The sequence below is a fragment of the Uranotaenia lowii genome, chromosome 3, assembly GCF_029784155.1.
Source record: "Uranotaenia lowii strain MFRU-FL chromosome 3, ASM2978415v1, whole genome shotgun sequence".
NCBI lineage: Eukaryota > Metazoa > Arthropoda > Insecta > Diptera > Culicidae > Uranotaenia > Uranotaenia lowii.
In genome coordinates, this window is record NC_073693.1 from 183,346,959 (window position 1) to 183,491,137 (window position 144,179).

Genomic DNA, 144,179 nt, shown 5'->3' on the forward strand with positions numbered 1-144,179 from the left:
CTTATATTTGACGATACGATAAGAGCGTATTTTGCAAACATTTTTTTTTTACCCATTCCCCTCATAAAGATACAAATACGCACTGCAGAAATATCGGAAATTTTCTCGGAGTGTAAAAAGCAAAAACACTGAAACAAGATACGGCGAAGAAAAACGCATAATTTGAGTGGACTTCGTTTAGCGTGTGAATAGCCGTCAATCAAAAATGACACAAGCAAATTCGGAAACTTGGCAACATTGCTTGCTCATTCGTGTTTCCGGTGAAAAATAAAAAGAACACGCGACGTGAAGGTGCGCCATCGGCCGGGGAAACGCCGTCGTCGATTCACCGAGTTTTGGTCCCCGGAAAGCAGGAATCGACAGGTAAGCGGATAACAGCCACATCCAGAAAACCGCATCTTCACAAATTACACTCCCCAGGCTCGCTCCACCGATTGGTCGCTGCCGGATTCTTCCGAGCAGGACAATATTGCCGGAACGGAAAAAAAACGTGGCCTCGTCATCAACTTCCGGAAGCACAAGGGTTGCTCGGTGGATAAATATCCGGAACCGGAACGGCTTGCCACAAAAATCGGCCAACCCAGAAAAGGGTCACAGACGCCCGGAAGTTTTGACAGCCTAGAAAGGAAGATAAATCACAAGGGGTCGGAGACGTGAGTACCTTTATTTACCATTAGTATGCCACGTCTGACCGACGCTTTTCTCCAATAGGACCCCTTTTTTTTGGCTCTTTTTTGGCACCCCTTTTTGGCACTTTTTGGACGCCTTTTGGCATTTTTTGACACCTGCTTTGGACACTTTTTTGCCATACCTTTGTCAATTCTTTTCTGCCACATTTTGTCACCCGTTGGTGATATTTCAATTTCCCGGATTCAGCACTTGGTGCCATCTTCTCGCCAGTCGTGGAAGCGTTTCGTTTTTGGGGACAAACAGCCACTTCGCCGAACATTTATCAGCGAATTTTCGCTGCGTCTGACGGTTTTGCTTGCCGTGTTGATCGCGCACGAGGCGACGAGTAGCGCCAAAGGTTCCCCAAGGGAAGGTACGCGCGAGAGGAGCGAGTGGCGTCGAGGGATCGGCGAAAGCAGCGGAAGGCGTTCCCGGTTGCAACCGGGGGAAAACATCTTGGGTCATCGGATGACAAGCGAGGAGGAGCAACTTCTCCGGAGAATCACCAAAGCGGCTGGATTGTCGTTTAGCACGAGGATCTGCGCGTTCAGCGGCCCAAGCCGGAGCGTGCAGGGTCGTCAGCAAAGGCCAGCGAGCCTCGAGAATTGTGGCATGTGGATGCAGCGATATTGGCTAGGTGTGCATCAAGCTATCGCTCGTCGACAATCTGCAGCCGGACAAACAGGCATCATTGACGTGGTTCCGGACAGCCTCCAGATGGCAGGGCACTCGGAGAGGTGCTCCGACAAAAGGTTCCCGGGAGTCGGGTCAGCAGCATGCAGAAAGGAAACAATGTAAGTCGCTCGTCCTTTGATTATCTTTTGGGGGAAATATAATGGGTTTTTCCGAATTTAGCAACACATTAATGTTGCCATAATGTTATGTTTGCGTTTATATTATTTGTGGCAACAAAGCCATTTATTATCCCGTCACAGCACATTTGTCGTGTTTTATTCAAAGTTTTGTCATTTGTCATTATTTTGTTTGTCATATTTTTGTCATAGTTCTTTCAAATTTTTGTCATTTGTCAAATTTTAGTAATAGTTATTTATATTTTTGCCACAGTTTTGTTATATTTTTTGTCATTATTTCTTTATTTTTTAACACTTGTCATTTTTTTGTTAATTTTTTTCAGTGCTTTTCTGTAGTTTTCTCAAAATTTTTGTTAAATTTTTGTCAATCATTTTTCATCTTCTTTTTGAGCCCTTTTACTAATTACCTATATTGTGGATGGTTCATGCGATTTTCAGTTATTTACTGCCCTTTGAATTAAGCGGAACCGCCATCTTTGATTTCAATATGGCGTCTAACAGCCAAATTCGACTTCTACTTATTGAGCCCTTTCATCCAATACCCAGATTGTGGGAGTTTCGTGTGCTTTTCAGTCACTTCCAGCATTTTAAAGTTGAATGGAAGGGGACATATTGGATTTCAAGATGGCGTCGGACAACGAATTCCAACTTATATCCGTTCAGCCCCTTCACCCTATATACACATACTGTGGCACCGGTCGTTTATTGCCAGTTAGATTTTGTTTCAATTGAAAAATACTGACACGGCGTTATTTGTGAAAATCCACGGCTAAAAACCGTGCATTTTCCATAACCAACACAGAAACGGCAATGATAATTAAATAAATAAACTTTTGAAAAAGATTTTTCGATAATTATCATTTGCGATAAAAAATATCCCAGAGAATATTTTCAGTGTATGTCCGGATGAACTTTATGAACTCGCGCGATCGAGCCGGCTCTTCGCGAGAAAATTCGCTTGCACTGTGGCCGGTCGATGTTTTTTTCAACGTGTTTCAATGAGAAGCGGTTTTTCGCGCGAATTAGAAATTCGCTTCGCACTTCGCTTCGCGCTCACTGTGAATTCGACCTTAAGCTCTAAAACGTCCGTAGACAGCATAAAAAACGTTTGTTAACCGAAACACCGTTAAGCATAAAAACACGTAAACATAAAAATACTGTTTTATGTTTTTGTCTCGCTTTTTCAACGTTTGAAATGTTTTTAGGAAAATACTTAACGCTCTATAGTGACATCCATTGGCGTTTATTATAAGCAAACGGATGAAAACGTGGCTCGGTTTGTTGTCTGAATACTGTATTTGAATGAATTTGTATGAAAATTGAAATTTAAAAAGCGTAACTAGGGCGTGATTTTTCTCACAAAAGGACCTCAAATTTTTCCTTAAATTACTTCTTCATCATCCCAGATCGAACAAATTCAGTTCCGTTCACGCTAGGAAAAAGCGTTCTGTCAGTGTTTTTTTATGTAGCCGAACTGCTCGAATCAAGCTGATGGAGCTGCCGAGCTGGAGGAAAACGCTTGAATATACTGTAAATAGTGACATCTATTGGCGTTTAATCTAAGCGTCACTAAGCAAGCGTCTTCTTCTGCTTCTTCTCCTCTTAATGGCGAGCTTGTTCAGCTAAACTGCCAAACTAAGCAAGCGTCACTACACCAAACTCCCAGCATAGTGGGCTTTGTGGGAAAGGTCAAAACGACGAAATAAAAAAAAAGTCTTGTTTAAAATTTCATTTTCATCATTTGCATATGCATATGCAATTTTATGATATCTCGTGTTAGAGTTTTCGTTTATTAGCAGTGGCAACCTAGCTATCCACGGGTTTTTGCCTTAATTGCTGTAATTGTGTTCGTGAAGAAAACGAAAACGGCATAAGTAAGTGAATAGAAAATAATGATGCTCGAGTAGCCGCACTTGCACTCGCGTTCGCGTTTGCAACTGGAAACAAAGAAAAGTGGCATCTATTGTCGTTTTTTTGAATCATCAAATAAGAAAACGAATAAAGAGAAATAAGAGAACTCTTGCAGTTTAATTTCACATTGGCGATATGAGGCTCCGTCCCTCAGGCCAATTTTAAACCCAAAATACAACAACAACAATTGCAGTTTAATGTGAACGGTTGAAAGAGCTTCCGTCCCTAAACCTAGAAGAAAGCATAAAAACGTCCTTTAACCGAGACCCCGTTAATCCGTAAAAATAAAAATACTATTTATGTCATTTTTTTAAATTTTTTTAATTAAATTTTCGAATGATGGCGTGATTTTTCTCACGATTTTGTTTTTAAAGTATAGTGACATCTGGCGACATCCGTTCAACAAATAAATTCAATTAGTGGTATGAATAAAGTTTAGCAATTGCTTCGGTAGCTTTTACTTAGCTCGAAATCAATCAAAGCAAAAGTCCAAAGCATTTGCTTAGTTTGGTATGAATAAACATTTGCTTAGCGGATGTGTACTAAAGTCTTAGAACATAGCTTTTGCTTCGAAAAATAGAGCTATCCAACCAGCAGAATCCGAAGTTTTCTAAAGTAAAATGAAAGAAGACGATCAGAAAATTGAAAAGTACGGCGAAAGTATCCTTGAAGTCGACGAAGCGGGTGGTGCGTGTAAGAACGACCGGATTTTTTTGTTAATGCGTGCTCGTATGTTGATGTTTAAAGAAAAATGAACTCATTTTCGAATATTGTCAAACAAAAAATGGCATAACTTTAATATTTATCATAAGCTCTCCCACATGTATTCGGATCGGGATAATCAAACAAAAAATGGCCCAAACTTTAATATTTATCATAAGCTCTCCCACATGTATTCGGATCGGGATAATCCGATGTATAAAAAAAATAGGCAATAGGCGCGCATTTTAATTTAGATTTTTTTTTTAAATCTTAGGATTATAAAAAATTATATAAAAATGAGAGATCTGTATAATGTTTTAAATTATTACAATTTATTTCTTACTTTGAGCCAATTGGGACTTCTTCCACTATAGCCGGATTTTTTTTAATTTGAAATATTTACTAATTGATTTGTTTATTGTCATCTTAGACGAATGATTTTATACAACGACAGGAATATGGGATGGTTGGGTTATCACTCGACTTTTCTTTATCCATGTTAAAAATACCTCTTGGAATTGTTTTGAAGTGAAATATTGCTAATTTGATAGGTTCATGACGTTATTAAAGAATTTTTTATTGGAAAAGTCTGCTACCGAGCATGCTTAGAAAATAAAGCAATTGCTATGAGATTTGTCGAGCAATTGCTTCAGATTTGAGCTTTATTCATACCAAACTAGCTTGTTCTAAAAGTAAAAGCTCCTGACTGAGAAAACAGCTGTCAAAAAAAACTTTATTCATAACAACCGAAGCAATTGCTTTAAGCGACTGCTCGACTGCTCGATTCAGTTTAGCAAAAGCAAATACTAAGTTTTTTTCATACCACCCAATGCAACGCTACGAAAAATCGAAATCGAGTAGATCGGTGTCCGGCTGCTCGAATCGAGCTACTGGAAAATGCTTGGCTGTAGCCAGTAGTGACATCTATTGCGTTACTAACGAATAAAAATGCCCAAAACTCCCGGCATAGCACAGCGGGCTTTGTGGCCTTCAAATTTCAATTTTTATCATTTGCAGGGAATCACGATGTGTAATCACGTGAGCTTTCACGTCGTATGAAACAAAAAAAAAAATACAAAAATAGACATAAATTGTTTTCTATTTTGAATATTTGTAGCCTGGACAACATATTCTATATTTAAAATACAAATTTTAAAGTTGTCAAGATGTGTTGATAACATTTGCAGCAGTTTTCTGTGAATTCTTAAGATGTTTCATACGACGCTCGCGCGAGTTATGATCATTAAAATGAGTATGAAATTTGGGCAAATCGAAACCGATTGTATTTTTTGGTTATTTTTCCAGCCAGTTACGTAAGAACAAGCATCACAAGTTATAAGTTCATCTATGTGTTTCAAAATTATGAGCATATGGAAAAGAGTGACGTTGGCGTTCAATATATGCGCCAATTAAGCACACATGCGTAATAATATTTCTCTATAGTAGGACATTTCACTAATCGACCTTTGAAAAAAACAAGTTTGATTTTTGAACCATGTCATGTTCTTAATGACATCTTGTCGCTAATAATTAGTATCTCTTAATGGTTCATGCCGTCCTCATCATAGTGACATTTTGACGATTTTGATAAATTTTCATTCTAATCGAGCATTATAATGGTATAATGGTATAATTGGTATACCAAACGCGCTCGAGAAAGACATTTCCAATAAATATTACTGGATGTTGGAAGTTTTATTAAAATTGTTACATGTGACAGAAGCGAAAATTTACTTCATTGATTAGTTTCAAAACGCCTATTGAATTTTCATTACATATTTAGTAATAATTTTATAATTTATTATAATTTATTTGAGACCTTTTAACCACCCGGGTTATTCGGGTATTTAGTAATAATGATATTAGAAATTTTAATGTAGAGTTTGTTTTACCATTTCAGGTTCTCTAACGGAAAATCGTACACTACAGGGACAAAAATATTGCTACTGCTCAATTCAGTGACCCAAAAATCAGATTTCAGAAAAACGGTTGGCGACACAAATAATACGAAAACTTATTGTGGTCGGTTTTCGAAATGTGACATGATACCACATTTGAAAAATAGGAATGGCGATTTTTTGTATTGGTACATTTTCAAATATTGTGAATGTAAATTTCATTTAGAGTAGAAATGGAACTAAGAAATAGATTGAAGTATAAAGACATTTGGATATATTTTTATTTTTATAGGCATTTTTAACTTCTGAATAACGAATAACATATACGCATACATCCTTTGACAATAGCTTCGTACTTTAACTTTATTTGGACATATGGAGAATAATTTGGCTGACACGCACATTTTATCGTATTCTTCAATTGTGTGTAATAATGCTCTTGTATTTATTTAAAACAATTAAACCACCAGATGCGACACATCTGTAGCATAGGTAGGCATATATCTTGGTGGTGGTTTGTAAACTTGATCATTGTTTCTCCGATTTCGTGTAATTTCATGATCTCCTGGCCATGCTCGTTCCGGAGTCCGTGGTAAAGGACTTAGCTTAGGATATCGATTCTTATCTACGGCTTGGCTGATTGATTTCGATACAGTATTGAGGCCGATATTGTATTGCCTTTGCATAGCCAAAGATGCTCGAAGAGTTTTGCGTTTCTGAAATAAAGAATAATTACCGAATTAATAATTATTCGGTATATTATAATTTATTTAATTAAGCCAGATATTTTTTGGCATTGAAATAGCTGTGGGAACCTGACGCTGAAAAGGAAATATAGGTGGAAAGATCAGAGGAAAATTAAAGTTTAGAGTATGCAGCATAGAGTAGTGAACGATCTTGATACGTTAGTTTTTTTTTTTTTTTTTTTTTTTATGGCGTTTAAATAGCTCGGGGAGCTGACGCTGGAAATGAAAATTAGAATAGTTTGGAGAAGAAAATTTAAAGTTTAGAGAAGGCAGCGTAGAATAGTAAGCGATCTTGAGACGTTGGTTAAACCATCAAGCACTTCATTATATCCATGGAATATGGATAAAATGCAGTTCAAGATAATAAACCAACCCCTCCCGATACCAGTTGGAGGAAGGACATGGGCGGGTTCGAGACTGGCCTCTACATACTCCCCACGCATCTAACTACATTTAATTTTTGTGTTATTAAAGGAATCATTTTAACTTATCTTATATGTTTTTCCTTCCTTCGTCGTCGTCTGTTGAACGTCTGCTTCGTGTCTCCGCCCCAATTCCACTGGTATGTGTGATGGGTTTCGTGATAGTTGTCTCGGGGTCCAGTCATCATATGACTCCGAATCGTATGCGCAGGGGTATATGAAAATAAAAGAAAGAGAAAAGGAGAGGAAAGAGAAATATAAAGGAAGGAATTAGTTCTTGCATGAAGTAATTGAAGTGTTATTTGCTGTTTTTCCCTAATTTTTTGCCTTTCATTTTCTAAATTTTGAAATTTTTGTTTTTCTTTTTAGAGTTTTTCCATTTCATTGCTAATCATACTATTTTACCAAAATATGGATGTGAGAGTTTGTTTTGCTTTTTGGAGCAAGCCTATTTCAAACTAATAAAAATTCTAGCTTAAATTAATAGTAGAAGTAAGCTACCTTATTCCTATCACAACATCACAAAATCATGAAAACTTACCAGAATATGGATATAAGAGCACATCTTACCGTTTGAGCAACGCCCTACCCTACCTACCTCACATAGTTGAATGTTAAAATCCATCATAATTTAAAAAAAAAATCTACATAGGGGTTCTATTAAAATATACCGCATGCCTATTGTAAAATGCCCGAAATCAGTAATTAGGACTACCTACTCATTGTTATTCTTCAAAACCGTACATTCTAATATATACTTCCATAGATGAATTTCAAACTAAACCGAAAAACGTACAGATTTGCTAAAAATGGATAATTAAATAAAAAGCAAAAAAAAAAAAACGTCTTACCAAATGAAATATAACATTTTCCAACAACAGCATTCCCATCCAATGAGCCTCTAGTTCTTGTAAAATGCTTGATTTAAGAATAAGCCAACGAAATTCATAAACCGCAAATACACATTTACTAGAGCATTGGGGAGGCGAATACCATAACCTTTACCTAACATCGTAATACTTTTCACACGTTTTCTCTATTTTTAATTCTACAAGACTAAACCATCTAACTACCTAGCCAAACGAATTATGCCCTATTGAAAGTATCAACTTTTATTATGGTAAATTGTGATACTTTCACTACCAAATGTTGCGATTGTTCTGCGGAAGGGAGGGCAAGTGTTTCAACTCCCATTCATCTTATCAACATGGATCATGAAAAAAAAAATAGACATCTTTGAACCTACTGCTGAATTTAAACTAAATAAAGATGTCCAGCTCCTCTTCTAATTTAGGCCATATTATGACACCATGTTTAACAAGATTGTGTGTAACGACACTGTCAGGAAAATGATGGGTTGATCCATCATTTTCACAAACATACACACCGCAGCCGTTAACCCATTGCAACTTAGGGTACGGGATCTTGATACGTTAGTTAGACCATTAAATCCACTTTGGATGAATATGAACAGAAGCAGTACCAGAAAATGAACTAAACCCTCAAGATACCAGTTGGAGGAAATACGTTGGCGGGTTGAGACAGGTCGCTCACATACTTCCAACGAAACTAACTACAGTTTTGAATGGAATTTAAAATATTAAAAATAAAATGGACAGCTCTCTCCATGTGATAGAACTCCATCTTCCAGCTGTTAATTAAATCCTTTGGCTGACAACCACATCATGCGAAACTGTCGTCTGGGTCTAATGTTGTTAGGAGATGGTTTGAAAATAGTTCGAGTTTTCCAAACTGCTCATTGGTCATCATCAGTCCAAAGTTGTAGGTAACATAAAAAGAAATACAAAAAAACAAATACAGAAAAATAGGATATTAGTTCATATCATCCTATTTTCCAAAAGCCTAGCTCGAACTAATAATAAATTAGGCTTCGCCAACTTATCAACAGAACAGGAAATGCACAATGCTGTTCTTCTAAATCCTCATCACTAATAACCTAACATAGCAATACTTCTAACATCTTGTTATCTATTTAATTCTATAAAACATGAATCAACTAACTAGCTGAATAGCCAAATTGATTATGTTCTATTGAAAAGTATCACGGCTTATTGTGATATTTTCACCACTTTTCACTACCACAAATTTCCCCAAAATTTCCCATTGTTTGCGGAAGGGAGGGCAAGTGTTCCAACTCCAATTCATCTTATCAACATGGATCATGAAAAATTGGGACACCACACCACTGAACCTGAATTTAATCAAAATAAAGGTGTTCACCACGCCTTCTAATTTGAATCATATTATGAATCCATGTGTGCAACGACCCTCTCAGGACAATGATACCTAGTTATAACCATCATTATCGCAAGCACACCGCCGCCGTTACCCATGGGAACCCAGGGTACGGCGGTTACGTGACGCCGAGCAGTACAGTTCTATTTTCTTATATTCAATAAGTTGCACAAAGTGGATTTTTCAACACGAGTCGTAAATTTATCCAACGAGACTTACCGTCGGCTTGCATAAATCATTTCTATTAAACATTATCGATCGATAGATAAAAGTAGAGAACGGATATCTGAATAATCAAATATGGCGAATTCATTTTCTCAAATACAAGGATGTCTCCTAGTTTTCCAGAAAGCCACGTCTATGCTCAGCTTTGAACCAACCCAATTTGACGCAGTTCTTAACAGCTTGATAGTTGAACACGAGCGGGGTTGTCAGGGGTTTCAGTGGTTTGGCTTACATAAATTAGAGTAGACCCAAGAATAGACAGGTATACAGTTGCTCTGAGATCAAGTTTACCAGTGGAGTAGAACCAGAATTGAATGGCGGTTGGTAATGTAAAATGGCGATGGAAGCGAAAAGTTATTCTTTTTATCCTAAAACCCTTAAGGTCTGTAGAAATTTGGGTGAAATTTTAGCTGCGCTCATGAAAACCATCACCCAAACTCGGCAGCAGTGCATCCATCGCAACACGTTTTTCCAATACCGTTGGACTTGATCTTATAAGAGATTATAAAACCTATCGTGTCATAGCAATCACTTGATCGACTGAACAAAAGAGTTAGCTGATCAAACACGTTTTCCGCGGATCAGTTACTAATACAAACTAATACAAAGTTTTCAAAAATGTTTCAATTTTTCTTACCTCTATGGTTCCTCTCCATTTATCAGCTGCGTTTCTGGCAATATCCATTTTCTTTTGTTTTTTTATTTGATGTTTTTTGTAAATAACCTCTATTATGATCAACCCCACGCCACCAATTATTCCAACTCCAACAAGTATAAACACTCCTGCCATATTTTTTAAGCCTAAAGTGTTAGGTGTTTTCTCAAATTGTTCACACTGTTGAATGCTTCCATGAAAAATCCATTCCTTGTCTAGAGATTCCATGAAGCCACTCTCGTGGAAATCCAATATTGCCAGTGTGACGGCGTCTGTCCATGGGGAACCTTTTTGAAGGCCAACTCCATAACCACTTCTACCGAACAATTCTCCTGCGGTGACAAGTTCGCAATCTTTTGCTGCTTCATATTCCAAACGAGAAGAATCCCAGATAAAGGCCATCAATTTACTAAAAACAATACATATGAGTAAAATCTTTTGCCTACCAGTTTAAGCTTTACTAATCTATCTAACCCATCTTTTACATCCTGGATAGCTCGTTCTGCTGTGTCGTAATTGTTAGCTTCCATAGTACGATACATGTTCGATAGTTCAACTTGCCTGCGGAAGTACATGTCTACTGCCGAACCTTTGACAGTTGCGCAAGTCAAATTCTCCATCGTGTTACGCAATCGAGCGTCGTTTATACCAGAGAGCTTCGTTTTTGGCCTTTCTAACACTAAAAATGCGGCCAAATTAGCGGTATACGAAGCTACGATGATCATTGCGAAACCAGCCCAGACCATGCCTGAAAAACAAATAACATTTTATTTAAGATTTGTATCAAGTTGATACATATGAATAACTTCATACCTAGAACCCTAGCCGAAAATGACCTTGGAGTTCCTTCTCCTATGCCGCTATTCAGAAGAACTCCCCAAGCAAACCATATAGCAGAGCTTAAATTCAAAGCATCTTCTTCAGTTCCATCATTTGTAGTCAATTTAAACCTGCCAAATGGCGAAAATCTATCTAGCAGATAGAGTACTAACGCGACAACATGTACAGATACCATCACTAAAATCCAAAGTGTATTGCTAAATGGTTGCAAGAAAGATACCTGTAACAATCGAGTTAAGTGTTAGTGGGGATGAACACAACAAGAGATAATGCGAATCGAACAAACCAAAGTACTTGATCTTGACGGTTTTTTCTCCAATATAGTGATGCCTTGATACTTGAATGGTTTTGAAAATTCTATAAATTCGGCACGCTCGGGATTTATAGTTAACGGAGCCATTATAAGATCGGCTCTTTCTGAAACCAATTCCCCAATCAGGCCATTCCATTCCTTCTTGACTCCTGTTCCAATTCCTGTGGTAAGGTTTTTCAATTGGTAATGCCCGAATTGACCATCTGGCGATAACGCAAGGTTGAAGGTAAAATTGATTCTTTGTGCTAGCGCTTTCAATAAATCTATGCAGTATCCTTTGCAACAAAAGTCCTTCTCTGTAAAAGTGCGATATTTAAGAATTAGAAGGTACATACAAATAAAAACCTTATTATCAGACCTGATCCATCAGTCGAGTTGAAATGGGGACATACTATCTCGTCGTCATCGCAGTCAATTTCATCATCCATAAGTTCCCGGACATATACGAATGGTTTTTCCTCAATAGTCAAAACTTTGAGGTGTGTTGGAATCATTATTCCTTCAGGTTTTTTTTCAGTGTTTCCTGGCCATATGAGTGCAGTATCATTAATTTTTAGTTTCATTCGACCTTTCTCGGCATCATAGAAGAAACTACCAACTTTTGTGTATTGGGATGAAGATTGCACGTTGATGACGTCATATTCTGCATACATTCGATCACCGTTATTGTCGAAGGCCACCTGAAAAGTACATAGCTTTGAAGTGAAAGGTGCAAAATTACAACGTTTCCTTAATCCAATATGTAAAGATAAATTGGTATCGAAAGGTTTTGCCTAGTAATACGGTCAGGATCGTCATAACTTTGCATTTGAATTGTGGTCAGTTTTTTCGGCTTGTAGTATGTGAATTGCACATAAACGCCATAGTTGGTTGGTTATCTTTCGACTACAGTAGACATAAGATAACAAAACGGAAGTTCAAACAAAATAGTAGGATGCGTTGCCGATTTGCAGGAGAAAGAGCCGTTGTACCTACAGTCAACTGAACAGCGTGGTTGAGAAAATTCCAAAAGGGTGACATTCAAATCCACTTAGGCGATTTCAAAGCAAAAATTGGTTCTGAATCTCTGACAATCGGGACCTAAGCGTATCATGATTCGCCATACTCTAGGACAGAAAAGCGAAAACGTAGAGCTGTTTGTAAAATTTTGTGGCAATAACGACACGGTGTTTGGTGGATCGCTCTTGCCCCATCGACCATCACTTGGGTATCCCGAGATGGCCGAATCAAATTGATCACATCTCTATCATCCGAAAATGGAGAAGGAGCCTTTTTGATGTCCGCATCAAACGAAGCGCAGACATTGCATCTGACCTTGGCGAGATACGACTGTAAGTTGCGCGTGTCCAACGGCGCGAGGAGAAAGTCGGGTGTCGAAACGACGTCCGCCGGTTGGAGATTCCAGAGGTGAAAAGGGTATACGTTGAACAGCGTGATTAATGAGCCTCGGAATTGCCGACAGACGGAACAGTCGAAGAACAGTGTTGTGGTGTCAAGAATGCCTTTTTATCACGACGAGCCAGAGTAGTCTCGGGTAAAGTTTGTGGTAGAAGAGATGAACAGATGTCGGACGAAACCTGGAGGTTGGTCGATGATCGGAGAAAGGTGAAAGTCGGAATTGAGCAGGCATGTACCGGGTGCCGCCCGCTTACGATTTGTGGAGCTGGAAAGGGAAGTTAAATGAGCTTGTAGATGAGACAAGAGAGCCTGGACAAACTAGCGAAGAGGGAGAAAGTGTCGCCGCACTCAGGGGTAAATACACCTAAAAAGCGATAAAAATTACTTGCGGACAAACGGTAAACGGTAGACATTTGATGTCTTCACAACATGTTCATATTTTTTGATGATCTATCAAATTCTTGAAAGGAAAAAAAGTGATTTATCCACCTGGAAGGGAAATAAAAACATTATTTCTTGAAATAATAATAATTTAGAGACTCGATGTCTTCACAAAAGTTGTAGTTCTTATTATTATAAGAAACTTAGCCATTTTTCAATAATGCCAACAATAATGCCATTTTTCAGTAAGTTATAACCTTAAGAATTCGGCCGAGCTCGAATAACTTTTTGAATGGGTTTTGTTGGTCAAGTTATTGGCTTTCCATTGATATATAAATTTAATATTTGTTTTGGATAATTTTTTTGCAAACTAGCAATCAATAATGAGCGCCAACAGCCAGTCGCATTAATGGCGTAAACTCGGGAGCGCCCTCGCTGGCTGAAATAGAAGCGATAATCAAAGACATGAAATCAAACAAAGCGCCTGGAATCGATTGCATCCCTACTGAGATGCTGAAAGCCGACCCTGCCTTGCCAGCACAAATATTGCATCGCCTTTTTTTTCTTAGCGGCCCACCACACTCCCCCATACCAAAAAGCTCATTTAAGCCCCCTGGTAATGGACGCTAACTGTTCTCAGCATGTCTGGCATGGCAGCAAAATAACATTTTTGTTTTAAATAACATTAAAAACTCAAACGCGGACAAACTTTAATCATGCTGAGAATGTAAAAAATATTATTTACTACGACACTCAGAAAAATACTATTATGTATGCCATAAGATTCTCTTATGAAGTGGCGCCATAAGAAAAATTAATGAAATTCATAAGATTGTCTTATGACGCGAATGAATTCTGAAGATGAACGCCTACTTCAATGAAAGGTTGTTGCTTTTCATAAGAGATTCTTATGGAAATAGTAAATCACTTTCTAATAAGAAAAATTCTAGATATTTCATGCTAAAACAATCACTTTATTGTTTGCCAAATTTGTTTAAAATTAAATCCTTAATGGTCACCATCAGCAGCGCATCAACAGACGGCTCCATCAAAGTTTTTTTTGCCGCATCTAAATCTTTGACCTTTCGTTTTTTGCCGATCAGCTTGCTGAAAAGTAAACAAATAATGTATTTTAGTTTACTAAAATATTAGACGTTTACACAAAAAACATCAAATCGAACTTACCATTCCGGAGATAGCAATAACATGTAACATTGAAGGGAAATTATTATAACTATGAACTGGCGATTGCTTCGCACAGTTAGATGATGAAAAAACCTGATGCTATGAATGAATGTGTTCATTATTTTTTCACAATGGTGTTTCTTCTATTTTTCATAAGAACATCGTATGAAAATTGAAAGAATTTCATAAGACTCTTATGAAACATTATTTTACACTCTAAAAAGCGGTTCATAAGATGCATCTTATGAAAATTATAATAAGAATTTGCCTGAGTGGAGGAAGTATGAAAAAACAAAAGAGAATTTTACTCAATGAATCTCAGTGGAAGAATATTGCGTTGAAGAGATCCATTTTGATGATTAACAAATTAATTATTTATTTATGAGAATTGATAATAAAAAACTAAAACTAAATTATAAGAACTAAATTTACTGCTATGAAAATTATCAAAAAAAAATTGCTAAATAAGTGGTTGGTTATTGGTTAAGGTTTACTTTGAAGTATTGTATTAGTTTGATCTTGCAAATGTTTCTATTAGAACTGTTTTTTATATCTTCTGGAAGGCTGTTGAACTTCGTAGGACCAATGAAAGAAATTCGACGTTGACTAAGACAGGTAGAGGCTGTGCTGTGCATAAGATGGCGAGATTGACGGGTATTATGAACTCTCCGGCCCGCATTAGATATCAAATTTTGGTTATGGTTAGACGAGTGCAGATTATCGAATACGTAAACTACGGTTTGCAAATCGCACAGTTTAGAGAGAGGTAATATGTTATGAGATCTATCGGAATAAAGTAAATTGGTTGAGTAAAGACGGGGAAGGTTATAGATTGTTTTAATGCATCGATTCTGGAGGGTTTGTAAACGGGAGAGGAGAGACAATGGTGCTCTACCCTAAACAGCTATCAAATAATATAGACGAGAATGTATAAAGGCAAAATAGAATTTCAGTAAAACATGACGTGGAACAAATGCTTTTACTCTCCATAAAATACCGCTAAAAGATGATATTTGTTTTTGCAATTGATCAATATGGAAGCGTTATTCCCAAGTACTTGAAGTTTGTTACCTTTTAAATTATTGTTGTAGATAGTTTAGGATCGCTGTGTGGTTCAATTTTTTTCCGAGGAGAGTGAAAAATCATGTACTTTGTTTTAGCAAGATTCAAGGTCAGGAGGTTGGCGGAAAATAACTATTAAGAACTCTTAAATCTTCTTCCATATGGTTGATAATGATATTGGAACAGTTTGCGGGATAAAAAAGAGCTGTGTCATCTGCAAACAGGCGAGGTGTACCGTGTAACGGCAACTTACTGAGATCGTTTATGTAAAGTAGAAAGAGTAAGGGTCCGATATTGCTGCCTTGCGGAACACCAACATCCAGCTTTTCTAGGGAGCTCTTTTCTTCTCCTAAGCAGACAAATTGGTTTCTATTTGACAAATAGCTAAGTCGTTGATTAAGCCGCTCATGCCATAGCACTCAAGTTGGTTCAACAATATTTCGTGGTTTAAAGTGTCAAAGGCTTTTTTAAGGTCAAGAAAAAGTCCGCCTACAATTTTTTTCGTGTCTATTTCACGAATGACAGAATCCATCAGCACGCAGATAGCTGTAAGCGTGCTGGATCCTGATTTGAAACCGTATTGCAAACGGTAAAAAACGTTGTTTTCATTTAAAAAGCTTTTCATTCTGCTTATCAAAAGCTCCTCGAAAATTTATTTACATCGAGTTGATCACCAGACTTGAAAATAGGGATTACTTTTGCAGTTTTGAGGCATTCTGGAAAAACTCCTGTCTCTATGATTTTGTTGTTGCATTCCGCAAGAATTTTGGCAAAATGTGTCCTGTGATTTGTAAGACTTGTGGCTTTTCGGCTGCATTTGTGATACTGGAACATTCCCGGCCGACTGGATTTAGGGTATCCTCGTAAACGTTCCGAAGAAAGGTGCCCTGACAGAGTGCGGTAACAGGAGTGGCATAACGTTGATCTGTACAACCCTGAAAATTTTCTGCAAAGTGATCCTGACCAGGATTCAGGAAAAAATTGACGCTACACTTGTAGCATTCAATCCAATGGTTCAGGTGGGATTGCGCACTCTTGCTTTTCGAAGAAACAAAACTTAAACTAAACCCCGAGCACACGCCTTGCGAGGTACAATACGACAAAGCAGAACACCGAAAACACGGACCGACGGCAGAGGAAAACTTTTCGCACGCCAACAGATGCGAATCAATATAAGGCGCACCACCGACGGCGGCCGACTCACTTAGTTTTTGGGCGTTATCCCATTCGGTCGGCAGCAAGTGCTGCAGTGGCGTGATAGTTAGTGCCAAGTGACCAGTTGGTGAAAGTTTTGCTGTGCGGTTCCTGGTGATCGTCTTGGGCGCTTTCGGAGGTCGAAGTTGGGACGCACGGAACACGGGATGGACCGTGAGAGCGATCGGGGCCCGCTAGAAACCGCATTGTGCGGAATCGGTTGTTTTCACGACCATAAAATTTTTTGAAAGAGTACCACACGCCTGAGCACGCGCAAGCAGAAAGGCCGAGTAAGTTTTTACCAAAATTGAAACCTACAAGTGAAAAGTTCCTAAATGCCGTTGGTTTTCGCCAGAATCACCATCGGCCTTTCTTTTGATCTCTGGTTTTTCGTCGGAAGTATCCGGATTCAGCCGAGGGAAGCTGCCCTGCTGGTCCGTGAGAGCTCTCACGTCTGTGAAGAATTGTTTTATTGGTTAATTAGTTTTGTTAGCTTTTTTTTGAATACAAAATTGTTAACTAAAGAGTGTTAAAATCTTTTTTGAACCATTTTCCTCACAACTTGCTGCGGATCCACGACTTCCCGCTAGCCGCCGGGCAAAGTAACGAAGTGCTGGCAAATTCCTTCTGGAATTTGGCGCGTAAACCAGTATTTTAATACGGATTTTGAGTTTAAAGATTTTTACTGCTTTTAGCTTATTTAACACGTTACACACTGCGATGTCATCATGTGTGATCATGTGTGATCCATCACAACGCTTCGAATAAATAATACTGAAAAAAATCAACGAATCCCAGAACTCTCTGCTGGCGTTCATTGATTTCGAAAAAGCATTCGACCGACTGAAGCACGAAAACATCTGGGCTGCACTTAGACGCAGAGGAGTCCGTGAAAAACTAGTCCATCTCATCGAAACACAGTAAGAGGCACTTGTGGCAAGGTCCTGCACGACGGTGTCTTATCTGATCCAATCCCGGTAACTGCCGGAGTGAAACAAAGATATATCTTATAACCGCTACTCTTTCTCATTGTGGAATCCTTCGACAATGGAGCAGCTAAGCGACCTTGACCTGACTGACGCCCAATTCTTGCCCAAAGATATCCGATTATGCAGAGCCATTTCGATCTCACCGAAAACTTGAAAGCTGCAGGTCTCAAAATCAATGTTGGAAAGATCAAGTCGATGGAAATCAACACAGAAAATCCTTCCAATTTCGTGGTAGCTGGGCAACAAATTGAGAAAGTGGAGTGCTTCCATATCGCCGACAGGAGGTCTTTTACCACGGTCCTATGCGTCGGAGAATCGACGCGGAATCATTAAGTAAGTAAGAATTTACAGATGAGAAGATATAAAAGCGATCTATTTAAATCTCACTTGAATGTTGATTGATTTTAACAAAATGAACAGCAAACTGAAGCTTGAGAATACATTTAACAATGCTCAAAAACTTAGATCGATCGATTATCGTATGCCAAAGTTATTCACTTTTGTATAAGAAATAAGCTTTGCAAAAAGTTAATTGACCAAAATAGCAGTGTTTAGGAAGAGGGCTCATTTAAAAGGCTTGTAACTCCTGTAACACTTCATTAATCTTCATGAAACTTTCATCTATATATATAAAAATGAATTTCTGTCTGTCTGTCTGTCTGTCTTTCTGTCTGTTCCCTATAGACTCAGAAACTACTGAACCGATATAAGTGAAACTTGACAGGTGGGGGTATTGGAGGCCGGGGAAGGTTTCTATTATGGTTTGGGAACCCTCCCCCTAACAGGAAGGGGAGGAGGGGCCTTCCAAACAAAAGACAATTTTTTCCATAACTCGAGAACCAATCAAGCAAATGGTATTAAATTTGGCATAGGGTGGTATTTGGGAACGAGGAATATTTCAATGAATATTAGGTACCCCTCCCTCCTCTCAGTGGGGTGATAGGAAGGGGGGAGGGGGGTTATCTTACAATTTTTCATATAACTCGAAAACAAATCAAGATATTGTAACCAAATTAGCATGGAAAGGTATTTTGATACGAAAAATATTTCAATGATTATTTGAGACCCCTCCCTCTTTGCAGTCGTAAAGGGGAGGGGCCTCTTTCAGGTTTTTTTTACATAACTCAAAAACTAATAAAGCAAATGGAACCAAATTTGGCATGGGAAGGTATATGGATACTAAAAATATTTCTATGATTATTTGAGATCCCTCCCTCTTTCCAATAGGGTGATTTAAAGGGGGGAGGGCCCTCTTTTTAATTTTTTACATAACTCAAAAACTTATCAAGCAAATGGGATCAAATTTGACATGGGTGGATATTTGGGAACGTGACATGTTCTAATGATTGTTTGAGACCCCTTACTTCTTCCAGCGGGAGAAAGGAAAGAGGGAGGAAAGTTTCATACAATTTTTATTGCATAACTCGAGAACTACAACATCAAATGAAACTAAATTTGGCATGGAACGATATTTGGGTACGAGAAATGCTTCAATGAATATTTGATATCCCTCACTTCTTCAAAAAGGCGGATGAAAAGGGGGAGAAGAGGTCTCTCTTACAATTTTCAGTATAACTGGAGAGCTGATCGAGCAAGTTGAACCACATTTGGCATGTGAGGGTAATTGGATACGAGAAATGTTTCTATTATGAATCGAAGCCCCACCTTTTTTCAGCGGAAATATATATAAAGGGGGAAAGGGGGGCTTCCATACAATTTTTTTGCATAACTTGAATTCTAGAGCAAATGAAATAAAATTCGGTATCAAAAAGTATTTGAGTACAAAAAATACTTTTAAGAATATTTAGTTCTTACCTCTCCATTCAATGGGGAGAATGGAAGGGGGATGGTGCTTCTTTCAAGTTTATGAATAACTCAAGAATTTACAACGCAAATAAAACCAAATTTGGCATGGGATGGTATTTCAATACGAGAAATTTTTTGATGTCAAACAATTCCTTGCTTGCAGTGGGATGATAGAATTGGGAATACAGGAAGGGAAGAGTAAAACTTACATTTAACTTTTTTTTACAAAATTCGAGAAATCGACTAAATTTAACATGGAAAATCACTTTGGTATGATTCTATGATTATCTGACACAACATCATCCTTTCAGTGAGTAGGTACATAGGAGGAGGGAGGTGAGCCCAATACAATTTTGTTTGCATAAGTTCTCAATTTATGCTAACGAGACCAACAAATGGAAACAAATATGGCAGTTCCTTAGTCACAAAAAATATTTCTACGATTTTTTAGATCCTTACGATTTACTGTGTAGAGAGGTGAAGAAATGGGGGGGTTCCATATAAATTTTGTTGTAAAGCTTAAAAACGTTTCAACCAATGGAACAATATTTGATACAAGAAGATTTTTGGGAACGAGAAAAATGGGTATGATTATTAAAGATTACGATCTGCATTCATCAGGTGGAGAAGGGATGGACTGGGAAGGGGGGGGGCGGCTCTCTTATTAGTTTTTAAGCATCAATCCAGAACATATCAAGCAAAAACATCAGTTGGATTGTTTGCCTACGATTAATTTGAAACCCTCCTTTTTTAGGGCGAAGCTTAAAGAAACAGATTTAAATTACCAGATTTTTAACACAAATTTATAGATCAAGATTCAGAATATTAGTTTAAGTTATTTTTGTGTTGCAATCCGAAACTCCAGCTGCAGCTCTCATTTTATAGCGGTTGCTTATGAATTACGTTATGATGTGATTTAAAATAATGACAACAAAACAATAAAAACTTGAATAAAATTTGAAAATATCGTTCGATTTTTATAGGTGTAGCAAAGCACACCGGGTCAGCTAGTAATAGATAAATGAATTTCTGTCTGTCTGTCTGTCTGTCTGTCTGTCTGTCTGTCTGTCTGTCTGTCTGTTCCCTATAGACTCGAAAACTACTGAACCGATTTGCGTGAAACTTGGCAGATGGGGGTATTGGAGGCCGGGGAAGGTTTCTATTAAGGTTTGAGACCCCTCCCTCTCTCATGGAGGGAGGGAGGGGCCTCCCAAACAAAAGACCAATGTTTGCATAACTCGAGAACCAATCAAGCAAATGGTATAAAATTTGGCATGTGGTGGTATTTGAGTATGAAGAATATTTCTAAGAAAATTAGGTACCCCTCCCTCCTTTCACTGGGGAGATAGGAAGGGAGAGGGGGCATACCTTACTATTACATAACTCGAGAACTAATCAAGATATTGGATCAAAATTTGGCATGGGAGGGCATTGGAGCACAAGAAATGTTTCTGGTTATTTTGACCCCTCCTTTTTTCAGTGGGGATAAAGGCAGAGAGAGGGGGGGGCTTCTATACATTTTTATTCGAATAAATGGAACCAAATTTTGCTTGGAGGAGTATTTGGGTACAAGAAAGGGTTCTATGAATATATGATACCCTTCTCTTTATTTTGTGGAGAGATAGAAAGGGGGGAGGGGGCTATTTTACGTTTGCCAGCATAACTGCATAACTTTTAAAGCATATGCATCTAAATTTGGCATGGGAAGGTATTTGAATACGAGAAATGTCTCTATGATATTTTGAGAACTCTCTGTTCTTCCTGTGGGGAAATTTAAGGTAGGAGGGTGCAATCATACAATTTTTTACATAACTCGAGAATTTATTCAGCAAATGGAACCAAATTTCACTTGGTAGTAGGTATTTGAGTAGTTACGAGGAATGTTTCAATGAATATTTGCTACTATTGCCTCCTTCCAGTGGGGTGATTTGAAGGAGAGAAGGGGTCTCCGTTAAAATTTTTCAAATAAATCGAGAACTAATCGAGAAAATGGAAACAAATTTTATATGGGAGGGCATTTGGAATCGATGAATGGTAATGTGCTTATTTGAAACTCCTTTCTCCTTCAATTGGGGATAAAGTTAGGGAAGAGGTGAGCTCTCATAAAATTGTTTTGCATAAACCAAGAACTTATCAAACAAATGGATCCAAATATGACAAACGAAATCATTTGGGTACGAGAAATGATTCAATGATTATTTGAAACACCATATTTTTTCCAGTGAGTACATAAGAAATGGGGAGGGGGTCCAATACAATTTTCTTGGTATAGAGGTAATCAATAAAAAAAATCAAATTTGACCTGGGACCTCCTTCCAGCTTATGCAGATGGGAAGGGGATAGGAGGGCTTTATACAAGTTTTTTGGCCTAAACCGAGCACTTATGATACTTACGAAAAAAAACAAAATTTAAATAATTTCTTAAAATTGCATTTCTTTCTGGAAGGTGTTGCAGCGCACACCGGGTCAGCTAGTATCATATAAGAATGTTTCGAAAAACCGTTTTGCTGATTTTTTTCATGCTCAAATTCATTTTTACTAAGTTTTTATCTTTTTTTTAAGGGAATAAAGGGCAAATAACTGATCGTTGAGATGTCTCCGATCAAATCTTGGTAAATTTTTAGTCAACATTTTCCGACCGTGCAACGGTGCTAAATTTAAAGCACATTTCATACTTAAAATTTTTTTTTCTCAAAAATGCAGGTGCTTCCTCATACGGTATAGTAAGTAAAATAGTTTCAAGTAGACGAAATATAAAACTAAAGAAAATTCGACACACTTTTTTACAATTTTCCAAAATATACAACTAAAATTAATTTTGTCCCCACTTCATGTTCAATGGTTTGAGCTGATGAATATAAATATCTTTGAGATATGTTTAATATAAATATTAATAATATTTTTAATACATAAATATTTTCAACATAAACATTATTACCTGACCAGTAGCACCGCGGATGTTACGAGTTTTGAGATAATTAAACATTTTCTTTCCTGAAAAAAATGAAAATCAACTTTTGGTTAGTGTTTTGATAGAAAAAACATAAATAGGTGTACAAAAAGAAGTTCAAACCAAACCTGATCACATTCTACCAGCAAATTGTATCATACTCGTTTCACAGTCAAGATAGGTAGATCAATTGGTATAACATTGCGCTTAACCTCAATCGACGGAACCGTGTAAACGCAGGATCAAAAATAGTTATGAAATTTCGGACGATATGTATGGGATTTAGAACAAAATTACAATTTATGGAAAATTGAGGGGTCTTATTGTTCAAACAAGTGATCAGTCGCATATTTTTTAAATAACTTTTGTAGCAATTAGTAAAATTTATGGTCAAAAGCTTTCAATATTCTGACTACGAGTAAGTTTTTCTTTGACTTGTTACTACTTGTAATGAATGCTTCTTTATTTTAGAAAATTTAAAAAAAATCAGTATGAGGAATTTAGCAAAAAGCAATTTTTTTAACTCAATAAAAAAACTACGCTAAAATAACGTATTCCAAACGCACGAGAGCTGAATGCATTGTAAATACTTTGGTGAACATTTTTATATTTTTTGCAGAATTTTTAAATCAGTAGTTTTTCTAGAAAACTAATATTTTAAAAAATTTCCATACATTTCTGTATAATCTTTATAACTATGTTTTGGTTGGCCTACTATAATACATATGCAAGGGACGGAGTAGTATACCTATTAATCTAGCTATCCTGATTCACAGTGGTACTTACCAGACTCCCAAATTGATCCAGTATCATCGCAATCTTTCGGTGCCTCAGTTATGGTTTCATTAAAAGTCATCATTTCTTTAATAGCCGAAGCAAGTACGTAAATAGCGTCCTTAAAAAAAATAATTATACTTGAAAACCAATTACCTATACCTTGCATTATGATAAGGATACTCACCCGGATATGCTCATTCTCACTGTTTGCATAATTTAACTTTAAGCCCAACACGCCTATTGGTGTATTATTAGCCTGTAGCGCTTGTTCCGTTACAATCCAAATATGTCCAGTTTCGGTCATATTATTTAAAGCCGCATCACGGAAAATTACGTATGAGTCTTCGGTACTAAAATAATGTATTATGCAATACTTGTATTAAATGGTTTTGTGTGTCACATTGATACATACTTAGCATAAACCAGATATACTCTCGATTGAGCAGTTTTCATATCCATGAGATTTTCAGTAAAACTTTCAAGTTTAGGTTCGAATTCAATGATATTTTCTACTGTAGCTCGCACATCTATGTCGTCATAATTTGTTTGTGATGTGGTTTGGAAACGACCCAAAATGGCCCTGCCGTCCGTATCCGAGCTATGAATTATGATAACCTGCGGAAATTATTCACGAATATTATAATTATTCGCTAGTTGATCATTTGCATGCATAACTCTACCTTAGTATAACCGAAGTGACTTAGCATTTCTAGCCACACATCTGCTTGGTGATAATATGGCGGTACGGTTCTCAAGAATGAAACGTGAATATTTTTGTCCGAAAACGCGGCATCGCGAGATGAGATACCTAAAAGAAATATTACATTACATTACTATCCTCACAAGTAAATCCTAAAAAATCATGTGAGGAGTTTTGTTTGATGCTAACAAAGATGAGTTCACGATTTGTTGATGGTTAGTATTGATACAAATACGCGTGCCTTGTCTTGTTGCATTTTAAAAATATGTATGGTTAATTTGATAAGATCATTCTTAGAAATACAGAGCTTTTAAAATTACAAAAAGGTTTCAAATCGACACACTTCTAAGATAAGATCAAAATTTGTCAGTCAGTTTAAATAATAGATTCATATTTAATTTTGTTTTTTTTTGTATCGGAATGCTCAATTAGCTAAGCTATCCGAAGAAAAAAATAAAGAAGCTTGAAAGATCAGAGAGCGATAATATTTATAAAGCAATTTGCCGCAGCCCGTGGCGTAGAGGATGGCCTTCAAGTTTTTTAAGCCAGCGGGTATGAGATCGAATCCCGGTCACGGCATACATAGTACACTCTCTGTGGGTTGGTGGTTTTAGCATTTGTAAGATGCTAGCCATCATATCCTCGAAAGATGTACGCTTAGAGTTAAGAAAAAGGAATGTCTTCGAGGAAACATCAAGTGTCATTAAGATCCTGTATGTGTTTGTGTTCGTTTAAAAAAAAAATTGTTGAAAATATGTGCCTATCCAGTTGAAGTATGCTCATTTCTCAACTTACCGATAATAGGAATTTGATAAAATCCATTGGTATAGCTCACTGCTGCAGGTGATAAATCTCCAGTAGGTTCATGAGAAACCACAACAGCATAAACCTGGAAAATATATACATTTTTAAAATATGAACATGTATATGTAGGTATACTCTAAAGTTTGTGGACGAAGAAGTGAATGGATGTCGGATGAAACGTGGAGGATGGTCGATGATCGGAGAAAGGCGAAAGTCGGAATTGAGCAGGCATGTACCGGGTCAGCCAAAGCAGCCGCCCGCTTACGATATGCGGAGCTGGAAAAGGCAGTTAAACGAGCTTGTAGACGAGACAAGAGAGCCTGGACAAACCCAATAGCCGAAGAGGGAGAAAGAGCCGCCGCCAATGGATATATCCGATTACTTTATGACATTTCTCGCCGCCTCAGTGGTGCAAGGACTAATGCAAGAATGCCGCTGAAAGACCGAGCAGGTCAGTTATTGACCGATCGAACCGATCAGCTCAAACAATGGACTGAGCACTTCGAACAACTCTTTCGGGTCACGAATGGCGATGGCCAACAGAACCCGCAGCTCGAAGCGCCAACAGTAAGTCGCATAAATGGCGTCAACTCGGAAGCGCCCTCGCTGGCTGAAATAGAAGCGGCAATCAAAAACATGAAATCCAACAAAGCACCTGGGATCGATTGCATCCCTGCTGAAATGCTGAAAGCCGACTCTGCCTTGTAAGCACAAATGTTGCACCGTCTTTTCGCTGACATCTGGGATACTGCAACATTCCCGGCCGACTGGATGCAGGGTATCCTCGTAAAGGTTGCGAAGAAAGGAGACCTGACAGAGTGCGGTAACTGGCGAGGCATAACGTTGATCTGTACAACCCTCAAAGTACTCTGCAAAGTGATCCGGAACAGGATCCTGGAGAAAATCGACGCTACACTCCGACGGCTACAAGCTGGATTCCGATCCGGACGATCATGTGTGGACCACATTACAACGCTACGAATCATACTGGAACAAATCAACGAATTCCAGGACTCTCTTCTGCTGGTTTTCGTTGATTTCGAAAAAGCATTCGACCGAATTAACCATGAAAACATCTGGGCGGCTCTAAGGCGACGAGGGGTCCAGAGAAACTAGTCCATCTCATCGAAGCACAATACGAGGCATTTTCGTGCAAGGTCTTGCACGACGGTGTCTTGTCCGAACCAATCCCGGTAACTGCTGGAGTGAGACAAGGATGTATCTTATCACCGCTACTTTTCCTCATCGTAATGAATGAGATTCTGACTGGATCGATCGACTGTGCACCGAACCGAGGATTGCCGTGGAATCATTCAACAATGGAGCAACTGAACGACCTTGACCTGGCTGACGACATTGTTTTGCTCGCCCAAACACAACCGGATATGCAGAGCAAACTCGACGACCTCACCGAAAGTTCCAAGGCAGCAGGTCTTAAAGTCAATGTCGGAAAGACCAAGGAGATCAACACAGCAAATCCCTCCAGTTTCATGGTAGCTGGGCAACAAGTTGAGAAAGTGGAATGCTTCCAGTATCTTGGTAGCCAGATAACGCTTGATGGTGGTACCAGGGAAAACATCGAAACCCGGATCAGAAAGGCCCGATTTGCATTTGCGAGTCTCCGAAACATCTGGCGGTCACGCCAGATCGCTTTACGAACAAAAATCCGAATCTTCAACTCAAACGTCAAATCCGTATTGCTGTACGGGTGCGAAACTTGGTGCACATACCCAGCAAACATTTTTGTAGGTATATTTCTCAACAAACTTTGCTATACGTTCCATATACATTATAAAATCATCTTATATAACTCGAAAAAACAGCATTTACGTACTAAAGTGGAGGCAATATACATACATATTTTTAACTTCTGGCTTAAGCGATAAGAGTTGTAAAAATTGGACGATATACAACACCTTTTACCGTACATCCTGACAGTATGCGAGAGAGCGCAAGTTTTGCTCTCAATGCATGCAAACCGTTGCCAGCGACAATATTTGCTGCTCCTCTCATTGGCCAGTTTATCCAAATGGACCCTCTGATTTTTAGAAATCTGGTTGCACTGCTTATCGCAAAGAGAACAACAAGGTTGTTTTCTCATTTGAATCTCGCACGCGGGAGACAAATTTGCAAACATGGCGGACTTTTGTCATATACGAGTCGGTAGACTTTAACTAACCATTTCTACGATCATTTACTCGGTTTGGTAGGAATTACGATTCGCATTAACATTGTTAACGAGTTGAGCTGACATTTCTTATGCGATGTTATGTTTGCTGGGTATGCGGTAACGACGCGAAAACTGCAAGTATTTGTAAACCGCTGCCTGCGGAATATCATCCGCGCTTGGTGGCCTGACAACTGGATCTCAAATGAGGAACTACATCGCCGGTGTCATCAAAAAGCGCCAAAAATCGAGATTTGGGAACGTAAGTGGAGATGGATTGGGCACACGCTGCAGAAAGATGAAAACGAGATTTGCAGAGAGGCGCTAGATTGGAATCCAGAAGGTCATCGAAGAAGAAGCACACTCAGAAACTCGTGGCGGCGAAGTCTAGCCGCTGAAATCCGAACTGTCGACGACAATCTTGACTGGGACCAGGTGAAGACGCTGGCTCCGGATCGTCAACAGTGGAGGTCTTTTACCACGGCCCTATGCACCGGAGGATCGGCGCGGGATCATTAAGTAAGTAAGTAAATATGTACACGCAGAGAAAACTTGGATTTTGAAACGAATTAAATCTGACTTTGATTCAAAACATTCAGTTTTTTTAATCAAACTCCTGTTTTCTTTCAATCAATGAATTATAGTTTTGATTCAAAAGAATAATTTTTGAAAGAAAGAATTATTTTTTTTAATTGAATAATTTTGGACTTTGATTTTGAACAAATTCTTTGATTCAAAAGACATTTTTTCAATTGCATATTTCTTTTAAAACAAAGTAAATTTTCTAGAAAAATGTTTTCAACTTAAAAGAATAATTTTTTGGAAACAAAAACTTCAAACTTAGAAGATTGGATTGACTTGCAAGAAGAATAGAAAACCGAAAAATCGAATAAAGTTCGGCCGCTCGTTTTAAAAATCAAACCAGTGAATCGGAGTAAGCTATAAATGAGGAGGATCCAGGATGCAAAATGGTAAGTGTAAGTTAATCAAAAAGTCAATATTTAAGTAAATTTAAAATTTTCTTAAAGCGCTTGCATAGTTACTATTACAGGACCACGGCCGACGGATAGATTTCCAAGTCCACTCGAACATGGTGAAAGCTGCGCAAAGTAACACCTCCCCAAATCCCGCGGTCTAATTATCTCCGGCCCAATCTTCAACGGCAATCACCGGTCGGACCACCCAGCAGCCGGAGTAGCTTCCGGAAGTTTATTGACCGGCCCACGGAGAATGCGAAACTTTGTTAACGATATAAAGGACCCGGTGATTCGATTATAGTGTTTTATGTGTTTGTGAATAAAAAAGAATTTAAGATTTAAAATTGTTTCTTTTTATTATTCAAACTCCTAATGACACAGAACGCGATTATTTGATGTAAATTTACATCACATATGATGTAAATAAAAAGAAGCATCACATACGACGGAATTTTCAGTGCGAATTAAATATTACACGTCTTAATACTTTACATGTCTTTCAAATTTTACACGTCTGTTGAAGATTGCAGACGTGTAATATTCAACTCGCACTGAAAATTCCATCATATGTGATGCTTCTTTTTCGTTACATCATATGTGATGTAATTTTACAATTTTTTTTTGGTCACACGAAATTCTGAACAACACTGAATTGGAAATTTCTCAAAATTACACGACATGAAATATTACAATACACTGAACGTGATAATGTAATGTAAAATTATAAACTGTGAAGAACAAGACCAGACAAATGTGACAAAACTGTTAAGTCAAGTCGTGCGCCAAAATATTTTCCCCGCGCGCGAGTAAGTTAATCGGTGTTGATGGTTCCCGGAGATATCTGAAAAGCAGGGATGCGGTTCGGGAAGCGGATCCACGGTGTTCAACATTGGATCCGGTACTTCGCGGAAAAAATAAAAGAAATAAAATATAATGTGTGTTAAAAAAAAATTTGCCGCTTAATAAAATGAATCATATTAATTATAGATAAGTTTTATTTATATTAAGAGACGTGAAAATTCCAGTATTGAATCATATTAACAATAAATAAAACAAAACAAATTCCAATTGGAAAGTTTTTCTTCCAACATTCAGTGATTTTATAATTTACATTCGCGCGTGGGACGCCAATCGGTTCGGTTGATTTTTCTTCGCGCTCCGTGTGTGGTGGAAAATTTAAAGTGTGTAAAAGGAGCTAAAATAGCTAAATGTTTTTAAAATCTGCCGAATGGTTAGGGAGTGAAATCTTAGTCGAAAAATCAATCGACTTTATTAAAGCTATTAGTATTTGCTGCTGAAGTGAGTTGCCGTGCTTTGCCGCAAGTTTTTGTTATCATGAAGGTAGAAGATCGGTATTGAAAATGCCGAGGGTAAAGGGAAATAAAATTGGAAGAAATTAGTTACCTCATGTATCAGACTGTGTTTCGTTTTAATTATGAAAAATGCCTTGATTCAAGCTTGCGTTGAATGAAAAATTTAACGCCTCGGTGTTCCCATTGAAGAAAACTACACTACTCCGGTTTTTGGCAAATCTTTAAAGGTAAATGAAGAAAAATGCTTGTAGCGGCAGGCGGCAGAGTCTGAGTAGTGATTGCATTGGTAGTAGCATAGTGCATTAAATGCGTGAATTTGTTTGCTGTGTAACATATTGCCATTATTTTGGTCAAAGAAGTGATTATTATGCAGAGAAGAACAAGGAAAATAAAAAGAAGTAAAAATAATTCAGTCGTCATAGCGCCGCCTGCTATGATGTGGCGTTTATTCTAACCGGTTGTGTAACGCGTTTGCGGTTTGAAAACATATGAAGGAAGAAATGATTGTTGTACACGTTCGAGAAGATTGACGAAATTCTATTTATCATGATAAAAAGCTGTCTAGTGTTCAGGTTGCCTTGTGTTTTAGGAGCAAATCCTATTATCGGCGGTAGGTTTAAGGCTTAGATCTTAAGATCGGCCGATAGGTAAGATGTATCTGACCATATAACTGAAAATATTAGAATGATCAATCAGTAGACAGCTGGCCACACACAACGAAAAAAATCTGTAAAATCACATCACATGTGATGTAAATAAAAAGAAGCATCATATATGACGGAATTTTCAGTGCTTGTTGGAAATTACACGCCAGTAAAATTCTGCAACATGTAAAATGAAAAATGATGTAAAATTTTGCAACGTGTAAAATAAAAAAGATGTAAATTATAAAACCACTGAATCTTTAAAAAAAACATTCCAATTGGAATTTGTTTTATTTTATTTATTGTTATTATGATTAAATAATGGAATTTTCTCAGCTGTTATTGAAAATAAAATCTTTTTATTATAAATATAATTTATTTTATCAAGCGGCAAAATTTTTTCATCTCACAATTTTATTTAATTAGGAGCCACATTCACACAATTATTTTCTTCCCCTAAGTACCGGATCCAAATTTGGGTATCATGCTGCAGCTTCCAGAACTGCATCCCTACTGCTCAAAGATCTCCGGGAACCATCAAAACCGAAAAGCTTACTCACGCGCGAGGAAAATGCTTAGACAAAATACTTTGGTGCACGACTTGACCTAACAGTTTGTTTATATTTTTCTGTATGGTCCTTTTCCCATTCCTGCCTCTCGAAGATCTCCAGGAACCAGCAAGATTGATTAACTTAATCGCGGAAAACCTTCTTCAATAAAATACTGTTGGACACGACTTGACGCAACACTTTGTTGACATTTGTGTCTGCCTGTTTTCGACAGTTTGTATTTTTACATGACATCATCGCGTTCAGTGTATTGTAATATTAATTAAATTCAAATTCAATGTCCTATAACATTCCATGTCGTGTAATTTTAAGAAATTTCTAATTCAGTGCTGTTAAGAATTTTGTGTGACCCGAAAATGTTGTAATATTACATCACATATGATGTAACGAAAAAAAAGCATCACATATAATGGAATTTTCAGTGCAAGTTGAATATTACACGTCTATAAACTTCAACAGACGTGTAAAATATGAAAGACATGTAAAATATTTGAGACGTGTAATATTGAATTCGCATTGAAAATTCCGTCATATGTGATGCTTCTTTTTATTTACATCATATGTGATGTATATTTACATCAAATAATCGTGTTCCGTGTCAAGTTATGTTCGTGTCATTAGAATTCAGTGCTGTTAAGGATTCAACTTTTTTTATTTTGTAAATTTACATGAATAAATCGCGTTCCACGTCATGTAATAATAAAGGTTTTCTATTTCAGTGCTATTTAGGATTCAGATTTTTTTTCTAGGTATATACACGGATGCCGGAATACCTGTAGTAAATGTATAATATTTAATAATGTTATAGATTTTTAACTGCTTGTGTACTTGATTGACTCATTCCTCCAATATACACAAACATAGAGACGTGAAACATTATTACATAACAGTTCACACGAAGCCATGGTGCCGGGTATTGTGTTCACAGCATTGAAGATATGCCGATTTACCTTAATTTTGCATGTGAATCTGTACTTTGGTCAAATTGCGGTGAATCCGTGCACCCGTGGTGGATTAACAACATACATACATACATTCAGTGATTTTATAATTTACATCATTTTTATTTTACACGTTGCTAAATTTTACATAATTTTTTATTTTACTGGCGTGTAATTTCCAACTAGCACTGAATATTCCGTCATATATGATGCTTCTTTTTATTTACATCATATGTGATGTAATTTTACAGATTTTTTTGGTAGTGTGTATATCTAAATTACATTTGAGCAAAAGAAAATAACTTTGAATCAAATGAAACTGGTTTTTGTATCAAAGCATTGATATTTTGAATCAAAGATTTTACAAAAGAAAAATTATTTGAAACAAAGGAAAATGCATTTGAACCAAAGGATTTTTTATTTATCCCAAAATCAAAGGAAAAAATCCTTCAATTTTTCCAATTTTTCAATTTTTTCTAAAATAAAGACGATTTTAAATTTCTGATTAGCATTTACATTATAAAATCGTTGGCAGGATGACTTTGCCCGTATGTTTAGAATGAATTTTTCACCAATATTATATACTTCTAATTACTATTGATCGTACTTACTCTACGAGATATTAAATGTTTGCACACATCCAGTGCTGTTTTGATAGGGTTTTTATCTATACGAATAGTTTTATCATAATAGGTTACGCCTCTGGGAACATACTGCTGATCGAAGTTTAAGTGCTGAAAATAGAGCTGTTTGAGATCCTTCCTTCTAAGTATAGAAAGTATTCACTTACTGCTATAACCATTGAAAAATGCGTTTCACTATCATTGTTGCTTAGGACCCCACCTATGTTGAAAAATGATGGATATTCATTTCCTGCTTTTTGAGACGTTACATATTGCAAAGAAATCAGTATTGAACAAATCGTAGAGTAATGCCACATATTGACTATTCCTTTGAACAATAGTTTCTCCTTGATGTTAAATGTATTTATGTCATCGCAACCACAATCTTTCAGCCTCAAAATTCAGGCGAATGTATGAAAATTGCTATTCACAATCTATTCTTATTTAAAGGATACGGAAACTGGAAATGATGCTCACTGCGCATGTATTGTTTTCCTGTATATGCACAGTGGAATCAAACTGAAACTACCCAAGGTTGTAGGCACATGCATACACGTTTTGTACAACTTTATAAACATCTTACATTTTGTTTGCACAAAGTTTGTGGAATGTCGTTGGATTAATGTTGCAATTTGTTGAAGTTATGCTTATTCTTATCGATTTAAGAGTGCATGCCCGTGCGAAGGATGGAGTATCACAGCAATTTTTTTTTTGCTGGAAACCAGCAAAATTTTGCTGGTTTTTGTCCCACTGACTTTCCAGCAAAATTTCCAGCAATTTCAATTGCTGGAAAAAACAGCAAACGTTAATGCTGGTTTCCAGCAATTCAAATTGCTGGAAAATCAGTAATCCAGATTGCTGGAAACCAGCTATTTCTTTTAACACAACCGGCAGTATTTAGTATGAAATTTATATTTCAATTCAAAATTAAAGTTTAATATTGGCTGTGCATATAATAAGCAATAAAAACAATTATTTTCTCCCATTTTCAATAAAGGATTTATTTATTTTCAAAAAAAAATTTTTTTTCACAACTTTCTAACACCGGCTCTGGGGTGGCCGCTATGTGCCAAAGTGTTGATCATCCGCCTGTAAAAATAGTTTTGATTGGTATCTTCTATGGAATATCTATGTACAATGTACAATAAAAACTTACCCTTGACTTGATGCCTGGTTGCTAGAATATAGAGGAAAATAAAATAACTATATTAATTTAACCTAAATTCGTAAAATAGAATCTCACCTTCCTTCAGCGTACGTAACAAAAACAAACTCCAAATTGACAACTCGATTGCTGATTTTCCAGCAAACTAGATCAATTGCTGGAAAGTCCAGCAATTTGAAAACCGATTGCTGATTTTTCAGCAAAAATGACAAGCACATAACCGAATGCTGAAAATCCAGCAATTCGAAAACCGATGGCTGGTTTCCAGCAAAAATTTGGATTGCTGAACGTTTCCAGCATTTTTTTTGCTGGAAATCGAGGCAAAAATTTACAGTGTATAGGTTTTATAAAGTTCAGCTTTAGCGGAAATCATTCAACCTACACAGTAAATTTTTAGCTTGATTTCCACAAAAAAAAAATTGATAGAAACCTTCAGCAATGCAAATTTTTGCTGAAAACCAGTTAACATGATTCGTTTTGCTGGCTTTTAAATGAGATATTGCTGATCCACTCTTTTTTTCTATTTCTGCGATAGCTGTATTGGGCTCCCGTAGGGTACCACTGTAAAAAAATTACAGTATTCAAGAAAAAAATTAGCATTGTTCTACATAAGGATTATTTATCGACTGAAATTAAATCGGATGAACAAGCGGAAAACATTGAAAGATGATTTAACAAAAAGTTGTCAAACAAACATGTATACCAAATATTATTATCGGATTATCTATTGTTTATAAAACAAAAAATTGTGTTTGCCTTGAGCTTGGTCAATCAGCAATCAAAATCACGGAAAAATGAATAATAAAAAAACCTGTTTGCTATGGGGTCAATTAGCGAACAAATTCACAAAAAAAAATGAAAACCTGTAGTTGTTTAACCCTCATCCGCATTAGGGTGTCATTTTGACACCATTGCAAGTTTGAAGGCTTGTAACTTTTTTCAGAAGCTTCAAAATACAAAAATTTCTTCGGGGACCCTAAATGAATTCAAAAGTTCTTCAATATTGCATCTTTACTTTTTTTATGGACGAACCCTGGAAGCCTGGACAAAAAAACTCCCTTTTCCGACTTTTGGTGTCATTTTGACACCACAACAGTAAAATCAATTTAAGTCGTTTGAATTATTATGAACTTCATATAAAACTTATATCAATAGAAACCTTGTAATGTCAGTGAAATATGTTTAGAACATTATATACAGCTAAAGTTACAAGTTTTCGCGTTATTCAGCATGAAAGAAAAAAAATCTGAAAAAACATGCCTCACGAAAACTGCTGTAGTTCATATGCTACACGTCCAGAAAAATATTGGCCTTATGCATATGCAAGCTGAAGTTAATGCCTACATCATGAAGACAAGAAATATTTTTTAAAATTTTTTTTAATGAAATGGTCACAAAAAGTTAAAAAAAGTGGTCTAAAAAACCTACTTTTCATTCGATTGCTTGTAAATACTGTTTGAGCGATGGTAGAGTTTTGAAAAAAATATGACTACAAAATGTATTAAAATTCCAACATTTTGCTGTCTTTAGATTTTTGATGCAACAAAAATTGAATTTACTGGAATTTTTCAAAGTTCACTACTTTGCGCGATTTTTTTAAAAATTGAAATTTCATCTGTTTTTGTGGTCCACCGTCAGGTTGTACCCGGATTATCAGTGCTTTTACTTTGTTTGGACCAACCAAGAGTATATTCATTGGAAAGCACATTTAATCTACATTCTAGTGAGGTGCTACAATTCACGCTGTGAGATTTCACAAAAATATGAAAATTATAAACATAAAATCATTCCTGAATTTCTAGAACTACAAGCACCTCGTCCAGCAAAACGTGTTTGTTTGCTCTCCGAGTAGGTACGGTGGGTGGTGATTCGGGCAGAGAGCGAAGCCGACAGTCGAAATAATGATGCGTGTCGTGACTCCCAAATGCAAACTACTAGCAATAGAATATTTACAACCAAGAAATGCACGACACGCATCATGATTTCGTCCGTCGGCTTCGCTCTCTGCCCGAATCACCACCCACCGTACCTACTCGGAGAGCAAACAAACACGTTTTGCTGGACGAGGTGCTTGTAGTTCTAGAAATTCAGGAATGATTTTATGTTTATAATTTTCATATTTTTGTGAAATCTCACAGCGTGAATTGTAGCACCTCACTAGAATGTAGATTAAATGTGCTTTCCAATGATTATACTCTTGGTTGGTCCAAACAAAGTAAAAGCACTGATAATCCGGGTACAACCTGACGGTGGACCACAAAAACAGATGAAATTTCAATTTGTAAAAAAATCGCGCAAAGTAGTGAACTTTGAAAAATTCCAGTAAATTCAATTTTTGTTGCATTAAAAATCTAAAGACAGCAAAATGTTGGAATTTTAATACATTTTGTAGTCATATTTTTTTCAAAACTCTACCATCGCTCAAACAGTATTTACTAGCAATCGAATGAAAAGTAGGTTTTTTAGACCACTTTTTTTAACTTTTTGTGACCATTTCATTAAAAAAAATTTTAAAAAATATTTCTTGTCTTCATGATGTAGGCATTAACTTCAGCTTGCATATGCATAAGGCAAATATTTTTTTGGACGTGAGACATATGAACTACAGCAGTTTTCGTGAGGCATGTTTTTTCGGATTTTTTTTTCTTTCATGCTGAATAACGAGAAAAATAATAACTTTAGCTATATATAATGTTCTAAACATATTTCACTGACATTACAAGGTTTCTATTGATGTAAGTTTTGTTTAAATCGGTCCAACACGCCAAAAGTTATAACGATTTGAGCTTGTGGTGTCAAATTGACACCACTAGTGCTGATTAGGGTAATGAAATCTAATGCGGATGAGGGTTAAATAAGTTTAGAGTTCGACGACACGGTAGCGATCATTCATTGAATGTTGGATTTCGTGCTATGTTTTGCAGTCGGAGTTATCCGTATAAAGTTTAACTGAAAAGCGGTGTAGAAAACCGTCAGATTTTATACTGATTTGACAGATCGCACAAATTTCGCAGTTATGAGTGCGCAGTCCAATTTTTTGCGATGCGAATGGTATTATTTCCTATAATAGATTATTCACGCACACAACTTCTTTTTTTAACTTCTCATATACGATTTGTTACATTTTAACGACAACATAATTGAATTCGACCAGCATATAAAGTATCAAAGACGCATTTATCGCATCAAAAATCTTCATCATGCCAAATTCGTTAATTCTCAGGCTATGGAAAAATGTGTTTTCAATAATGTAGATTGTTTTTTGTTTTGTCTGGAATTTTAACGCCCGCAATCTCAATGAATACTAAGAATAATAATATTTCATTCCGATGACTTCATGTTTTGTCCTCTCTTGCAAAATAATGATTTGAAGATTGATTCAAGAATTTACTTCTTAACTTTTCAATGAAATTAGTGAGTAAGAGTGAATTTTTTAACTGTGTTTACTGCTCCGGCTAGCCTACCGCACGGAAGCCTACCGTCGCGCGATTAGAAATTTTCCCAGTAACCGCAATATTTTCACATTTTCGTAGGTGATGTTTCTCTAATTCTTTCCATCACCTACGAAAATGTGATTATTTTCAGGTACAAAGCGATTTCATAACATCAGACATCAGTATTGAGATACTTTTTTCCATCCAGAAGATGATTGTCATCGCCGAGAAAAGGTGCAGGGAAAACACATTTAGTGGTATGAATAAGGTTTAGCAATTGCTTCGGTAGCTTTTACTTAGCTCGAAATCAATCAAAGCAAAAGTCCAAAGCATTTGCTTAGTTTGGTATGAATAAACATTTGCTTAGCGGATGTGTACTAAAGTCTTAGAACATAGCTTTTGCTTCGAAAAATAGAGCTATCCAACCAGCAGAATCTGAAGTTTTCTAAAGTAAAATGAAAGAAGACGATCAGAAAATTGATAAGTACGGCTAAAGTAGCATTGAAGTCGACGAAGCGGGTGGTGGGTGTAAGAACGACAGGAATTTTTTGTTAATGCGTGCTCGTATGTTGATGTTTAAAGAAAATTGAATACATATTCGAATATTGTTAAACAAAAAATGGCCTAACTTTAATATTTATCATAAGCTCTCCCACATGTATTCGGATCGGGATAATCCGATGTATAAAAAAATAGGCAATAGGCGCGCATTTTAATTTAGATTTTTTTTTAAATCTTAGGATTATAAAAAATTATATAAAAATGAGAGATCTGTATAATGTTTTAAATTATTACAATTTATTTCTTTCTTTGAGCCAATTGGGACTTCTTCCACTATAGCCGGATTTTTTTTTTAATTTGAGATATTTACTAATTGATTTGTTTATTGTCATCTTAAACGAATGATTTTATACTACGACAGGAATATGAAAAAAGTTGGGTTATCACTTCGACTTCTCTTTATTCATGTTGAAAATACCTTTTTGAATTGTTTTGAAGTGAAATATTGCTAATTTGATAAGTTCATGACGTTATTAAAGAATTTTTTATTGGAAAAGTCTGCTACCGAGCATGCTTAGAAAATAAAGCAATTACTACGAGATTTGTCGAGCAATTGCTTCAGATTTGAGCTTTATTCATACCAAACTAGCTTGTTCTAAAAGTAAAAGCTCCTGACTGAGAAAACAGCTGTCAAAAAAACTTTATTCATAACAACCGAAGCAATTGCTTTAAGCGACTGCTCGACTGCTCGATTCAGTTTAGCAAAAGCAATTACTAAGTTTTTTTCATACCACCCATTGTGTTAATAAGATGTGCAGAACTGTGTTATTTTGTAAAATTGTGTTTGGTACGAATAAAATCAAAATCGGTGCTTATTGCTGGACTATCATTCATACGAGAGTAGATTGTAATTTGGAAATTTTTAAGAGAATTTACGATCGATTAATCAATAAATCCAAGCAAAAACGTCTGAAGGTCAGCAACTATTTTCGTTTTGTTCTGTAGGTTAATTTGAAGAATGTTAAAATTAAGGCCCACAGAATTGAGTACAGCTGGTGCAAATCTCATATTTTTTTAAACTTATTTCGGACACTTCAATTGAAAAAAAAAATTGCTCGAATCCAGCAAATAAGTGTAGATATGAAAAACCGAGCACCTTGACTACTTTAAAGCGCGTTTCCTCGAAACTATCGTTTGCGCACTTATCCCCCATCTGATTCTGAGGGTCTTAATAGATCAATTTGTTATCAAGATTATCCGAATAAGTTTTCATCACAAATATCCTAAGTTTATAGAATTTTAAAATATTTTGATGTCTTTGTTTTTCATATCGTATAAAAAGTTTGAACAATAACTTAGAAAAAGGCATGAATACAGGGGCGACGTCGCAGGCAACTTGGAAGCATTGGAAAAATGCAAATGATTAATGAAAACTGTTTGTTTATTTAAAAAAAACGTAATTAAACATTAGTTAGAGACAATATAACAGTTTATTGTGTTTCGGATAGTATATAAATTGAATAACTATCATGAAATAAATTTTTTATTTATTGCATGTTGTCTTATGCTGTAATTAATATATCGCATGAATATCATTGCATTGTTTTAAACTTTATTGAATCATGTAATTTCGATTTGTTTTTTTTATTGTTATAAATAATTTGAAACAAAAAAATACAAAGCGATGTTCAGAGTATTTAATCTAATGGAACATGCACAGAAATCATATGCAACAAAATAGGGGATATAATATTCATGGTTCAGACATATAATGGAAATTAAAACGCCAAAGTGTATACAATAGAACCCTGTTCGTTATTTGTCTGAGCCATGAAAACGTTATCTTTTGTTGCATAATTGAAGGCGATTTTCATCATATACCCCGAACAGACTTATGGCAATAATTTCTTATATTGCTATCATGCCCTGAAAGTAAAATTTGGTATCATTTTGCCCGAATAAAGATGGTACAATTCTAAAATTTTGATATCGCTTTTGATTGAAAGATAGCACAGTGATGCCATATTTTGATTTTGGTGGAGGCATAATGATGCCTCGTTTGGCAGCTTTTTAAAAAGCATTTGATATCACAAAGATGTTAAATTTTGGCTGTAAACTATACCTAAAAGTGGCATCATTATGCCTCAAAACTCGATTTGAAACGTTGGCTAAACAGCACGCAACGAAAAGATTTTTTACTTCAAAGGAAAGTGCCTCAAAAACAAAGGGCTTTTTTCCTTTGATTTTGGGATAAATAAAATTTCCTTTGGTTAGAATGCATTTTCCTTTGTTACAAAGAATTTTTCTTTTGAAAATTTTTTGAATCAAAATCTTAATGCTTTGATACAAAAAAGGTTCATTGCAAAAAAGGTTCATTACATTGTTGTTCATGTTGTTTTCGTTTGCTCCTGTCCTAAATTTCGTTGAAAACTTTGCCATTCTGGCCTAACTGCATTGCATTGCAACTGGTTGCTGGCTATAATGATGATTAGACCGCTGGATTTGGGGCGGAATCGGACGTGGTCCTGTAACAATGCAAGCGTTTATAGAACATCTTGAATATTCCTTTTTTTTTTAATAACGAACACTTACCATTATTCATCCTGAATCCTTCTATTTATATATGTATATAGCTAACTCTGATTCACTGGTTAAGATTTTTAACACGTCTGGCCAAACTTAATTCGATTTTTCAGGTTCAAATTCATCTTGCTCTATCCAAAACACCTTCTAAGTTTGAAGTTTGCAATTATTCCTTTCCGTTGAAAACATTTTTATTTGGTTAAAAGAAAATTTACTTTGTTTCAATAGAAGTATGCAATTTTACTTTTTTTTTAATCAAAGAATTTTTTTCAATCAAAGTCCAATATTATTCGGTTCAAAAATTCATTCTTTCTTTCAAAAATTATTCATTTGATTCAAAACCATAATTCATTGATTCAAAAAAACAGGAGTTTGATTCCAAAAAATGAATGTTTTGAATCAAAATCAGTTTTGTTTATAAATCTCTCTGTGTGAAGGTATCATTTTCTCTGCGTGAAGGTATCATTACACTGAACCCAAATTCACTCTTAAAATACACATGATTTTTCACTTAAAAACAAGGATCCAGTGATTTTCTTCCATTCAAGTGCGACATATACATTTCACTTGGCAGTCACTTAAATTTCAAGTGAATTCATCCACATTCACTTCAGTCGTCACTTGAATTTGAAGTCAGAAAAAATATTCACTACACTGAACCCAAATTCACTCTTAAAATACACATGGTTTTTCACTTAAAAGCAAGGATCCATTGATTTTCTTCCATTCAAGTGCGACATATACATTTCACTTGGCAGTCACTTAAATTTCAAGTGAATTCATCCACATTCACTTCAGTCGTCACTTGAATTTGAAGTGAGAAAAAATATTCACTACCCCATCACTTGAATTTCAAGTGAATGTCGGGTTGTAATTGTGTTTATTTTCAGAGTTCAAAATGGCAAATTCTAAAGAGCAGCGTTTAAAGCTTATGCTGAATTTGGGTTTTCCCAATTCTTTACTAGGCGATTTTGGCGGTAGTTGTGTTAAACGTGATGTTAGAAAAAGTTATTTAAAGGTGTTATTATGTTTCAGCTTGTGGATTGAACTGGACAGATTTTCTGGTTTGCAGCAGGGAAGATTTAGAAGTCGAACTATCCGCAGTAACCGATCTGCCTTGGGATTACAATGGAATTTTCCAATCAATAAATTTATGGCGAAAGCGTAATGTAAGTATTTGAAATCTATAATAATTTGTAAATATAAATAAATAAATTTGTAAATATTTGAAATCTATAAATGTTTTTTTATTTAAAAACGCGAGAGATAATTAATTAGAAACTTACTTAGAAATTCAGATAAATTTCACTCGAACGTCATAGTGTAATTCACTTGACCGGTCACTTAAATGAATTCACTTGACCCATCACTTAAAATTCAAATGAAACTACGTATGGCGAGAATTTACTACAGATGTCACTTATTTTTTAAGTGAAAATTATTTTTCGTGTAAAATTTCAGTGAAACCTTACACTTGACATGATTATAGGTATCCATATACAAACCCAAATTTTGGCATTGTACCACCTTTATTCGGGCAAAATGATACCTATATTCAAACTCAACGCATGATAGCAAAATCAGGTATAATTTTGCCATAAAAGTATGCTCAGGATATTGCGGTAATTCGCTCCGAAAACGATTCAGTAATAATCAAGAACTTTATCACAGGGAATTCTTTTTAAATAAGATAAGAATCTGTTGTCAGTCAGGGAAAAGTTGATGCGTATACTAGACTGCCCCAAATGACCCGACATTTGAAAAAGTTATACACTGCAGGCTAAAATTGATCCTGGGCCTAGTACAAGATCTCATGCCAAATTAGGGCCAGATCGGACCACGGGAAGGGGTCGGTCAACGAGCCTGAAGTTTGTATGGGATTTTGAGACATTTTGTTCGAGAGGAACATGAAAAACCAGTTTTTCGTCAGTAATGTTTGTCTCCTTCAACCGATTTCTTTCAAAAACGGGTTTTCTTAAAGCCTGAATTATGACAAATATTTCATCCGAAGGTTTTATTTCAATTAAAGTTAAGATAAAAAAGTTATTAAGCTTCAAAAATTGGCTAACTTTTTTAAGGGTGATATTCATCATTGTTTTAATGAGGCGACTAAATGTCCGACCATAACACTCAATGTGAATTACATGGCGTTTCGTCAAATAATGACCGATTTTAACTATTATTGTTGCGCTCGATTGCAATTTTTGATGTTGTTCTAATATTTGAGTTTGGATGATATTTACTTGATAGTTCGGAAAGAAGTAAGGGCGGAAAAATGCTTGACGGTATGTACGAATCTTGTAGAATACACTTCGTTATGTTTGAATCAGCTTGAGAATAAGAAGCAAGTTGATGCCATATACACCGACATCAAGGCTGCATTCGATGCCATTGATCATCAAATTCTTCTTGCTAAGCTTGCTAAGCTTGGAATTCATAATAATATGATCGATTGGCTCAAGTCATTTTTAACTGAAAGGTGCATAAGAATTAAAATTGACGATAGCATCTCCTTGCCTTTTATAAACCGATCTGGCGTCCCTCAGGGTAGTAACTTGGGGCCTTTGTTATTTGCATTATTTTTCAACGATTTGATAACCAGTTTAGACGATGGAACAAAAATTGGATATGCTGATGATCTGAAAATATTCGTTCCAATAGAATGCGCTGCGGACTGTGAATATCTTCAATCGTTGTTAGACCACTTTGATGGATGGTGTAGACGTAACAAATTATCTGTTAGTGTCTCAAAGTGTTCTGTGATAACCTTTCACCGGAAAAAATCGCCTGTTCTATTTGACTACTACATCGGCAATGAGCACATAAAAAGAGTCTTCGAAGTTAATGATCTTGGTGTTATCCTTGATGATCACCTCACCTTCAACAATCAACGCTCTTCGGTAATTAATAAGGCCAATCGACAACTCGGCTTCATCTCTAAAATATCGCGAGAATTTAAAGACCCGTATTGCTTGAAGTCACTTTACTGTGCACTCGTCCGATCAATTGTTGAGCACGCTGCAATCGTTTGGGCTCCGTATCAGCTCAGCTGGATTTTACGAATTGAACGTGTACAAAAACGGTTTATTAGATTCGCTTTACGCCATTTGTGTAGAGGCCTCAAGTGCTCGTAGGACTATCTATTCAATCTATTCAATCAACTCGTAAAACAATCTTTTCTTGATTGGCTCGGAAGTTGTACCAACAGGCAACAGCCTCCATTCTCAGCCGTCGCACATCACTCACTCCCTGCATCAATCCTACCAAACTCTCTCTCCCTCTCCGTCAGGGATGATCCACCTCCATCCTTTTCCATCACTCGTTCATTCTCGTTAGTACGAGGGGTTCGTCACTACAATTTGCCTTGGAGCCATCCCGAAGATCTGCCGCCTTATTCTCATCGATGCCAGCTCTTGGGCCTAGATACTCTTGAACGTCGCCGAAAAACTCAACAGGCCACGTTCGTCGCAAAAATGTTGAACGGAGAAGTGCAATCACCAAACCTGCTAAGGATGATCAGCTTTAGAGCTCCGTCGAGAACGTCACGATCTCATTCGCTGTTGTCGAATCGAAATCATAGGACATCTTACGGCTACAATGAACCAATCAGCGCAATGATGCGCACATTCCAGGATGCTGAGCACTTACATCAGTTCGGAGAACCATCAAACCGTTTTGTTCGTCGTTTACACCAATCAAGATTGTTTAATTCTTTGTGATCGTGTACTTATTCATTTAAACACATTTGTTCGATGAATTAATAATAATAAATAATAAATAATAATAAATAATAAATTTAAAAGAAAAATTGCATAACCAAATTGAGTTAGGAACATGACTGGACGATTTGTGATGCCAATAAAAAAATACAGTTTTTAATCAACATCTTTGGTTCCCATCTGCCGATTTCTTCCAAAAACAATTTTTCTAAAAGCCTTAACACTAAACGTACCGGAGGCGGTCAAATTACGGTTTTTGAACTTTGAATGATGATTACGCCTTATATAACTTTTTTTTCGCAAAATTAACGACAGGACTATTTTTATTTTTAAAATGCAAGTATTTTTGCGTTTTTAAAATTTTTCTAAGTGTTGCGGTTTTCGAATAACGCATGTGATATACCTATTCATACCGCGAGCGGTCAAATGACGGCAAACACCATTTTCGCTAAAACTCTCTTGTTTCTCAACCGATTTCTACAAAATTTATAGTTTTAAAAAGCTTATAACGTGACTCAAATATGTTTCTTAGAATTTTCAGCTACGATCAATTACTTCAAAGTTATTTGAAGTTCAAAAAAAAATTTATGAAAAAACATGCTTCAGGAAAAAGGCTGTAAATCAGTTACTAAGGGCTCGAAAAAAATTTCGCTTAGTGTTCGAGAAAGCTGAAGTTAGAAACTATATGTTGCACATATGGAACATTTTTTTCAATTTTTTTTAAGATCATTACCACAAAAAATGTAAAAAAATTGTGTAAAACCCGTACTTTTCAAACAATCAACCGCCAAAGCTGTTCCTGTTGCAGTAGAAAAATTTTAAAAAGTAGATTGGAAAGTTGACGTAATTTGTCACATTTTGGCATCTTTAGATTTTCAAAATACGAAATACATAATTTATGACGACTTTTCAAAGGTAGCTGTTTTTTGAACTTTTTATGAATCTGGATTTTCTTAAACAATCCCTACACCAAAATTCAGCTTTGCATTGGATTTTTAGTATGTTAACGTTAGGTTTAGGCAATAAAACTTTATTCAAAAGAAAGCAAATTTCATACCGATTCTAGTGATGTAACTGCATTGCAATGCTTTACAAAAATATGATAAATAAAACAGTGAAGTAGTTTCTGAATTTTGAAAAGTCAGCACAAATTCTTGCTTGACAGACGGGCGCAGTGGGTGGTAATATCTCAAAGCTATTTTGCACACGACGACGGGTGAAAGGAAACGAAAAAACAAACAAGCATTAGCGCAAATTTTCTGGTTTTACTTTCAGAAATATATTTATTATATTTTTGTCAGATCGAAAAACACATGGACCAACGCTTTATGATGCCAATAAAATGATAATTTTTCGAAAAGAGGTTCTTTTACATTTTTCTCACGTTTTTATTATATTAGCTGTAGCTTTCTTTTGATAGAGAATGAGGGTGTATCTTTAAATTGGCATCACAAATCGTGCAGTCATGTTCCTAAGCCCCTGTGGTTATGCAATTTTTTTTTAAATTGTCAAGCATTTTTCCGCCCTTACTTCTTTCCGAACTATCAAGTGAATATCATCCAAACTCAAATATTAGAAAAACATAAAAAATTGCAATCGAGCGCAACAACAATGGGTAAAATCGATCATTATTTGTATTTCACATTGAGTTTTATGGTCGGACATTTAGTCGCCTCATTAAAACAGTGATGAATATCACCCTTAAAAAGTTAGCCAATTTTTGAAGCTTAATAACTTTTTTATCTTAACTTTAATTGAAATAAAACCTTCGGATGAAATATTTGTCATAATTCAGGCCCATTTTTGAAAAAAATCGGTCGAAGGGGACAAAAGTTATTGACGAAAAAATGGTTTTTCATGTTCCTCTCGAACAAAATGTCTCAAAATCCCATACAAACTTCAGGCTCGTTGAGCGACCCCTTCCCGTGGTCCGATCTGGCCCAAATTTGGCAAGAGATCTTGTACTAGACCCAGGATCAATTTTAGCCTGCAGCGTATGACATTTCACAGCTTTTAAATTTCTTATACAAATTTGAGGCAGTCTAGCGTATACCCGATCAGGAGAGCATATCAAAATAATAACTCAAACATATCTCAACGAGATATTTATATCTGTTGCAGTTAGAACTGTGTTCTCAAAGTTTTCGACATTAAGTTACTTAAATCTGGGTTATATCTTATTTCTTTTTTTTTAATATAGTATATTTCTTATTCGAAGGCTCAACTGCCATTTGGCTTAAGGAGCCGAGTATCTTTTCAGAGGATAAAGCACCCGTTCGAGTGTGGCTTGAGTTAAACAGTTCGAAAACTTTCCTTGCCTTGCCTTGCCTCTTATTTCGATTGACAAAATATCTCATCTTGTTATAATTTTGTTTTTCCCTTCTGATCGGGTATATGGTCACGATTTGTGAGTAACAAACTTTATTTTGAACATAATGCTTACTAACGCGCAATTTTGTGTCATAGATTTGAGGCATCAAAACATCTTTATCATCATTAAGCCTAGTCCACATAGGAGACGGTTCGTCTCCAGACGGTCTCAGCGTCTTCCATTTTCTTCGGGAGACACTTAGACCGTCTCAGGTTTCCAACAACAACAGACAACAAAGTCCGTCTCACAAAAATCGCAGTTCATGTTGCCTAGTGTGGACTAGGCTTTATAAACACATCGCTATCGAAGCCGGTGCACCTCTTTTATTTGCACCCTGCTATAGCATATATCAACAAGGGCCATGAGTATTTTTATTTAGGTTCTCCAGTACAAAAAAAAAACAGAAAGCCGGCCGACAAACATGGTCGTTTTCTAGGTTGTAAAATAGAAAAATGTGTAATAGAGAAACAAACGTTTTATCAGGAACACTATCAGCGGCAAACAGATAGGGGCCGTTCATATACCACGTGGACAACTTAGGGGGAGGGGGGTGTATGTAAATGTCCACGTTTGTCCACGGAGAGAGGTTGGGGTTTGGGTCATGTCCACGTGGACATACTTACTTCCCAAATTTTTTTCTAAGGGTGAATAAACATTAAGATGTTTGAATCTTAAATTTACAAAGCTTTCCAGTTTAAGCACAGAAAACAGACGTACAAGCTCGAACAAAAAACCGTCAAAAAGTGTGTAAAATTTCAAATGCTATCACCAAAAAAATACGTTAGAAACTGACTGCAAACAGTGTCATCTATTGCACCGTTCAAGAGTTACAAATCAACTTTTAAGTGCCCAGTTTTCGAAAAGGCGTAATCGTAGTCAAAAAACAAAAATTAGTTCAAAAAGGGTGTTGGGATTTTTACACAAGTTTCGTGGGCTAGCTTGTACGTCTGTTCTCTGTGGTTTAAGTTTAAACAATTAATAACCACTTAAAAGCAAGTGATGTATATGATGATTAAGAAATTTTAAAATTTTAAAATTATTTTATATCAGGTAGGGGAGATGAGGGCATAACGAGCACCCAGGGCATAATGAGCACTCCTTTTTTCTACATAAGTACCTATTTTCTTAAACAAATTTTCATAAGGACTTGTTTCGTACTACCCATAGTATTAATTTTTTACCAAAAAAGAAATATCCTTTTCATCTTTACAGAAATATTTAATAATAACCAGCTAGGTTCTCAAGTGACGAAAATATTATAATTTTTGAGCACCACCAAATAAGCTTTTATAACCTTTAAATCATCTTGATATGAAATGTACGCACTGCAACATGATGTACACATTGTTTCTCAATTTTCAACATCATGAAATTTTTTATTTTTCACTTTAATCAATTTTAAAACGCTTTTTTACTTTAATTTGTTCACTAGAGGCGAACAGAGCACTATCAATGAAGGCATAATGAGCATTTTCTGCCGGGGAATTTAGCAGCGAATTCAACTCGATGAAGTCAACTGAATTATAGAGCTACAGGTTGGCTTGTTTCGTCTGTCGATTTGGCTTATTGGTAAGGTGTCGGAGAGGTAATCAGTAGACTCGAGTTCGATTCCTGTTCGAGGGGATTTTTTTTTGCACATACCATTCGAGATTGATTTTTTTTATTGTTACATTTTACGGCTAATAGCATCAAAGCATCATCCGTCAAACAAAACATCAGAAACATAATGTATGAGCATGTGTTAATTCTTTGAATTCTACAAACAGACCTTGATTATTTTGTTATTGCTTTGTTTGATGATTCTACGCCTCACCGTTTAGTGCAATCATGTTCATGAATGATAAATGAAAAAAAAATCACCTCGACCAGGAATCGAACTCGAGCCTACTGACCCAACAAACATTTTTTGCTGAACAACCGCTGAAACATTGTTTAGTTCTAATTTTAAATCAGCTTGCTGAAAGAAGGCAACCCAAATTCAGAGAGAAGCTGCTGTTCAGCCCTTAAACATCGAGATCTGGAGAAATTAATCAGCGAAGATGACATGAAGCTACATGAAACGTCAATTGACGGAGCAACAAAAAAAAAACAAAAAGAATGTTGACCGATGTATGTCCGATGTTTGCCAGCTAATTTTCCCCTCCCGTGTTGTTGGTCTCATGCCGCAGAAGGCAGAACCAACCATGCATTCTGCGAAGGAGCAGAAAAGTGTCGCTCTTAAGCGACCAAAATATTTCTCAACCAAGGTCAATTTCATATGAAGAAATTGAAATTGCTGCGAGAATAAAATGTGAATTTCCCGGCAAGGCCATTTTTTCATGCAAAATGAGAAATTTCGAATCATTAGACGATTCAAAAGATAATAAGGCCGGAACAAATTTCAAATCCTTCTTTTGTCACTCGGAGTTGAAACATCGCAAGGGGGGGGGGGGGGGGACAATAAAAAACAATGCGAAAAACAAATAAATTGGAATAAATTCAACGAAAACTTGTATGCAACCATATTGCATACTATATCATTGCACAAAACCTCTAAATCTAGTAATTTTTTATCGAAAAATTCAATAAAATCAAGAATACAAAAGGTGGAATGACTCCCATCATCCAAAATTTGTATTTTGGTCTTGTAATCTTTCAGATATTTGATATTTTTTTCGAAATTAACATAAAATACTTCAAACTTTATTTATTTCCCCCCTCAGGGTTTTTGGAAATTTCGAAGGGGGGGGGGGGGGGCGGTGACAAAAGAAGAAATTGATATTTGTTCCAGCCTAATGTGTGACATTTTGTAGAATACAAACAATTCACACACACACTCATACATTATGTTATGGTGCTTTGCATCACACGCCAAGATGCTACTAGTCATATAATGCAACAATCAAAATAATCGATCATGAATGATAAATGAAAAAAAATCTCCTCGAACAGGAATCGAACTCGAGACCTCTCCGACAAGAACAAGAACCAATAGGTCAAACCGTCAGGTCAAACCAGTTTACGGTGATGCTGTAGCTCTATCATTCAGTTGGCTACATCGAGTTGAATTCACTGCTAGATGATACAGCAGAAAATACTCATCGTGCCCCGATTAATTGGGCTCTGTTCGCCCTGAGTCAACAAATTAAAGTAAAAATGCGTTTTAAAATTGATTTTAGTGAAAAACCAAAAAATTAATGATGGTAAAAATTGAGAAACAATGTATATAGCATGTTGCAATGCGTACATTATAGATCAAGATGATTCAAAGATCATAAAAGCTTGTTTCCTGGTGCTTGAAAACACTTTTCGTCACTTGAGAACATAGATGTTTTTGTTTAAATATTTCTGTAAAGATGTGAAAAATTAATACTACAGGGAAGTACAAAAGTATTCTTCATAAAAATTTATTCAAGTAAATGCATACTTTTGTATTCAGTCTTCTATGCATGAGAAGTGCTCGTTATAACCCGGGTGCTCGTTATGCCCCGGTGCTCGTTACGCACAGTGCTCATTATGCCCCAGTGCTCATTATGCTCCAGTGCTCATTATGCCCCAGTGCTCATTATGCCCCGATGCTCAATATACCCCGATGTTTATATACTCATAATGCCGTTGTTTATATGCTCATTATGCCCCGTTGTTTATATGCTCATTATGCCCCATTGTTTATATGCTCATTATGCCCCATTGTTTATATGCTCATTATACCCCATTATTTATATGCTCATTATGCCCCAGTGCTCATTATGCCCCGATGCCCATTATGCCCCGGTGCTCATTATGCCTCGGTGCTCGTTATGTCATGTCCATGTCATATATATACCAGACCCCGTTCGTTTTTGGCAACATGCCCGAACATTGTCATTGTTGCCAAAATCGAACGGTTTTTTCTGAAAAGTTTTTCTTTTATTTTTACAAAATAACTATTTTTTTTAACTATTAACGTTATTTTTAGTCAATTTCCGACAATTTTTAGAATTTTTATAGTTGTTTTTCTCATGTTTTTTATGCATTTTACACTATTTTGGTTTTGTTCATAATCTTTGTTTTTTTTGTCAGTTTTGCTGTTTCTAATCGTACTTCATAATTTTTAAGATATTTCATATATACATACAGTTGCGTTCAAAAAAGAATGAAACACGTGAAGCTGCGCACCCACTTCTAACTTTGACAAGTTGCCATTTCTCTCTCGGTTAATATTTTTTCATAAACTTTTCACACAGTCTAATTCAACTATTCAAATAACGCTCTGCAAAATTGAATGAATGAAGTGAATGAAGTTTTTATCAATTCACAACATTCTTTGTGATAAATTTTGATTTTGTGAAAGAAAAAACCAAGAGTATGTGGGTTACGATATTTTCCATGCATACATTCGTTCAAAAAAGAATGAAATCCTGTATTGTGCTCTAATGAACCTCATTTTCTACCCGACACCATTTTTGAACACGTTCATCGATTTTGACGAAACTTGGCCTGGTACTAGATCAAACATTTTTATATCTTTGGACCAAATTTCAAGATTTTCCAACAAAAATTGTCAAAGATACAGCCGATTTAGTGAAGCATTTCCCGATTTCTCTTTTTTACGGGAACAGCTGTATCTTTGTTTGTAGTCAAATTTTGCAGAGCAGATTTTTGATAGTTGAACTAGATTGTGTGAAAATTTCATGAATAAATATTAACCGAGAGAGAAACGGCAACTTGTCAAAGTTGGAAGTGGGTGCGCAGCTTCACGCGATTTCATTCTTTTTTAATCGATCATGAATGATAAATGAAAAAAAATCTCCTCGAACAGGAATCGAACTCGAGACCTCTCCGACATCTTACCAATAGGTCAAACCGTCAGGTCAAACCAGTTTACGGTGATGCTGTAGCTCTATCATTCAGTTGGCTACATCGAGTTGAATTCACTGCTAGATGATACAGCAGAAAACGCTCATCGTGCCCCGATTAATTGGGCTCTGTTCGCCCTGAGTCAACAAATTAAAGTAAAAATGCGTTTTAAAATTGATTTTAGTGAAAAACCAAAAAATTAATGATGGTAAAAATTGAGAAACAATGTATATAGCATGTTGCAATGCGTACATTATAGATCAAGATGATTCAAAGATCATAAAAGCTTGTTTCCTGGTGCTTGAAAACACTTTTCGTCACTTGAGAACATAGATGTTTTTGTTTAAATATTTCTGTAAAGATGTGAAAAATTAATACTACAGGGAAGTACAAAAGTATTCTTCATAAAAATTTATTCAAGTAAATGCATACTTTTGTATTCAGTCTTCTATGCATGAGAAGTGCTCGTTATAACCCGGGTGCTCGTTATGCCCCGGTGCTCGTTACGCACAGTGCTCATTATGCCCCAGTGCTCATTATGCTCCAGTGCTCATTATGCCCCAGTGCTCATTATACCCCGATGTTTATATGCTCATTATACCCCGATGTTTATATACTCATAATGCCGTTGTTTATATGCTCATTATGCCCCGTTGTTTATATGCTCATTATGCCCCATTGCACGCAGCGAAAAGATTATTTATTTCAAAGGAAAGTGCAGCGAAAACAAAGGAAAATTTCCTTTGATTTTGGGATAAATAAAAATTTCTTTGTTTCAAATGCATTTTCGTTTGTTTCAAAGAATTTTTCTTTTGAAAAATCTTTGATTCAAAATTTTGATACTTTGAAACAAAAAACAGTTTCTTTTGATTCAAAGTTGCTTTCTTTTGCCACAATGTAATTTAATTTAGATTTAAAAGCATTTATTCATTGAACCATTTTCTATTTATTCCAATTGGAAGCATTATTTTCTGTTGTTTTGAAATTCCTATTAGGAATTTCAAATAATAAAAAGAAAGGATTTCAAATTTGAAATTTATTTTTATTCACAAATAAATGAAACACTGGGTCACCCACTGGTTCACATCAATCGAATCATCCGGTTTAAATTTTCGTGGACCTGATCGCTGGATTGGAGCGGTGTCACCTCGGTTGAGGCATCCAGGGACTTGGAAAACCATCTATCGGTCGTGGTCCTGTAAAATTTCAAGCACTTATTGAAAATCTTCAATATTCATTCTTTAATTAACATAAACTTACCATACTTTATCCTGAATCCTCTTAACTAAGCTAACTCTGATCCACATTTTCACTCGACCAGCCAAACCGTTTTAAATTCTTTTAACTCAATGCAAAAAACCTTCTAAGTTTGAAGTTTTTATTTTAAGAAATTATTCCTTTGCATTGAATACATTTTTCTTTGGTTGAAAGGAAATTTACTTTGTTTCCAAATAAAAATGCAATTGAACAAATGTCTCTTGAATCAAAGAATTTGTTTAAAATCAAAGTCCAAAATTATTCGATTCAAAAAATTAATTCTTTCTTTCAAAAATTATTTATTTGAAACAAAACCATAATTCATTGATTCAAAGAAAACAGGAGATTGAATCGAAAAAATGAATTTTTTGAATCAAAGTCAGTTTTTTTTTGTTTCAAAATCCAAGTTTTCTCTGCGTGTGTTTATATGCTCATTATGCCCCATTGTTTATATGCTCATTATACCCCATATATACCCATTATGCCCCATTGTTTATATGCTCATTATACCCCATTGTTTATATGCTCATTATGCCCCATTGTTTATATGCTCATTATACCCCATTGTTTATATGCTCATAATGCCCCGTTGTTTATATGCTCATTATGCCCCATTGTTTATATGCTCATTATGCCCCATTGTTTATATGCTCATTATACCCCATTATTTATATGCTCATTATGCCCCAGTGCTCATTATGCCCCGATGCCCATTATGCCCCGGTGCTCATTATGCCTCGGTGCTCGTTATGTCATGTCCATGTCATATATATACCAGACCCCGTTCGTTTTTGGCAACATGCCCGAACATTGTCATTGTTGCCAAAATCGAACGGTTTTTTCTGAAAAGTTTTTCTTTTATTTTTACAAAATAACTATTTTTTTTAACTATTAACGTTATTTTTAGTCAATTTCCGACAATTTTTAGAATTTTTATAGTTGTTTTTCTCATGTTTTTTATGCATTTTACACTATTTTGGTTTTGTTCATAATCTTTGTTTTTTTTGTCAGTTTTGCTGTTTCTAATCGTACTTCATAATTTTTAAGTTATTTCATATATACATACAGTTGCGTTCAAAAAAGAATGAAACACGTGAAGCTGCGCACCCACTTCTAACTTTGATTCTTTGTGATAAATTTTGATTTTGTGAAAGAAAAAACCAAGAGTATGTGGGTTACGATATTTTCCATGCATACATTCGTTCAAAAAAGAATGAAATCCTGTATTGTGCTCTAATGAACCTCATTTTCTACCCGACACCATTTTTGATCACGTTCATCGATTTTGACGAAACTTGGCCTGGTACTAGATCAAACATTTTTATATCTTTGGACCAAATTTCAAGATTTTCCAACAAAAATTGTCAAAGATACAGCCGATTTAGTGAAGCATTTCCCAATTTCTCTTTTTTACGGGAACAGCTGTATCTTTGTTTGTAGTCAAATTTTGCAGAGCAGATTTTTGATAGTTGAACTACACACAACGAAAAAAATCTGTAAAATCACATCACATGTGATGTAAATAAAAAGAAGCATCATATATGCCGGAGTTTTCAGTGCTAGTTGGAAATTACACGCCAGTGAAATGTTGCAACGTGTAAAATAAAAAATGATGTAAAATATGGCAACATGTAAAATAAAAATGATGTAAATTATAAAACCACTGAATATTGGAAGAAAAACTTTCCAATTGGAATCTGTTTTGTTTTATTTATTGGTATTTATGATTCAATAATGGAATTATCTCATGTCATAATAAAAATAAAACCTTTTTGTAATTAATTTAATTTATTTCATTTGGTGACAATGATTTTTCTAATCTCACAATTTTTTATATTAGGAGTCACATTTACACTTTTATTTTTTCTCGAAAACCGGATCTAAAGTTGAATAACTTCTGCTTCCAGAACCGCTTCCTGCTTCACGAAGATCTCTGGGAACTTTAATCGCGGGAAAACTGCTTAAACAATACTTTTTGTTGCACGACTTTGACTTGACACTTTGTTTAATTTTGTCTGATCCTATTAAATTAAAATTCAATGTCCTCATCACATTCCATGTCGTGTAATTTTAAGAAATTTCTATTTCCATTACATCACATATGATGTAACAAAAACGAAGCATCACATATGATGGAATTTTCAGTGCGAGTTGAATATTCCACGTCTGTAAACTTCAAAAGACGTGTAAAAATTAAAGACATGTAAAATATTAATGACGTGTAATATTTAATTCGCACTGAAAATTCCGTCGTATGTGATGCTTCTTTTTTATTTACATCATATGTGATGTAAATTTACATCAAATAATCGCGTTCCATGTCAAGTAATATTTGTGTCATACGAATTCAGTGCTGTTAAGGATTCAACTTTTTTTTAATTTGTAAATTTACATCAATAAATCGCGTTGCACGTCATGTAATGATACAGGTTTTCAATTTCAGTGTTGTTAAGGATTCAGATTTTTTTTGTGTGTAGATTGTGTGAAAATTTCATGAATAAATATTAACCGAGAGAGAAATGGCAACTTGTCAAAGTTGGAAGTGGGTGCGCAGCTTCACGCGATTTCATTCTTTTTTTAGCGCAACTGTATATATTTCATTGCTGTAAGTTATGAAATTGCTTAAGGCAAATTATGTTTTAACTATTATTTTTATTAACATAGTATTCTGTCTCACGACTTAACTTGATGCACATAATTCCTAAAATTCACTCGGTTCCGACAAAGGAAAGTGAAGTACTAGGTCGTCGGAAGTCTGTTCGTTGGAAGTTTTGTTGCCAGTTCACCAGCGACGTTTCTAAAAAAAATATTTAAATTCAAAATATGTGACTTACATCATTTTTTCGGGTTCAGGTACTAAAAAAAGTCTACACAGAAAAAAAATCTGAATCCTTAACAACACTGAAATTGAAAACCTGTATCATTACATGACGTGGAACTCGATTTATTGATGTAAATTTACAAATTAAAAAAAGTTGAATCCTTAACAGCACTGAATTCATATGACACAAATATTACTTGACACGGAACGCGATTATTTGATGTAAATTTACATCACATATGATGTGAATAAAAAGAAGCATCACATACGACGGAATTTTCAGTGCGAATTAAATATTACACGTCTTTAATATTTTACATGTCTTTAAATTTTACACGTCTTTTGAAGTTTACAGACGTGGAATATTCAACTCGCACTGAAAATCCCTTCATATGTGATGCTTCGTTTTCGTTACATCATATGTGATGTAATGGAAATAGAAATTTCTTAAAATTACACGACATGGAATGTGATGAGGACATTGAATTTCAATTTAATAGGATCAGACAAATTTAAACAAAGTGTCAAGTCAAAGTCGTGCACCAAAAAGTATTTTTTAAGCAGTTTTCCCGCGATTAAAGTTCCCAGAGATCTTCGTGAAGCAGGAAGCGGTGTTGGAAGCAGCTCCAAGTTATTCAACTTTGGATCCGGTCTTCGAGAAAAAATATAAGTGTGAATGTGACTCCTAATATAAAAAATTGTGAGATTAAAAAAATCATTGTCACCAAATGAAATAAACTAAATTAATAACAAAAAGGTTTTATTTTTATTATGACATGAGATAATTCCATTATTGAATCATAAATACCAATAAATAAAACAAAACAGATTCCAATTGGAAAGTTTTTCCTCCAATATTCAGTGGTTTTATAATTTACATCATTTTTATTTTACATGTTGCCATACTTTACATCATTTTTTATTTTACACGTTGCAACATTTCACTGGCGTGTAATTTCCAACTAGCACTGAAAACTCCGTCATATATGATGCTTCTTTTTATTTACATCACATGTGATGTGATTTTACAGATTTTTTTCGTTGTGTGTATTTCTCAACTGGCTAATACTTAAAAAAATAGATAAAATCGTTAAAAAATGCATCTTCGAATTTTTTGCTCAAAGTTGAAAATCAGGGCATAATGAGAACCCCCATTGTGGCAGTATAAGCAACATTTATCGGGGCACGATGAGCGTTTCTGCCGTGGAATCTAGCAGGGAATTTCACTCGATGAAGTCAATTGAATAATAAGCTACAGCCTGACTTGTTTCATCTGACGATTTGGCCTATTGGTTAGATGTCGGAGAGGTTATCAGTAGGTTCGAGTTCGATTCATGCTAGGTGATTTTTTTTTTCATTTACCATTCATGGTCGATGCATTTTACACTAAACGGTGAGGCGTAGATCCACCAAACGAAGCAATAATGTGTGACATTTTGTAGAATACAAACAATTCACACACACACTCATACATTATGTTACGCCAAGATGCTACTAGTCATATAATGCAACAATCAAAATAATCGATCATGAATGATAAATGAAAAAAAATCTCCTCGAACAGGAATCGAACTCGAGACTTCTGATTACCTCTCCGACATCTTACCAATAGGTCAAACCGTCAGGTCAAACCAGTTTACGGTGATGCTGTAGCTCTATCATTCAGTTGGCTACATCGAGTTGAATTCACTGCTAGATGATACAGCAGAAAACGCTCATCGTGCCCCGATTAATTGGGCTCTGTTCGCCCTGAGTCAACAAATTAAAGTAAAAATGCGTTTTACAATGTACAATGTACAATGTATATAGCATGTTGCAATGCGTACATTATAGATCAAGATGATTCAAAGATCATAAAAGCTTGTTTCCTGGTGCTTGAAAACACTTTTCGTCACTTGAGAACATAGATGTTTTTGTTTAAATATTTCTGTAAAGATGTGAAAAATTAATACTATAGGGAAGTACAAAAGTATTCTTCATAAAAATTTATTCAAGTAAATGCATACTTTTGTATATAAGAGAAGTGCTCGTTATAACCCGGGTGCTCGTTATGCCCCGGTGCTTGTTACGCACAGTGCTCATTATGCTCCAGTGCTCATTATGCTCCAGTGCTCATTATGCCCCAGTGCTCATTATACCCCGATGTTTATATGCTCATTATACCCCGATGTTTATATGCTCATTATGCCCTATTGTTTATATGCTCATTATGCCCCATTGTTTATATGCTCATTATACCCCATTGTTTATATACCCATTATGCCCCATTGTTTATATTCCCATAATGCCCCATTGTTTATATACCCATTATGCCCCATTGTTTATGTGCTCATTATACCCCATTGTTTATATGCTCATTATGCCCCATTGTTTATATGCTCATTATGCCCCATTGTTTATATGCTCATTATACCCCGTTGTTTATATGCTTATTATGCCCCATTGTTTATATGCTCATTATGCCCCAGTGCTCATTATGCCCCGATGCCCATTATGCCCCGGTGCTCATTATGCCTCGGTGTCATGTCCATGTCATATATATACCAGACCCCGTTTGTTTTTGGCAACATGCCCAAATCATTGTTGCCAAAATCGAACGGTTTTTTCTGAAAAGTTTTTCTTTTATTTTTACAAAATAACTATTTTTTTAACTATTAACGTTATTTTAAGTCAATTTCCGACAATTTTTAGAATTTTTATAGTTGTGTTTCTCATGTTTTTTATGCATTTTACACTATTTTGGTTTTGTTCATAATCTTTTTTTTTTTGTCAGTTTTGCTGTTTCTAATCGTACTTCATAATTTTTAAGTTATTTCATTACTGTGTGAAAATTTCAGGAATAAATATTAACCGAGAGAGAAATGGCAACTTGTCAAAGTTGGAAGTGGGTGCGCAGCTTCACGCGATTTCATTCTTTTTTTAGCGCAACTGTATATATTTCATTGCTGTAAGTTATGAAATTGCTTAAGGCAAATTATGTTTTAACTATTATTTTTATTAACATAGTATCACTGACCACACTGACTTGACTCTTAGAACAAAAATTCAACCATTTTCTGTCTAATTTTTTGTTGTCAGCTTTTGCAGGTTCGCAATACCGACGGCAGGTGGCGAACCTGAAAAATTTGACAAAAAATGCCCTGTAGGAAAAATGGTCCTGTTTAGCCCGATTTTATCGTAGAAATTGCGTGTTTTATTTTTAAAGTTGGGTGGCATTTCCTAACTGGGATAGCATTTCTTCAAATCGATCGATGCGCACTCTGGAATCGACATTGCGTACTGTTGGAAAAATGATTTTTTTTTCTGGAAAAATTATCCAGAAAACGAAATCGAGTGTCCAGTCAGTATGGTCAGTGATAGTATTCTGTCTCACGACTTAACTTGATGCACATAATTCCTAAAATTCACTCGGTTCTGTAACCGTTCGTTACCTATCTAAAATGTGTCTTCGACACATTGAAAAGTAAGACCTCAATTCAGAAATGTCAAAGCCAACGGCACTCAAGGGCTCTCAGGGATTCCTCCCTTTACACCGAATTCCTGAACCAAGTATGCAGACACTTCTCTCGCGAGAGATGCTCATGGGCGTCGGATAGACTCCTGTGCCACCGCGAGGAAGTGTTATCACCCGGAGAGCGACACATCCGTGTAATTTTATCGTGGTAGGTGTGTCGGTCAAAAATCTTAGGTTTTTTCAAATATCGGTTTTGCATAGCCGTTCTTTCTGTCTGTGACCGTTTTGGAGAAAAGAAGTGCGCGTCGTGTAAAGTTAGTTTAATTTAATTAAAAAACGTGTGGTGTAAATGTTTTAAAACTTATTCTACTTTTTACAGATAAAGCAAAGTAAGGAAATGTTAAGCCTTACTAATTAGAAAACCTAAAAAGTGTTAAAAACTAAATAAAAAGTACGGTTAGTATAAATGTTGTCAGATAAGTGTAACAAATTAAAACTTAATGCATAATCGTTAAATTAGGTAAAAAGGTGGTTAAAAGTACAAAGACCACATACAGTGAACACAAAATTCTACGAAAGACAATATAAAAAGGTAAATTGTTATATGAAAAACACAAACAAAAATTTGTAAAACACGTGCATATTAAAAAGACGTCACAGATATCATAACCTATTTTGGCAGGTCCAAAGGGGCCTTTTTTGTATTTTTCGCTTAATAGCACACGACGCAGACGAAAGCTAATCCGGACAGAAGAAAGCGATCGGAATACCTTACATCCGACCGATTTACCACTCTGGCTTTGCGAAGGACGCATCAACTGGTAACCTCAAACTGCTGATCGAGGGCTCTTCCGGGACGCCGGACAAGAGCCTATGATAATAGGAAGGGGACCGAAAACATCCACCCCACAATGCATTCACCGAAAACATCCGCCATGCAATGCAGTTCACCGAAACCACGAATTCGTGTCCCGGATTCAACGGGAGGCCAAAAAGTTGACCATCCGTCCAAGTGTGCTAAGCTAACCGCAAGTATTAGAAATGTCAGTGACGTCGGTAGGGAACATCTACGTAAATAAACCCCAATAATGTAAAATTGACTCCGTTAGGATTTCTGTTTTGGTAGATAATTTTAATCCCTTTACACAATATCTGTCCGTGATTGCGTTTGGGACCTAGAGCGCCCACCACACTGTCCTCTCCAAATCGATCCCTTGCAGATTCTTTAACATTTTGATTATTAATAGTTTGACCCGGTCGGCAACATGCGAGGTACCACTCGTCATGTGGCACTGGTCATCTACCCCGCATCGTGAGCATCCCTAATTCAGTTCCTCCGAATATATTATTTGGAATACTTGAGGAAGTAGCCCATGCTAACCATTCCATAAACGACCCTGAGTTCCACCAATTCCACCCACAAATCTGAAATCATAAACAAACCACCTACCCGCTGAGCAACCGCGAGTTACAGTTCCGACAAAGAAAAGTGAAGTACTAGGTCGTCGGAAGTCTGTTCGTTGGAAGTTTTGTTGCCAGTTCACCAGCGACGTTTCTAAAAAAAATATTTAAATTCAAAATATGTGACTTACATCATTTTTTCGGGTTCCGGTACTGAAAAAAGTCTATTTCCCAACTGGCACTTAAAAAAATAGATAAAATCGTTAAAAAAGGCATCTTTGAATTTTTTGCTCAGAGGTGAAAATCAGGGCATAATGAGAACCCCCATTGTGGCAGTATAAGCAACATTAGTCGGGGCACGATGAGCGTTTCTGCCGTGGAATCTAGCAGGGAATTTCACTCGATGAAGTCAACTGAATAATAAGCTACAGCCTGACTTGTTTCATCTGACGATTTGGCCTATTGGTTAGATGTCGGAGAGGTTATCCGTAGGTTCGAGTTCGATTCATGCTAGGTGATTTTTTTTCATTTACCATTCATGGTCGATGCATTTTACACTAAACGGTGAGGCGTAGATCCACCAAACGAAGCAATAAGGCCGGAACAAATTTCAAATCCTTCTTTTGTCACTCGGAATTGAAACATCGCAAGGGGGGGGGGGGGGGGACAATAAAAAATAATGCGAAAAACAAATAAATTGGAATAAATTGCACGAAAACTTGTATGCAACCATATTGCATACTATATCAATGCACAAAACCTATAAATCTAGTAATTTTTTATCGAAAAATTCAATAAAATCAAGAATACAAAAGGTGGAATGACTCCCATCATCCAAAATTTGTTTTTTGGTCTTGTAATCTTTCAGATATTTGATATTTTTTTCGAAATTAACATAAAATACTTCAAACTTTATTTATTTCCCCCCTCAGGGTTTTTGGAAATTTCGAAGGGGGGGGGGGGGGGGGGGGGTGACAAAAGAAGAAATTGATATTTGTTCCAGCCTTATTTTGATTCGTCATGAATAACAAAAAGTTTGATATTGCTGAAAGACGCTTTCGAAGCTACCCTTGTACAGCTGACGGCTGTCAAATTTGAAGCTGTCGAAAATGGTTGGACAAAGGCTGAACGAGTTATTTTTCAGCTTATTTTCCCCTACTATCTATTGGCTGAAATAAAACTTCCTTATACGCTGAAACAGCGCTGAAATATTTCTTTCTTCAGCCAGAAAGCTGAAACAGCAATCAGCACCTCAAAACAGCATACGATCAGAGAATTGGCGTTTTTAATCAGCAAAAATGTTTGTTGGGGATTACCTCTCCGACATCTTACCAATAGGACAAATCGACAGACGGTACAAGTCAAGCTGTAGCCTGTAGCTCTATTACTCAGTTGACTCCATCGAGTCAAATTTGCTGCTAGAATCCCCTGCAGAAAACGCTCATTATGCCTTCATTAATGGTGCTCATACTGCCTCGGGGGGTTTTTCATTATGCCTCTACAGTGACTGGTTTTCAGCTTTCGGCAAAAATTTTTAAAATGCATTTTAAACGTTTTTATCACCTTTTTCAAGTTTCATCCAATTAGGCAATAGACTATTTGAGTGTCTGAACACGAAACAATGATGTAATTCACATATTACAGCTGTTCTCTATGGTTAAAAAAGCGTTTTCCTTAAGGTGGCCATTATGCCTCCATCTCCCCTAATGCTATTTCTTTTTTTTAATCAGCCATTTTAAATAGGCAAAAAGTGGTGTTTTCTAATTGTCAAATTTTAGGTATTTCAAATAAAGATTTTTTCAAATGTGTCCACGTGGACATCCGGGGAGGGGGGTAGGGGTTTGCCAAATGTCCACGCTTGTCCACGCAGGGGGAGAGGGGTGTCAAAAATCTCATTTTTATGTCCACGTGGTATCTGAACGGCTCCATACGAGAATTTTATTTAAAAGATGTTAATCAAAAAATGGGTAACAAATAATAAGATTTTGAATAAACCTTTGTTGGCTTCGGATACGTAAGAAAATACATATTTTGAGCAACTGTATTTTACCGTGTTGAAAAGTCAAACTCTTGCATGGAGTGATATGCGTTCTTTTTTTAAGAGTGCAACAGTGTTTTGAAAATATTTATAAAAGTGAATGAAATCTGATTTTTTTTATGTTTGATTAATTGCTCGAAAAATGCAAACAAGTGATGCAGACAATTTGTGGTCAATTATTACTTTGGCCAAATCTCTTACCAGAGATCATATTTTTGTAAAACACGAACAAAATGCCTTCGTAGCATTGCTTGGAGAATATGAGCAAAACCTAAGCTCTGCACTTCAGGTGAGATTTCAATCATATTCATGGTTATCTGGAAAAATATTTATTCTATTGCAGTTAGCATGGATTTGTGCTCATCATCGAATACTCCTCAACAATTTAATACTCGCGAAGCGTGAGCCCAGCGTACACTCTTTATGTCGAAGGGCAAATGGATTAGAGAAAACATGTTTCCTTAACATCCATCAATGCAAGATGCTCAACAACCAGGAAATTGTTGGAACCATTGAATTGTTAACCCATTTATACGAAATTCCTGAAATACTGGCTCAAGTATTATCGTATGCAGATCGTTCTGGTTATTCGACGAACGAAATTGATAGCATTATCAATTTCATAGTTCATGGTCTCTATGGAAATGCTGAATGTTCGAAAGATGCAACAATGGTCATCAATTTACTCAAAGTACTGATGGAATCGCAAGTCTTGATCAGTGATAATCCTAGAAGAATACTGCGTCCTGGATCAACATCGTTTGCTAAAATATTTCAAAAATACTACGAAAATTCTCTGTCAGCTAGAATATTCTTAAAATCTGCTCTTTTCGATCCCATTATGACTTTGTTAATCGAAAATGATAAAAAGTTGGAAATAGATCCTCAAAAAGTTATTGCAATGCAGAGTTTAGAGGAAAATATAAGAATGTTTGGAGAATTTTCATCCAGCGACTACATACAGAAATTAGAAAATTATAAAACAGAAACGACCGGGCAACTGTATACGTACATATCAACATTCGTCAATTCGTTACAAGATAATTGGTGTTTAATACCTTCAACGTTACGTGCGCTCTCCATCGCAATGGTCCACATATTGACACGAGCGAAAATTTCAATGAAAGATATCAAGATAATTCTTACAGATATGATTTTTAATAATTTCATTTGCCCTGCCATATTAAATCCAAATATTTGTGGGATTGTTGATGCTCCTATTTCGGAAAATAATAGATTCAATTTGATTCAAATAGCACAAGTTTTACAGTCACTTGCCTTGCTGGAATTTCAAGTCAATGAAAACAAAACAACTGAGCTTTTGAATAAGTTTGACCCTCACTGTATTAGCGGGTTACTTAATGAATTGACGCGTGATCATCAAAATGATTTTGAGAAGAGAGAAGATCAACAGCTGGATGTCGTAAATAATATTTTTGCGATTGGGACTATTGACGAGTTACAGAATTTAATGAATTTACTTCGTAGTGCTATCCAAACAAAAGACGTCGTTATTTCTTCGGAAGAAAAACAAAATTTAACACGAATCTTGGAAACAATGGCTAATTTCTGTGAGAGCTTTGAATCTCTGTCAAAATCAAAAAGTATTGACGATCAAACGAACGAAAGCAGCAATGGCGGAAAGATGAAATCTAAAACAAGGGCTCGCGTTTCCAAAACAAAAAGTACTAGTGGCTCTTCAGTTCAAAGATCAATAGAAATCGAATTGAATCCACATTCATTAGATACCGATTTGGATGCATCAAATGTCGTATTAATAATTCCGCTAACAAATAACGAACCGGTTAAATTACTAACTGAGGCTGAAGTTCTGAAAAACACATCTCGAGATTCAAGTGCCCAGGTTCAATCGGAATGGTATTGTAAAAATAGCAGGGATGATCAACAAAATGAACTAATTTCCGATGCAAGGAGTGGTAAAGAAAATAGTAAAACGGCATCGGTCCAATTAGACGATGCATCTATCGGAAACGTTTCAGATAATTTAGAAATAGTAAGTGAAGCACACAGTAATCATTCCGTAGCTAGTTCATTAGAATTAGAAGAAACTGATCAAAATGACAACGATAACCTCTCAGATATGATATCGGCCAATGTATCTGGAAGAGGTAGTCCAAACATATCTGGACGAGATACACCTTCATCACAAACTGAAGGGGGAGACTCGCAGCAGTTAGCAACTCCTCAAATGACAAGAATTTCGAACAAGGCGCGATCTGATATCGAGGACAAGTTTTGTAAGTTTGAAATAAAAAAAGTTATAGAAGGAGATGAGACTGTTTCTATCATATCTGATACATGGAGCACAGATGTTTTATCATCAGATACTGAGGCAAATGAACGCAATTTGGCTACAGTACCAATATCTTCAACTACACGACACAGAAGTGATCAGAACATACTTCCATCTATAGGAAATTCTTTCCAACATCTTCGCATTGGAAATTTGGATATGGAAACTCCATCAGAATCAGTATGGTTTTCTGATAATGATAAAGAAGTGGACATCACGCAAAAAAATATGCATTCTGCGACCAAAGATCGTTATTCTTCCATCGAACTTAGCAATCAACACCTTGTTCTGGAACCCAGTGTTAACATCTCTAGTAGTAATATTTTCTCAGAAGAAAATTTAGCTATCACGAACAAACTTATTTCATTTGATAATTCGGATGTAAAAAACGATAACCGATATGAACAAATTAATAAATTGAAAAGTTTCAACAAAAAGGATAAAAACTTCAACAATGCTGTTAGTGTGGAGTTTGCAATATTCAAGGGAGATGCGAATAAACAACTGAGCTCATCCAATGTTCAACATAGGTATTCAAGAGTTCTAAATCCTTTTTCGGATATGGATGATCCTAGTTGCTCTTCGATTATCGCCGCAGGCAAAATAAGCAAAATAAATGACAACATAGATGTTGCCGAGTTATTAGCAGGAAATATGGAAGATGACTTATCATCTATAGAACACCGTAGAATTTCATCAGAACAACGCAATGCCAATTTTGATTCAAGACGAAATGGAATAATGGATGTGCTTGGAAATTTTTCCAACTCAATTAATTTGACAGATGATTTACCGACTTCAGAAGTTCCCTGGAATACAACCCATTCGGAAAACTCGGATTATTTTGGAATTAATAGAAAAAGTTTGAAACCACTGGTAAATATATCATCATAGCTCACACTTTCATGTAAAGTACACCGGGGTAAGTGGGGACAGTGGCTATTAAAACAATACTGTGAACTTTTTTTTCAAACTTTTAATGCAGAATGTTAAATTTACTTGTAATCTATCCAATAACTGTAAAAGAGATACGGTTCCGACAATTGCGGATATTTACGGTGACTTTTCGTAAATTTTCTATTTTTAACTACGATGTGGAGTTGATGTGCATCTTTTTCAATCGCAAATTTCTCGTAAACTAGCGGACTCTTGACGAAAAACTCTACATTGAAAAAATCCTTACATTCGGAACAACCAGTTAGGAAAAGAAACGACGGTTAAAAATTGCGAAAAAGGGGTTAATTGCAAAAATCTAAAATTGTGTCTCCAAACCCTACCTGGGGTAAGTGGGGACGGCTTTATACATACTTGATGTTAACACATTTTTTCAATTTTCTCTCCTTCATTCAATACAATTTAGCTTTATTTAGCATTCAGATCATGAAAATTTGGGAAAAATACTTGTTTTTTCTAAAATAAGTATATATTTTCGATAATATCGGATTACACACAATAATCATTGAAAGATGCCTTATTAATAGTACCATGAACTTTTTTCAAAACTTCGGAAGGTTCGAGCAATGAAGGAACGTATTCGACCAAAAAACACAAATTTGTTGAAAATTTCCTGAGAAATCAAAGGGAAAATCTACCGTCCCCACTTACCCCATAAAGCGGGGTAAGTGAAGACACCAGCCGTCCATTACAATTTACGTGATAACTTTTTTCGCTTTGCGTCTACCAAGCTCATCTCTTCAGCATTTGCGAACAGCATGTTCTGCATTACATTGAACGCGATTTTATCAAAATTGACCAACTGCTGATTTTTTAAAGTTGAACTATGCGAAAAATCGTCCCCGTACCCCGGTGTACCTTATCTATTGTGCTTATGTTTAGTTTAAAAAATAATAATAACTATAAGTTATATTTTTTAAATTAAGTTTTTTTTAATAGTGAACCTTAAAAATGAAATCATGGATAAAATTCGTTCATTTTTTTTTATTCCTATAGGATATATGAAGATTAAAAAAAAAACTAACTTAAAATCTGGTATTATTTTTTTTTATCAAACTAACTTTTTTTTTAGTTCAATGAAAATTATTATAGTTAATAGTATTAATATAAATTTCATTGTATCTGAATATTTTTCTCTAGAACAATTCAACCAAATTAACAACATCGCCATGCCCTGAAAAAAAAATTCAAAGGATCACGAAGGATGCATCGACCAATTCAACATCTCGGAACAGTATTCAGCCTATCAAGTCATCTGAAACTAAAAGTGCTAACACATTTGCAGCAAAACCTGGGAAATCTACCGGTGCTATTCCAAAGAGTATAAGTTTTGATTCTTCGGCGGACAAAATCAATGAACGTATGGATTCAACCAATGTTGTGATATCTGAACCGAATCGGTTATCTGATGGATTAAAACTCCAGAGTGGATTTTTTAATAAAATAAAATTCGGATTTAAACATCGCCGTACTGTCCATAACACTATGCAAATAAATTACAATAATAATGGACAGATCGTGTCTACCAACAGCGATGCCGAAGCTCAAGATTCAAGAGAAAATAGTAGATCTAACGAAAGCACAGAAGATATTTTAGCAAAATATCGACGAAAAACATCTATGTCTTCCGATACAACGGCTTCTGATTCTACTAGTAACAATTCGAGCGTATCAAAGAGTAAGATAGATACGGATAATAGCAGGTGAGTGCCATTTATTGATGGTTGGGCCTTGACAACAAAGCCTCATGGAAAATTACCAAATATTTATTTATTTATAGTCAAATATCACTTTATTGATTTAAAAGTACAACCAGAAAATAACGTTTTTTTGCTTTTATTTACAGGAAAAATACGGACGACGTGTGTTTTAATTACAGCGATCAATACATTTTAACTAAACAGAAACTAAAGACAGTTCTGTCAAATACAAACATGACTGTTAGCAGTTACGAACAAAACAATGTAGTAAGTATTTTACTGCAAGCTTTAAATGCGGGTAGAATCATACTTGACTTAATATTTTGGTTAGGCGGATTTAACTTTATCTGAAAGTACGTTGATTTACTTATGTCACGACGGTGCAGAGTGACGCACCTCCCCAATAACAACAACCTTCTCACTTACCATCGATACTTGCTGTCAACTGACAGCGAAAAGTAACACCAGGTTTTTATGGATCACCTTGGTCCGTTCGAAAAGCGCGAAAACGACAAAAACAAACAACATCACGTTTCGTGTAGGGAAAGTTAATCGAATAGCTAGTGAGAGTAGAAGTGAAGATTACACACAAAACTTTCGAGGCCGAAAATTAGCAAAATTTTGCTCAAATTTGACCAGCTAAAATCTTAGCAATCAATTTAGCAATTTTTTCGAACTAAAATTTTAGCAAACGAGAGAAAAATTTAGCCGCCGCAATTTTTGCTCCCTTTTCTAGCAAAAACCGGAGAAAAAGATCGCCGGACCTGAAATTTCAAAATTTATGGGCTTTTCTCTGGAGATTTAGGGGGAATGTTTGATTATTAAATACAATACTCAAATTTCATTCACTTTTAATTTATTGTTCACATTTTTCCAAAAAAAATTAACACTTTGTAGAACAGAAGTTCCGATCCTGGGGACGCACTTTCCGGCGAGCGAAATGCAATGCCATTCTTACCAACGAATGCACTAAGTTGTGTGTCGGATGGAGCTCGTTGAACTTTCAATCTCGGCCCTTTCCATTTCCAGACCGTTGAGGATTTCTTTTTGAAGTTGTAACCTGGTAGAAAAATAATAAACAGTTTTGAAATTAAAAAGTTGGAAAATCTGTATAATTTATAATTGACCCTACCTGTACGCTTCCGGCGTCGATTAGGCTAGTATATCGTAGTTGAATTAGCCACCTTTAAAACCACCAGAATCGAACTTTCGGAACCGCGCTCAATCGTGTCAGTTTGTTTTTTTTTTCCTCCCAACACGCGGCGGCTGCTGTCTGTACACAAAGCGGCTAAACAACCTTCGTTTTACTAAAATCAAGCAAGATAAACTTTAAAACTACTAAAATCAAGTAAATTTAGCTTTTTGCTAAATCGACGGTAAAAAAATATTTTTGCTAACGGAAAGTAACAGTGAAATTTTGCTAAGTGGAGCCCCGAAAGTTTTGTGTGTAGACTACCACGATTAGTACGGTCGATTGAAAACATTGCACGAACAAATTAAAAAGTGACTGTTAATTTAGCAGTCATAAACAGTACGGATCGTTGCTACTTGCGAGGACAGGCACAGGTACAGTTGAAGGACACTAAACGTAAGTGGAAAACATTACTATAAACATAAAAACGAATGTTTAAGATACCCGAACACGAATGTACACACAAGTTAAAAATCACTTAGCCTAATTGGGGTCCCGCATAGCTAAAAACCATACTATGGATCTTTCGAATTATTCGGTTCTGATAACATTAATAGTTACGACTTCTTTTGGGTCATTGCTTATGTGTCTTTGCTAGAAACGAGAAAAAACCATTCCTAAAAGATAAGATAAATCTTCCAAAAAACAAATTTAGTAATTTTGGCAACGCGACGATAAGATACAAAATTATACCTGAAAGATACAGTTAATAATCATGAAAAATAATCGATTATTTTAGCAACGCACCACAAAATTTTCTGCTGTCACTTTTACACGTGGTTGAATTTTAATTAGGAAAATAAAATTCATCGCGGCGAAACAGTTCGTGAAAATTTCACTCTTTCGAGAAAATCCGGAACGCAACAGAACCGGTTTCGATGTTGCGATGGATCGGTTGGCGATGCCGCCAGTTTCCAGTTGTGCGAGGGTAAGTACCTTGATTTATTGATTTGTAATTTTCAGTTTTCCTAATTGAAAATTACTTTTTCCAGTCGCAGCCAGCCGGATGTCTCCCGATCAAAAAGCAGACGTCGGAATTGGGCCACATTTAATTAACTTGAGGATCGCTGTTAACGGAAGATTATTATTATGTTGGGCCGGTCCGCTAGGAAACAGCACCGGTTCCAACGGTGCGAGGATCGGTAGTCGATAACAAATGTGTTTTTTGTTTTTTTTAAAAACTATATGTATGTAATTGTGAATAAAATGCTATAAAAAAGATCTTATAACTGTTTTTCATTTCAATAGTTTATTGCATAGTAATAATTGTATCTAAAGGACACGATATGTTGTATCGTTTTTTTTTATGAGAAAACCATTAAGTGAAGATTCCACATATGATACAACTCGCTCATTGTGAGTAGAAAAAAGCAAAAAAAATGAATGGTTACTCTACTTAACGACCCGTTCGCTGTATCGTAAAGTGCGTCCAAACGATTCCATTCCATGAAAAAAAGACTAGTTTAATCGTACATTAATAATCCAAAACTATAAAGCTGATCTTTCGTGTGTCTTGGGAAGAAGATCATGGAAATCGTTATTGTATAATACCGATTCATGCGGGGTTTCATTTGTCTTCCTCAAAGGGATTTAATAACACATCTACCAGATAAAAAAGATTGTTATCGAACCGGAATTTTACTTCTTCTGTCTGTCGTTCGCTTGCGCAACATTTTATTAAATCCGTTTACGATCGGGGGCTTATTTTGTCGGTATGTCGAAACAGCGGGGAACTGCACCGGTGGGTGCGAATTGTGGACTATGTCAACAGCCGGATACTAGCCGTATGGTAGCGTGTGATTCTTGTGAACGGTGGTTTCACTTTGCGTGTGTTGGTGAGGATTCGAGTGTTGAGGATCGGGAGTGGATCTGCGAGAGTTGTGTTGCCGCAGCTAATCAACCTCCGGCTGGCACGTCGACACCCAAAAACAACAACAACGCCGGTGCAATACCAATGTCGGGGAATAATTTACCAACGGATCCGAGACTGGAGGAATTTCTGCAGCAGCAGGTGTCCAAGCAGCTAGCAGCAATGCAGGCGCAGTTTGACCGGATGTTGAAAGAAAAGGAAGAGCACCAGGCAAAGGAGCTCAACGATCAACGGGAGAGATACGAGCAAAGGCTTAAAGATACGGAGCAGCGTGTGATGGAGCAGGTAACTTCGACCCTGCGCGGTGGATCAGCAGCAGGTTTGGGAGCAAACCAAACGTCGCAGATGGCCAATGTTGGAGCGGCTAGAGGTGCTGCTCGGAGTGAGCGACCTATGTTTTTATTAGAAAGTGCATCTACGGCGGGAGGTTCTGCAACCCAAAACCCGCAAGCGATCAACAGTGGAGCGACAAGCAACGTACGGTGTAATCAACCTATGGCATGGTTACCTGGTGCCGGGCCTCTAGCGAGTTCGACGACGAACCCACTGCCGCAGATTCATGCTGGCGAAGCGAGCTGCGACGCTCTTGCTCAAGAGTTGAAGCTGTTGGAGGATAAGCAGGCTATGGAGCGAAAGCATTTCGAGGAGCGGCGGCAACTGCTGCAGCGGCGAATGGCGGTGAATGTTGGTCCGACCAGTGGAAGTACCGGCCTGAATCCAGAATCGGCGGCATTTCAACCGAGTGTTGGCAGTTTCTGCGGTGCGACTGGAGGTGATGTTGGGTAAGGGCTCAAGCGACGGCGTTCTTGCCAAGTTTTGGTGGCTTACATGGTGCTGCGGGCGGTGCGACTGGAGGTGGTGCCGGAATACGGAGTCAAACGACGGCGTTCTTGCCGAGTTTTGGTGGCCCACATGGTGCTGCGGGTGGTGGAGTTGGATTCAATTCCCAAGCGACAACTGTTGGAGGTGGTTTCGGGTTTACAACGTTGAACCAGAGTCAGATCTCGGCGCGGCATGTTCTGAACAAGGAGCTTCCCTGTTTCGCTGGTAATCCAGAAGAGTGGCCTCTTTTTATTGCGAGCTACGAGAGCTCCAGCAGGATCTGTGGTTTCAGCGATGAGGAGAACATGCTGCGGCTTCAGCGGTGCCTAAAAGGGAGAGCTTTGGAAGCAGTGCGATGGCGTTTGATGCATCCCCAGAATTTGCCAGGAGTGATCGAGTTGTTGAAAAACCTATTCGGGAGACCCGAAGCTATCGTCTTCTCGTTCATCAAGAAGATCCGGGAATTGCCGCCACCGAAGGAGGAGAAGCTGCAGACGCTCATAGACTTCGGCGTGGCTGTTCAAAACGTCTGTGCCACCATTACTGCATCCGGTTTGGACGACTACATGTTCGACGTGTCTCTTCTCCAGGAGTTGATTGGCAAACTTCCGACATCCTATAGCATGAGCTGGGCGTTTCATCGACAGGGATTGCCAAGGGCAACGCTCTGGGAGTTCGGCGAATGGCTGGGAATGGTTGTTCAGGCGGCGAGCACTATTACGTTGCCTTCAGTAAATGCTCCAAAAGTTGAAAGACGTGGTAGAAAGGACGATAACTTTATCAACGTGCACTCGGAGACTTGCTGCTGCATCGACGCTCCACCGATGGAATGTCCTAGTACTGCACCAAAGTCTAGGAGTTGCATCGTGTGTCAAAAGGATTGCAGCGGTCTCGAGAAATGTCAGAAGTTCCTTGATTGGGATGTTGGATCTCGCTGGACGGTGGTTAAGGAGCAGAATTTGTGTAGGAAGTGCCTTCGAAAACACTATGGAGCCTGCCAGGTGAAGGAGCCATGCGGAAAGAATGGGTGCACGTATAAGCACAGCAGTTTGCTGCATGACGACAAGCGGTATAGTAAGCCGGCGAATCCTGCGGAAAGCTGCAACATGCATTCCAAGGCAATGCGGAGAGTCCTGTTCCGTTACGTTCCGGTGACTATCTACGGTAGGGGAAAGCAGGTCAACACCTATGCGTTTCTCGATGATGGATCGTCTGCTACCTTGATGGAGCACAGTCTGCTGAAGGAGTTGGGGTTGAAAGGCACTTCCTATCCGCTGTGCCTCGACTGGACTGGTGGTCAAAGCCGCGAAGAAAACGAATCGGTCGTACTAGCAGTGAAGATTTCCGGAATCAGCGGAGTGCCTGATGTGTTCGAGATGCCAGAGGTCCACACGGTTCGGGATCTTTCTCTTCCGAAGCAGTCGGTGTCGATACCAAAGATGGTGGAGAAGTACAGCTATCTCGCAGGTTTACCGCTGCAGTCATACGAGAGTGCCTCTCCGCGAATCCTTATCGGAATGAACAACTGCCGTCTAGGAAGCTCGTTGAGGAGCATTGAAGGAGGTGAGAACGAGCCAATGGTGTCCAAGACACGACTCGGCTGGATACTGTACGGTCCCTGTTCATCGGAGCCCGGTGCGAGGAATTCTGATTATAGTGGCCACCACAGTTTCCACATCCGCCCGTGCGTCAAGGAGGACGTAAAGGAACTGAATGCAGCACTTAAGGAGTATTTTTCGATCGAGTCGCTGGGGATTACCGGAGCGTCAAGGTCGATGCTGTCGAAGGATGAAGAGCGCGCTTTGAAGATCCTGTCCACCGAAACGCGGCTGATAGAAAACCGCTACGAGACCGGATTATTGTGGCGTTATGACCAAATAAACTTGCCGAGTAGCAGAGGAATGGCCCTGAAGCGTCTGGACTGTCTACTAAAGCGGCTGAAGCGAGACCCTGATCTAGCGGCCGCGATGTCAGCGAAAATGTCCGACTACGAGGAGAAGGGGTACATTCGACGACTTTCCGCTCAGGAAAAGGCGGAGAAACATTCGAACGACTGGTTCTTGCCGATATTTCCGGTTACGAATCCAAACAAGCCAGGAAAGATTCGCGTTGTATTCGACGCAGCAGCCAAGGTCAACGGAGTTTCCCTCAATTCGTATCTGCTTACGGGTCCCGATCAGCTAACGTCCCTTTTATCAGTCCTCTTCAAGTTCCGGGAGTTCAGCGTTGCCGTCGTTGGAGACATTCGAGAAATGTTTTTCCAGGTCGCCATGAAGAAGCAAGACCAGCGGAGCCAGATGATTCTGTGGACCAGTGGAAATGAGAGCGGAGATCCCGAGGTGTATGTATGACGGTGATGACCTTTGGGGCGGCATGTTCTCCAAGCAGTGCACACTACGTGAAGAATCGAAACGCTGACCGATTCGAGGAGCAGTACCCTAGGGCGGTGCAGTGTATCAAGTACGAGCACTACGTTGATGACATGCTGACAAGCGTCGAAACCGAGGAGGAGGCGGTGAAGCTAGCTGATGAGGTAAGATGGATCCATGCGCAAGGAGGTTTCGAGATCCGAAACTGGCTTTCAAACTCCAGTTATGTCGTTAAAAGTCTGCATGAAGAGCCAATCGTGAAAAGAACCTTAGTGTCGGTCCGGAGATGTCAACAGAAAAGGTCCTCGGGATGTGGTGGGAAACTACAACCGACACCTTCACATTCAAGTTGTCACCGAAACACGACGCGGAGCTGCTATCTGGTGCCAGGATACCTACGAAACGGGAAGTCCTCAGAACCCTGATGACAGTGTACGACCCTATGGGGCTCATCGGTAACTTCCTGATCTACCTCAAGATTCTGCTGCAGGAGATTTGGCGCTCCGGATCTGGCTGGGACGACGAGATCAACGCACGACTAACCGAAAAGTGGCTGACGTGGATCGAAACTTTGCTTCGGCAGGTCCGACAGGTCAGGATTCCTCGCTGCTACCGTACTACGACATCCGCTGAATCCAGTAACAGCATCGAACTCCACATCTTCTGTGATGCCAGCGAGAATGGAATGGCTGCCGTAGCATACTTCAGATTCGAGGAAGAAGGGAAGGTGGAGTGTGCTCTAATCGGATCGAAAACTCGTGTGGCGCCGTTGAAATTTCTCTCGATTCCTCGCCTCGAGCTGCAAGCCGCAGTAGTTGGAGCACGTCTCGCCGGCAGCATTGTGAGTTCGCATAGAATCCGGATCACACGACGCATTTTCTGGACCGATTCCCGCGACGTAGTGTGCTGGCTACGGTCTGATCATCGGCGCTATAGCCAATTTGTGGCCTTCAGGATCAGCGAACTGCTCGATACGATGGAAGTGGGAGAGTGGAGATGGCTGCCGACCAAGCAGAACGTAGCGGACGAAGGAACGAAGTGGCAAAGGTTGCCGGACTTTCAGCCGGAAAGTCGTTGGTTTCGAGGACCAGACTTCCTACGAGAACCCGAAAATTCGTGGCCTGGCGATGCTGGAGATCATGGAACGACAATGGAAGAGATCCGTGCCAGCGTTCTAAACCACCAAGGAACCAAACCACTGATCATTTCATTCGAACGTTTTTCGAAATGGAAACGACTTTTGCGGTCCGTCGGATACCTACATCGTTACTTCATCAACTTTCAAAACACCGTCAAGAAAACCACCCTAGTAAGAGGCGCTCTGACGCAGGAGGAGTTGAAGCTGGCAGAGAACACGATCTACCAATGTGTTCAGCAGCAGGCTTTCCCGGACGAAGTTCGATTGATTCGCAGCCAAGTAAAAGAAGATTCACCTTGGGAACGTACTCTACCGAAATCCAGTGCGCTGTACAAACTGAATCCGGTCATCGATAAGCACGGTGTTCTACGAATGCGAGGACGTATCGGTGCCTGTGAATGGGCAGATGAGGCTACGAAAGATCCCGTTATACTCCCGAGGCAACATCATGTTACCAACCTGTTGATTGCTGATTACCATGCTACGTATCATCATCAGAACCACCAAACAGCACTCAACGAAATCCGCCTCAAGTACAACATTCCTCGTCTCCGCTCTGAGTTTGACCGAGTCCGAAGAAACTGCCAACGGTGCAAAATCCGACAAGCGAACCCGAAACCTCCCGCGATGGGGAACCTTCCGCCCGCCCGGTTGGCAGCGTATCAGCGCCCATTCTCGTACACCGGAATCGACTACTTTGGCCCAATGTCTGTGTTAGTTGGCAGACGTACCGAAAAGCGATGGGGAGTCCTGCTCACCTGTATGACTACCAGAGGAGTGCACATCGAGATCGCGCATTCGCTGAACACAGACTCGTGCATCTTGGCGCTGCGTAATTTCATCGCGAGGAGAGGCTCGCCCTTGGAGATCCTGAGCGACCGGGGTATCAACTTCATCGGAGCCTCTAGGGAGTTATGCGAGGCATTGAAGCAGATCGACGAAGAACGTCTGAAGGTGGAATTCGTCAGCCCGACCACCAAATGGACGTTCAACCCTCCAGCCGCTCCACATTTTGGTGGCTGCTGGGAGCGCCTGATACAGTCGGTGAAGAGAACTATGAACGACTTCGACCCCCCGCATTTACCCTCGGACGAGATTCTTCGTTCCATGTTGATGGAGATCGAGATGATCCTGAACTCTCGACCGCTAACCGACATACCGATCGACAACGACAGTGAACCACCCCTCACACCCAATCACTTTTTGTTAGGGTCATCTAACGGCAGTAAGCCCCCGATCATTTTCGACGACAGACCGATTGTGCTGAAGCGTTCCTGGAAGATGGCACAACAGTACGCAGACACGTTCTGGAAGAGGTGGGTGAACGAGTATCTGCCCACGTTGACACGCAGGACCAAATGGTTTCAGCCCGTGAAACCCATCCAAGAAGGTGACCTAGTGATCATCATCGACGGAAATCTCCCTAGGAACTACTGGCCAAGAGGACGAGTGGTCAAAGCGATCGCAGCCCAAGACGGGCAGGTTCGTCGCGTGACAGTGCAGACATCGAAGGGGCTCTTGGAAAGACCGGCGACCAAGGTTGCTGTATTAGACGTCGGTGCAACAGGAGGTAAGCCACAGGACGACAGTGGCGTACCGAGGAGGAGTGTCACGACGGTGCAGAGTGACGCACCTCCCCAATAACAACAACCTTCTCACTTACCATCGATACTTGCTGTCAACTGACAGCGAAAAGTAACACCAGGTTTTTATGGATCACCTTGGTCCGTTCGAAAAGCGCGAAAACGACAAAAACAAACAACATCACGTTTCGTGTAGGGAAAGTTAATCGAATAGCTAGTGAGAGTAGAAGTGAAGATTAGACTACCACGATTAGTACGGTCGATTGAAAACATTGCACGAACAAATTAAAAAGTGACTGTTAATTTAGCAGTCATAAACAGTACGGATCGTTGCTACTTGCGAGGACAGGCACAGGTACAGTTGAAGGACACTAAACGTAAGTGGAAAACATTACTATAAACATAAAAACGAATGTTTAAGATACCCGAACACGAATGTACACACAAGTTAAAAATCACTTAGCCTAATTGGGGTTTCATTTGTCTTCCTCAAAGGGATTTAATAACACATCTACCAGATAATAAAGATTGTTATCGAACCGGAATTTTACTTCTTCTGTCTGTCGTTCGCTTGCGCAACAATTTATTTACATGGTTTACCGTCTGACGACATAAGCTGATGGACAAAATTCCTCCAATTCATTCGGTCCATGGCAATCGTTCTCGGGCATCCCACATTCGCCAGATCACGCTCCACTTGTTCTAACCACCTCGCTCATTGCACCCCTGCTGCTATCCTGTCTAGTGTATCCGTCCCGTTCGCCACCTTCTGGATACTGGGTTCGCCGTAGACGTTCTTAACCGCAGTTGCTTGTGGAGTTTATAGTATGCACGACTCATTCGCCGCCGGATCTCACGGCTGGTGTTGTAATGGAGGCTGATTGTGGTCGGTGCCACAATCAAAAAAATCAAGCTGAGGTAAACTTTACGTGTATTGGGCAACATTCAGAAAACTCAACCCCCCATTATCCCCGAAATAGCGTGTACTCACTCGTTTCACAAGGTTGCAACATGCTCCTTCCTCCTCGGCCTGGACTTCCAATGTCTCTCGCCTCTGATGCGGCGACGAAATTCGCTGTACCTGCGCCCGATGATCGCCTGCTGCGGCGGTCAGAGGCCCTTTGCTTCGGCGGTGGCTTCCAGCTGTAACGCCGCGGATGCGGCGAGGAACTTCGGCGGCTGCTGCACCCGATAATCGCCTGCTGCGGCGGTCAGAGGACCCTTGCTCCGGCTGTGGTCACGCCACAGATGCGGCGAGGAATCTCGGCGGCTGCCGCGCCTGATGATCGCCTGCTGCGGCGGTCAGAGGACCCTTTGCTTCGGCGGTGGTCCCGCCACAGATGCGGCGAGGAACTTCGGCGGCTGCTGCACCCGATGATCGCCTGCTGTGGCGGTCAGAGGACCCTTGCTCGGCGGAGGTCACGCCACAGATGCGGCGAGGAACTTTGGCGGCTGCTCCACCCGACGATCGCCTGCTGCGGCGGTCAGAGGACCCTTTGCTTCGGCGGTGGCTTCCGGCTGCAACGCCACGGATGCGGCGAGAAACCTCGGTGGCTGCTGCACCCGATAATCGCCTTGCTGCGGCGGTCAGAGGACCCTTGCTTCGGCTGTGGTCACGCCACGGATGCGGCGAGGAACTTCTGCGCCTGCTCCCCCCCGATGATCGTCTGCTGCGGCGGTGGAGGCCCTTCGACGGTGGTTTCCGGGGTTTTATGTCACCGATGCGGATCGGAAAAAGCCTGAGAGATCAGTGAGAAGGAGAAATAAGGGGAAAAGGGCCGCCCCTATGAGAGCCCGTATTAGTTGCCAGATCACTTCATTGATAATTCGCCAATTTACCTTTAGCGACCCTTTTGCTTCTTCTTTTATTTTCTCCAGGCCCGAAATTCCTAGAGTTCCGACTTTCTCGGCACTGGGTACCCTACGGGTAATTTAGAATTATATAGAAGGGTGGAAATGGCTTTTTAGCAACGGGTTTTACCTTGGCTTTTTCCTTTCACCTGACTCGGTGCACGTTGGTAAGATGTGCACTTGACGTGGCCCCGCTCTCTCCGCGTATGTGCTGCAAGCAATATGCATTTTTTAATGTCGCACCGCAAGGGGTTAGTTGCTTGTCATACATGTTTCCCGATGTGCTTGAAACGGCTCTCGCACTGAATTTTTGGCCCGCAATCAGGTCTCACGCGCACTGCCACGATGTTGTTGTGGCGACCGACCGACTCGCTTTTTCCCCGGAAACTCACTTGACGTTTTTGGCGGTTTTACACGCTCAGTATTCTTTAGTGATTTTTCCTGCACGCTCAGCATTCTTTATTCCTTTTTTACACGCCACAAATTAAATTTTTACGCGCCAACAAGACGACTTCGAAACCGTAATATATTTGCTCTCAATCACCATCGCACAGAACACGCAAAAACTGGACCAATCAACAGCATGATGAACTATGTTTGATTCGCCTCACAGTTCTAAGAAAATTGTTTTCATCTGACTAAACTGTACTATAGATTTAAAAATAATAAATTTCTTTGTTTTTAGAGCGATGCTGGTTCATCGTTGCTTAAATACTTGCGTATATTACAAGCCCAGGCGCTCAGCGATCAAAATCTTCAGCAGACAGCGAGCATAGCTGATTTATTCAGATGCCTTAATGCTTTCAATACTGAGACTCAACAGATTTTATTGAAGGATATTTATGAAGATTCAACAAAACGACAATCGTATATACACTATCTAATCACCGCGCGACAAATTTTGCTGGCCTCCATTGGTAACCTAGCTTCATCGAAATCTCATTTTGAAAAAGAGACACAAGCTTCAATACGACAAATAGTTATGATTTGCATCAATATGTTTCTGGAAAAACGAGAGACCGGCCTACAAAAATTTCACGAAGAATTCATGCGTATTACTGTGGTCGATGAGAAATTAGATCTATTGCAGGAATTTATGAAAACCTTGATGGACGAACTACAAAATGATTCCTCTCTGAAGTACATTATAGTTTGGCAACAAATTGAATCTAAGAAATGTTTAGAGTGTATCCTGCTGCAAAGGCTATATTACTCCGTAATGTTTCCCAATGATGATGGTGATTTATCACGAGACCAGTAAGAACATTTAAAATATAAAAAAAATCTAGCTTTACTAATTTTAATTTACAATATTTCAGGGTTCTGTCAGATCATATAAATAAATTGTCGAAATATATAACACCTACGCATGCCCAATTAAGCATCCCCGTGGCATATTTAAATGAATCGCCATGGCCCTACGCTCAGCGACAGCTTTTATTTATTTCGGCTTATAGAACACCACAAGAGAAAGTGGAATGCGTTATAAAGTGAGTATCTTCCTTTGACTGATATTTCATGTAGTCTTGTTTTCCGTTAGTTATTTAATTTAAACTGCAATCAGTTTTATCACATTCGGTGTTTCAGCTATCTGATTTTCTTTTTGCTTGATTGAAAAAACATTTATCTTATTTCAGGTGTATAAAAAGCCTCGTAACACTACTTTCAATGACATCAGAACGTCATGTAGCTGCTGACGTTATAATACCCGTCTTAATTTATACTGTAATACAGGTAAGAAATATAATATCTGTACCAACACGTGAAAAGGATCTATCTCCAAAAGTAAACAAAAACCATTTTCGGTACCTCATGATAGGTCAACATTTGCACTACTTAACGGTAAAACCCTTTTGAGAAAATAATATTCCGTTACATTAAAAACTCAATTTGAGTAAAGGATCTATGAACATTTTAAAACCAGAACTGCCATTACACTGTTATACACCCTTTACTCCGGAACAATTTTTCGCTACTACTCCGCAAAAAAACTCAAAATAATCTATTTTACTCGTTATTAAACATAAAAACATAATTGCAAATGAATGCAAGCTTATAACTAAAGCTAAAAATAAGAAAATAGCAAAGGGTGTATAAACAGGTTTCGACAAAATATTACGTGAGCTAGGTTCTATCTACGATAGCGCGTTGTTTTTACATGAAAATTGATATTTGTCTATTCTAACATATAGAGGATGCTTCTAAAAATCGTTTGTCTTTAAAAAAAATGCAAAAATTTCAAGTGATTTTTAATTAGCGATTTAAAATAGGTTGTATTTATTTCAAGCGCGTGATTCTCGATTCGCCATATATGGAGATAAATCCTTTTCATGTGTTGGTACAGATATAGTCTTGGTGGATTGAATCGATTTCCTAGCAAGCCAATTATTACCTACTAACAAAAAACGGAATTATGTTTCAGCAAAATATTAATTCATGTTTGAGCATTCTAGAATAATTCGAATTCCTTTTTCTAGGCAAATCCTCCGCACTTGTTGTCAACAATCGAGTATGTTAATGGTTTTATAGGAGATAGCTTATCTGGAGAAGTACAATACTGGTGGATTCAATTTTGCTCTGCTATTGCTTTTATAAAAACAATGGATTATTGTTGAGAGAAAATATTCGAATGAATTCTGTATAGAAAGAAAATTAATTAATTGTTATAAATTTTGTTATCAGCAGTGTTATAGATATCATAATTGCATGTTGTAGCGTTAACCTTTATATCACAGATCATGTGTATACAGTTTTTAAGCGATTTTGGGAATTAAAAAACGGTTATATCCTGCTAATTTCTAACCGTCTTTTATTTTTTACTAGCTGACCCGGTGTGCTCTGCTACACCTTCCAAAATTTTTTAAAACTTGTGGTATCTAGCTATTTCACTTGTTATTTGTTTGCACTAAATTTTAAGTTCAATTTCAAAATCATTTAAATGTTTTTTTGAAAATGAATTTGCAACTTTTTTTTATTTTGAAATCTTAATTTTTTTTTATACCCGTGTTTTAATCCATTTTATGACTCTGGATTTCTTTGCTTCATAAGTTTATAACTTATGCCAAAATATTTTTTTATATAAATATGAAACTATCTCAAACTATCATATACACATTTTTAGTAACAAAATGGGACATTTTTTTTAACTATTCGTTCTCGAATTATCATACAAATTACCTCCTTTTCTATATCCCTAATTGAAGGACGGTGGGTCTCATAACATCAGAAAAACACTTCTTCTATACAAATATGATCCCCCGTCATATATGGCTCCATTCTCGATAAGTTCTCGAATTATTCAAAAAATGGGTGACCCTCTCCCCACTGTATGTCTCCCCTCTGGCAAGAGAAGGGGTTCTCAAACCATCGAAGAAACATTGCTCGTACACAAATTTGCTACCATGATAATTTAATTCTATTTTCTCGATAAGTTATCGAAATATTAAACAAATTCTATCAATGCCCTCTTTTCGCTCTATATTGTTCCACTGATTTATGGTGGTGATGCTTAACTATCGGAAAAACATATCTTGTGTTCGAATACCCTCTCATGCCAAATTTGGTTTCGTTTGCTTTATTAGTTGTCGAGTTATGCTATAAAATTTGTATCGGAGCCGCTCTTCCTACCTATCCCCTACCTGGAAGAAGGTGATCAAGATTGAACATTCCGTGTATACAAATATAATCCTATGCCAAATTCTTCCCCAGTTGCTAAATTGAATGATTGTTCCCATGTCATACTTGGTTCCATTTGTTAGATAAGTTTTTGGTTTATGCAAAACAATCATACATATATGAGATTCCGTCTTCCCTAACTGCATTCTCAATTGAAGGAGAAAGAAGTTGTTATTCGGAATTCTCAAGGGTAGGGAAACAAGTCTTTGTAGTGATGGATTCAAAAGGACTCAAAGCTATAATTGAATTACAATTAGATGCAAAAAAACATATCACATGGTTGCTTACATTCAAAGTTTCCTACTGCACACAAGATTACTTCCTTGATGGCTACTACGACTGCTTTTTATCAGGTCCTATTAAATAATTTTCTTATTAGACTAGGCTTTAAACTAAATCTAAAAACTTACGTCACGTGAGATCAGACTGGCCAACTTCTTTCCACAATACACGGCTTTCAGCACATTAAACTTAAACATATAAACATTTAAATTTTGCTCTCCTTCCGAAATTCGGTTACTTACGGTACATATGGACTCAATCAATTTGCTCAGTAATTCCTGTCGATTCAACGGCACACGCACTCGATCTAAATATAAGCTTCCTATAAGCACTTGATCTTTTTCTCTACTTTTTCTACTTACAGATCCAGTCTAGAGTTTCGCTTAAACATTCCAATAAGCGGCAGTGCCCGTAATCACTCAAATTACTCCAAATCAATTTGATCACAAACTCTTTCTAGCTAAACCGAGTTCATAACAGAACAAAATGGTGTAAACATTCATCATACACTGACACAAATTTCTGTACACAATTCTATACCTATTCTGTACACAATTCTACACCTATCTTATCAATCATCATCGATCCGTCATCAATGTTTTTCTGACGCACAGTGGTCGAATTTGCGTACAACAGAAGTCTCAAATAAGCTAATACCCATTTTACACAGTAAACTAAAATTACCGAGTTCGGTAATTCATTTTACAGAACTAGTTCTGTAATTAAAAAATTTTCGGTAATTGATCAATCTGACGTTTAGTTTTTACCGAGTTCAGTAAATCGGCTCTTGACTTACCGAAGTTCTTTTATTTTAATGTAAACAAATCTCAATGCCATCAATTTTCGGTAAAAATTACAGAAATTAAACTGCAAACAGTGTAGCTGTCAAGACGAACGTCGAAATTCGATTGTCATTTTTTGGCACTCCGGGTCTTCCTTCTCATTCTTGCAACCGAAATTAATCGTTTCGACTTCTTTCGTGCGCTCGAGTGTGATGGTTATCTTTTAATCGGCCAGTCGTCGCCATTGTTCGGCATTTTCGGTTTCGCGTTTTTTGAGCAATGGAGCAGCCGTTTTTTTATTGTTTCGTTGGCCTACATGCATGCACTTGAACGCACATAGACGATCGGATTTGGGACATCACCAGCAGCGCTTCGCATGAAACGGATTGCTAATTTGATCGCAGCTCCAGTAATGGTACATCGGATGAGTTTATTTTCTGCACTTTAGCAAAAAAAATTAACTTTACTTCCAGGTCCCGTGGCTGTGACAACCTTCCTCCAGTCACCTGTGGCAGATGGCCATTGTCCACAGAATGTAGGGGAGGGGAGGGGATTAGGGGATTCCTTGAAAAGCCACGAGACGGTATCATGTTGCCATTAAACAGAAAATAAAGTTTAAATTATTTGATCCAGCTCCACATTTTTATTTGTAGATTGAGCCTCTGCTATTGAGGCGTCTTCTAGAAATGCGATAGTATTTAGCAAAAAATTTTTTTCGGTAATTTGTGACGAAAACCGTAAAACGTTTGGTGGTTTCAGCTTATACATGGTATTCAGGTTTCAGCATATTACATGAGATGATATTCGAAACTCAAATCATCTCGTGTAGTATGCTGGGTATCGTACACCGACACTACGGAACGTTTTACGGTTTTCGGTAAAAATTAGTGAAAAATTTAGTTTTTGGTTCAATATTATCGGCGATGCGGTAATAACAGATATTTCGGCGAACAAAATCAATTTTTCGGTAAAAACATACGGATTTTCGGTAAAAATTAGAGGAATTTTGTGAAAATCACCGGTTTTCGGTAAACATTGCCGAACTTTTTGAATTTATCTGGTAAAACTGACCGATTTTTCGGTAATAATTACAGACATGCTTGGCGTCGCTCCTCAGATTTGCCCGTTCAGAGTAAGAACGTGTATTTTTTTCGCTGTGCTCTTCTTAAACGGAGAATCTTTAAAAAATGCTCAGTTACCTCCAGAGCGACCAAGCGTCCACCCAAGTGTGGGCAAGAGAAGCAAGAAAACTGATGAAGTGCGTTCTCGGTGCAGATAAATTCGTTCGCACTCGGGCGAAAGAGAAGCTTTACAGAAAACTCGGTTTGTCTTCATCGGTTGCGTCTGGATCGATGTTTCGAAGTGCGTCAGAATTTACAATGCAGAAAATAAATCTAACGGAACTAAATTAATAACGCCAAAGGTAGTTAAGATAGAATGCTGGTGTCTTCGACAATATTGCTCTGTATAATAAAGCGCATATTTTGATATGAAATATAAAGATAAAAGGTCCACCAATTGCAAGATATAAATAACTTTTTTGTTTAGCATTTTAGAGCTTAAGTTTTTTCTACAAAGTTATTTATATCAATAAAACACACAACTTTGCTTAACATGTCAAAGTTCTACAATCTTAACCCAAGGAGATACGGTTAAATTAAAAAAAAAAACTTTACAAAAAGTTATTGTTATTATCGCGCTATTTTTTAATCTCTCCACTTTAAATTTTATATCAAAATATGCGAATTAACAACTTTGCCCAAAACACCTATCTGGTCATTCCTGAGCGAGTTCCTCTTGATTGATGTTCTGCACCAGGACCAATGTTAGCTACGAAAGCTTTCTTCGGTCAAAAAATATCAAAGGGGGCATCCATAAATTACGTAACGCTCCTAGGGGGGGGGAGGGGGTAAGCTCTAGCGTTACAAATTGTGACATAGGGGAGGGGGGGAGGTATGCTCATCGTTACGTAACGATTTTTTCCTTAAAAGTGTCAGTTTGATCGCAACTATTTTTAAGTCATGCAATTTTTGCAGAATGATATGCAAACCAAAACCAGCATAAAATTTGTAAGCTTCAACATAATTGAAACTAATTTGAAACCTTTCCTCTTTAAAGACTCTGAGATATACTCCTTAAAATGTGTATTGAATATACGTGAAATATTCATTGGAGAACCGAATATTGGTAAATTTACCCCCAAGAAATCAAACCGAATATTGGTAAATTTACCCCCAAGAAATCAAGTCAACCATAAGACGAAAAATTGTACTATTTTTCTCAATTGGTATAAAAAATGCAATTTTGATTATTCCTACGAATATTACTACGTGGAGTATATTTTGCATAACAAGTTCTGCAGGAGCATGAGCAAAATAAAGTAAACAAGGTAGATCATCAATTAACAAGCACAGAGCAACTCGCAATAAGGCAATCAATATATTTCATCAGAGAGTTATCATCAGTGAGTACTAAGAAGCGATTTGAATATATATTTATTCCGTTTTGAAGAACATTAAAAAATTTATGTTAAAATCATTTTTTACCTACAGAAATCAGTATACGAAAACCTGAGAAGATGGGAGGGGGGGGGGTAGTTATCAGCGTTACGTAATTTTCATAGGGGGGTATGTCGAAGCGTTACGATCTATGACATACGGGGGGGAGGGGGTCAAAAAAGTGCATTTTTTGCGTTACGTAATTTATGGATGCCGCCAAATGCATAGCGGTAAAGGAAGATAAATCCTAAATTTTACGATTTGTGAAAGTTTTGCAGTTTTATTACTAAAATTTGTCCCAGATCCCTGCGTAATTTTCACGGTTTGTTTAATAGACAAAGATTTTTGGATAATTTTAGTAAATGTTACTTTGCGAATTGCTGCTTTTGTAAATTAATGTACGATATTTAAAGTATATAAACCTAAGTATACAGCAATTTGCGGATGCCCGGATATTGTGAAAAAACTAATTGGATTTTGCCCAGTTTTATCCACATTATTTGGAAAATTAAACAAGAAAATCGAATTCAGTTTAAAATTGTTTGTCGAAAATTGGATTTGTGAAAGTTTGTTTCATCAAAAATCAAACCAAAACTTTCCTTCGTATGCTTTAAACATACCTAAATATTACACTGCTGATGTGTTGCGACAAAAAAATATAAGTCGTTTTTCTTCACTAGATAAATGTTTGGAATTTGCTCAGATTTGGCCGGATATTGCTCGGTTTTTGGAATGGAAAATTTCAGATTATTTACTCGGTTTTCACCATGTTTTTCAAATAATTAGCCAGGAAGTGCCCGGCCCGGCTACGTACAAACATATTTTATACATAAACCTACATTGGATCTCTTCGACTGATGCACTGTTCCGCACTGCATAGCGGCTTTTTTTAAAGAAATCATTCCTGCATTGAAATCTTTCTGGCTTGATACACTGAGCGACACAGCAGCGTCGCTAGAGCACAATTTTCTAGCCAGCTCCTTCTCTTTTCTTTAGAGCGAGCGACGTCCACCCGACCGTCAGAGCAACCGCAATCGGGCGCACTCGGCAAAAAGATTTGTGAACGTTGATCGGCTGAGCAGTGCACTCGGAAACCGAAATGATAAAAGTGTAATTCGTTCTCTGCTCTGTTCTGTTTGCGAGGTGTTGGACAAGCATGATTACAGATATTTCGGTGAACTCTACCGATTGTTCAGTAAAAATTACCGAACTTTGACAGTTTTTTCGGTAAAAGTTATCAGTATTTCGATAATAATTACAGGTATTTCGGTAAAATTTCAAGTATTTCGGTAATAGTTTTAGGTATTTCGGTAGTCATTACAGGTTTTTCGGTTAAGTCTACCAGTTTTTCGGTTTATATAACCGAGCTTTTAAGTTTTTCGGTTAAAAATAACCGGCCTTTCGGTAATAATTAAAGACATTTCGGTTCAACAATACCGATTGTTCAGTTATATAACGAGCTCACAGAGAACAGACGTACAAGCTAGCCCACGAAACTTGTGTAAAATTTCCAGCGGCATTAGTTTAATTATGAGTTCATATATACGGTTACGCCTTTTCGAAAACTGTACACTTGAACATTTGATTTGTAACTTTTGAACGGCGCAATAGGTGCCACTGTTTAAAGTCAATTTTCAACATATTTTTTGGATGTCTGCATTTGAAATTTTACACACTTTTTTGAAGATTTTTTGTTCGAGCTTGTACGTCTGTTCTCTGTGACGAGCTGTCATGTTGACAATCTGTCATCATTTTGACAGATGATCAGCCGAGTTTTGGTTATTTTTTACCGAAAAAGGTCCGTAATATTTGACAGCTGTCACTTCTCGGCAATGAAAAAATTACCGAACAGTTTAACGATCTCCACATGTTAGGAATTCGGTAAAATGATTACCGAACTCGGTAATTTTCGTTTACTGTGTACGTATCCAAATGCTTTCCCATGCCATAGTTGTTTCCAATTGCTTGATTAGTTCTCGAGTAATGCGAAAAATTGTAAAGGAGCCCTCCCCCCTCGCCTTCATATCATCCCACTGGAAGGAGGCAGTATAGTACCAAATATTTACAGAAACCTTCCTTGTGCTCAAATACCCTCTCAAGCCAAATTTCGTTCCATATGCTTAGTAAGTTCCCGAGAGATGTAAAAATTATATAGGAGGACCCTCCTCCCTTAAGATTTTCCGACTTGAAGGACGAAGGGTTCTCAAAATATCATAGAAACATTTGTCGTAATCAAATACCTTCCCACACCAAATAGGGTGCCATTTGCTTGATTATTTATCCAGTTATGCTGAAAATTGTAAAAGAGCACCCTCCCCACTTTCTATATCCTTACTGAAATGAGGGAGGGGTACCAAATATTATCGTACCCATATACCCTTCCTAGCCAAATTTGGTTTCATTTGCTCGAATAGTTTTCAAGCTATGCAATAAAAAAGTGGTTTAAGCCCCCCCCCCCCCCCCCCCCCTTCTTCCTGTATCTCCAATGGAAGGAGGGAGGGGTTTGAAATAATCATAGAACCATTTTTCGTATTCCACTACCCTCCCATGCCAAATTTTGTTCCATTAGTTTGATTAGCTCTCCAGTTATGTAAAAAAATTGTAAGGTAGGCCCTCTCCTCCCTTTCTATCTCCCCGGTACCAAGTATTCTTCGAAACATTCCTCGTACCCCAGTTCCCACCCATGCCAAATTTGATACCATTTAATTGATTGGTTCTCGAGTTATGCAAAAAATTGTCTTTTGTTTGGGAGCCCCCCCCCCCCCCCCCCCCTTCATTAGAGAGGGATGGGTCTCAAACAATAATAGGAACCTTCCCCGGCTTCCAATACCCCCACCCATTCACTTAACGTGAATGTCCTCAAGTTAAGTGATTTTGACTGATACTCGCCATACACCTTGTACAAAGCTTTAGTTTTATCAGCTTAAACTTTTTTTTTTTGAAGAAAATGGTTGACATGAAACTCATAAACATTAAACTTTCTAATGCATACAAAGCCATGGAAAATTTTATTGTATTAGATGCGCCATAATGTTTTGAAATAAAGAAACAATTTACTAAAATTTCGATGGTTTTGTTATGGCCTATGAGTTTGAATAAATATCGGAACAAAATTTACATGATTTCATTCTAAGTTCAACAAACTGCTATTTAATGTTTGTCAATGTCAATTGTCAATGTTCTAATTTCGATTTTATAGGCTACTAGGAAACCTCTCAAAATTCACCGAAGAAAATAAGAATAAAAAAAAAGTTGAAAAGATTGTACATATATCAGTGATTGAAATCCTCACCAATTTTCTCATCAGAGACATTCAAAATACACGCTCCGAGGCCTCGCATAGATGGAGACGATACATATACATTCATTCACACCTCCCCCCATGAGGAGGATCTGCTCTGAGAGACACTATTCGTTTGCTGCCCCGAACGAATTCTCTCAACGTTCGGTTGCTTCATGATGCATGAAGAAGACGAGGCACACATGCTCATTTACGTTCTTGAATTTGAATAACTCCAGCGAGCTGTCGTTGAGGAGAACATCTTCAACCTCGCCGCAAAGGTTGAGGCAACAACAAAAACAACCGAACTTATTGCATTGCACAGGCCCGCAACGTATGGTGCAAAGAGAGGGGAGGGAAAATAAACGAAAAAACTAGTTGCCAGCGTGCGGTTGCTGTGCAATAATAGCAATAGCAGAAAAACCTCACGCATTCGATCTAGGCACAAACGAGGAGACTCGGGTTTGCTCTGCCTTTTGAATTCGGTTCCATCAAGCTTGTAACAGGAGATGAGTGAGAGGCATTCGGTTGGTTTTTTGCACGATGTACAATATAATAAGGTGATATCTTCCCGATAATGTCGTCATTACTATCCATCTAGCGATCTACGCGCGCAAAACTTTTTGCCTGGCACGCTATGGGCAGATAGTAATGACGTCACTAGTTTGCATTCAACCGAGTTGTTTACTCGTGTTAATACACACAAAAAAAAGTCATAGTAAAATTACTAAATCCGTGGTTTAAATGAACAACACGCAACCATATTTTTGAGTCAATAATGTTTTGTTCTTGATATTACCATGCGCATAGTAATTTTACTTTGTGTTGATTTTGGCTGCGCATAGTAATTTTGACTACGTTCATAGTAAAATCGTCAATAAAATCATTGGTATTTTTTACATTGTGCATGGTAACATTTAAATGTTATAAATAAGTATATGTTGTTCGATTTGATAGCAAAATTACCATGCGCCATGGTATAACTATATTGCAGCACGATAGGATTAATACTCTTTGTGATTTTTCGAGATCTAGAAATAATTTAGTTTGAAACAAATTACGTTTTTATTTTTCCATAATAACTAAAATGGTCCGCTAATAACTTTGATGATTAATTGTCGGGCTCTGAAAAAAAAACTAAAAAAAAACTCAATGAGCAGATCAAATTTGGTAATTGTTGTACTTACGCTGGAATCGATATGAACGTTGGCAGTCATCTTAAGACCAATGATCCAGAAAGTGGGCAAGGATTCTGGAAATTGCTATCATCCCGTTAATCTTCAGCGGCTGGTTGGGAGGGAGACCCCCACGGCCAGGGAATTCGGGTTGCATCGAATGGAACACCTTAAGATTAGAAGAAAGATTTTGTTAGCATATTCTATAAGTAGTAAATTAGAAGTAACAAAAAAAAACACAATCTACTCACCTGAGGGAATGCGTTTCCCGATCCGACTATGACGCTGATTCCAATCCTCACACCAAGTGCGCCGGTCACCTGATGAGTTGAAACAGCATAACCACCTCACCGACGTTCCCGCGCAACAATTCTGTCCGCGTTCCGAGACCCCGACAGGCAGACTCGAAAAAAAAACACTCGACCGAAGCACAAATTGCTATGAATTATAATGAGCATAGTATTTTCGACAACACAAATGACGGTGTTTCAACAATACCATGGGCATGGTAATTTCAAGAACACGAATTGTGTAATATCAAAATATCATGCGCATGGTAATTAAGCCACGAGGAAATTACTATGAGCTGTCAAAGTAAGCATAGTAAAAATACTATGTCGTAGTATTATCACCCAGATTTTTGGTAAAAAATACTAAATCATGGTCGAAAATACTAAATGATGGTTATAGTAAAATTATCATTACTCTGTATTAGAAAAACCCATGCAATTTTTTTCCGTGTAGCCTACCTTATATACTTATACCACTGATCATACTGACAGGACACTTAAAACAAAAATTCGATCATTTTCTGGCTAATTTTTTTTCGTCAAATTTAGCAGGTTCGCAATACCGACGGCAGGTGGCGAAACTATAATTTTTCCGGTAGAAATGCCCTGTAGGAAAAATGTACCTGTTTTGCACGATTTTATCGTCTGAATTGCCTGTTTTTTTGCGAAAGTCGGGTGGCACTTTCTAACTGGGATAGCATTTCTTCAAATCGATCGATGCGCACTCTGGAATCGATATTGCGTACTATCGATTCCAGAGTGCGTAAATTATCCAAAAAACGAAATCGACTGTCCAGTCAGTATGGTCAGTGCTTATACCGTGGGTTTTTTTGGATTCGCTGCCTCGAATGTATATTGCTTCGTGAAGGCGGGCCATAATGAGAGCGTATACATCATCGGTTTTGTCGTTTTCGCTGCCTGAAAGCAACCCTTGCTTCCGAGTTAAGCGTTGAGCGAGAGATGGTTGATCAACTCATGCTCAGCAAAATTCAATCACTGACATATATAACACTAGTACTGAAGACGCCGCAAATTATGCAACTGAAAAAAATTGGTTCTCATGGTATGTATGTATGTATGTATGATTTTGACAGCTTGGCCGAGAGTTTGATACTCTATACCGCCACTTTTCATTGGTTTTGCTATTTCAGCCTAGGGTGTTCCTTCATGTAATTTTTTTTTTCTTTTCGATTTGTCGTCTTGGAGTTTTTCAAATTTTAATTCTTGCTTTTTCCAAAAAACTGAGTATTTCCTTCAGTTTGCTTTCTTCGAAATTCTGAATCAGTTCGATCAGATTGGAAAAACGATCCCAATCATAATGATTTCTAATATGATTGAATTGCACGCAGTGCAGGAGAACGTGTTCTGTAGTGTAATTCGTTTGGCACAATTCGCAAAGTTTCGTATCTCGTATTTTCATAATTCCCAAATAGTATGGTGAATAATCGTGTCCACTTATTAGCCGGTTTAACATTCGGGTTTGAATATTGCTAAAGTCCATATTCCAATACCATGGTTTCCTACTGAAATTCGATTGGAATTCATAATATTTCATTCCTTTTTTCTCATGGATAGCCATGTATTTATACCAGGAATTTGTACATTCGAGAGATTCATATTTAAATCTTCTGTACGTATCATCTAAACGTAGTTTATTTTGAAGCAATATCTGTTCCTCTAGTCCTTTCCTTGCTAGTAAATCTGCGTGTTCATTTCCCTCTATCCCGACATGGGAGGGTATCCATTGAATGATGGCTCTTTTAGTTGTGGCAAGTTTACATATGTCGTGAGTGATTTGATCAAATTTGTGTTGTTTTAGGTCTTTTTTGATAATTTTACAAGCTGTTTGTGAGTCTGTGAAGATAACTACTCCAATGTTTGTGTTATTTTCTGCCTGTTCCAGCGCTACTCTTATTGCTAATAATTCAGCTGTGGCAATGTTTACATCATTGACTAAACCCATGCTCAAACTGTTTCCGGAGGTCGCATCGTAAATTCCTATTCCACATTTATTAGTCTTTTTTGAAGCATCTGTGTACCAATGATCTAAGTGGCCGTATTGGTTGTTTATCATTTCTTGTGCGGTTTTCTTCAGAACAATCGGAGATGTTTCTTTCTTTTTCATTCCTGAACCTATGATTTGTTCTTCAACTTTGACATTAATTTCTATATCAGGTTTTGTTTCGGTGTATATCATTTGGAATTTTTGGACATTTTGCAGGTATATTCTTTCTATAAAGGTATATTGGGTTTCATTTTGTATATTTGACAGGTCTAACGAATGTAATTGCTGAGCAATTAAATCATTCCGGTGTATGTGTAAGGCTATTCGTTTTTTGGCTAAATAATCTCTTTTGATTGACAAGGGTTCTTCTCCAGCTATAGCAGCTAAAGTGTTTATGGGTGTAGTTTTCGTGCATCCTGTAGCTATACGTAAACATTGTCTGTTAGTTACTTCTAGCATATCACAGTATTTTTTGGCTGATGCCCCGTAAACAACAGCCCCGTAATTCAGAAAATTACCATACAAGGCTTTATGGTAAAGCATCATTACTTTTGGTGTACCACCACATCTGATTCCACTAATAATCTTCAGCATGTTTTGTTTATCTAGAATGTTTTGTTTTAGCGTTTTGATATGTATACCATATCTAAGCATCTGATCAAGTGTTATTCCCAAGTACTTGTAACTTCTGACTGTTTCTAAATTTTCACCTGCCATCGTCAGTTGGAGTTTTTTGTCACTATCTTTAAATAGCATTGCTTTAGTTTTCGTGCTATTAAGTAGTAAACCCAACTCTGTAGCTTTTTCTACAAACTGATTTATCTCTGCTTGCATTTTTCTCGTGGCTAAATCCAATGACTTTGCTTTGACGATTTTGAAAAAATCGTCGGCAAACTGTAAAGTTGTTACTTCAGGATCAAGGTTTGTATTGTGTAATGAGGCAGTGTATATATTGAACAGTACAGGTGACATTACATCTCCTTGTGGTACTCCAGTAGAGATTTTTTGACTGACAATTCCTTGATCAGTGTAGACTAATGTTTTCCGATTACTAAGAAAATTATAAATCCATGTACATGTGTCTTTTTTGAAACCATTGTTTATCATTATTTCATAAAGTTTTTTCACATCCACTGTATTGAAAGCATTTGAGAAATCAAAGAAAACACCGATGATTGTATACTTATCTCTTCTTGCTGCTTTGATCAGATTTGTTGCGAAAGTTAGGCAATGCTCTGTTGACATTCCTTTACGGAATCCGAAGGAAAGATCTGGAAGAATATTGTTGATTTTGCACGTTTCCTGTACGTCTTCAAGGACAGCTGCATTTAGCATTTTCACTAAGGTTGGTAGGAGTGAAATAGGTCGGCTAGAGCTAACTTCATTAGGTGGTTTGTTTGATTTAAGGATTGGGATTATTTTTATTTCTTTCAGGTGTTCGTCTAACATAGCTTTTCTCCACATTTCATTAAGCAAATCAATAGTTTTCGATATGGATTGTAGATCTAAATTTTTCAATACCCCGTAGTCAATGTTATCGGTACCCGGGGACGATGTTTGTGATTTATTTTTTAGAAATTTTTTCCAATTCTGGAAGTTAATTATATTTGTTCTTGTGTTATTTTCCGGTTGAAGGGGTTCTACTGTAGTTGAAGGTCCGAAGTTTTTGATGAGAAATTGTTTAGCCATTTCTCTATTATTAACGATTGGATTGTTTTTGGGGTTGGTTACTGGGCGAAGTTTTAGTCTTTTTATTAGTTTCCAATTCTCTCGAGTATTTCTGGGATCGATAGAACCAGATAGTTCTATCATCTTATCTTTTATGTGTTGGTTTTTTGCTTTTAAAAATACTGCTGAGGATTTTTTCCATCGAATCAAGTTTTCACTGTTACTGCATTTATAATATTCTCGCAGAGCGTGTTGTTTCTGCTCATACAATTGGGATAAATCAGAGCTCCAGTAGTACTTTGGAGTGTGATTGCTTATTTTTTTATGTTTACTTCTTATGTTTTTAGTAAGGTTCGACAAATCTTTCAAGTTTTCAAAATCCCAGTGTTTAGTTTGTGATATTTCCTCTATTATCTTTTTTCTGTCAAAATAACACTTTTGTTTTGATTCAACTACCAAGTCTAAACACGTTTCAATCATCAAATGACCACTCCCTCCAAACGTCTTTTCAGCTACATTCCAATGAACTTTATCAAAAAGATTTGTCGAGCATAGTGTAAGATCTATCGCACTAGGTCTTTGATTATTTACTGGAGGTATAAATGTGGGTACTCCCGTGTTTATTAGCATCAAATTTGAGTTTACAATGGCATCATGTACAACTTTGCCTTTAGAATTTGTGTCTTGACATCCCCAAACTACGTTGTGACTATTAAAATCTCCTCCTAATAGTACTTTTTCGTATTTTGACAGTTCGTTGTAGAATATTGATATTGATGTTTCTAGGTTATTTATTGTTATTCTTGGATTAATATAAACTACTGCTAAAGCTAGTTTCAGCTTAGTTATAAACAGTCCTAGTGTTTCAAAATCGTCTGACCTCGTCAGTTGAATATTTTCGAAACATAATTCATCTTTCAGGTATATTCCTACACCTCCAAATCCATCATATCTGGGAGCTAGTAGACGATGATAGCCTTGTATGTTCCACCTTACTGTAGAAATTTGTTCCGGTTTAACCCAAATCTCGGATAGTAGTACCGCGTCGTAATTGTGGGTAACCAATTCGTGAGTAAGCTCATTTTTATTCCTAAAAAGACTTTGTATGTTTGCTTGTAACACCTTGAACATTCTTTCTTTTTAGCTGTCTCCTGACAGACCACCTATTCTATTGAGTTCACCCATAATGCATGCTGTTATTTCTCCTCCTGTTTTACCATGAGCTTTTGTTATAGTTTCAAGTTTCATATTTACTGCTGTTAATAGTTTTTTCCACTCTTCTTGTGATTGTTTTTTAACCGACTCTTCTATTTCCTTTCTCAACCTTTCTAATTCTCCAGTTTTGTGCTTGTTGAACAGTCCCATACCACTTGGCTCTTCTTCCATTTTCCTCTTTTTGGCAAAATCTTTGTGGTTCATTCCTAAAAGACTTGCTACACCTGGTACTATTTCTGCTTCTTCATTTGTTTTGTTTTCTTTTCTTGCTCTATTCCTTTTTTCGTTGTGACTCCATGCATTGTTTTTTTGTTGTAAATGTTGAGGGAAACCTGTACCACTCGCTGCTACTCTAGAGTATGATTCTGCTGGTGTTGGAAATTCTTCAGAAACCCTCAGGATATCAAAAATATTTTCTGTAGGAACTTCAAAATATTGTTTGGCCTCCTGGTAAGTCATACATTTTTTTGCCATTATTGTCTGTATACTCGTTTCTTTTTTCCACCTAGGACACACCTTGTCAGTCGTTTTATGATTATTATTATCACAATACAAACATTTTAAAATATTACATGAATTGTCGGCTGAATGCTCTGTCGCACAGTTGGGACATTTTTGTTTAGACTCTTTACAGTTTTTGGACAAATGATTGTAACGTAGACATTTAAAACATATGACTGGTTTTCTAACGTATGGCTGGACTCTATGAATTACGGAATAAATACTTATGTCAGTTGGTAAAATATTGCTACGAAAAACTACACCCATTTTGTATGTAGGTTCTTTTTTTTTGTCTTTGAAGCGATTCATTCTGAACACCGAATCAACTTCTGCCTTTGCCTTGATAAAATTTTTGACCTCATCATCTTTTAACTCTAGCGGTATTCCAGAAATAACTCCTGTTACCGTTACAAATTGTTTAGGTACGTACGCCTTATAGCCTTTCAGGTGCAAATTTTTGCAGTTCGCTAGCCTATTCGCATCTTTAATGTTCCCAACATATACCGTCACCTTGTTTTTACCTGTTTTCCTGATGTCATCAATTGATTTATCAAACCCGTTTTGATGTAGTAGGATTCCGATTTGTAGTCTATTTACTACTTTCCGTCTCTCCGTGTCTGTATTTTCCACAACTACTCGGTAAGGTCGACAATCACCCGGTTGATAGTTATAGTTGATGTAGGTCCGTTCGGTTCTTGTTCCTTCGTTATTGTTTCCTCCTTTGCTAAGTTGTGTTGCCGCAGTCTCGTCATCCATTCTTTCTATCGACTCGGAACTCCTCAGCGGTTGTGTTGTTGATGCTACTCCATCAGGAGCAGCATCCTGCTCGCTCATTTTAGGACGAACACCAAATTCCACGGCACTTGTGAGACGATCACCGTAAATATCACAGTTTGTATATCACAGATCTTTATTATCACAGGTTTTCTATTTATTTATACAGCCGACAAGTTAAAATATTTAAAAAAACAATTTCCGCATTAAAAAAAAACAAAACATCCACCACGATGACTTGCACTCCTTTCCGTTCTTCGGTTCTCATGGTAGCATCTAGAGAGGCAACTATTTTTTAACAAACATCAATCTACACAGTAAACGAAAATTACCGAGTTCGGTAATTTTTTTTACCGAAATCCTAACATGTGTAAATCGTTAAACTGTTCGGTAATTTTTTCGGTAAAAAACAAACGAACATCGGTAAATCGACTCTTCATTTACCGATGTTTGTTTATTTTTTATCGAAAAAATTACCGAACAGTTTAACGATTTACACATGTTAGGATTTCGGTAAAAAAAAAAAAAAAAAAAAAATACCGAACTCGGTAATTTTCGTTTACTGTGTATAATACATTCCACTTATAATACCTTCTATGAGTATGACATATGGCATAATGCCCTTTGGCATAAAGCCATTTGGCGTAAAAGCCATTTGATATAAAGACCATTTGGTATAAAAGCCATTTGGCATAAAGGTCATTTGGCATGAAGCCATTTGGCATAAATTTATCTTTTCATGTGGTCACGTTGAGATTCAATTTTCGGACAAAGTCAAAAGTGTGGTGACTATTAAACTTGTAAGATTTCTTTTTAAATGTTACGGCGTTGCCGCAAACATCGAGGATGCAGGAGATGAGGCGGCCCAAAACCGCCGAGGCTCCCCAATCCGAGGGTGCCGCCGACCTGCCGTCGAAAACGGCTTTTGTAAAACCGCCATAAGTAAGGCGTTTAGACCTAAGCTGGAACCGACGGCGTGTCGGCGGCACCCTCGGATTGGGGAGCCTCGCGGCTTTGGGCCGCCTCATCTCCTGCATCCTCGATGTTTGCGGCAACGCAACATCTAAAAAGAAATCTTGCAAGTTTAATTAAATAGTCACCACACTGTTGAAAGTTGAATTTATGCCAAATGGCTTTTATGCCAAATGGCTTAATGCAAATGTCATACTCCCCTACTTATAATACCTTCCACTTATAATAATTACCACTGATAATAATTACCTTCCTACCTTCAAATTTCATCTACCTCATATGTAACCTTTTGCACAAATCCGATCGCGGCTGCAGAAAGAGCATAGCGCGAACACCTCCGACCCGTTTCACACGCAAATACACTTATTTCACATAATTTTCGACCCACTTAAACCCGTTAAATCCTAAGCATAAAAAACACAACTACAACTTGTAATCAACATCTCAGATGCAATTTTCGGACAAAATGTTTGCTCTTTTTTCACCGATTTCAGACTATCGTTTATCAATAAAATTACAATTACCTACCACAATTACCGATCAAAATTGCTACCATCCTTTTTATACGTATGTATATTTACAACGGTTTGATAAAATCTAACAAAGGTAACGTTTTTGTATTATCAAAATATTCATTAAATAGGCTGCCTCAATTTAGACGTCCTTTGGATAAGACCTAAATGCTCTCATAAAAGAATATGCAGTAATGTACTTAATGAGATAACGTGCAAAAAGAATGTTTCGGATTACGGATTTGGGAAACGTTTGTCGTGCTCGTGCAGAGTTAACACATTTATTGAAGAAAATTATTTTTACTATACATCCTTTGGTCAATTCTTTAAACTATTTTAGATTGACCAGTTTATCTTAAGTCTAACTGCAAACGATTCCTTGTTAACAAATTTTTTTACGCGCAGCTGTATATCGTTCCATATATGCATCGTATCCATCAAGATCTGATAGAGCTTTACTGTTGAATAAATTACCTTCTAGCAATAAGTTACATATTTGGGATTCTTTCAATATTTTTGAAAGACACGGTGAAGCTTGCAAGCAATTTTCCTCCAATCTTAGAGTTTTTAGCTTAGGGCATAGGGATATATTTTCGGAAATTTCCGATATCTGGTTTTGATTAGCATTCAGTTCTGTTGCTTGCAATTGGCTTATATTATCTGGGATACAAGTAATTTTGTTTCTGGAAATATCTAATAAATCCAAATGTTTTAAACCGCATACCATAGACGGAAAAACCGAAATCTGATTATTGCTTAGATTGATCTGTTTCAAATTTTTACAGTTTGCTATTTCGCCAGGAATTGATATAATTAAATTGTTCATGGCGTTAATTGTTTCTAATTTGATTAATGTTCCAATAGCTTCGGGTAGGGCTATTAAACGATTTCCACTTACATTCAAATGCTTAAGAAGATTGAATTTCCTGATTTCATCGGGTAATTCCGAGAATCGATTTTCTGATAAATCCAATGTTTTCAAAACATTCGGGAAGGTCTTAAGCGCTGAAGGAAATTCATCGAGACGCATTTGCGATATCTTGAGGACTCCAGTTTTCTGTGCTGTTTCAAAATGTTGCTTCACTTGCTTGTTTCCCATGATAGATTAGCTGGAATAAAACAATATTTAGTCACGAAACTAAATTTAGAAAAAAAAGAAATTTACCCTAAATAGTGAATTGTGATTGTAATTTGTTTTGGATTTTGACTGATGATATGCACAACAATTATTGCAAAAACACTGTGCACTGAACCAAACGAGCACCAATAAGTCATGCAAACCACAACCAGGGAGCAGTGCAATCGCATAATGTATTACACGGAAAATAACAAAAAGGCAAATTTTACCGCGATAAAAAGGTGAATGCTGGAGAAATTTTTGGAATTTTATGTTTCTTTAATCTGGTCGAGGTGAAACCCGCATGAATGCCATCATACAATAAGACAAGACAAAAGATTCGTTTTCGATTATTAATGCACGGAATATAATAAAAAGGTAAAATTTACCGAGATAAAAAGGTGAATGCTTGTGAAATCCAAAAAGGTTACTTTTACCTCAACAAGGTGAAAATCACCTCACAACGAGGTAAAGTTTACCTGAATCGAGCAGACGAAAAACGTAGAATTCACTTAGAAAAAAGGTAAATCCAAAAAAGGTACTTTCTACCTCTTCGAGGTAAAGCTTACCTCATAGCGAGGTGAAGTTGACCTGGATTACGCTGAACAAAACGGTACAATTCACCTCGAAATAAAGGTAACTATTTTCCGAACCCGTTTATTGAGGTTAAGTTGTTTTTTCATTCAGGAATAAGTTTTGTTTGGTGCGCAATATGTGAAAATAGGAACAAAATGGTAAATTCAGCATTAGATTTCATATTGTTGTGCTGGTTCTCATCATAAAACTTTATTACAGATTGGCCTACTGAGCACGAAGTGTTTTCTTCATCATTCCGGAACAGCCAAAGTTATCCCCCAGCAGCCGGATGAGTCGAACGGAGAAGGGACGAAATATGCTAATTGTAAGAGGATTCAGCGGCCATGGTGGACACGGAAAGGCAGCGTTGATGGCAATAGTGTTTTCCTCCGAAAAAACGGAACATTCCAGGAAAAAAACGGAGAAGAACATTATTATAACATAGATTCCCAAAACATTAATGACAGGTAATGATAAATTAAAAATAAAATCTTGAGTGAATGTGTGTCTTTGTTTCATTTAATTTAGCGAATAACCAGAACAGCGAAAAAAATCCCTTTGAACAGTGAATGGGTAACCAGTAGAATTTCCCTTTTTGATCAGTGAATCCCAAAAAGGTAAAATTTACCTTTTTTTCTAGGTGAATAGAAAAACGGTACAATTCACCTTTTTGCTAGGTGTACAATTAACTTTTTTGCTAGGTGAATGAAGAAAAAAAGGTAAAATTTACCTCGAAAGAAGGGTGGAAAAAAAGTACCTCGCTAATCGGTAAATTTTACCTTTTTATTATTTTCAATGTAGTTCAAACAGATAATTTTAAAGCTGCACGGAAAATAAAAAAAAGGTAAAATTTACCTTTTTGCGAGGTGATTTTTTTCCACCCAGCTTTCTTGGTAAATTTTACCTTTTTTTCATTCACCTAGCAAAAGGTAAGTTTTACCTTTTTTCAATTCACCTAGCAAAAAGGTGCTCTAAATCTGAATGAAAAATGCTATATTTTCTAAGCATTAAATTTGCATCACTTGAGCTTGCTTTAATGCGTTTTAGCACTATGTAAGCACTACAGTGGTATTATTCCAAAGCACATTAGCATTGATTGATGCTCAAATAATGCAAATTTAGGGCACCGGTTGCCAATAATTTGATTCAAATAGGGCTTTTTTCAAAGATTCAACGCGGACATGATAGGTCCACAAGCAGAGTTACTTAAAAATGTCCGATCCATGAGTTCGATTCCAGGTCATCTTCACCCGAAAAACGAAAAAGAAAATCATGTAGAAAATTCAACCCGAGAGATCCCCATAACATGAATAAGCGAATATACAACATAAGCCAAATTAATTATCATGGCAGAAAAATGGAGTCAAATAAAAATCGATTTTTTTTACCCGCATGGTTGTAACTCATTTGAACGCCATTTGCATTTTCCCAGCATTTTGCCCGGCAACGCTATAGCATCAACTTAGCATAGCACAGTGCTTTTATAGGGTTTTACCAGTTTCTGCACTAAAGCAGAAGTTAATTTCGCCAAACCTGGCTCACAGGGCTAATATGATGCACTGAATCAAGCTCTAGAGCTGATGTTAGAGCAGAATTGGTGCTAGTTTTTAGTGCTTATGGTTATTTGGGTAGGGACTTTAACCTTTATAATTAATTTTTTCAATGCAGAAAATTATTGTTACTTTCTCACGGTCACCTACTTCGAGTTCTTCCGAGGAACCTTGGCCGCTGAATCCTCTTGCATTGCGTTGACATTCATATTCTTCTTCTTCGATTGATCCGGTTAGGTCCCGCTTTTCCGGAATGATCTGTGGGATGTTCCAGAATGTCGGTCAATCTGTAACAAAAGCAAAGTGTTATGACGAGAACCAGCACTATTAAAGAAATCTAAGAAAACATTTACTGTTCTGTTCCGATTTTCACATATTGGGCACAAAGCAAAACTTGTTCCTGAATGACAAAACAGCTTAACCTTAATAAACGGGTTCGGCAAATTGTTACCTTTTTTCAAGATGAACTGTACCGTTTTGTTTAGATCAATCCAGGTCAACTTCACCTCGCTACGAGGTAAGTTTTACCTTTTTTGATTCACCTTTTTTCTAAGTGGACTGTACCTTTTTATTCAGTTCAATTCAGGTGAACTTCACCTCACTACGAGGTAAGATTTACCTTTTTTGAATTCACCTTTTTTCTCGGTGAATTGTATCTTTTTTTCCAGCTCGATTCAGGTAAACTTTACTTCGCTGTGAGGTGCGTTTTTATTTTGAATAATTTTAAGTAGATCAGTTTCTTTTTTTTTTAAATTTCATCTACTGTTGTATTCTTAAACGATTTCCTTCAACAACTTTAAATAGTTTCTCTCAGTGTTCTGAATATCAATCAAAACAAACCCTCAGGATGCGTTTCCTGTTGGAAACATTCTGATTGTATAATGGGATAGCGCCTCTCGCAACTGCTTCGCCTGGCTGGTATGCAATCTCGATCAGCGCTCCTATCAGCTATGCAAACCGAGTCGCATCATTCAGAATAATCGGTTTAGCAAACATCGCATATCGGTGATGATTGAGATACAAACTGATCCATTCTGAATGTAGCTCACTCAGTATCTGCCTGAATTATATGAAATTCAAAATTATTTTTTGCAGGACGAGAAAAATCAAGCAATTGTGAGGAACACCATAAATTCTCAGTAATTTTAACGTGACGGACGACAGTTTAATAAAAGAACTTGTAAAAATTGAAAAACACGGCGAAAGTGAACATCTTTCCCTCACAAACACAACTACAATTTGATTTTAATCATACTGATGTTAAAAAACGTTATAACAACAAATAAATTTATTAATTTGCTGTATATCAAATCAAACAAAATACGCTAATGATCGGCTTCATGTATCGCTCACTCACTGCCTGATTCATTCACTCCTGATCGAAGACCAACAAGATTCGCCATATGCATTGCGCATTGGTGAGATTCCAATTTGATGATGGTGCTGCACTGTTTTGACAGCAAGCATCGTGCGAGGTGATCTGTATTTTAGCGATGAACTGAACGATCGATGATCGGGTAGGTCGAGTAGCAATCAATAACGAAACCCGACCGCTGTACGTTCAGGTGCGAAGGGCAATCAGAAACAATCATTGAAAATGAGTGATATTCAGAACACTGGTTTCTCTACAGAAATTTGCATAACAACACAATAACCATGTAGACACTTATCATATACAGGATTCAAAAAGTTAGAAACATCGTGAAATTAAAAAAAAAACGGGAGAATAGAATTTCCTACAAAATTTGAAAATAACAATTTTAATTAGACTCGAATAAGCATTGACACTACCCAGCAAGCCTCTATAATAAAACAAACAACACAAACAAACTTCGATACATGTTTGAGTAGTTTATTCTGATTCTTCCGAGTTTTTATTGATATAATATCTGTTAAAATCTAAATTTAAATCATAAGATTTGAACCTTATTTTCAGTTCGCATTCCGATTTCAATAACATAAACTTCAGTCATAAAATTTGTTTTTAATTTTATTTTTATTTTGTTTTATTAGGTCGAATTCACAGTGAGCGCGAAGCGAAGTGCGAAGCGAATTTTCAATTCGCGCGAAAAACCGCTTCTCATTGAAACACGTTGAAAAAACATCGACCGGCCACAGTGCAAGCGAATTTTCGTGCGAAGACCTGGCTGGATCGCGCGGATTCATCCTGTTCATCCGGACATACACTGAAAATATTCTCTCGGATATTTTTTATCGTAAAATGATTTATAAAAAAAATCTTTTTCAAAAGTTTATTTATTTAATTATCATTGCCGTTTTTGTGTTGGTGATGAAAAATGCACGGATTTTTAGCGCGGATTTTCGAAAAAAACGCGGTTTCAGTCTTTTTAAATTGAAACAAATTCTAACTGGCAATAAACGACCGGTGACATGAAAGCCCCACAATATGTGTATAGGGTGAAGGGGCTGAACGGATAGAAGTTGAAATTTGTTATCTGACGCCATCTTGAAATCCAATATGGCCTCAACTTTACTCAACTTTAAAATGCTGGAAGTGACTGAAAAGCACATGAAACTCCCACAATGTGGGTATTGGATGAAAGTATTCAATAAGTAAAAGTCGAATTTGGCTGTCCGACGCCGTTTTGAAATAAAAGATGGCGGTTTCCGCTTAATTCAAAATGCAATAAAAAACTGAAAATCGTATGGTACATCCACAATATAAGAAATGAGTAGAAGGGATAAAAAAAAGATGAAAAATTACTGACAAAAATTTAACGAAAATTTTGAGAAAACTGCAAAAAAGCACTGAAATGAATAAACAAAAATATGACAATTGTTAATAAACTAAAGTAATATTGACAAAAATAAAACAAAACTGTGGGAAAATATGAATAACTATCACTAAAATTTAAAAATATGACAAAAAATAGTGACAATTTACAAAACTTTGAATAAAACACGCCAAATGTGGTAAAATAATTATGCCAAAAATATGACAAATATTACAAAATTAGACAAAAATATGAGAAAAAATTCACAAAATTGGCAAAACTATGACAATTTAAAAAAAAAATTATGACAAAATTATAATCAAAATTTGACAATAAAATGACCAGACAAAACTAATATAAGGACCAATAATTGACAACCAATTTACAAAAATGACAAAATAATAACAACAAATTTACAATAAAATCACAAAAATCTGACAAAAAATAAGGCAAATGGGCTAAAATATGACAAAGTTCTGAAAAAAATATGACACAAATTTGTCAAAAATACTGACAATAATCTGACAAAATTATGAAAAATGAGTTAAAAATATAACAAAATACTTTCAAATATATGTAAGAAAAATGACAAAATTATGACAGATACGACATAAAAATCACAAAATTTAAAAAAAAAGACAAATCCGAACATATAATGATGAATATGTTAAAAATATATCGCAAATACGACGAAAAAATGACACAATCTATACAAATCTATGGGCTTGTGATATGTGTAACTCAGTTGGCAAGTTAGTTCCCTCCTAAGCCAATGTCCGTGAGTTCAAATACAAGAGTAATCATCGAATGCAGTTGTACTGGATAAGACTTTCAGTATGAAGAGAAGATGGTAAAACGACTATAATCGAACAAAAAAAGACAAAACTATAAAAAAAAAACTTACAATCAAATGAACAAAAAATCTGACAGAACTATGACAAAAATACGACAAATGAAAACATAACAAAATTGAGACAAAAATTAAAATAAAATGACAAAAATCTTACAACCTTTGTCAACTGTTATGACAAATTATGACAATTTTGTTTTTTTTATCGTAGTTTGGTTACATTTTTATCATATTTTTTTCATAGCTTTGTTACATTTTTTTTTATTACTTATGTAAGATTTTTGTCATAGTATCGCCAGATTTATGTTATTTTATTGAAAAATTTTGTCATATTTGTAAATTTTGATTAGTTATTATATTTGTCATATTATTATTTCAATTTTCATATTTTGCATAATGTTGTCAAATATTTGTAAAAGTTTTTATTTCGAGTTTTGGAATTATTGTTAATTATTTGTTATTATTCAGTCAATTATATTAATTTTTGTCAGATGTTTTCAAAATTTGGTCAAGGCTTTGCCATTTTAATGTCAAATTTATCATAGATTTGGTATATTTTTAACATATTGTTGTAATATTTTTGTCACCTTTGCCATATTTTTATCAAAGTTTGTCAGCGTTTCGTAATTTTTGTTGTTATTCTATTGTATTTTTTTTTTCATTATTTTGTTATATGTTTGTCATAGTTTTGGTAGATTTTTTTTCTTGCGATTTTCAGTCATTTAAAATATTTTAAAGTTGAGCGGAATCCGCCGTATTGGATTTTAAGATGGCGTTCCATAGCGTCAGACTGCCAATTTCGACTTTTTCTAATTGATTCCTCTCACCTAATATCCGCATTATGCTTGTTTTATGCGATTTTCAGTATTTAAAGCGTTTTGGTGTTAGGCTGAAGCCGCCATATAGGATTTGGGTGTCAAAAATCTATTCTCCAACGTACTCATAAAGTCCAGGCACCGAGTATTCATGACCTTAAGATTCCTTTTAATAATCCCTGCGGTTTAGAACGCGCAAGGTTTTTTTCCACGGTTTTCCGGAATTAACGTGGTTTTTCGGAATTAACGCGGATTAATATTTTTTGACGCGGTACGTATCTCTCGCTCACAGTTTTAATTCTGCAAATTAATTTGCAAAGATTTTTTCACGAGTGATTAATTTTTGCAAAACACCGAAGGTTTTTTTCAGTGTTGAACCGCTTCGCAATTCGCGTACACTGTGGCCGGCCTTCAAAAACGAACTTGCGAAATTCATCCGGTGAATGAATATTTCGCTTCGCAGTTCGCTTCGCGCTCACTGTGTTCGTACCCTTAGACTTTATTCAGTAACGTAAGAATGCAATTCTTTTTAACCCTCATCCGCATTAGGCCGATGACATAGTGAATACGATGCGATGCGATGCGGTTAATGCGATTCAATGCGGTGAACCACATTTGATGAAAATGTATGAGAATCGCTTAAACCTGACATACTCAACGCGGCGAAGGAGATGTCAATTTGTTCCGCCGCTCGAGTTCGCATAGGCTGCGTCCGTAAATTTTCCGCCAATTCGCATCGCACTCACTATGTCATCGGCCTTGGAGTGTCATTTTGACACTATTGCAAGTTTGAAGGCTTGTAACTTTTTTCAGAAGCTTCAAAATACAAAAATGAATTCAAAAGCAGTGTTCCGAAAATCACTCGGAAAAAACGCTCATGATAGGTTTCTAGTTGGAAACATTCAAAGCCGAATGCTGCTGCCTGTAGTTCTCTAGAGAGTCGGCAGAGCGACAATGCGAAGTCAATGTAAACAAGATTCAAAAGCGAGAGCAGATTCGCATTAAAGTCTATCTGATACAAGATCCAATTCGAAAACCCACTCACTCACTCACTCAAACTCAATCATCGGTTCATACTGCCTGCGTACTTTCTGCCTTAGCTGCAAACAGCGGTACATACAAACTGCCTGTGTGTTTGAATGGCTATTTTGGTCCTTCCCAACAACAGCAACAACAAAGCAAGATGCATCAGGCAGACAGCATCCGATCATCGATCAGTAAATGAATGAGTGAGTGAGTGAGTGAGCAAGAAAAGTTATTGAGTGAAAAAAAAAACTGAAAATTAGGTAGCTTCTCAATCAGTTGAGAATTTCAACTGGAGAAGGAACGTCTTTCTTTCATATTTTATTTCTTTGATTCTCGGACAGCGCTGTCGAACACAATCTTGGCCCCGCTGGGAGATAAACCAACCGAAAATTTAGGGTTTGCTTTCGCTGTTGAAAACGTTTCAGTGCCTCTCATGAGAATTGAGTGATTTTCGGAACACTTTTGAAAAAAGTTCTTTAATATTGTATCTTTACTTTTTTTATTGACGAACCCTGGAAGCCTGGACAAAAAAACTCCCTTTTCCGACTTAGAGTGTCAATTTGACACTCCAAAAGTAAAATCTATCAAGTCGTTTGAATTATTATGAATTTCATATAAAACTTACATCAATAGAAACCTTGTAATCTCAGTAAAATATGTTTAGAACATTATATATTTATAGCTAAAGCTTCCCGTTTTCTCGTTATTCAGCATGAAAGAAAAAAATGCAAAAAAAAACTGCCTCAGAAAAACTGCTGTAGTTCATATATTACACGTCCAAAAAAATATTTGTCTTATGCATATGAAAGCTAAAGTTAATGTCTACATCATGAAACTAAGAAATATTGTTTTAATTTTTTTTTAATGAAATGGTCGCAGAAAGTTCAAAAAAGTGGTCTGAAAAACCTACTTTTCATTCGATTGCTTGTAAATACTATTTGAGCGATTGTAGAGCTTTTGAAAAAATATGACTACAAAATCTATTAAAATTCTAACATTTTGCTGTCTTTAGATTTTCTATGCAACAAAAATTTAATTTACTGGAATTTTTCAAAGTTCACTACTTTGCGCGATTTTTTTACAAATTGAAATTTCATCTGTTTTCGTGGTCCACCGTCAGGCTGTACCCGGATTTTCAGTGCTTTTACTTTGTTTGAACTAATCAAAAGTATATTTAGTGGAAAGCACATATAATCTACATTCTAGTGAGGTGCAACAATTCACGCTGTGAGATTTCACAAAAATATGAAAATTATAAACGTAAAATCATTCCTGAATTTCTAGAACCACAAGCAGCACGTACAGCAAAACGTGTTAGGTACGGTGGGTGGTGATTTGGTCAGAGAGCGAAGGCGACAGACGAAATAATGATGCGTGTCGTGACAACTAAACGTGAACTACTGTCAATAGAAAAATTCCAACCAAGAAACGTACGACACGCATCATTATTTCGTCTGTCGGCTTCGCTCTCTGACCAAATCACAACCCACCGTACCTACTCGGAGAGCAAACAAACACGTTTTGCTGTACGTGCTGCTTGTGGTTCTAGAAATTCAGGAATGATTTTACGTTTACAATTTTCATATTTTTGTGAAATCTCACAGCGTGAATTGTTGCACCTCACTGGAATGTAGATTAAATGTGCTTTCCAATGAATATACTTTTTATTGGTCCAAACAAAGTGAAAGCACTGAAAATCCGGGTACAACCTGACAGTGGACCACAAAACAGATGAAATTTCAATTTGTAAAAAAATCGCGCAAAGTAGTGAACTTTGAAAAATTCCAGTAAATTCAATTTTTGTTGCATGGAAAATCTAAAGACAGCAAAATGTTAGAGTTTTAATAGATTTTGTAGTCATATTTTTCATATTTTTCAAAAACTCTACCATCGCTCAAACAGTATTTACAAGCAATCGAATGAAAAGTAGATTTTTCAGACCACTTTTTTGAACTTTTTGCGACCATATCAATAAAAAAAATTTAAAAAATATTTCTTAGTTTCATGATGTAGGCATTAACTTCAGCTTTCATATACATAAGACAAATATTTTTTGGACGTGTAATATATGAACTACAGCAGTTTTCCTGAGCCATGTTTTTTCGGATTTTTTTTCTTTCATGCTGAATGACGAGAAAACAGGAAGCTTTAGCAATATAAATATAGTGTTCTAAACATATTTTACTGACATTAAAGGGTTTCTATTGATATAAGTTTTGTTTAGAGCGGTTTAACAGGCCAACAGTTATAACGATTTTAGCCTGTATGTCAAATTGCTGATTAGGGTTATGAAATCTGATGCGGATGAGGGTTAATTGTTACATTTTTTTTTTGTAGAACTAAGTGTGATTCTGATGTCTTCATGACGTGTGGTAATAATGAATTTTTAAAGGAAGAAAAAAAATATAAGAAAAGTTAAATCTATGAACTTAAATTAAAGTGCTCAATCAATTTATTTTTGAATGATATTTTCGATTTTTCTAAAGTGTGTGAATTAGGTAGAGAGTTCCAGTAGGTTACACCCCTTACAAAAAAGCTGTGACCATACAATATAGTCCGATGACGTGGTAATAAAAATTTAATGAACCTAGTACTTCGTAATTTGATTAATTTGTTATATAAATACTGTGGATCTTTAGTTTTAATTGACTTGAACAGAAATAAACAACATCTTATTTTAGGTAAATTTTCAAACGAGCTACCGATTAGGTGGGGTTGTAGGTGTGACACGTGATCGTAACGGTTAAGATCATAAACAAATCTAACACAGGAATTGAGAGCTACCCGAAGCCTGTTCAAAGCGTGTTGGGAAACTTGAAAAAGTAAGAAGTCGCAGGATATAAAATGCGGAAAAATGAGGCTTTTGAAAAGTTTTAATTTCGATTCTGTGCTAAGGAAATTAGCTATAAAATTAAGTGATCTTAGAGAAGAATAATCTTTACCACATTGTTGCATAATAAAGGGTGATACGGTCAAAGTTTGGTCAAGGAAAAACGCGTGTAAATCGGTGAAATCGTTTATTTAAAAAATCAAATTAAATTTCTTTTTCAAGTTTAATTAGTATAAAATCCAGAAAAATATTCAGTTAGACTTCCGCTTTTCCAAATCCCAATTGCCGGGCCTTACGCTTAACGCCATCAGATTTTGTACAGCCACCTTGTCCACCTTCTTTGCCGCAGAAAGCCAGTTTGCCTTGAACTAAATATATTAAAACAAATATACCTCACTGTCAGTCTTCTCCATACATCTAATCAAGGACAGTAGTAGTAGAAGTAGTTCAGATCGTCGATGTTTATACATGGTAGTTAGAACTTTTTCATAGGATGGCGTGCTTGATGTGTCACCTTGTTTTTTGAAGAGTGAGGTATATTGGTTTTACTATATTTGCTTTAACTGCTGCTCGTCCTTAGCATTTTGGTGTCTTCACGTGAAAGTTGTAAAACTAAATCGACTACAAAATGGTATTTTTTGCAGATTTTTAACCTCCGGTGCACATACGTACGATAAGAGGAAAAGTCCCTATATGTGAGTGCAGTTGTTCGAAAATTGTTAGATTTTGACGTTGAAAAAGAAATTTATTGTCACTGTTTCTTTCATAACTCTTCAAGGAAATTTTGGCCCACTTTGGTGTCTTCAGATGAAAGTTGTGAAATTGATAGGACTATAAAATGAAATATGTTTCAAAAATTTTGGTGGTGAAGACGGTACTTTTCGACGTTATTTTTAACATATTTACTTGATTTTATACCGAAAATTAATATATATTTTTTTTGGTTATTCTATTTGAATAGCTGGTAAAATTCTAATGCGTTTTGATGTGCTATTTTATATTCTACATTGAAAATTGACAAAGTTATGGGCGCTTGAAAAGAAGGTAATTTTTTTTTTTCAAAAACACTTAAACGTTAGCTAACTCGAAAAATAAAAGTTTTAGAAATCTGCAAAAATACATGTTTTTAAATGGTGCTGAAACGAACAAAATTTTAAATTTTGGAGAAAATCCGAAGACCTCCGGCGCAAACCCGTCAGATAATAAAAAAAAAAATCCCCAAATATCTGCTACCTTTCCCCTTCCTTTTGCCGTATAAAACTCCTGTCCCGGAAGCTGCTTGTAGTCGGCTTTCGGCGGGTTTCGTCATCCATTACCACGCAGTCAAACTTATCATCGCGATTTGGAGTCACTACCTTCTTGTAAGTCGATAGTCCGGCTCGTTTTTTGGCTCGATGCACGGTTGTAGACGGCATCTCGGAGAGAGAGGTTAGGGTTTCGCTTGAAACTACCGGCAACTCTCTTTGTCGTCTCAGCGGCTTCCGGTTTTCGATTTCCTGCGTACGTTTTTTGGTTGGAAATTTTCTATTTATAGTAGTTCACGTTTGCTTGTCACGACACGCATCATTATTTCGGCACTCGGCTTTGCTCTCTGCCCAAATCACCACCCACCGTACCTACTCGGAGAGCAAACAAACACGTTCTGCTGGACGTGTTGCTTGTGGTTCTAGAAATTCAGGAATGATTTTACGTTTATAATTTTCATATTTTTGTGAAATCTCACAGCGTGAATTGTTGCACCTCACTAGAATGTAGATTAAATGTGCTTTCCAATGAATATACTTTTGATTGATCCAAACAAAGTAAAAGTACTGAAAATCCGGGTACAACCTGAAGGTGGACCACAAAAACAGATGAAATTTCAAATTGTAAAAAAATCGCGCAAAGTAGTGAACTTTGAAAAATTCCAGTGAATTCAATTTTTGTTGCATGGAAAATATAAAGACAGCAAAATGTTAGAGCTTTAATAGATTTTGTAGTCATATTTTTCATATTTTTTAAAAACTCTACCATCGCTCAAACAGTATTTACAAGCAATCGAATGAAAAGTAGGGTTTTTAGACCACTTTTTTGAACTTTTTGCGACCATTTCATTAAAAAAAATTTAAAAAAAAAATTTCTTGGCTTCATGATGTAGACATTAACTTTAGCTTTCATATGCATAAGGCAAATATTTTTTTGGACGTGTAATATATGAACTACACCTTTTTTCCTGAGGCAGGTTTTTTCGGATTTTTTTCTCTCATGCTGAATAACGAGAAAACAGGAAGCTTTAGCTATATACATAATGTTCTAAACATATTTTACTGACATTACAAGGATTCTATTGATGTAAGTTTTATATGAAATTCATAATAATTCAAACGACTTAGATAGATTTTACTTTTGGAGTGTAAAATTGAAACTCTAAGTCGAAAAAGGGAGTTTTTTTGTCCAGGCTTCCAGGGTTCGTCCATAAAAAAAAGTAAAGATACAATATTAACACTAAACGTACCGGAGGCGGTCAAATGACGGTTTTTGAACTTTAAACGATGATTACGCCTTATATAATTGTTTTTTCGCAAATTTAACGACAGGACTATTTTTGTTTTTGAAATGCAAGTATTTTTGCGCTTTTAAATTTTTTTAAGTGTTACGGTTTTCGAATAACGTATGTGGTATACCTATTCATACCGCGAGCGGTCAAATGACGGCAAACACATTTTTCGCTAAAACTCCCTTGTTTCTCAACCGATTTCTATCAAATTTAAAGTTTTGAATAGCTTATAATTCGACTCAAATATGTTTCTCAGACAATTTTCAACTACAATCAATAACTTTAAAGTTATTTACAGTACAAGAAAAATTTTATGAAAAAACATGCTTCAGGAAAAAGGTTGTAAATCAGTTATTAAGTGCTCGAAAAAAATTTCACTTAGTGCCTGAGAAAGCTGAAGTTAGAAGCTATATGTTGCACATATGGATTAAATTTTTGAAAATTTTCTAAGATCATGGCCACAAAAAATGTAAAAAAGTTGTGTAAAACCCGTACTTTTCAATCAATTAACCGCCAAAGCTGTTCCTGTTACAGAAGAAAATTTTGAAAAAGTGAATTGAAAAGTAGACGTAATTTGTCACATTTTGGCATCTTTAGATTTTTTGAAATACGAAGTACATAATTTATGACGACTTTTCAAAGGTAGCTGTTTTTCGAACTTTTTATCATTTTGGATTTTCTAAGACAATTCCTACACCTAAGCTCAGCTTTGCACTGGATTTTGAGTACGTTAACGTAAGGTTTAGGCAATAAAACTATATGCACAAGAAAGCTTATTTCATACCGGTTCTAGTGGTGTAACTGCATTGGCGGTGCAATGCTTGGCAAAAATATGATAAATAAAACAGTGAACTAGTTTCTGAATTTTGAGAAGTCAGCACAAATTCTTGCTTGGCAGACGGGCGCAGTGGGTGGTAATATCTCAAAGCTATTTTGCACACGAAGACGGGTGAAAGGAAACGAATAAACAAACGAGCAATCGCTCAAATTTCTTGTTTTTACTTTCAGAAATATATTTATTATATTTTTGTCAAGCATCGCACCGCCAATGCAGTTACATCACTAGAACCGGTATGAAATTTGCTTTCTTTTGCATATAGTTTTATTGCCTAAACTATACGTTAACGTACTCAAAATCCAGTGCAAAGCTGAATTTAAGTGTAGGGATTGTCTCAGAAAATCCAGATTCATAAAAAGTTCGCAAAACAACTACCTTTGAAAAGCCGTCAAAAATTATGTATTTAGTATTTTAAAAATCTAAAGATGCCAAAATGTGACAAATTACGTCTACTTTTCAATTCTTTGCTTTCTTTCAATTCAACAGCTTTGGCGGTTGATTGATTGAAAAGTACGGGTTTTACACAAATTTTTTACATTTTTTGTGGCCATGATCTTAGAAAATTTTCAAAAATTTAATCCATATGTGCAACATATAGCTTCTAACTTCAGCTTTCTCAGGCACTAAGTGAATTTTTTTTCGAGCTCTTAATAACTGATTTACAACCTTTGTTCTGAAGCATGTTTTTTCATAAATTTTTTTTTGTACTGTAAATAACTTTAAAGTTATTGATTGTAGTTGAAAATTGTCTGAGAAACATATTTGAGTCGAATTATAAGCTTTTCAAAACTTTAAATTTGGTAGAAATCGGTTGAGAAACAAGGGAGTTTTAGCGAAAACGGTGTTTGCCGTCATTTGACCGCTCGCGGTATGAATAGGTATATACAAAGTGTCGGTATGTTTAGTGTTAAAGAGCTTTTGAATTCATTCAGGGTCCCGGATGAAATTTTTGTATTTTGAAGCTTCTGAAAAAAGTTACAAGCCTTCAAACTTGCAATAGTGTCAAAATGACACTCTAATGCGGATGAGGGTTAAAAAATCGGATGAAGGCTAGTTGAGCCACCACACGCATCGAATAATAGAGTTATGGCTGTTTTAACCTCACCTACATTTATTTAATACTAGCTGACCCGGTGTGCTTTGCTACACCTTTCAAAATCAAGTGATATTTTCAAAAATTATTCAAATTTTTATTGTTTTATTGGCATTATTTTAATCAAATTATAACATAATTTATAAACAACCGCAATAAAATGAGAGCTGCAGGTGGAGTTTCGAATTGCAACACAAAGATAACTTAAACAAATATTCTGAATCTTGCTCTATATTTGTGTTAAAGATCTGATAATTTGAATCTGTCTGGAGGGTCTCAAATTAATCGTGCGCAAACAATCTAACTTATACAATACGGTTATTTTTTCTTGATATGTTCTGGATTTATGCTGAAAAACTGATAAGAGAGCCCCTCCCCTGTCCTTACCTTCACCCCATGCTGAATGGAGGTCGTGATTTTTAATAATCATACCTAATTTTTTCGTTCCTAAAAATCCTCTTATATCAAATATAGTTCCATTGGTTGATAAGTTTTTAAGCTCTGTAACAAAATTTATATGGAGCCTCCTCCTTTCTTTCCCTCTCTACACTGTAAAGCGTAAGGATCTATAACAATCGTAGAAACATATCTCGTAACGAAGTACATTTCCATGCATACATTTGTTCCCATTTGTTGGCTTCGTTAGTATAAATTGAGAACTACCTACTCACTGAAAGGAGGATGGTGTGTCGGATAATCATAGAATCATACCAAAATGATTTTCCATGTTAAGGTTTGTCCATTTCTCGGATTTTGTAAAAAAAAAAGTTAAATGTAAGCCTTCTCTTCCTTTCCTATATTCCCAATTCTGATGAACCTACGGCAAGGAAAGGATTGTTCCACATAGAAAAAGGATATTTCGTACTCAAATACTTTTTGAAGCCAAATTTGGTTTCATTTGCTCGATAAATTCCCGAGTTATGCAAAAAAAAATATGGAAACTCCCCTTTCCCTCTTTATATCTTTCCGCTTAAAAAAGATGGGGCTTCAATTTATGATAGAAACATTTCCCGTATCCAAATAATTGTATGAAACTCCCCTCCCTCTTTCCTTTCTCCCCGCTGGAAGAAGGAAGAGGTCTCAAACAATCATTAGAACATGTCACGTTCCCATAAATCCGCCCATGCCACATTTGGTTCCATTTGCTTAATAAGTTTTTGAGTTGTGTAAAAAATTATAAAAGAGGTCCCTCCCCCTTTATTTCTCTACAGGAAAGAGGAATGAGTCTCAAATAATCATAGAAATATTTTTCGTATCCAAATACTCTCCCATGCCAAATTTGGTTTCATTTGCTTTATTAGTTTTTGAGTTATGTAAAAAATTAAAAAGAGGGCCCCTCCCCCCTTTATACTGCCCTACTGGAAAGAGGGAGGGGCCTCAAATAATCATTGAAATGTTTTTCGTATCAAAATACTTTCCCATGCCAAATTTGGTTCCAATATCTTGATTAGTTTTGGAGTTATATGAAAAATTGTAGCCCCCCTCCCCTCTTCCTATCACTCCACTGAGAGGAGGGAGGGGTACCTAATATTCATTGAAATATTCCCCGTTCCCGAATACCATCCCATGCCAAATTTCATACCATTTGCTTGATTGTTTCTCGAGTTATGCAAAAAATTTACTTTTGTTTGAAAGGCCCCTCCCCCCCTTCCTGTTAGGGGGAGGGGTCCAAAATCATAATAGGAACCTTCGCCGGCCTCCAATACCCCCACTTGCCAAGTTTCACGTAAATCGGTTCAGTAGTTTCTGAGTCTATAGGGAACAGACAGACAGACAGACAGACAGACAGACAGACAGAAATTCATTTTTATATATATAGATTTCAGTAGAAGCATGTTATGACTTGAAAATTTTGAACCAATTGAGTTTTATCTTGAGTGATTTTTTTCCGAGGTATCGAGTTAAGTATCATCATACGCATCGTAAAATCGAGTTATGGCTGATTTTACCCTCGATTCTATTATATTTTTCAATTAATTATGAAAACAATAAGTTCGGACTTGAATATTTTGAACCAAATGAGAGCTATCTTGTGTGATTTTTTTTTCGAGAAATCGAGGCTATTTGAGTTAATGCTGATTTTCCCTCCATTCCCCAACATTTTTTTTATATATTTCAGAAAAAGCATGTTACTTGAACATTTTTAACCAAATGAGACATATCATTTGGTTCAGATTTTTCAAGTCGGACCTTTTTTTCCCTGAATTATTTGAAAAATGTAGGGCAATCGTTGGTAAAATCAGCAAAAGCTCTATTTTTCCATGCGTGCGGTGGCTCAAATAGCCTTCATTTGATTTCTTGAAAAAAATCCCAGTAGATTTTCTTCTTTTCTCATTTTCTTCTAAATTTTCCAGTCCGAACATGTTTTTTTCTGAACTATATTAAAAATGCTGGGAAATTGAGGGTAAAACGGCCATAACTTCATTTTCCGATGCGTGTGGTGGCTAAAACAGCTTTCATTCAATTTCTTGGCAAAAAAACACATAAGGTGAGTCTCATTTGATTCGAAATTTTTAAGTTCGAATATGCTTTTTCTGAACTATTTGAAAGATATAGAGGAATTAAGGGTAAAAACAGCCATAACTTCATTTTCCGATGCGTGCGGTGACTATAACAGCCTTCATTCGATTTCTCGGGAAAATAAACTCAAGATACGTCTCATTTGATTCAAAAATTTCAAGTTCGAACTTATTTTTCTCAATTAATTGAAAAATATAGAGGAGGTGAGGATCATGAAGGATCATGATATCATGATATCATGAAGGACGGAAGTTATTGAATTTATTCCCGGTTTATACACTTTTTCCCCATTGTACAATGAAAAAAATTAAAGGATTATGTATCTTACGTTGCATTCATAAAGAATGTTCCGGGATACTGAACATCTATACCAGTTTGGAGAGCCTACTAGTCGTTTTGTTCGTCGTATACGCCAATCCAGGTTTTTTAATTCAGTTTGACTTTGTTTTTAATATTCATTTAAACTTTAATGTTCGATGAATTAATAATAATAATAATAATAATAATAATAAAGAATAAATAAATAAATAAATAAAAATATTGCTGTTATAGGTTAGGCCCACAATGAGTTCGCATGCTCTAAGAATCGTTACCTTCTCATTAAAATATAAATTTGTAAGAAAACAGTCGAAACGTAAATTCCATATAACACCTTTTTTCTCCTAGCAAGCTGAAGGGTGAAACAGAAAAACGAAAATAATCAGTGATGGGCGTTCCCAAACGAAGCTAGGAGATTGGATGGCAAAATCAAACCTAAACGTCGAATGAAGGAAGCGCGATCGCTTTGGCCACTCCTCTAGCTTGTCTCAGATCATCTCGATTTTAAGACGGCGGTGGATGCAGCGATGAGAGAAAAAAGATTTCTCAGTTTTTCACGTCTAATCACGTTTGTAGCCTGTTTGTTTTTAATTTAACCGCGGATAATTTGAAATTAATTTATTCATCAGTAGAGTGTGTTTAGTTAATTTATTAATTTAATTAAACGTCTAGAGAACCGGTCGTTAACAAGATGGAGTCTTGCAAACTAAACACTGGCTTTGGCGAGGCAAACGATTCTTCGATAGTCTCGACTTTTCAGCCCGAAAGTATTTATTTGTCCGAAGAGTCTGTGAGTAATTTGCAAAATGGTTATTATGAGGTGCCCAAATCAATTTACCAACCGCAAAGTGAAATTATGCACAGGAACTTCAACGAAGAAGTTTCTAAACAGCTGAGCAAAAAGCGTGAATCTGAAGAAAGTAGCAGTAAAAATAATACTATGCGAAAAACTCCAGACCAGTTTACGAGGTTTTCAGTTGATAATTTACTACAAATAGCAAAACTCAACAGTAACAGTTCTTTTGGTAAGTATAACGAGGTGTAACTATCGTTAGTGAAGGAAAGGTCTGTTTTAACAACTCGAAGTATCATGTGAGTTAAAGCCATTTGGTATTAACCGGTCGAATTATTTTATTTGAACGAGCAATAGAAAAAAATATTGTGTTTTCCGTGCGGATGTCCTTTGACCTACTGTTCGTAAATTAATTTTTTTGGTAGATGTCAAATCAGTTTTCAATACATTTGCATACGTTTGTTAATAATTTATGAACGCCAGCATCGATAGAAAAAATCAATTTACGAACACGCCGCTAATAACGTTAATAAAAAAAAAAATAAAAAATAATCATTCAAAATTAGTAAAGAGTAAATCCTGACGATTCACATTTAAAAGAACTTCTTCGACACATTTCTAAAAAAGTCCAAGTTTGTAAGAGCAAATAAAAAAAAGTTATTATTTAAACCTTCTTAACAACTTCTCACATACCAAACTATGGCAAGGATAAAAACTCTCTTTTGAGAACTTCCACAAAAAATTGGAGGCCAGAGATAATCTTGAATTAAACAACAGGATGTCCCAAAATTGCGTAATATCTGGTAATTTGGGGTCTCAATCTTCAAATGATGGATTGAGGTGTGGAGAATAAAGTTTTGTATAATCTAGATTATAAAATTTTCCCAAAATACACATTTTTGAATGTTGTTCAGATTTATGACTTTTTTAAAATAAAAAAAAAATGCTTCAGATTTATATCAAAATTAGAAATCAGCAAGCTTTTCTATATTTTTTTTGTCAGTTATTTTTATTTTTAACAGTCCAAAATGTGTAGGTACCTTGAAATCTTTGTTTTGAATATTTAGAAATTTAAGATCGATAGAAAATCTAATTTTTCGAAAGAAGGATTCGTTTTTCAACATTTTTCATGCGAAATTCGCGAATATCACAAATTAACTCACCTTCAATATGCAAACATCTGATCTAATGTTAAAAATGTCTCAGTTAAACAAAAAAATGCAACAAATTGATGATAAGAAATTCAACATATTTCATCTTCTAAGTCCTTTTATTCAAAATTTCATATTTGAAGCATAACTCAAAAACTGTTCTGCTGAGATATTTTTGAATTTTTGAATTTGAAATTGAGATTCAGAATCCAAAATTCAATGCTCATATTTTGGAGAATCAATTTTTAATTTAAATTAATAAACTAATATGTCTCACACAAAAAGAACTTATTTAAAAACCCATCCAAATGGGTTGAGAATGTATAGGTATAAGGTTTAGAGGTACACTCTGAATCTCTCTGGATTCTGACTGCAAAGCTCAAAATCGACGTTGGAAACATATATTAAATTTTATATTTTGAAATAATTATGAAAAATATTCAGATAGGAAATTGGCAATCAGAGCTATATTGGATTTTTTTTTGTGACGTCACAAAACGATTGTGTCGAAAGTTTATACAAGAATGGCAGAAATGTCTAAGAAAAACATGTTTTAGAACAAAAAGGAAATCCAATTTCATTTTGATTGTGTTGTAAAGCGTCTATTTCGTTATGTTATGAAGTTTTTAGGTCCTTAAAAGATTGCATTATGTTTTTTCTTCTTATTTTATTAAAGAACACAATGTCATCTTGAAGCTAAAACGTACAAAAATTAAAGAAAATTCAGCTTTAAAAATATCTAGCTAATAGTAATTGAGTGTTCTACTGATTGTCATGATTTTATCAAACCGGTTTACCATATACAATTCTTATGTAGAACATTTAAAACCAATTAATGATTGTTAACTTGATATACTAAAATGCCAATAAAAGTTTTCATTTCTTTACTGTAGTAAAGAGCTTAAACTGCACTGGCTTGAACATTTTCATGGAAGACTTTGGACTAATTTTAAAGTTTTGTAAATTTAAGTTGGGAATATCCGCCATTTTTTCGAACTTTGATGGTCTATTTTAAAGAAAAATAACTCGAAAAATAAACTTTTTTGCACCGATCTTGAAGAGCAAGAATCCTTCTAGAAAAACATGTTTTCAAAGTGGAAAATTTCCAGCAGATTCTTCGATTTATCAACACAATTTCTTAGTAAATTAACTAATTTTTCGTGACGGTGACGTCACAGTCTGCACCAATACTAGAGCAGGGCTGCCTTGGCACTACCTTCACTAAATATTCCTCGATCAGAGCCAAGTAGCCAAGTTCAAAATTGATGTTAATGTTTTAATCCAAAGCTTTGGAAGACTGCAAATATATGAATCACAAGAAAGAATCAGACTTATCTCCCTCTTCCAAAAAAAACTTGAACCAAAATGGTTTAAACCCTTGTTTTATATTAACTTGGAATCATTAAGGAAAACTGAAAACTGAATCATTAAGGAAAATTAGAGTTCAAATCCACAACTACAAATATGAATAAAGAATCACTCTTCAAAATTCAAAAATATCATAATGACGATATGAATTCAACTATGTTGTGATTATACGAATGAAGAAACATAAAATGGGAAAAATTACTCTGAACTAAATTTTTTTACACCTTGCAAAACATGTTGATAACTATTTTCGGGTGGAAAATTTCAACTTCTATCGAAGATCTATATGTATGTATGGTTCCCCCATCGGTAGAAAGGTTCAGCCTATGTCTGTGTGGCTTGGCCTTCGAATTGCTTCTCAGGCTTCCACGGCCGATGGTTCGTCGACGAGGGAAGTCATCCAACCTTCAGAGACCTACAATGGTTGGTAATCCACTCCGCTTGCAATAGTCTCTTCAGATTTAACGAAAACAAGAAATATTATATTGGGATTTTGGTTGGTTCTTACGTAAAATTTTCTCAAAAAAACAATGAATCATAAAATTCAAGAAAAAAATATACTTTCCTTGCGAAAAATAACGTTTTATTTTTAGAGCTATGTTTTGACGCTTAAAACGTCACTATTTCAAAAAATTAATACCTTAAATTGATAGATTTTAATAAAATTTACACAACGCATATTTTGTCATTTCGGTATGATTTTCAGTCCGGAGATATAGTATTTTAAAAATGATGAATTTTTCAAAATCGTGAAAAAAAGAAGGGAGGGTCCTGAAACGAGTGGTGAGCGGATCATTCCAAAAAATTGAGGATTTATTTTGTAGGCTTTAGAAAGTCTTTCGACCAAGTTTGGCGAATTTTCGATAAGATTTTTTTTTTCGCTGTGCACACTTGACATGGAATGACCCATATATAAAAATGAATTTCAGTCTGTCTGTCTGTCTGTCTGTTCCCTATAGACTCAGAAACTACTGAACCGATTTACGTAAAACTTGGCAGGTGGGGGTATTGGAGGCCAAGGAAGGATCCTATTATGGTTTGAGACCCCTCTCCCTAACAGCAAGGGGGGGGGGGGAGGGGCCTCCCAAACAAAAGACAATTTTTTGCATAACTCGAGAACCGATCAAGCAAATGGTATCAAATTTGGTATGGGGTGGTATTTGAGAACGGGGAATACTTCAATGAATGGTGCCCCTCCCTCCTCTCAGTGGGGTGATAGGAAGAGGGGAGAGAGGCTACCTTACAATTTTTCATATAACTCGAAAACTAATCAAGATATTGGAATCAAATTTTGTATTCGAAGGTATTTTGATACGACAAATATTTCAATGATTATTTCAGATCCCTCCCCATCTTTGTAGTTGAAAGGGGGAGGGGCCTGTCATCGTCTGTGTGGCAGCGGCCTAAAGAATACTGTCACTGGGATACTGGTCCATGTCGTACGAGGCAACTTATCCAGTACTTCCCAGATACGTTTATCTCATATTTCCGTCTATTGGAAATCAATAAGGCTGTATCTGGGCGGGGGAGAAAATTTCAAGGTCAATTACTGCATGCAGAGTTCTGAAGTTTTTCAAGTTCAAAACATTGGAAGAAAATGTTTTGAATCTGAATCAGTTTTAAATTCTTGCCAGTATTTTTAAACCTTTGTACGGTTTTTCTCTCGAGAAGGGTATGCCAATAGTGCATATGTAGTACATGCATTTCATATTTTCTCGTTTTACCAATTTGGAATATGATTTTTCATTTAACTAATCTCTTCGCTCTCCTAGTAACTCCGTTCAATAAAATCTCTTCACAAGTGATCAAATGTGAATCGCAAACGCATCGCTTACGTTCCCATTGCTTTTGGCTATCTGTTAATATTAACCGGTTTGAAATCATGGAAGAATATGATCTAAATTACATCAGTTATATCTGTCACGTCAAGCGCAAAATTAGTGTATTTTCCATATAATGTTAAAAAAGTCCTTATTTCCAATATTCTGATTTTAAAAAAAGCTTCGTTGCTTAACACTAAACATACCGACACTTTGTATATACCTATTCATACCGCGAGCGGTCAAATGACGGCAAACACCGTTTTCGCTAAAACTCCCTTGTTTCTCAACCGATTTCTACCAAATTTAAAGTTTTGAAAAGCTTATAACTCGACTCAAATATGTTTCTCAGACAATTTTCAGCTACAATCAATAACTTTAAAGTTATTTACAGTACAAGAAAAATTTTATGAAAAAACATGCTTCAGGAAAAAGGTTGTAAATCAGTTATTAAGTGCTCGAAAAAAATTTCACTTAGTGCCTGAGAAAGCTGAAGTTAGAAGCTATATGTTACATATATGGAAAATTTTTTTGAAAATTTTCTAAGATCATGGCCACAAAAAATGTAAAAAAGTTGTGTAAAACCCGTACTTTTCAATCAATCAACCGCCAAAGCTGTTCCTGTTACAGTAGAAAATTTTGAAAAAGTGAATTGAAAAGTAGACGTAATTTGTCACATTTTGGCATCTTTAGATTTTTAAAATACTAAATACATAATTTTTGACGGCTTTTCAAAGGTAGTTGTTTTGCGAACTTTTTATGAATCTGGATTTTCTGAGACAATCCCTACACCCAAATTCAGCTTTGCACTGGATTTTGAGTACGTTAACGTATATTTTAGGCAAAAAAATTATATGCAACAGAAAGAAAATTTCATACCGGTTCTAGTGACGTAACTATATTGGCGGTGCGATGCTTGACAATAATATAATAAATATATTTCTGAAAGTAAAACCAGAAAATTTGAGCGAATGCTCGTTTGTTTTTTCGTTTCCTTTCACCCGTCTTCGTGTGCAAAATAGCTTTGAGATATTACCACCCACTGCGCCCGTCTGCCAAGCAAGAATTTGTGCCGACTTCTCAAAATTCAGAAACTAGTTCACTGTTTTATTTATCATATTTTTGCCAAGCATTGTATCGCCAATGCAGTTACACCACTAGAACCGGTATGAAATAAGCTTTCTTTTGCATATAGTTTTAGTGCCTAAACCTTACGTTAACGTACTCAAAATCCAGTGCAAAGCTGAGCTTAGGTGTAGGAATTGTCTTAGAAAATCCAGATTCATAAAAAGTTCGCAAAACAACTACCTTTGAAAAGCCGTCAAAAATTATGTATTTAGTATTTTAAAAATCTAAAGATGCCAAAATGTGACAAATTACGTCTACTTTTCAATTCACTTTTTCAAAATTTTCTACTGTAACAGGAACAGCTTTGGCGGTTGATTGATTGAAAAGTACGGGTTTTACACAACTTTTTTACATTTTTTGTGGCCATGATCTTAGAAAATTTTCAAAAAAATTTTCCATATATGCAACATATAGCTTCTAACTTCAGCTTTCTCAGGCACTAAGTGAAATTTTTTTCGAGCACTTAATAACTGATTTACAACCTTTTTCCTGAAGCATGTTTTTTCATAAAATTTTTCTTGTACTGTAAATAACTTTAAAGTTATTGATTGTAGCTGAAAATTGTCTGAGAAACATATTTGAGTCGAATTATAAGCTTTTCAAAACTTTAAATTTGGTAGAAATCAGTTGAGAAACAAGGGAGTTTTAGCGAAAACGGTGTTTGCCGTCATTTGACCGCTCGCGGTATGAATAGGTATACCACATACGTTATTCGAAAACCGTAACACTTAAAAAAAATTTAAAAACGCAAAAATACTTGTATTTAAAAAACAAAAAAAGTCCTGTCGTTAAATTTGCGAAAAAACAATTGTATAAGGCGTAATCATCGTTTAAAGTTCAAAAACCGTCATTTGACCGCCTCCGGTACGTTTAGTGTTAAAAATCCCTATGTGGATAGGCTAAATGCCAACTTTGCCATTATAAAACCGTTTATTTGCCCTCATTATAGCATCCTGGTTAGAACATTTTCTGATCATTGTAAACTCAAATCTCCTCAATTTTGTACTTGTGAATCAATAATGTGTGATTCTTTTTAGCTCATATATGCCTGTTTTTGTTTTCTAGAAAGCTTTTATGTACTCTCGCCTATCCTGTTATAAGTGTATCTAATTCTAAGAATTTAAACTTGAATAACAATCTGTCATTTTTCACCCAATGTGGTTATAAGATTCAATGCTTGAAAATCCCTACGTGGATCGGCTTTATGCCCTAAATATTTATTTATTTTCTAATCCTTTTATGGTTTTCAGGTCTCTCAGGTAAATGATGAAATCTGTAAAAAAAGGCTAGGCACAATTTTCCCGTTTGTTTGGATAACGTGCCGCTATCAAGCCTACCCCTTTTCTGATACATGATACCTGATCATTATTTGAGACCCCTCCCCCTTTCCAGTAGGGAGATATAGAGGGAGGAGTCCTCTTTTTAATTTTTTACATAACTCAAAAACTTATCAAGCAAATGGAACCAAACCTGAACAAAATGAAACCGAACTCTGCGATCTAATTCGTTGCTGTCACATCAAATCCACCGAACATCTTATGGCTACAATAAACCACTCAGTGCAATGATGCGTATGTTTCAGGATGCTGAGCACCTGAATCAGTTTGAAGAATCATCCAGCCGATTTATTCGTCGAATTCGTCAGTCCAAATTGTTTTACTAATTAGATTGCAACTAAACATATTCATTTAAACATTTATGTTCGATGAACTTAATTATAATAAACAAATAAACAAATTTGGCATGGGCGGATATTTGGGAACGTGACATGTTCTAATGATTGTTTGAGACCCCTTCCTGCTTCCAGCGGGGAGAAATGAAAGAGGGAGGGAAGTTTCATACAATTTTATTGCATAACTCAAGAGCTACAACTACAGCAAATGGAACAAAATTTGGCATGGAACGATATTTAGGTACGAGAAATGCTTCTTTGAATATTTGGTATCCCTCACTCCTTCAAAAAGGTGAATGAAAAGGGGGAGAATCGATCCTAGAGACAAGAGGCACCGAGGACAAGACACGATCTGGACCAAGGTCTGTGAGAACTCCAAGGTTGAACAAGATTATACGAGACCGGACGTGCACGCCGCTTGCGACGACTTTCCGAGAGGTCTGAAGCTGGTTCGATCAGAGAAAGGTGGTGTAATTCCGAGATATCGTCTGTGAAGTAGTTACTGAGATGAGTTACTGAATAAAGCTATGAAAGTTAGATTCTGATTGTCTTCTTATTCTTTGAAATATTGAGATTTTTCTGTGTGACCGGACTTTTTTGTCACCCTGTACACAGCAAAAAAAAATTGTGTAAATTTAGATCGGAAACGATGCACGAAACGGAACATCGATTTTGATGTAAAATTCCTTCACGGTGTATTTTTTTCAAGGATGTAATTTTTGAGGCGTGTTAGTTTAGATCTAAATCAATGCACGAGATCGGACCACAAAAGCCGTCGTGTAAAAATACACAGGGATTAAAATTTTAAAATTTATTATCGTAAAAATTGATATTTCGGCTAATCAGTCAGGTTTTTGCTTTTGTCTTTGAATGTATCATTTTTAATTCACATTTATTTCACGGAAAGCGTCAGGCTGGAATTGTTGCATCCGATGATTCCCAGCACGGAAATGTTTTAACAGATCAGCGTCAGCAGTATCCTCAAATGTCTGGAATATCTTGATTTTTCGGTCAACATCACCAAAAGTTTCCCCGGATAATCACTGTCCGGATATCAGCCACTGTGAAAAATCTGAGCTTGCTGTAATGGAAAGAAAACTAATCAGTTTCAACCGCATTCCTCATTTTACGTTTCACGTTTCGTTCATTTCAGACTCGTTTCCGAATAATTTTCTGACTTGTTTACTTTGAGCCTGACGCGCAAACTAACTTGAAATATAAAATGGCACGAGTTAAATACTTCCATTCAATTTCAAATCAAACAGATATAATTTTACACTGTTTGTGATATAAATTTCATTGACCTGTTGATTTTTGCTTGACGCAATGTAAAATTAAATCAAATCAGTTTATTTCTGTTCAATTTTTAAAAATAGACTAATATTACGTCAGAAGGAGTTTAAAATTATATCTTTTTGTAATAACACTCAAGAAAAAATAGATCACTCGTTTTTTTTTAGATTCCGTGTACTTTAAAAAAAATTTGTTGTGTAATTTGTCATTTATAATATTTATTAATAATTTTAAAAAATAAATGCGAACTTAGGAAGTCGAAGCCAGATATATGAAACATTGAAAACCGAATCTCATAACTGTGTTCTCGAATTGGATTTGAAACAACGAATCACGAATTCATGAATTACTACTATGAAGTATTTGACTTGAATATTCTATGTAAGACCAACGCAAATGTTAAAATGAAAATATTGGTAAATGGTAAATTTTTCTTGTGGTTATATAACTCCATGAGCAAAATTTTCGAAAAAAAAATCGAAAAACCAACTTGAAAGCTATCTTAATCACAGGCCAAATTTTTGTACAAAGTTTCTGTGACAAGTACCTATTCATTTTATGTTTCAGAATACATAATATTTTATTTTTAGGCATATTATTTTCCAATTTTTAACACTCTATTCCTATTCCAACTATTCCAACATTAATTTGAAATCTTACTTCAAGAAAATATTTTCAAACTGATTTATTATACCAGTAAAACACTTTAAACGTATTAATCAGCTGTTTTTTTTACTTTCTATTAAGTTAACGAAATAGTTTAATTCTTCTGCCAAAAATGCCCAACAAATGCCCGAAAATGTATTATGAACCCTTTAATGCATAGTGATGTTTTAAAGCAACACTAATTGGAATCCAAATATCTCAGAAACACGTTAATATTTTTGAGCTATGTTATAAAAAAAGATATTTTTTGAGATTAAAATAAATGAACCCATTGCATTGTTATTCCAATATTTTAATTAATGTGTGAGAATTCGAAGAAGTATATGCAAAAATCAAACTTATTTATTTATTTGGAAAAAGTAGTTTTTGGAAATTTTTTGTCATTTCTTCGGATTTGGAAATTGTAATAAGTTTTTTAATCTCAATCAATCACAAACATCTTCCTGCACCCTATGCACAATATTTGTAATAAATTGAAATAAATCAACAACTCCAAAAATTATTTTTCAACTTAGATGGGTCTTAGCTTTTAAAATACTCAAAATAACGGCTTCAAACCTGCTCAGATGTGTTTTTCGTATTAAAATGTTGTTATCTCACTGTCTCAGTAATTGTTATTCTTATTTAAAAAAAAGTCATGCGTTAAAGGGTTAAACAACACGTATTGCTTTATGATATTCGCTCGGCTGATCTGTGAAACTAATTTTTTTAGTTTGAAATAAAGAGAAATGTTTTTTACGAACGTTCCTAGGGCTAAAAAGCGCTGAACACACGAAGGTATTGTATTTCCTACTAATATCGATACAGTCAACTGATTTGAAAAGGGATTAATTTCAAACACGTGGTTTGAAAAGGAAACACTTACGAAGAATTTAGTGGTGCATGCACAAGAAGATGAGGAACCCCATACACGAACAAGTTGATTCCCAAACAACCCGCTGATGAATCGGTACACAGATAGTTAGATCCAGCAATGCAAATGAGAAACGTTCAAGCATTTCGGATTATTTGTCAAGCAATTTAGAACGTTTATGGGGCACCGCAGCATCAATCCTAACGCTGCTGCTGACATGTGGGATAATTTATTTCTTGCTTCCTGACATCTGCTTCGGAAGATTTTTATGAAGTACACGAAAGTAAACCTCAGGTCGACCGAAAATAAAGATCAAATGATTCACTGTCCATGATTTTTTTCAATTACTTAAGAAGTTTTGATTGATTGATAAAAAATATTTTTTTTTATCACATCCTATGAACCAAAGATTTTCAAAGTGATCAAAAATAACTCATATTGATAATTAAATTATCATCAAATTATCTTCAAGTGATCTTTGCATAAGCAAATTTAAAATTAAATTCCACATAAATACATTCAAATCATTGAACAGAATTTAGAATTAAGAATCAGAATTCAAAACTCAGAATCAAAATTAAAAATGAGAATTCAGAATAAGGATTAAAAATCAGAATTCAGAATTAAAATTCAGAACCAGAATTCAGAATCAGAACTCAGAATTAGAATTCAGAATCAGAATTCTTTAAGATAAGTTAACCACCGTTAATTAAGTTTTGTAAATTATTTTTCGGCATATCGGTGAAATGTATATTCTTGGAGAAAGAATATCAGAAATGAAGTTTTTATGAAGATGGATAGAAAAGTGAGAAGAAAATTTGACAGATGTTGAAAAGAGCGAAAGAGCATTTTTGCGAGGAAAACTTATTAACGTACACCATACTTTACCCCGCAACATTTCATTATTTAGGAGAAGTAGTACCGGGATCAGGGTGGCCAGCAAGTTTCCATTTTCAAATTCCCGGTTTTTTCCCGGTTTTTCGATCGAGATTTTATGATTTTCCCAGTTTTGAAATACATGAATGTGACAAGAAGCATTTTTTAAAAAACTAAAATAAGCTCTTTTTTCAATTTCAAACGTAAGAAAATTCTGATAACGATGATGTTTGTTGGAATTTCTACAGACAATTGTTAAAAAAAGGATGAAGAATATAATTGAGGCCCTCAGAATCAGAGGGTGAGGTGCCAAAATCACCAACTTTGAGTTAAGTACGTATACCAATCGATTCTTCATATCTCATTTTACATCTGCTGCAAAACTCTGATTTTTTGATAATTTTGTCAACACTTTTTCGATTCAATTAAAACGATGATGTTCCAATTAAAAATCACTTTATCGCACACAGAATTTGATTATTGAGCTTTGGTTTCAGAATTATGAAATTTGAAATATAATCATCAACGATGAATTACGGATCTTTAAATCAAAACCTAACAACTTTAAGTTTGGATTTATGATTCAAATTTTTCCTGTTAATACAGATGGATATTCTAATTTAATTTTTTTTTCTCTGCAATTTTGAGAACAAAATCCACTAAATTCTATTCCTCCTATTATTCTAAAATTTAGATTTGATTCTCGTCTTAAATACTTGAGCCTGAACCTGAGTTCTAAGAGCTTGACTTTGGACTTGGCATGTTAATCTTAACTCTGAGTCTGAATTTGCAATCCAACCAGGAAATTTGAATAGCGTAATTCAAACTTTAAATTTGAAGCTCTAACACAAATTTTGAAAATTATTCTAAGCCTTGAATTTGCTTTTAAAATAAGCTTTTTTATTGTGATAATATCTTAATGTAATGTTTAGCTCATACATTCAAACGATTTGTATTTTTCAATTTTTTAATCAATAATGAATGCGATTGTCAGTAAAAGCGCAAAATGCCAAAGAATCACACAAACTTTTGGTATCTCGTTCTACCTATTGATCATTTTATTGTTGGACCATGTAACATGGTGACCACTCATTTTGATTTTTTCTGTTTTCTCGCATTCTTCCCCGCATAATCTTATGAATTGCCGGCTCTAAAATGTTAAAAATTGAATTTATTTGTGAAAAACATTTTTTTGGAACATATGAAAGATACATAAGTTCTTCGCGCTTTTGACGCTTGTAAAAAAAATGTTAATTTGTATATGTCAAAAATTAGCTTAGCTTAGTTTAGCTTGTTTGACTACTCATATCCACCTTAAATCATTAAGCCCGAAATTCTTTAATTAGTTTTCAACAATACCGCCATTTTCTCATGGTTTTAATAAAAATTTAATACTATATTGTGTCAAATCAAACAATGCATTTCGAATTTCATGATCGCTGGCGTGGCTAAGTAGAACGAGTTCCACATCGCCAATGGTTGCTACTCCGTGATTGATCGAGGCCATAAATTTTGTACAAGGGCCAAAAGAATGCAGCTTGGGATTAGCAACTCATTCTCAATGCACAAAACTCATGCTCTCCCTTTAAAAAAATGATCAATAACAGCGCCGGCCACGTCCTAGTAGTCAATAAGGGATGAAGGAAGGATTGTTAGTAAGATACTTTTTAGGATCAACAAAAAAAAACTGTTATTCCAGTTTTCTTCAAAATCTTGTTTTGAAAAATTCTGAAAAAATGATAAGTCAGTATCACCAGCTATAGGAACCGTCTATACGTCTGCGAATCTATATTGAAGTATCTCAGGAAAGGGTTGCGTTAGTAAGGGAGAGGTTGTTGATCAGGAGCCATTTTTGGAAAATGGTGCGATCTTCGTTTTACCTACACCTCCTATGCTCCTAAACATTTTCTTAAGAAACTCCTATACATGTGCGAAGCGATTATAACTTGAAAATTAAAAAAAAATATGAACAATCAATTAATTAGATGAAAAACTAAGCGAAGAGATTCTAATTTGAAAATATAAAAAAACGAAATCTAAAATCATTAGAAAAAAAAAACAAATATCTGTATTACTTAAAATTGAGGATAAACTTTTCAGCAAAAAAAAACCGTAACAATCAATAGATCAAGTCCTTTTGGCTTTGCATGATTGATTGCTAGCATATTGAACTTTACATTACACTTACTATCGTTTCTCTAATGAATTTTCATATATTTTTCCATCAGAGAATATTAGTATCTAACATATGTAACAAATAATGTAGAAAAATCTTAGACAAAGGAATTCAATATGTTCCAATTTCAATAACTGATTAAATTTTTCTATAAACCAATAAAGATAAAAAAAAGATTGGTATTGTAAACAGAACTGTAAATCAAAATAAATGTTGCCTGTCAAGCTTTATTGTTTCTGATATAGAAAAAACACACATTTTAAATTGCAATTCACCTAATCAATCAACAAAATAAAGGAGTCATTTTTCAATATTAGAATTCAAAACGCAGCTAAAAGGAAACATCCTTTCTCCCGGGAGTTAACGAGCTTAAATTTCCAAAAATTTTAACAACTACACCTTTTTCATTATAAAGTTCTTAAAATTTTTCATGCTCCTCACCAACTCGTTGGAATTTTATTTTGAACTAGCTGACCCGGTGTGCTTTGCTACACCTTTCAGAATCAAATGATATTTTCAGAAATGAATTCAAATTTTTATTGTTTTTGGTATTATTTTAAATCAAATTATGACGAAATTAAAAAGCAACCACTATAAAATGAGAGCTTCAGCTGGAGTTTCAAATTGCAACACAAACCATTACTTATATCTTGATTTATAAATTTGTTTTAAAGATCTGATAATTTTCATCTGTTTTCTTAAGTTTCGGCCTAAAAAAGAAGGGTCCCAAATTAATCGTTCGCAAATAATCTAACTTATAAAGTATGGTTGTTTTTGCTTGATATGTTCTGGATTTATGCTAAAAAACTGATTAGAGAGCTCCCTCCTTTCCTTCCCTTCACCCCCTGCTGAATGGAGATTGTAATATTTAATAAACATTTTTTTGGTTCCCAAAAATCCTCTTATATCAAATATAGTTCTATTGGTTGATAAGTATTTAAGCTTTACAACAAAAATTGTATGGAGCCCCTTTCTTTCTTTCCCTCTCTACACTGTAAAGCATAAGAGTCTATAACAATCGTAGAAACACATCTCGTAACCATTTACCTTTCCATGTCATATTTGTTTCCATTTGTTGGCTTCGTAAGCATAAATTGAGAACATATGCTCACAAAATTGTATTGGGCTCACCTCCCTCCTCCCATGTACCTTCTCACTGAAAGGAGGATGATGTGTCAAATAATCATAGAGTCATACCAAAATGATTTTCCATGTTAAGTACTGTCCATTTCTCGGATTTTGTAAAATAAAAGTTAAATGTAAGCTTCCCTCTTCCCTTCCTATATTCCATGCCATGCCAAATTTGGTTTTATTTAAGTAGTAAATTTTTGAGTTATGTATAAACTTGAAAGGGAGTACCATCCCCCTTACCGTTCTCTTCTTTCAATAGAGGGGTGATAACTTAATATTCATAAAAGTATTTTTCGTACTCAAATACTTTTTGATGATTATGATGAAATTTGGTTTCATTTGCTCGATTAATTCTCGAGTTATGCAAAAAAAAATGAAAACCCCCCCTTCTTCCTTTATATCTTACCGCTTAAAAGGTACGGCTTCAATTTATAATAGAAACATTTCTCGTATCCAAATACACTCACATGTCAAATATGGTTCAATTTGCTTGATCAGCTCTCCAGTTATACTGAAAATTGTAAGGGAGACCTCTACTCCCCCTTTTCATCCACCTCTTTGAAGGAGTGAGGGATACCAAATATTCATAGAAGCATTTCTCGTACCCAAATATCGTTCCATGCCAAATTTGGTTCCATTTGCTGTTGTAGTTCTTGAGTTATGCAGTAAAAATTGTATGAAACTCCCCTCCCTCTTTCCTTCCTCCCCGCTGTAAGAAGGAAGGGGTCTCAAACAATCATTAGTACATGTCACGTTCCCAAATACCCTCCCATGCCAAATTTGGTTCCATTTGCTTTATTAGTTTTTGAACTATATAAAATAATATGAAAGAGGCCCGTCCCCCTTTCAACTGGAAAGAGGGAGGGGTCTCAAATAATCATTGAAATATTTTTCGTATCCAAATACCTTCCCATACCAAATTTGGATCCAATATCTTGATTAGTTCTCGAGTTATATGAAAAATTGTTAGGTAGCCCCCTCCCCCCTTCCTATCACGCCACTGAAAGGAGGGAGGGGTACCAAGAATTCATAGAAATATTCCTCGTTTCCAAATACCCCCCCATGCCAAATATGATACCATTTGCTTGATGGGTTCTCGAGTTATGAAAAAAATTGTCTTTTGTTTGGAAGGCCCCTCCCTCCCTTCATGAGAGAGGGAGGGGTCTCAAACCACAATAGGAACCTTCCCCTGCCTCCAATACCCCCACCTGCCAAGTTTCACGCAAATCGGTTCAGTAGTTTCCGAGTCTATAGGGAACAGACAGACAGACAGACAGACAGACAGACAGACAGACAGACAGACAGACAGAAATTCATTTTTATATATATAGATTTAATGTTTTTAGTTAACTAACTGAATTAACGACAAGAAATTAAAAAAATCTCAAAACTCAAGATGATAAAATGTCTAAATTTCATCAACGTTACAGGAATTTCAAGCAAATTTCAATTTTTGAATATTTTCTAATTGATAACATTGTTATGTTGGAACAAAATTTCAAACTAATTATATGTGAAAACACCAGAATACTTAGCTTTAATGTTTCCCAGGGACCAAAACACAGAAACTCCGAACTTTTCTTCTCCGCTTATCCTGAACGGACGACAGCAATCAAGATGTTTAACACCCACTGGATTACGCTCCGGTCATCCGATGATTTCTTGATAGTAAATCGAACTTGAATTTTTTTTTCTTCTCACATTTTATAACTTCCTATTAGGCATAGGTAAATTAAACTTTTTTTGGTTCGAGATTCTTGAAAATTTTCCAGACGAAAAAAAAAATACAACCGTCATTCTCTGCCACAGCCTACCCTGTTCGTTAATTTGTATATGTCAAAAATTAGTAAATTTACAAAAATAAATTTCTAAAAAATCTCAATATATCTCAGAACTCGAACACCTCAGAGCACTAAAAGGTATGTGCTGAGTGGTCTCGATTTTTCAAGAAATTATTGACTTTAGTCCACATTTTCCCCATGAAATTTTGATCCCAATTTTATTTCGCTTTTGAGGAAAAAATGAAAATATGATTAATTTTAGAAATAAATTGTTTTATATAGGGAAAAAATCATCCATAAAGAATTTTCCCGGTTTTGATTTAAAATTCCCGGTTTTTTCCCGGTTTTCCCTGTCCCATTTTCAATTCCCGGTTTTTTCCCGGTTTTCCCGGTTTTCCCGGTTCGCTGGCCACCCTGCGGGATAGAGGTGGCACTACCTTAACCTATACAATGAATACAATTCATTGTATAGGTTAAGGTAGTGCCACCTCTATCCCGGTACTACTTCTCCTAAATAATGAAATGTTGCGGGGTAAAGTATGGTGTACGTTAATAAGTTTTCCTCGCAAAAATGCTCTTTCGCTCTTTTCAACATCTGTCAAATTTTCTTCTCACTTTTCTATCCATCTTCATAAAAATTTCATTTCTGATATTCTTTCTCCAAGAATATACATTTCACCGATATGCCGAAAAATAATTTACAAAAGAATCAGAATTCAGAATCAGAATTCAGAATAAGAATTCAGAAACAGAATTCATAACCGATTTCAGAATCAGAATTCAGAATCAAAATTCAGAATCAGAATTCAGAATCAGAATTCAGAATCAGAATTCAGAATCAGAATTCAGAATCAGAATTCAGAATCAGAATTCAGAATCAGAATTCAGAATCAGAATTCAGAATCAGAATTCAGAATCAGAATTCAGAATCAGAATTCAGAATCAGAATTCAGAATCAGAATTCAGAATCAGAATTCAGAATCAGAATTCAGAATCAGAATTCAGAATCAGAATTCAGAATCAGAATTCAGAATCAGAATTCAGAATCAAAATTCAGAATCAGAATTCAGAATCAGAATTCAGAATCAGAATTCAGAATCAGAATTCAGAATCAGAAATCAGAATTCAGAATCAGAATTCAGAATCAGAAACAGAATTCAGATTCAGAATCAGAATTCAAATTCAGGATTAGAATTCACTATTAAAATTCAAGTTCAGAATTCAGAATCAAAATTTAGAATATAGAAACAAACAAACAAACAGAATTTATTTTAATAATCTTCTGAGACTTTACGATTAAATTAAATACTTACTATATATCTTCTTCAGAATCGAATTCAATAAATTCATTTGTGGAAGTAAACTTAATTTACCTTTCCATGCCCTTCTTATGTAACGAAATCTCTCATTTTGTGCAAACAAACATTATGTGGATCAATAGTAAAGTTATTGCATTGAACCCTAATTATTTTTATTTGAGCATTGTAAGGTTTTACCTTCATTTTGTTAGGCAGTTAATTGTTACATCAGTTTCTTTCATCATTTGCCGTGGTCATAAATTTGTTTTTACTGCTAGAAAAGTTAAGGGTTCCATAAACAAGAAGAGCAAAAAACATACTTCTTATCCGGTTTCCAGTCAACCGACGACGTTAGACAAGCGAAGAACAAAAACCGGATGACTAGATGTAACCGAGGAGCATGCACTTGTTTCGGAGCTGTCAAAATCCCTTACGCCTGAAATTAATCTACGATTTTAACGCTACTTCTGTTGTCTCTGTGCTTCACCTAGAATGACAGGCAATGCTGCGTTATAGTGAAATATTCGTTAAATTTCTTACGAGACCATCTGCTCTCTAGAATCGGTATTTATTACGCTGGTTCATATGCAATCGGTAGGGTTAAAATCTGTTTAATTCAGAATTCTTGTCAATGGACATTGATGATAATGATAAAAATGAAAAAACAGCAATGTGTTGTATTTCCCATTGCATAAAACATTTCCCAAACACGGATTTGTTCATGTTAAAGAAAGAAATCAGATAAATGAGATGGGAGAATAGAAAGCGATATGAAAAATGTTTTGGTCAAAAGCTTAATATCTGTTAGTAAATTGAAGGAAAGGACAGGTTTAGGTTTTTATTGTAGCATAGCTCTGATGTAATTTAGAATCATTGAAAATCCTAAATAAAAAAAAATATTCTGAATTGGTCAAGTATTGTTTAGGTAGGGTGGTAGAGTGTCAAATCTATTGGACTGCACCACCTCAAAATAGTTGACAAAATGTTGAAACAAAATTTGACATGCGACGAAAATGTTTGTAAATAAAATCCTCTACACTCATTGTCAACACCTATTAATTTCTTCAAACCTTCCATAGTAATTTTGAAAAACCTTGATTAAAGGAACATAACTTTAATCATTAAGGCCGTAGACAATTAGGTAATTATAACATTGCGTACCAAATAAGAGATATCTCGTTTTTTCGCTTGTCGCTAGTGTGTTAGGTATTCTAGGAAGCATAATTCAAATATAGTGAATTCTATTATAAAAGATTACTCTACAAAATTAAACAAAATAATCTTAGTAACTCAAAGATACTAAATTTGTACGATTCGATCCTGTGGTTTCTGAGTTATAGAATATCGAATTTTGGTGTTTCCCGGTTTAGATTTCTTCGCGGCCCTTAATGTGTTGATATAACTAACGGGGATTAACAATCTTAAAAAAATCTTAAAATTTTAATTCTAACTTTCTGAACTCTTAATTCTGAATTAAGTAATTTGATTCTGATTCTAGATTCTAAATTCGGATTTCGAATCGAATTTTAATAACACACACCTCGAACAATTTTTAAGTTATTTTCTTCAATTTTTTATTCAGGATTCAGAATTATGATTATCAGTTCTGATTTGGAATTTTTATCCCGTTTTTGATTCCAGATTGTAGCACCTGAAGCATCCTATTTTCCGTCTTCGTACTCTCAAACAAACGGAAAAAATTGCCCAACCACCTCATTGCTTTTCACAAAGAGTAACAGACGCATGGTAGCAGGAAAGCAAGTCGATGGTTCGCATTTCTTCTCTCAGCGATGCTTTTATTAGTTTCTCAGCCGGGAGAATGTTTTCCACGGAAACCTGAATTCTGCCTTAGATGACATCACACGTGCGATGCTATGTCATTTTGACAGATTTCGTCAGTAATTAAACATGATTGCAACGCACTATTCGATACATAAGTGTTTCCCTGTAATTCTTTGATCGATTTTCGTTAGAAAACCCCTTTTCACTGTTGATCGTAAAGAGATCGAAATGGGGCAGGACAGAGCTCCATGTTTTTTTTCTATACTGAATTATAAAAAATTAAACCCAGAAACAATTATCTTAATCGTGAAGGGTGATTTCAAAAATGTGTAGCATCTGGCACTGGATTCTGATTCAGGCTTAGGAAACAGTAATCCATTTGAAAAAAAAAAAACAGAACAGCTAATCATACTGTCTTATCGTTTTGTTAGAAATGTATCAAAATAACCATGTATGGTGCAGGTGGCGTTTTTCTAGTGTAATGGCTATGAGATTCAGATGTAAAAGATAAATCTTTTTGATGTTTGATAAGATTGTTTAATACTTTGTATATGTACTGGCATAGTTCAAAAATATTAAGCATATCTAAAGATTTTTATTATTATTTATTGTTCACGGTCTTCGACAACTTAATATCATTCAGACTGATTTCTTAATCTATGCTTAAAACTATCTTTACTTATATTATAATCAAAACAAACACAAACTTGATTAAACAATTTACACGATATATCAAATGGGTAGTAAAATTCGTTTCTTCCATAATTAATTGTTCTTAGAGGTTCAAAATTCCGTAGAGAGCGAGATGGGGCATGATACGGTATCATTTCGACGAGGTTAGCACTGTCTATATTTCCGGATATAATGTCGAATAAAAACAGGCGACGGAGAAGTATAATTCGTGAGCCGATCGGTTCTATGTTCAGGATCAAACATCGGTCATGGTAAGCACTCTTGAGTTATGAAGTAGTGCAGTTGGATGTCATAAGGGAAGATTTCTTAACATCTTGACAGATATATACAGTACCATTCATAATTGTATAGAAATTGGAAGCACGCACACTGTCACTTCGACTTTGAACTTCCATAACTTTTTACTCTGATGATATTTTTTGATCAAATTTTCTGCGTTAGATAGACCAACTATCACACTACTTTACCATAAAGTTTGAGCTTTCTGGAGTTTGTGTGGTCTGAGTAATTCAACGAAAATCGGACTTTTTGGACTTTTACCATTTAAATTGAAATATCTCCGAAACTACGCTAAATTTTTTATTGAAATTTTGCAGAATTGTTTTTGAAATATAAAGTTAGCATGTCTGAAGTTTTTGAAAAGCTCTATCAATGGCATCAAAAGTTACGCGAGGTACAATATTTAAGGCATGAACCTAAAAATGCGATTTATGTAGAATTTTGGACGATTCATAAAAACGATATCGTTTCCATCTACATATCAGTCAAAAAATGGCTCGCAAAAGCAATGTAGAAAAGAAAAATGAAATAAATGATCTATTTGTGATTTGAAATCAGTATCTCGCGATATTGTTTTGATTGTTTGGTTGAAATTGATTTACTGGTTGTTAAACATAAAATAGGATTTTCCTATGGAAACATTCATATAGAAATCGCATTCATAGGATCGTGCCCGAAAAATTGTACCTAACGTAACTTTTGATGCCATCGATGGAACTTTTCAAGAACTTCAGGCATGCTAGCTTTATATTTCAACAATCACTCTGCAAAATTTCAATAAAAAATGTAGCGTAGTTTCTGAGATAAAGCTTAGTTCTTTTAGAAATGGGACACTTTCATTTGTTAATAGCTCGTTAACTAGTTATTGGATATTAAAAATTTTGACAGCATTTTGTTGCCTGTAAAAAGTACTATTCGACCTATTTTTTTCAAAATTTAAAATTTACGCGTTTTTGAGATATGTACGATGCAAGAGAAAAAGAAAAAAATAATTTTGCACAGTTTCCTTGAAAATACGTCATCATCAAATTGATAGCTGACAAAACCGTTGATTATTCAAAGAATTACTGAGTTTTTGTGGTGGATAAGTATGCAAACACTGTCAATAATGTCCACAAAGTTCAAATCAAGCATTGAAGTGAAGCACATGATCGGCAACAACGGTTAAGGATCATCAAGGAAGTCAAGTCTCATACCAGCATTTTTAATTTTCAATAAACGAAAAACTAAGGGTAGATCGCTGAAATGTCCAAAACAATTTTCTCCGATAAACTGAAAGTGTTGCGTAGTAATGACTCATTGAAATCCAACCTCAAACAACCATTTTTTGATAGTTCCAAAGCTCTTAAGCTGTAAAACCGATACCGAAAAAAAAACGTTCAAAAATGTGGTAAAAAATAATCAAATTTGTTCATTTCGAAACAACTGAATCCACTAAAATGCTTCCAGTTTCCAGTTTCCAGAGAAGTATTGGACCAAAAAGTATCAGAAATTGAAGAAGGAGGGTGAAGCCACCTTAAATATAGATTTTACGAAGTATAAGTTGGAGAAACTGATCAATACCACGACTGAAAAAAGTGTGCGTCGGCCAATGGGAGATACCAAGAATAAAGTAGAAATTTCTTTAACAAAAAACGGTAAATATTTTTTTTCAAATTTTTTCATGAAAGATCATAACATTACCTTCTTTTTCTTCATAGAAAGTATTTGGTTCCAACGAATGGTTTTTGAGATACAGGCATTCGTAACTGTCCCATTTCTAAAAGAACTAAGCTTTATTACAGTTTGAATGGTAAAAGTCCAAAAAGTCCGATTTTTGAAGAATTACTGTATCTCAGGCAACACAAACTCCACAGAGCTCAAACTTTGTGATATAATAGTGTGATAATTGATCTATCTAACGCAGAAAATTTGATCAAAAAATATCATCAGAGTAAAAACTTATGTTAGTTCAAAGTCGAAGTGACAGTGTGCGTGCCTCCAATTTCTATACAATTATGAACGGTACTGTATATTAGCAATACAGACCCCGTTCGATTTTGGCAACACGCTCGTACATTTTGTGTTGCCAAAATCGAATGTTGCCAAAATCGAACGGTTTTTTTTCTCCACTTTTTTATCAGTTATTTTTACAAAATAACTAACATTATTATCAAAAACGTTATTTTTAGTCAATTTCCGACCATTCCTAGTAATTTTTGATTTTTTTTCATCATGTTTTTGATGAATTTTTCACTTATCTTGTTTTGTTTATAATGTTTGTTTTCATTTGTCATATTTGCTGTTTTTTTCGTTCTTCATCATTTTTGGTTGTTTTTAGTCATTTTCAGTCTTTTGTTTGAATTTGTTTTTTAACTTTTTGAATTTTTCATCTTTTTGTCATTTTTTAGTACTTAATAAATTTTTAAAAAACTTTTGTTTTTATTGTTGCATTTTACCACCATTTCAGAACACAAAAACGTAATAGTGGTATTTGTCTGATTTAAATTGGTTCTGTTATAACGAAAACTAAATTGTAATGTTGTTTCTAAAAACCGTTCGATTTTGGCACATGTGCCAAAATCGAATGTTGCCAAAATCGAATGTTGCCAAAATCGAATGTTGCCAAAAACGAACGGGGTCTGTACTGCCCCATATGGTGTTTATATAGGTAATGGCGAAATAAATTTTCCAAGCTGTTGGTTAAGTGATTATTGAAGTGTTTTCCTCAAAGCAAATACATAAAGGTTATTTTGGTGCAAACGTGTTTAGTATGAATGTTCCATTTCATGTTTTCGTCTATCAACAAACCTAGGTACTGAATTGACTCAGTCCACTCCACTCGATCCGGGTAGCGAAATCTGCAGAGTTTGTAAATTTCCTCGGAGACTGAAGGTCATGAAGTTGAGTTTTCTTTAAATTCATTTCCATGTGATTTGAAAGAAAGAATGTCATCAGTAATTCAGGGTCGAATTCAATACTTTGTTCCAGCGAAATAAGGACCTCTGAGAAATAAAAAATTGTAGCATCATCAGCGTAAAGCTGTAGTTTTGCTTTTAGTGGCAACGAAAATATATCATTTATGTAAATTATAAATAATAGCGGCCCAAGGATTGCTCCTTGTGGGACTCCATGTTTATCATAAGAAGCGAACTAGTCGTATTGTTAATTTTTACTGCTAATTTTCTACTTTGCAGATACGTTTGCATTAGAAGTTGTGCAGCATGGTAAAAACCTATGTTTGCAAATTTTTACATTAGTAACTTGTGGTGAACAGAATCAAAGGCTCTTTTTACATCCATGAATACACACGCTACAAATTTTCCTTAGTCTATTCTTTAACCTTTTAATGCATAGTGTTGTTTTAAAACAACACTAATAAAAACTCAAATATCTCTGAAAATATTGAAAATTTTCATATAATTTATTCTTAAAAGTTATTTCTGAGATTAAAACACGCTTAGCTGAGGTACTGGCAGCACTTATTTGCTGTCAGAGAAATTTCACTTTAATTGCCGAAAAATTGAGCTCCGTAGTAAACATTTTTTCCCGCTCGTAAAGTGCAACGTATTTGTTCAATTCACCAGGTAAGAATTGCAAAAAATATATTAAATTGTTTGTTTTAATATCAAAAAAGTGTTTTGGTAGATGATTTGAACGAAAAACTCCCTATGTCGATTTTATAAGCAGAAATCATGATGTTGTTTTAAAACAACATTATGTATTCCATTGAGATTCATTGACAAATGTCTAAAACGTGTCCTATATGCTTTTCTTGTTCTCTATTTAAAGGATGCGTGATACAGAACTGCAGAAATATTTAGAGAAATTATCAGATTCGGAAGATGGATTCGATGATTCGGACTCTGAACCACACTATGAGCAACTTCAGGCATGTCACGACGCAAATTATTGTTCTGTGGATGATGATACTGAAGAGGACAAGATAGACATACAAGTCATCGATGGACACAAGACATCAGGTAGCTCTAAGTCAAGTCGGAAGAAACCTTTGGATGTAGAGTGGCTCAAAAAAAATCTTATACTCAACCAAAGTGATCTAAAATTTGGCCGTCAAGGTAGTATTCCCGTTGAATTATTGGGATGTAAAACCCCCTACGAGTTTTTTTCCTATTTTTTTTGGACCCGAAATTAAACAAAAAATTGTTGATGAAAGCAATTTGCATGCAATGCAAAAAAAAAATTGCCAACACATTTTCTATGCACACATCTGAATTAGATAAATTTGTTGGTAATCTTGTTTATAGTTCAGTCATGAATTGCTCAAATGTACGTTCTTATTGGAATGCGTCTTTTGGATATGAACCAATAAGGTCAGCCATGTGTTTGAATGATTTTGAACGCATTCGATCAAATCTCCATTTTACGAATAATGATGAAATTGTACCTAAAGATCATCCACAATTCGATCGACTAGTCAAAGTTCGACCATTGATTCACCATTTTAACGAACGTTTCGGTCATTTATCTTTCGAGCAGAAGCTTTCAGTAGATGAGCAAATGTGTGCCACGAAAATGAGCTCATATATGAAGCGATATTTACCAAATAATTTTTACTGGATCTGGGTCAAAATCGTCGCCCTTTTTAGAACCAAATTTGGGTGAAGCTGGAAACGTAGTTGTGCGATTGTGTCGGAATGTTCCAAGAGATATGAACCACAAAATGTATTTCGATAACTAGGAGCTTCCTAGAGGATATTTCGAAGAAAGAACGTGTAACATTGATGGAATCGATATCAGTGTTGTTGGATGGAAGGACAACAAACCGGTCACTTTGCTGTCTTCTTACGTTGGAGCAGAGCCAGTTGGTACTATAAGCCGATTTGATAAGAAACAGCATATTCGAGTTTCCATTCCTTGTCCTAAAGCAGTTCAGGAGTACAATGCGCACATCCCAAGTAACAATTTTAGCTTTATTATGGTCAGCAAAATGTCGTTTGGACCATAGCATTAATCTTCATAAAAAGCTAAATCACATTCTATAACATCACCTGGACTCTAATAAAGCCAAAATTAGGCTATTTGGCCCTACCCTAGGAACGTCATCATGACCAATCATTGTTAGTCATCAATATTGGTCACCAAAGCTTTTAAAAAGCTATTATAAAACATGTTAGAAATTTTTGTTTTTTTCGGTTCTGTGAGTTCTCGGAGTTTTTTTTTTTTATTTTTTCCAGCAACCGTAATGGTTGATGAATGATGATTGCATTATTGAGATATGATCTGGTAAAATTAATAGCTAAAAAACCAATGTTTTACCCATATAATGAGCGTCTTTTCTACTGCCAGTCAAGATTTTTGGTTAAATGTATATGAAATAGTATCTTAAAATAAATGCGCCTCGTCAAATCTGATGGTCAATCATGATGGGATTGATGGAAAAAAGGCCTGAAAAAATATGTTCCAATGCTTGCATTGTGAATCCATCAACATGGCGTCATTTTGTGCCCTTCGATTTTGCAACCAACATGGCGTGAGTCAATTCATAGTTTTATTATGGTTTAATAATGACCCTAAAAAAAGCTACGATTTGACGTTTCTCTCGCAAGCCAACCAATTACACGCTAAGGTTGAGTTCCTCATTTCTGAGTTGTTAATCATTAGTACAGTAAATGAGGACAGACTTTTTGAATGAAAAGGGATTGGTTTTGAATGACCCGTGGAATAAATCATGAGTTGAAGTCAAATTTCGTTGTCTGACGCCATCTTGAAATCCAAGATGGCGGCTTCCGCTGAATTTTAAAATGGTGTAAATGACTTGAAATCGCATGAAACCCCAACAAAATGGGTATCGGGTGAAAGGGCTAAACGAGTAGAAGCCGAATTTCGCTATCCGACGCCATCTTGAAATCCAAGATGGCGGCATCCGCTCAACTTTTAATGCTTAATGCTGACAAAAAGTCGCATTAAACCACCACTATACGAGTATTGAATGAAAAGGCTAAGCTAGAAGATGTCGAATTTTTTCTTTCCGACGCCATCTTGGAATCCAAGATGGCAGCTTCCACTGAATTTAAAATGCTGTTAATCAATGAAAATCGCTTGAACACAACTTTTTTTCACGTAATACTACATTGAAACTACTATTTTAAAACAATTTAGATCATTTTAAATCACTTTTATTATTTTTTCATTACGTTTCTAATGCATTTAGAACTTTTCTTGTTTTGTTTCTAGTTTTTGATTTTTTTGCCATTTATGTAATTCTTTTATTCCTATCATGCTATTATGTCTAAATTGTATTGGTCTTATTCTAGCGAAAACTAAAAGGTTATGTTGTTTCTGTTAACCGTCTGATTTAGGCACATGTGCCAAATTCGATGTTGCCAAAATCGAATGTTGCCAAAAACGAACGGGGTCTGTATTGTGGTGGTTTTTGTGGGATTTTCAGTCACTTACAGATTTTAAGAGAAACTTGAAAAGAGATATTCGACTTCTACCATTTAGCCTTAGCACCCAATACAATATATTTGGGAGTTTCATGCTATTTTCATTCATTTACAGTATTTTTAAGTTCAGCTGAAGCCACCATCCTGGATTTCAAGATAGCGTCAGAATGCAAAAATAAACTTTTTATAGCTTATCCCAATTGACAAATATCCATATTTTGGAGGTTTCATGCGATATTCAATGATTTAGAGCATTTTTTAAGTTTATAGAAAGCTGCCATCTTGAATTTCAAGATGGCGTAAGATAGCAATATTCGACTTCTACTCGTTAAGCCCTTTCACCCACTACCAATTTGAGTTTCATGTCATTTTAAGTCATTCACTACATTTTAAAGTTTAGCGGAAGCCGCCATCTTGGATTTCAAGATGGCGTAAGATAGCGTAATTCAACTTCTACCGGTTGATTTCTTTTAACTTATACCCCTATAATATAGGTTTTATACGATTTTCAGTCATTTACAGTATTTTTAAGTTGAGTGGTAGCCGCCATCTTGGATTTAAGATGGCGACGGGCAACGAAATTTGACTTCTTTTCGTTTATTACTTTCACCTTATAACCATATTGTGAAGGTTTCACGATATTTTCAGTAATTAACAGCTTAGAAAATAAAAGAGGAAGCCGCCATCTTGAATTAATGATGGCGTCAAGCATTTTTTTCCTACTATTTGGGCCCTTTCACTCAATACTCATATTGTAAAGATAGTCATACCACTTTCGGTGATTTCAAGTTTTCAAAGATGTATTTTTTTTAATTTAAACTCAAAACCAACACGCATAACTTACCAAAAATGTGTAAAAATGGGAGTTCCAATTCAAATATGTGCTATCTAATCTAAGCGTGTCCTGTTTTGACATTTTGATCGAGAACTGTCACTAAGTTTTATGGCGGTTTAATAATCAGGCACTGAGTGCTATTATAGAACATGCAAAAGAAAGCTTGGAGCAAACTTCTAAGTTTGTGTTTTATTATAGTTTAATAAAAGCATTCATAACTCTTTCAAAATAACTAAAACAGTATGTTTAATAAAAGTTTTATTAGCGTTTTCAAAACCATCTGAAAACATATGGTCAAACAAAAATATAAGCATTCTGCATGACCATAATAAAACCGTCATAAAACGAAAAATGCCATAATTAAACCATAATAAAACTTCCTAATGCTAGTTGGCATAATCTGTGTTACTTGGGATGGGCGGTGTAGACCTACTCGACAGTTTGACTGGTAGATACAAAATTTCATTTAAGAGTCGCA

General features: G+C 36.1%; 8 protein-coding genes and 2 long non-coding RNA genes across 12 annotated transcripts in view; 8 read left to right on the plus strand and 2 right to left on the minus strand.

Moving 5' to 3' along the window:
* The first annotated feature begins 861 nt into the window (after nucleotides 1–861).
* On the plus strand, nucleotides 862–6,367 carry LOC129755192 (uncharacterized). The gene is made up of 2 exons (XM_055751564.1): nucleotides 862–1,463; nucleotides 5,995–6,367. Exons 1-2 carry the CDS (start codon nucleotides 1,138–1,140, stop codon nucleotides 6,221–6,223), a joined length of 555 nt encoding a protein of 184 aa, XP_055607539.1. The 5' UTR covers nucleotides 862–1,137; the 3' UTR covers nucleotides 6,224–6,367.
* LOC129755188 (glutamate [NMDA] receptor subunit 1) lies at nucleotides 6,244–32,400 on the minus strand. Of its 2 annotated transcripts, XM_055751558.1 has the most exons (14): nucleotides 32,097–32,400; nucleotides 31,918–32,040; nucleotides 24,687–24,780; nucleotides 23,872–23,999; nucleotides 23,604–23,806; nucleotides 23,376–23,541; nucleotides 23,201–23,309; nucleotides 22,403–22,458; nucleotides 11,808–12,129; nucleotides 11,423–11,745; nucleotides 11,110–11,356; nucleotides 10,771–11,044; nucleotides 10,279–10,705; nucleotides 6,244–6,708 (listed from the first exon to the last, which is right to left on the minus strand). In XM_055751558.1, the coding sequence occupies exons 1-14, from the start codon at nucleotides 32,244–32,246 to the stop codon at nucleotides 6,451–6,453; spliced, it is 2,880 nt and encodes a 959-aa protein (XP_055607533.1). In that variant the 5' UTR covers nucleotides 32,247–32,400; the 3' UTR covers nucleotides 6,244–6,450. The 2 variants fall into 2 exon arrangements, with proteins under 2 accessions (XP_055607533.1, XP_055607534.1); XM_055751559.1 differs by lacking the exon at nucleotides 10,279–10,705 and having other exon boundaries at nucleotides 6,466–6,708; nucleotides 10,858–11,044.
* Nucleotides 32,401–58,101: 25,701 nt separating this feature from the next.
* Nucleotides 58,102–59,128, plus strand: LOC129755193 (uncharacterized). The gene is made up of 4 exons (XR_008739204.1): nucleotides 58,102–58,366; nucleotides 58,432–58,508; nucleotides 58,573–58,644; nucleotides 58,735–59,128. It is a non-coding gene; the product is annotated as an uncharacterized LOC129755193 (long non-coding RNA).
* A 2,712-nt stretch (nucleotides 59,129–61,840) lies between these two features.
* LOC129755187 (receptor-mediated endocytosis protein 6 homolog) lies at nucleotides 61,841–66,466 on the plus strand. Its single transcript, XM_055751557.1, has 2 exons — nucleotides 61,841–64,681; nucleotides 65,900–66,466. The coding sequence occupies exons 1-2, from the start codon at nucleotides 61,973–61,975 to the stop codon at nucleotides 66,464–66,466; spliced, it is 3,276 nt and encodes a 1,091-aa protein (XP_055607532.1). The 5' UTR covers nucleotides 61,841–61,972.
* Nucleotides 66,467–66,739: 273 nt separating this feature from the next.
* Nucleotides 66,740–70,329, plus strand: LOC129755189 (uncharacterized). Of its 2 annotated transcripts, XM_055751561.1 has the most exons (3): nucleotides 67,019–67,034; nucleotides 67,489–68,579; nucleotides 68,644–70,329. In XM_055751561.1, the coding sequence occupies exon 3, from the start codon at nucleotides 69,366–69,368 to the stop codon at nucleotides 70,305–70,307; it is 942 nt and encodes a 313-aa protein (XP_055607536.1). In that variant the 5' UTR covers nucleotides 67,019–67,034; nucleotides 67,489–68,579; nucleotides 68,644–69,365; the 3' UTR covers nucleotides 70,308–70,329. The 2 variants fall into 2 exon arrangements, with proteins under 2 accessions (XP_055607535.1, XP_055607536.1); XM_055751560.1 differs by having other exon boundaries at nucleotides 66,740–68,579.
* Nucleotides 70,330–70,349: 20 nt separating this feature from the next.
* Nucleotides 70,350–72,694, plus strand: LOC129752902 (uncharacterized). The gene is made up of 2 exons (XM_055748690.1): nucleotides 70,350–70,445; nucleotides 70,517–72,694. Exons 1-2 carry the CDS (start codon nucleotides 70,350–70,352, stop codon nucleotides 72,692–72,694), a joined length of 2,274 nt encoding a protein of 757 aa, XP_055604665.1.
* A 5-nt stretch (nucleotides 72,695–72,699) lies between these two features.
* On the plus strand, nucleotides 72,700–75,494 carry LOC129752903 (uncharacterized). Its single transcript, XM_055748691.1, has 2 exons — nucleotides 72,700–72,876; nucleotides 72,978–75,494. Exons 1-2 carry the CDS (start codon nucleotides 72,700–72,702, stop codon nucleotides 75,492–75,494), a joined length of 2,694 nt encoding a protein of 897 aa, XP_055604666.1.
* Nucleotides 75,495–97,176: 21,682 nt separating this feature from the next.
* Nucleotides 97,177–98,185, minus strand: LOC129755191 (leucine-rich repeat-containing protein 57). The gene is made up of 2 exons (XM_055751563.1): nucleotides 98,079–98,185; nucleotides 97,177–98,022 (listed from the first exon to the last, which is right to left on the minus strand). The coding sequence occupies exon 2, from the start codon at nucleotides 98,010–98,012 to the stop codon at nucleotides 97,296–97,298; it is 717 nt and encodes a 238-aa protein (XP_055607538.1). The 5' UTR covers nucleotides 98,013–98,022; nucleotides 98,079–98,185; the 3' UTR covers nucleotides 97,177–97,295.
* A 255-nt stretch (nucleotides 98,186–98,440) lies between these two features.
* LOC129755194 (uncharacterized) lies at nucleotides 98,441–99,058 on the plus strand. Its single transcript, XR_008739205.1, has 3 exons — nucleotides 98,441–98,553; nucleotides 98,718–98,764; nucleotides 98,826–99,058. It is a non-coding gene; the product is annotated as an uncharacterized LOC129755194 (long non-coding RNA).
* A 17,203-nt stretch (nucleotides 99,059–116,261) lies between these two features.
* Nucleotides 116,262–144,179, plus strand: part of LOC129752905 (homeobox protein ceh-17-like) — a 31,572-nt gene continuing 3,654 nt past the window's right edge. Inside the window, exon 1 of the mRNA XM_055748692.1 lies at nucleotides 116,262–116,742. Within this exon, the coding sequence (XP_055604667.1) occupies nucleotides 116,409–116,742 (334 nt within the window). The 5' untranslated portion in view covers nucleotides 116,262–116,408. The remainder of the gene's footprint in view (nucleotides 116,743–144,179) is intronic.

Bases quoted from the DNA above. Each gene is read 5' to 3' on its own strand.
- LOC129755192 (XM_055751564.1), top strand. From the start codon at position 1,138: ATGACAAGCGAGGAGGAGCAACTTCTCCGGAGAATCACCAAAGCGGCT. The intron at 1,464-5,994 runs GTAAGTCGCTCG...TTACCATTTCAG, and splicing joins GCATGCAGAAAGGAAACAAT to GTTCTCTAACGGAAAATCGT.
- LOC129755189 (XM_055751560.1), top strand. From the start codon at position 69,366: ATGTCGAAACAGCGGGGAACTGCACCGGTGGGTGCGAATTGTGGACTA.
- LOC129752902 (XM_055748690.1), top strand. From the start codon at position 70,350: ATGGTGCTGCGGGCGGTGCGACTGGAGGTGGTGCCGGAATACGGAGTC. The intron at 70,446-70,516 runs GTGGTGGAGTTG...ACGTTGAACCAG, and splicing joins TGGCCCACATGGTGCTGCGG to AGTCAGATCTCGGCGCGGCA.
- LOC129755188 (XM_055751558.1), bottom strand. From the start codon at position 32,246: ATGTGGCATTACTCTACGATTTGTTCAATACTGATTTCTTTGCAATAT. The intron at 12,130-22,402 runs GTAATAATGTTT...TGTACTTTTCAG, and splicing joins TCCGCGGTGCTACTGGTCAG to GTGGCCTTCGACAATAACGG. The intron at 11,045-11,109 runs GTATGAAGTTAT...TTTGTTTTTCAG, and splicing joins ATTTTCGGCTAGGGTTCTAG to GCATGGTCTGGGCTGGTTTC.
- LOC129755191 (XM_055751563.1), bottom strand. From the start codon at position 98,012: ATGGGAAACAAGCAAGTGAAGCAACATTTTGAAACAGCACAGAAAACT.
- LOC129752903 (XM_055748691.1), top strand. From the start codon at position 72,700: ATGACCTTTGGGGCGGCATGTTCTCCAAGCAGTGCACACTACGTGAAG. The intron at 72,877-72,977 runs GTAAGATGGATC...AATCGTGAAAAG, and splicing joins CGGTGAAGCTAGCTGATGAG to AACCTTAGTGTCGGTCCGGA.
- LOC129755187 (XM_055751557.1), top strand. From the start codon at position 61,973: ATGCTCAACAACCAGGAAATTGTTGGAACCATTGAATTGTTAACCCAT. The intron at 64,682-65,899 runs GTAAATATATCA...ATTTTTCTCTAG, and splicing joins GAAAAAGTTTGAAACCACTG to AACAATTCAACCAAATTAAC.